The sequence below is a fragment of the Bos javanicus genome, chromosome 16, assembly GCF_032452875.1.
Source record: "Bos javanicus breed banteng chromosome 16, ARS-OSU_banteng_1.0, whole genome shotgun sequence".
Taxonomy (NCBI): domain Eukaryota; kingdom Metazoa; phylum Chordata; class Mammalia; order Artiodactyla; family Bovidae; genus Bos; species Bos javanicus.
The window spans coordinates 2,046,285-2,188,441 of NC_083883.1; the positions used below are offsets into that span (position 1 = coordinate 2,046,285).

Here is a 142,157-nt window from a genome sequence, read left to right on the forward strand (position 1 = left end):
GGCCACTCCACACTCCCTCCTGGTTTCAAGGGGCTGGAGTTGGGCTGTGCTGGGGGGCTCTCCCCTCATCCCACAAGCCCCACGAGGGACGGGGACACTGGGAAGATCTACCTGACACGGCCTAGGGACCCCAGCCAGCCATTGGGACCTCTTTTGACAGAACCCACCCCCCCTCCCTGCACAGCCTGCCTCCTTCGAACCCAGGGAGTCTGAGGAGACTCTCTAGCCTTTCACATACTAACCAGGCATCATTTCCCAGCCCCTACATGCCAGGCCGCCAAAGTAGATCCTTCCTTAAATGGGACCACACATCTCGTCTAAATTGTTACTCCTCCAAGGCAAACTTACAAAACAGTCAGGCAAGGCCTCCACACACAGCCACTGCAGACAAGCTTAAAATACACTTTAATCCATATAAAGCACATTTCAGAGACTGGCTTTCTCATGAATGATAAAGATGCAACTGACACTCACTGGGGACTAAAATGTCAAGTTGCTGCCATCTGGCAGGGAGCCTGACAGCCATTAAATACGAAGTTCTGTTTCGCTGATTCCATTCCTTGCATTTCCCTGTCTTCCTCAACAATTGATCTGGGCTCCTGAAGCTGACAGTTTAGTAGGACCTTAGAAACGCTAACATCTCTATCCCTACCACCAGATCTTCCACCTAAATGCTCTGGAGAGTGGAGTGGGATGGACCAGAGGAGTTGGAAGAGAGGTGGGGACTGAGTGAGCGCACACCTCACCTTCGGGTTCCTCTAATGCCAAGTGGAGGGGAGACTTCCACTCCCTAGGAAGAAAGGGCTGCTTGAGAAACAATCCATGATGGCTTCCAGAGAGTGCGACCCTAAACGTCCCTCCACACCTCTGGAATCCTCCATCTACTGGACTGGGAAAGACAGGCACAAGGGTAGGCAAGGGATTTATTTTGGATTCAGTTCCCAAGATAGATGGGAGCAGGCAATCTAGCACCACATTAGGAAACTCTGAGTTCTGAGCCCAGCCAACCACTCTACACAGTTTCTTTACTTTGGTCTGTTTAACCTTCCCTGGCTCAGAAATAGGACATAAATGAGTTACTGAGAAATATTAGAATAGAAAAGTAGAGGAAAGAAAGGACCCAAATGGTGGGACACTGCCAAGGGTGCGAATAGGCAGAGGAAAGCCAGACCATGAGGCTCTAACTCACAGCTCTGCTCTTCCACGTGGTTTCTCATGCTTGGGCCTGGAGGGTGGATGGCAAAGGAGGACAGGCGTGGTGTGTGTGAGGAGCTGGGTTAAGATGGGAAGATCAAAGAGGTCTCTTCCCAAACCCTGAAGTTGTGGCCACTCACCTTCTCTACATCATAGTTTACGGCTCTACCCTGTGAGGTGTGTTTTAATCAGCCTTCCATTAGTACATGAGTGTGTGCGTCTGCCTGTGCTCACATGCCTGCTAAGGGAGGTGTGGGAATGTGTCAGTCAGTGTAGATGTGCACCAGTTGATGGTGCCTGTTTGCACTTGAAAGCCAGAAGGTTTTAGGCAAAATCTAGGGGTGGCACTGTTACACAATGCTGGTGAGTGTGTGGCTGCTGGGTGTGATTAGCAGTCTATAGTCTGTGTGTAAGTGTGCGTGAATATCTGCGTGCAAGTTAAAATGGAAATGTGCGCTGGAACTTGATGCAAGTGCAGGGAAGCCCATGGGCTTTGGAGCCAGTCTGACTCAGCCTCACATCCTCACTCTGTTATTAACCAGATGTGTAACCTTGGACGAGTCACTGATCCTCAATTTCCGCAACTTAAATGAAGATAATAAGTACCTCTCAAGTTTGCCATGAGATTACCTCACACCGGTTAGAATGGCCATCATTGAAAAATCTACAAACAATAAATGCTGGAGAGGGTGTGGAGAAAAGGGAACCCTCTTGCACTACTGGGGAGAAGGAAATGGCAACCCACTCCAGTGTTCTTGCCTGGGGAATCCCACGGACAGAGGAGCCTGGTGGGCTACAGTCCATGGGGTCACAAAGAGTCGGACACAGCTGAAGTGACTTAGCTAGCTTGCACTATTGGTGAGAATGTAAACTGATACAGCCACTATGGAGAACAGTGTGGAGATTCCTTAGAAAATCTAGGAATAAAACCACCATATGACCCAACAATCCCACTACTGGGCATATACCCTGAGAAAACCGTAATTCAAAAAGGCACATGTAGCCCAATGTTCATCGCAGCATTATTTCAATAGCTAGGAAATGGCAACCCACTCCAGGACTCTTGCCTGGAGAATCCCATGGACGGAGGAGCCTGGTGGGCTGCAGTCCATGGGGTTGCTGGGAGTAGGATACGACTGAGCGACTTCACTTTCACTTTCATGCATTGGAGAAGGAAATGGCAACCCACTCCAGTGTTCTTGCCTGGAGAATCCCAGGGACGGTGGAGCCTGGTGGGCTGCCGTCTATGGGGTCGCACAGAGTCAGACACAACTGAAGCGACTTAGCAGCAGCAGCAGCAGCAGGACATGGAAACAACCTAGATGTCCATCAACACATGAATGGATCAAGAATCTGTGGTATATACACACAATGGAATATTACTCAGCCATAAAAAGGAATGCATTTGAGTCAGTTCTAATGAGGTGGATGAACCTAGAGTCTATTATAGAGTGAAGTAAGTCAGAAACAGAAAAAACAAGCATCATATATTGACGTATGTATAGAATCCAGAAAGATGGTACTGACCAACTGATTTGCAGGGCAGCGGTGGAGACACAGGCACAGGGAACAGACTCGTGGACAGGAAGGGCGGGGGAAGGAGAGGGCGGGACGGTGGAGAGAGGGGCGTGGAAACACACACACCACCACATGGAAAAGAGCCAGTGGGAATTTGTTGTATGATTCAGGGACTCACATCGGTGCTCTGTGACAACCTGGGGGACGGGTGGGAGGATAGGGTGGGAAGTGGGAGGAAGGTTCAAGAGGGAGAGGACCTATGTACACTGATGACCTAGGTACACGTGTGGCAGAAACCAACACAATATTGTAAAGCAATTGTTCTTCAACTAAAAATAAATAAATTTTTTAAAAAGATTGTCATGAACATTAGAAATGATGTATACAAAGCTTTTGGTGCCATAGCCCACACATAGTAGGATTCAAATTAGGCAGCTAGTATCACGCACTGGGGATGTGCCCCTGGTGGTTACTGAGGCGGTTAACTATTCTGAGGTGGTTAACCAGGCAGCGGGTTTGTGAGATCTGGGTGAGGATTGTGCACCAAGGTGTGTGTACAAGCAAAGCCATGTCTAGGTGTATTCAACCAAAGCAATTCCTTCTCCTCCAGTAGGCTCCCTACTCAGGGGAAGGAGGGTGCAGGGGCTGGACCATGTTCGCAGACACCTAGACCTCTGGGTTAGCCGAAGAATTGATGCTTTTCAACTGTGGTGTTGGAGAAGACTCTTGAGAGTCCCCTGGACTGCAAGGAGATCCAACCAGTCCATTCTAAAGGAGATCAGTCCTGGGTGTTCTTTGGAAGGAATGATGCTAAAGCTGAAACTCCAGTACTTTGGCTACCTCATGCGAAGAGTTGACTCATTGGAAAAGACTTTGATGCTGGGAGGGATTGGGGGCAGGAGAAGGGGACGACAGAGGATGAGATGGCTGGATGGCATCACTGACTCAATGGACATGAGTTTGAGTGAACTCAGGGAGTTGGTGATGGACGGGGAGGCCTGGCGTGCTGCGATTCATGGGGTCGCAAAGAGTCGGATACGACTGAGCGACTGAACTGAACTGAGACATCTGGGTCCGGTGTCTAAGGCAGTAAGAGGTTGAGAGGAGGTGCAGGAAGCCAACGACCTGCAGAAGCTTCCTTTTTCCCCTCCGCCCAGCAACCGTTGAACACCGCCACCCACACCCACTCTTCGCTCCACCCCCACCCTGCGCTGCTTTCGACAAGGGAGAGCAGGGCGGAAAGGAAACCCCACCGGAAAGAGGATTCCTCCCCTCCTTTCCCCAAGCCGCCTTAAGACAAACCAGGAAGCCACCGCAGCTTGCAACCGGGCCACCTTAACAGCAAGGAATGGCCTGGCTCCCCGCCAAGCCCCACCCGGCCCGGCCTCGCTCCGCCCCTTCTCCTCCCGCTCGGGCCGGGCTGGTGAGCCAGAGTCTGGCCCGAGTTGGCTGGAGCTGTTGCCATGACAAGCATTTTCTTAAGAAAGCTCTGCTGTTGAAACCGTCTAAATCCGGGCGTTGAAAGGGGGCGCGAAGTTCCCGGGGAACCGTCCCTCCGGGAAAAGCAAGACCAGGGACACCCGCCCAGCTCCCCGGCGCCCCTTTCATTCCAGGAACCTGAGAGGTCCTTCCCTTGGGAGGGCCGGCGGAGACCCAGCCCACTCCCTGGTCTCCGCGGGGAAGGCAGAAGAGACCAGCTCACAACTCCGGCGTGGTTGCCACACTAGGGAGACCGGTGGGTAGACACCCCCCACGGTACCCTGTCCATGGAAGGCTGGAGGGGGAGTCCCGCGTGCAGAAGCCTGGATCTTTGCTAAGAAAGAGAGGTAGGCTTGCAGAGAATGAATTGAATCGTGATTTGCAAACTTAGTTTTTCTTTCCTCTCAATGACTTCTTTAACTCCCTGAATTTCTTCTTCTAGCATATTTCTTGCGACTGGGTTTAGGGTGTGTGTATGTGTGTATATGTGCACAGATTTGTCAAATACTGTATTTCCTTCCTAGATTCAGTTCTTAGAAACCATATAATCAAACAAGTGATTTCTCCTTTTTCCCCCCCTAGTTGTCATTCTTAGGCTGTGGGGGTAGGGAAGTGGAGGGTCTGTATTTTTCATACCCAAATTGAGCTTTTGGCAAAAGCATTTGTTTTCCCCCATTCGTTCCTGCCCTCCCTGCCCCCTCCTCCCCCTTGGCTTGGGAATGAGACACAGAATGGAAAACTGTTGCAGAAATATTTTCCGTGTCTGTTCCCTTTCTTGAAAGCCCTAAAGAGAGATGGAAAAAAAAAAAAAAAGAACTGAGTATGAAATCTTCAACAGGAAGGAGGGGCAGCTCTGGGGGCTGAGAAAGGGCTCACTGGGGGGTGAGTGGCGGTTAGAGCTAGGAGAAGTTGGGGGTGGGGAAGGGGAATGCATACATTTTCTTTGGCTTTGTAGAGAAACCTCAGCAGTTTCTCTCTACCGCTTACAAAACATCCTCAGACTTTCACGTCTATAATTAGTCGTGGAAAAAGCTGGGAGTTCCCTCATACCGTTGTTGTTTGAGTGTATGCAGAGCATCAAGAACCAACTGTATGAGTGTCTCTGAGGGCACCGCCCCATATATAGCTGTTCCCAAAGAGGAGAAAGGCGAAGGGGTGAAGTTGGAAAGTTTGCAGTTTCACGGGGCTGGCGAATGTTTGGTGGTTAGGGTGGGCCACAGGCAACATTAGGAGGGTCCCAGCATCCTGGGCCACTGTGCTGTCTTGATGAAGAGCTAGAAATTCATGCTGGGATTGTCCCTCCTTTTGGTTCACAAACACACTCGCTCAAATACTTGGCTCGCCCCTGGGGTGGAGGAGGCAAGCTGGCATCCTCTGCAGGCGAGTCCAGCCTCACATACGCCTCCGTCATCTGAAGGATCCACCGCTCTCCTGCCGGGTGTGGAGGGTGCGGGAGTGGCTGGCCACATCCTGGGAGAGAGTGGGCACTCTGCTGGCCAGGATCACCGCCCTCCCGGGCATACCTGCCAGACTCACAGTAACTTGAAGTTAGTGCTCGCCAGCCTGGTAGGGGGGATCTCAGCTGACGCAGTAGGCCCCGCGGCGGTGAGGGCGCCAAAGGGACCGGAAAACCCCACCGCACCCACCTCGCCTGGGTGGAGTGCCTGGCCGGGAGAGACGGTCTCCCTCCCTCCCGAAGCCTCCCCCCAGAGCCGCCCCTTCTGGTCCTTACCACTTGGAGCCCCCTGCCCCCATCGCCCCCTCACCTCAAGGCCCTCTTTACAAGGAAGGAAGGGACGAGACCAAGGTCATCGTAGGCTGCGGCAGGCCCTGGGGTGAGGGGCCTCCGGGGCAGGGGGCCGGGGAGAAAGTGTAGAGGGCGGGCTCCCTCGGCGGCCGGCCCGGGCTGGCGGCCCGCGGAGCGCGCTCTGGGGCGGGTGAAGGGTGCTGGGGAGCCGATCCTGCCCCCGAGGCTGGGGAGTGCAGGTGTGTGGAACCGAGCTCCCGCCCTCGCCCTCTCAGCCAGTTTGGTAGGAAGAGTCTTAAAGGCGAGAGGTTAGAACCTGGAAAGAAGGAAGCAGAAGATTTGGGGGAGAGCAGACATAGAGGCCGGGAAGCAACAGGAACCCGTTTCCACTCTGGGGTTCTGGATGACGGGGCTGCCTGCACTCCTGCAAGGTCAGACCGCGCCTCTCCCTAGACTCTGCGGGAGGAGCCAGGGGGACATTACCCTGCGGGCAGAGGGCCCACGGCAGGACCCCGCCTGGGTTCTGAGGAAAGCCAGGGAGAGGAGCTCATCTCTTGGCCCGGGAGCCCCGTCCTCCGCGCCACCATCTTGCAGAAGCACAACCCCGAAACCACCCTCTTCTCCGCGCCCCGCGCCCTCTCCCCGGCCCGCGCCGTCTCCCACTCGGGGGGCCCGTAACCCCGGCGTCCGCGCGGCCGGCCCCCTACGCAGGGCCCTGACCCGGGGTCAACCCCGGCGGGCTCGCCGAGGCGTCTCCCGGACGCGCAGGGCGCGCCCGCCGCTTTGAGCCGCGGGCGGGGGCCGAGGGGCTCCCCGCTCCCCACGCCCTCCCGCGGGCCAGGGGCGTGTCCGCGCTGCGCCCCCTCCGCCGCGGCCACGCCCGGCCTCCGCCCCGCCCCGGGCCTGCGGGGTCGGAGCGCGCCGGGCACCCCGGGCACCCCGGCGGTGCTCGGAGCCTGGTTCCTTCCCCTCCCGGTTACGGTCTCCGCGGCCCTGGCTGGGTTCAGAACCCAGCAGGACGAGCACAGTTGGCTTATCCACCCGGGCTTCTCAGCACTGAGGGCTCAGTCAGTGTTTGGGGGCAGGAGAAGGTGGCGTCTGGGGGGTCTGGGAACCCGGCTGACTCCTGGCTTCCCTGCGGTCTCCGGCCTCCCCTCGGGACGGGAACGCCCGCTCCCCCGGTGATGGTGGGAGGGAGTGCTGAGTCAGGTTTGTCAGGGGTCGATGGCCTTGGGTGTCCAAGAAAGAATGGGAGGGCCCGGGGTGGGGGGGGAGGGGGCGGGCGGGTAGAAGTAGCAGGTGCTCCGGGCGGGGACCCCGAGCAGGCGCTGAGGACCATGACTCTGTGCCTCTCTCGCCGCGGCCCCTTGAGAAGAAGAGGGGTCCTGGGCCACTCAACCCAGCCCTCATCCGCTGCCACCTGCCAGAGTTTCAGATCTTACAGAGGAAACTGCCTCTTATTCGAGAATAATTCAGCTTCTCTCAGCAACCCCCGTGGGCCCTTTTCTTTTTTTCTATTCCCCTGGCCCTTGAGCCAGAAGGCCTGCCCGCTGAGGGCATTCCAGACCCACCAGGCCTTGGAGGGAGAAAGTGAGGGTGTTCCTTCTTGGTCCCAGCACCTTAAGAGCCCTGTCTGGCTTAGGTCGGCCCCAGTGTTGGGTTCAGCTTGTTAGAGGAATGCCCCTCCTAGGCCCCACTGCCTTCCCTGGAGAACTCCCCGCCTCCGACCTCCTCCACCAGCCCGCTGGGATAGGGCTCCCTTTCCTGCCGGCTCCCGCTCCTCAGACCCACACTGACTCCTGTCATCTCTGATGCGTATTTGCTGGGTGGGGGTAAGAAGGAGGGAGGGATGAGCAAGACAGTGGTCCCAGGGAAGCAGAACACTTGGGCAGAGTCAGCTGCGATGCCATCCCTTCCCCGCTCATTTCCCCCTGCTGCAGAGGGGATTAGAGGAGGAAAGCAGGCTGCGGTCCAGAAGGTGCGGAATGCTTTGTGCTCCACTTCCTCTCCCGGCATCTCTCTGTCTCCTCTTTCCTCTTTCCCTGCATGAGCCATTGTTGTTCCACTGACTTATTTCCTCTGCACGTGGTGAAGCAGAAATGACCAGCGCTGTTGCCCCCACTGTAAGCCAGTCCTCTGTGTTCAGCCCACAGAGATGGGGCTGAGGAGGGAAACGAGGGGACCTACTTAGAACCAAAGCCAACGACTGCTAGCCAGTGGAGGAGCTGATGCAGGCAGTTTGTGCTGGAACAGGGGCGGATCAGACAGGCCAAAGGAGACAAAAGGGAGGTGAGAACACAGGTGTTGGGGGCAACAGTTCCCCCATCCACCCCACCCCTGTTTGGACTCTCTTCACTCTTAAATCTTCTCTGGCTATAGTCTTCAGCCTCATCATTTCTCTCTGCTCTGGTTTCCCAAGTTAAGTACAAAACGGACTGGGATGAAATCAGTGAGACTCCTTTGCTTTGGCCTTCTTGAGCTGCATCACTCAGGGCAGAGGGAGCTTAGGGTAATGTGTTAATTGGGAGGAGGTTAAAGACTCTCAGATAAGCTCAGGGAAACTCTCAGCTTAGAACACTTCATAGCATCCTGCTGTGATCTTCCACCTGCAAAATCAGTGTCAGGGATGCTCCTGCTGCTAAGTTGCTTCAGTCGTGTCTGACTCTGTGTGATCCCATAGATGGCAGCCCATCAGGCTCCCCCATCCCTGGGATTCTCCAGGCAAGAACACTGGAGTGGGTTGCCATTTCCTTCTCCAATGCACGAAAGTGAAAAGTGAAAGTGAAGTCGCTCAGTTGTGTCCAACTCTTAGCGACCCCATGGACTGCAGCCTACCAGGCTCCTCCGTCCATGGGATTTTCCAGGCAGGAGTACTGGAGTGGGGTGCCATCGCCTTCTCCAGTCAGGGGTGCAAACAAGTACAACTCCTATGGACAGCAAGTTAGCAATGTCTAAAAAAACAACATATGCATTTACCCAGCAGTCCTGTTTCTAGAAATTTATCCAGAAAATGTACATCCACAAATACAGAAAGACAGGTGCACAAGGTAATTATTTAAGGCATATTTGTAATAAGGAAATCATTGGAATTATCGATGTCTCTGTGTGTGCACTCAGTTGTGTGTGATTCTTTGCGATCCCATGGACTATAGCCAGGCTTCTCTGTCTGTGGGGTTTTCCAGGCAAGAATAGTGGAGCAGGTTGCCATTTCCTACTCCAGGGGATCTTCATGACCCAGGGATCTAAATCATGTCTTCCATGTCTCCTGTGTTGCAGGTGGATTCTTTACCACTGTGCCACCTAGGAAGTCTGGAAACTGTCAATGCCCATCTTTAATAGACATAATGCAGTCAGAAAAATGAGTAGGAGCTCTATGAACTGATATGTGATACCTAGGATATGCTATTAAGTAAAAACAGCAAGATGCAAAAGAGTGTGCATAGTATGCCATCTTTGGGTTGAGGAAGCGGGAGAGATACGGCTTTTTTTTTTTTTTTTCAAACTGATACATGCATACACACAGGAAGGATAAATCAGAAATTAATTAAAATGGTTACCTATAGGCGGTAGGTAGAAACAAGTTAGAGAGGCTAGCGACTGGCACAAAACTTTACTGATACCTTTTTAGACTGTTTTGAATTTTGAACCAGGTAAATTTTATGTATTCACAAATTAAATTAGATCAAAAAGAAAGAAAAAAGCAGACTCTAAAGCTGACTGCAACAGAAATAAAGATCCTAACTGAATATCAATTTGATTACAAATAAGAGAGTTAATTCTAGTAGTTTTTTAGTTTGGTGCCCTGACTCTATATCCATACTGAAATGTATATTCTAAGGATAAAAAGAACTGCAAAAAATCTCAGAGAACTTTGTGGTAGTTAGACTGTTATTTGATGTCATCAGCCTGAAATGTTGAAAAACCTAGTAAGAAATAAGGCAGGCATCTCTGGATGTTAGCAACCAAAAAAAAAAAAAAACCCTGCTGGGGTAGAATGAGAGTCATTCTCCATGACAACTGAGACTTCAAAAAAGTGAATTATTAGAAAAAAACATTAAAATTATGTGTTTGGAGAGAAGGGTAGGGAGGCTGAAACCTCTTTGGATTTAAAGAGGTATTTTAGTCAAATACAATGCATAAACCTTAATTGGATCTTGGGTCAGAAAAAAAAATAAAAAGACATTAAAAGACATTCTGGGACAACTGGGAAATTTTTAATATAGATATTAGATGACATGTAATTATTGTTAATCTTTAAAGGTGTGCTAATGGCCATGATAATGATTTTATAAGAGAATATATCTATGCAAAAGTATTCAAGGGCACAGTGTCTGCAAGTGGTTTTCAAATGGTTCAGCAAACAAAAGTGTGTGTGTGTGTATTTATATACATCAAGAGGGCACACAAGATGCTGACAATTGGTGAATCTAAGTGAAGGGTCTGGAGTTGTTTATTGCACTGTTTTTTTCAACATTTCAGATTTGAAATGTTTCCTAACACCAAGGTAGGGAGAGAAGTACATGCCAGGGAGGACCCTTGGATTCCTAGATTCCCTCACTCACCCCTGTGACTGAACCAACAGCGTGTCTGCTCTCAGCTCCCTCGCTGGCACACAGCACCCTCCGGGAAGTTTTTGTTTTCCCCTCACTGCCTTAGCATCAGGCTCTTCTTTCTGGGTGGGAGCAGCTCGGGCAGCCTGGAGTAGCAGGTGGACGCAGGCGCTTGCCCGTGGGGCTGCGATCTGCCGGGGAGGCCAGGGGGTGGAGGCTTCCAGAACCACCGCCTGCCCTCTGAGAATGGCCCTCCATGTAAGAGGAGGGACCCACCACAGTTCAGAAGTTGCTTCTGCCAACCTTTCACCTCCCTTCGGAATTCTGCAATGAGGTGCCTCTGAGGGAACCCAGCTGTGCCTTCCCTGAGCCTTCTAGATGGGCTAAGCAGGGTCCCCTGCTGGAGACAGCACAGGGGCTGCACGGTCACTAACCCAAATCACCGTGCTGTCACCGCTGCCTTCAGCCTGGCTCTAACTCCGGAGAGAGAGCAGGTTTCCAGGACTGCCTGCATTCTCCTCTCTTCTCTCTTCTCCCTGGGTACCCTGGGGCTTAGGTCCTGTGTGCTCAGGGCCCTTCTCAGGTAGGAGAGGACTCTGAATCCTTCAGTCAGTTCCCCTCTTGTCTTGCTTGAGGAGCCTGAAAGAGCAGCAGCCAGGAAGTTGGAAGGGGCACACAGGGACGGGTTTGTTCTATGTGTTGCCAGAACTGCCAGAAGAACTCGGGACTGGGAGTCAGAAAACTGGTGATCTGGGCTTATGACTACTGAGTGACCTTGACTGAGGCAGGTGACGTCTCTGGGCCTTAATCGCTCCCACTGTAAAATGAAACCAAGGTTGGACAAACAGGCATTTCTGGTTCAAGGCTCCTTTTCTACAAAGAGGGAAAACTCAACACCCAAACCAAGCTGTTTTATCATAGAGTCTAGCACAATGTAACCTCCCGTAGCTAAGTTCCATCCTTCTTCCCAGGATGACCAGTTGTAAGGAGACCTAAAAGCATCTGCCTTGTGGACAGCCACACTCTCCAAGTCTTGGAGTAGAACAGAGTTCTTAGATTCCCCATCACCACTGGCCTGAAAGTTAATTGAGTACATACTCAGCGCCTCCAAGGCCACAGTTCTGTTATGTCCTAAACGAGACATTAAGAAAGATTGGCTGGAGATACAGAAATCCAAGACTTCAAGGAGTTTACTTAGTTCCTAAGAAACATGCTTCCCCCAGAGAGTTATTAGGTCAAACTATATAAAATTGCCAGTTTGCAACTTCTTTTGACCTATAAAAGGCAATTTAATATGATTCAAATTAACGTTAATATTATTAAACACTGGAAGTCAGGAACTCCAGTCAGTACTATGGAATGGAGAGATGAGATTTCCATCTGAACAATGGATTCGGTTTAGAGAAATTTGGGTAGAGTCACCAGCTGCTAGGCTGGTTTGTCCTCTCTCTCAATCCAGGCTTTTAGCCCTGGAGGTAGACACATTAGCCAGGTCCTTGTCCAGACTCTAGTTGAGATTTCAGCAGTAGTTTTTCTGGTAACTGGCCAGGGCAGTTGCCCGTGGGTAGAGAGGAGAGTGCTGTCCATCTGTAGTTGACTATTCCTGTGCCCTGCTTCATATCTGCAGAGTTGGGAATGGAGGAAACTAAGAAAGGAAGAAATAGGAAATATCGATCTAATTCTCCCCCTCTGGTGGCAGACCGCAGTGGGACACACACCTGAATCCTCATCTGGCACAGGATGCTGGGAGCTGAAGGAATTAGTAGGAATGTGGAGGCCAGAATTGACAGGTCTGGAGACCTGGAGAATCCCAGGGACGGGGGAGCCTAGTGGGCTGCCATCCGTGGGGTCGCACAGAGTTGGACACGACTGAAGTGACTTAGCAGCAGCAGCAGCACCCCATCCTTAGAGGAGGTAATTGCCAAATAGGATTGGGATGAGGAGAGAAAACAGCTTTGATGGAGGAGAGGATGGGGGAGGATGGGTGGATTGGGAGGAAGGGCTGTCTGCATGTGGCCCAGGACTCAGCATCATGGAGAGTCAGGCGCTCTAGCAGGTGAAGGGAGGCTGTCTGCTTCCTCCTGCTGGGATGCATCCCGTCCTTTGTCTGAGCCGGCGCCCAGGTCTCAGGGAGGTGGCATCCGGCCTCAGCTGCAGCCTGCTGCCTGCCTGCTCTCCTGGTACCGTGGACCTTTAGGATGATTTTTTTGATGTTCCCTCCCCGCTGTCTATACGGCAGCCTTCTTTGTGGGAAGCACTTGTAGGACATCTGTTGGAATGCTAGGATGGGCACAGCTGGCATCCAAGCTTCCAGGGGCTTTCTGACCTTGGTACAGGGGAGGTTGGTCACCAGGCTTTGGGCTGGGGAGGTTTTATTTTGTTGAGCCAGAGCATTTGAGATGGATCGAGCTGGAGAAATGGTCCAATTTCCCTTTATCCCAAGTGAGAAAACTGAAACCTAGAGACTTGTCCAAGAACACTGGACTAGTTGGAGGCCAAGCCCAGTTCTCCCCACTCCACGCCTGCGACTGGGCCCCTGGGCCCCTCCATGCGTTTCTGCGTGAGCCAGATGGATGTCGAATCGCCTTGGTACCCACTTTCTCTACCCGTGTAATTGGGACAATTATTCTAGCCCCTCTTGGGATGATGTGCAGCGTGAGATCATGTACGAGAAGCTTTTTCGAAGAAAGATGCCAGAAACCATAGAGTTGCTGTGTCGTGATTGTTACTGTTGCTGCTGTTATTAGCAATTACGGTTATTAGGACTAGAGAAAATGCAAAGGAGAAGTGCTTTGGCGCCACCCTTATCACTGTAGCTTCTCACGGGCCTGAGCTTTTCTCTTGGTCCTTTCCACATCCCTTCTCAGGCACCCGGGCCTTGAGCTGGGAAAGGCAGAGTAATGCGGAGCAGAAGCAGAGTCCTGGAAAAGGGTGGGCAGAGCCCTCCTCCTGCCTGGGTATCCCCAGCTCTACCCTTTTTTCAGAATGTGGACTCTTGGAAGGAGTGTGGAGGGAAAACACTCTGACCTTCACTTCTTCCTTGGCAGCTGACTAGCCTGGGTTGGCTGGGAGCTCTGATTTAGGGGCTAAGCATCAGCAGAGTCGAGCCACTTGTAATAGGACAGGACAGATTGATTTCATGGCCAGAGCCTATCTGTCATTCATTTGCTGGTTCATTTATTCACTTGTTCATTCAGCACACATAAAATGAGCACAAACTGTGTCTCAGGCGCGGTGTTAGAATTTGGGAAGGAGCGGTGTCCAGAAGGCAGGCAAGGAGTAAGCATCGCCTACTTTCAGCTCGAGGACAAGTGAGCCGAGCCTGGGCACCCACAGCAAGCCCTGATCGTGGCAGTGTTCCCGAGAACTTGCATTTGTGTCCTTGAAGTATACCTTTAACCCCTGAGCTCAGGAAGATCAGGCTTAGATTCCGTGATGGACTGAGCTGGGAGGGGCACCCCTGTGTCACTGATAGGACTGGCCTGATGAGGACGGACTTGCCCTTGTCCTTTGTCTTCTGGGCCAGGGCCTGGTGCTGGAGCTGGGTGTTTGTCCAGCCTGGTATACCCAGTCCTTGGGCTGGCATGCCAGTGTTGTCCGACTTTGCAATCCCCTGCTTACATTCTCAGAATCTGATGGGAGATATTCTGTTGCTAGGATGTGCAGAGAGATCTGAATGGAACCTTTGAAAGAAAAAATAAACATCTAGAGAAGCCCCCCAGTTTCTCCTCCAATCTTTATTTCTTTTTTTTTTTTTTTCAATCTTTATTTCTCATTTCAGCCCTTCCACCCTACTTGGCAGGGTGATATTGAAGGATAGTTCAGTCACTCAGTCGTGTCCAACTCTTTGCGACCCCATGGACCACAGGACTCTAGGCCTCCCTGTCCATCACCAACTCCCGGAGTCCACCCAAACCCATGTGCATCGAGTAGGTGATGCCATCCAACCATCTCATCCTCTGTCATTCCCTTCTCCTCCTGCCCTCAATCTTTCCCAGCATCAGGGTCTTTTCAAATGAGTCAGCTCTTCGCATCAGATGGTCAAAGTATTGGCGTTTCAACTTCAACATCGATCCTTCCAATGAACACCCAGGACTGGTCTCCTTTAGAATGGACTGGTTGGACCTCCTTGCAGTCCAAGGGACTGTCAAGAATCTCCTCCAACACCACAGTTCAAAAGCATCAGTTCTTCAGCGCTCAGCTTTCTTTATAGTCCAACTCTCACATCCATACATGAACACTGGAAAAACCATAGCCTTGACTAGACGGACCTTTGTTGGCAAAGTGATGTCTCTGCTTTTAAATATGCTGTCTAAGTTGGTCATAACTTTCCTTCCAAGGAGCAAGTGTCTTTTAATTTCATGGCTGCAGTCACAATCTGCAGTGACTTTGGAGCCCCAAAAAATAAAGTCAGCCACTGTTTCCCCATCTATTTGCCACGAAGTGATGGGACTGGATGCCATGATCTTAGTTTTCTGAATGTTGAGCTTAAAGGATAAGACAGTGGATTTAGATTCGATGCATGTTATGCACATCTTCATTGAACCTCAGCTTTCCCATCTTTAAAGTGTGCATAAGATCATCTTTCCTTATCTACCCTGTAAAGTGTTGTGATGGACAAATGAGACATGGTGGATGACAGCGTTGGGTAAACGCCGAAGTGCTGGATGTACGTAAGGCTTATTACTCCAGTGCCCCTCCTCGTTTTCCAGTTTGCATTTCGGTCCTTTCTGCTGCCCAGTCCTCTGATCCTGCTCGCCAGTGCGTCCTTCTCTGAGCTCTCACTTCCACTGCAGATTCTGCTCTTACCATGTCTTCTGTACTTGCCTAGATCAAGATCTAAAATAACTCTTGTTGCATCTTAAATGATAACAACAGTAAAAAGTGATAGTCTAGTTATGTGCTAGGTATTAAATTTGGATTATCTCATTTAATATTCTTAGTTGACGATGAAGTCAGTACTAGTATTATCTTCATTTTACAGATTAGTAAAGATGTTCATAAAACACAGGCTGAGGTCCAGCCCTAGTTTAGCCTGTCTCTGAATTTCCTCTTTCTACTGCTCAATGACTGACTGGCTGACAAGAACAGGGAGAGATTTGACAGCATTTATTGAATGTCGACTAAATATGCTGCTTTCAAATTATGTCACAGCAACCACCATCTGAGACAGTTACTGGCTTTGTCTTAGACATCGTCTGGTTGCAGAATAGAAACCAGTCCAAAAAAGCAAAAGAGGACTCTAGTAGGTTACAGAGAAATATCACAGAATTAGCAGCAAGAGGTGCAGCTTCCATGTGGACAGCATCTCTCCTCTGCCCCCCAGTCCACATGCACAGCTCTCATCGTGGTTCACCAAGCAGCAGTTTCAGTGTCCAGACTGATGACCTTCCTGCTTAGCTCTGCAAAGTAAATTAACTCAAGTTTCTCAGCCCAAATATCAAGAGATGTTGATTTCCAGATCAGATCTGATGTCCATCCCTGCTAATTATCTGTGATCCGTGTGGCCTGCTTGAGGAGAGTGTGGACTAATCAAATCATGAACACCCAGGCCTGTCCCTCCAACAGTGGCTGTGGGTGGGAGCAGATGTTTCTCGAGGGGAAGTCCTTGACCTTAGACGGATGCAAACCTACCAAGCTGTTTATCACAGAAGACTGTCCCAACGGATGTCATAGAGGTGACACTCTGCCGCAGTCCCTAAAGAAGAGATGAGTCATTTGTCCTAGAATCTGCATGTTCAGGTGGGCCCGGAAAGATAAGAATACCATTTTTGAACCCTGCTATGTGCCAGGAATTTTGTGTGTATTATCTTTCAACCTTACAACATGTCATTGTTTTCATTTTATAAATTAGAAAGCTAATACTCAGCAAGCCAAGTGTCTTACCCAGAGGTCCTCTGGTTGGTTTGGGCTGGGCCAACGTTTGACCCAGGCCTGTCTGACAGTAAGACCCTTTCTATTAACCAAAACTCACCAAAGATGACTATTTGATGTTGATTCTGCTGTGATGTATGCTCCATGAGGGCAAAGATCTTAGTCTTTTTGTTCACTGATATATCCCACCTAAAACAGTATGTGGCTCATAGTAAATGCTCAATTAAAACGTCATCAAATGAATTTTGTTTTAGTATCTTCTATACCCCGGGCTTCCCATGGTCAGAGGGAAAAGGGTAGTATTCTAACTGTTGAGAATGGGCCACTGAATTAACTAGGGTAGCCCACTGGGTGTGCCTCTGGTCCCTAACTCAACTCTCCTTTGACAGGGGACTTTAGGAAGAGTCCCTCAACATAGAGGACTCTAAAGGGTGGTATAGCTCTATCTCCATCTGTGTTTCCTGTCCTGTACACCTGATCCAAGACATTTAGCCCTGTGAAGAAGGCAGGTGAAAGGAGGTTTCCCTAACGCTAGAAAATTCACTTACTGAAGCAGGACATAGAATGCCAGGGAAAATAATGCTAATTTCCACTGGGTTTTCAGCCCCATGGTTCAGTTTACCAAATCCTGGATTTCTTCCCATGCCTTTCTGTATAGCAGTGCCCTCTGCCTCAGTCACCCAGACAGTGTTCCCAATTCCAGGTTTGGGAGAGTCAGATGGAACTGGGTTCAAGTCGGCCTTCCCATCCTTGTGACCATGGACAAATTTTTCATGTGACTGGACTCAATTTTCTCTGGAAAAGAGGATTATTTATTAATAAAGAGTGATCCATGTTCTAAGGGCCTGGCCCGAAGTAGGTCCTCATTGACTTTTGATTTTACCCCTTCCGTCCCTCCAGTTCTCCCTTCCTTCTCCATGGATCCTGGCTCAAACCTGCCCACCTGCTCCCTGCCAACCTTTGGGCACAGTACCTTTGGGGTCAGAGCCCACTGTCCCCAAGTCACTGAAAGGCCCGGAGGCCCCCGCTTCCTACAGCTCTCCACCAAATGGCTTCACGGGCTGACTGAGGACTCCATGGTTTCCACATGGCAGCAGTTCCAAAATCGTGCTTGACCCTTGTACAGCAAGAGTCCTGGCAAAATAAGGAGGAGTGGCAGGGGGAGAGCTACAGTCCCCTCATTTTGTTTGCTCCTGCCCTGCGTTCCTTCCCCCGGATGTAGATGCTGGAAGAGCCATGCTGGGAAATCTCTTGTAGGAGCAGGAGTGGGTGACAGTGTTCTACTTGCTTGAAGCAGCTGTGGCCTGAGGATGCCATCGCTATTCGGTCGGGCAGATCATTTGCCAGCTGCCCCTGGAATTGAGCAGGCTGCTTAATAAACAGGTAGGAGAGTCCCAGTCTGGGATCGCCTCCTCTCTCTCCAGCACGCACCCACACAGAGACTTTAGCTGTTGTGAAGTGCCAGCCTGGCCAAGGTAAGGCACGAACCAGAATTTGCTCTCCTGAGCTGGGAGGGGCGTGGCAGGGAGAGACTGGGCTCTTGCTTCTGCTTCCTGTGGATTACTTAAGTGCTCCAGGCTCTTTTGGAGTGGAGGAGATAGGTTCTCCAGCCGCCTCTTAGTGTCTCAGGGATGGCATCCTGTGATGGGAGATGCTTTCAGAAGAAGTGAGCATGTGAGTCGTAACCGAGTTCATGTGAGCAGGCCTATGGCAGCGTGGTTGCTGGGATAGATCAACTTGTCAGTTCTGGCTACAGCATCCGCTTAGCCCACGCACAGCCTGTGAGCCAGGACTGGTGCCCTACCTCTGTTTAGCCAGTGTTTAGCATAGTCCTCGGAGAAGGCAATGGCACCCTACTCCAGTACTCTTGCCTGGAAAATCCCATGGACGGAGGAGCCTGGTAGGCTGCAGTCCAGGGGGTCTCAAAGAGTCGGACACGACTGAGCGACTTCACTTTCACTTTTCAGTTTCATGCATTGGAGAAGGAAATGGCAACCCACTCCAGTGTTCTTGCCTGGAGAATCCCAGCGACAGGGGAGCCTGGTGGGCTGCTGTCTCTGGGGTCGCACAGAGTTGGACACGACTGAAGCGACTTAGCAGCAGCAGCAGCAGCATAGTCCTTGGGCTTCCCAGGTAGCTCAGCTGGTAAAACAAATCCGCCTGCAATGCAGGAGACCTCGGTTCAATTCCTGGGTCAAGAAGATCCCCTGGAGAAGGGATAGGGTACCCACTCCAGTATTCTTGGGCTTCCCAGCTGGCTCAGACAACAAAGAATCCACCTGCGATCCGGGAGACCTGGGTTCGATCCCTGGGTTGGGAAGATCCCCTGGAGGAGGGCATGGCAACCTACTCCAGTATTCTTGCCTAGAGAATCCCCATGGACAGAGGAGCCTGGCAGGTTACAGTTCATGGGGTCACAAAGAGTTGGATATGACTGAGCAACTAAGCACAGCGCAGTAAAGTCCCTGGTTCTTTACTGGATGATCATCAGTAAACGTTGGATGGATGAATAACTGAATAAACAAATAGAAATTTTTCTTCAGAGTCAAGATCACAGCAGAGTTTACCTTTTTTCTTCCCAGGGTCATCATCCCTGTTCAGCATTTCATCATGTCATGCTGAATAATTGCAAAGGACTCCTAATGATGGACAGGGTGGTCTAGAAGGACAAATTACAGATTAGAAGTCGGGAGACCTGGAACTTCAACTATTTAAGTTGCTTTATCACTTTAAGGATAAATCTGGGCTTCCATTTGTTCATGTATAAAATGAATAGTTTGGCCTAAACATACTTTGAGGAGATTTTAACTCCCAATTCTCTGCCTCCTCCTGCCTAAACAACCCTGCAGATTAATTATAGTTGGTTACCAAATTTTAAAAATAAGATTCACCATAGAAATCCAAATTTCTTGCTTCTCAAAAAGTGGAAGCTCTCACAAAAGTTCCACCTTTTTTCCATGGCAACAGTTAGCAGGAGCTAAGTAACCGCTGCCCTGTTCAGACAGCGTCTGCGTTCCCGTTTGCCACAGACGCCTCCTCTCCCTGCTGCCTAATGCTCGGGCTGCTTCACTCGTTTTTGTGGCTGCCTGGTCCATGGAGGCATGTTAATTTGCAGACCTCGAATGGGGAAAACAAAACCTCGAAGGGTGGAGGGAGAGGCAGCTAGGATGGGGTGGCAGCTCAGTTGGGCTTAGGTGCAGAGACAAGGGGATCTTCCTGGGAGGCGGTGGCAGGGATGCGAATGGGAACAGTGGCCAGTGCCCCAGGAGACTGCTTAGGGACTTGGCCTCCAAGAATTGTTAAGGCCTTGCCTGAGGAAGCCATCCCTCTTCACCAGTTTCCTTTTTCTTGGACGCCTGCCGGGAGTTTGGAAGGCTCCCTAGGGCCTCCTTGGTATAACTGTATCTGCCACTACACGGTAGGGAGCTCAGGGCTCCATCTAAGAACCTTGCAAGGCTGGTAATTCCCTTTGCACTTCTTTCTGTTGTCCACCTTCTGTTAGTATTTTGGACACACAACAGTTCACCCTGTTGGAGTAAATACAACATGAGGCAACCCAGGATCCCAGCTATATTCCTATCGGTGAAGTGCCTGTTCTCCTGTTAACTTACTCAGCTTATCTCATGCACCTGTTGCTATAAACAGTAGTACTTCAGACCTCCTCAGGGCTGGCTGATCCCAGAGTCCTTTGTCTAACTTGGAGCTTACTTGTGCCCCAGTGTGAGTCAGGGCTGTTTCTCACTCAGCTCCTTAATCATCCTGTCTGAGCCCTAGGCAACTCTGCCTTCTCTGTTACCCTAAGCAGGCAGAACCTTCTTTGCATACCCATTCATAGAATTTGTTTTTCCTACTTTCTGGTTTGCATGCTCTTGTTTTAATTAATTAATTTCTTTTTGGCTGTGCTGGGTCTTCGTTGTGCGTGCAGGCTTTCTCTAGTTGCAGCGAGTGGGGGCTTCTCATTGTGGTGGCTTCTCTTGTTTCGAGGCACAAACTCTAGGGTGTGTGGGCTTCTGTAGTTGTGGCTCACAGGCTCAGCAGTTGGGGCTCAGGGCTCTAGAGTGCTGGCTCAGCAGTGGCGCATGGGCTTCGCTGCCTTGCAGCACGTGGAATCCTCCCAGACCAGGGATCAAACCAGTGTCCCCTGCACTGGACCTCTAGGGAAATCCTACATGCTTTCCTTAAGGCAGAAGTAAGATTTCCATAAGTCCAAAGATAATTGTTAACATTCTGGTATATTCTCTTTATTCTTTTATATATGTTTGTGACTCTACACATTTTTTAAACAAAATTGGGGATAGTTTGAATATCAAGTTTCTGATTCAGATTTTTTCCAATTCAATACTATATCATGAGCATTTTGTTACAGCCTCAGGAATTGGCCACAAGTCAGTCACAAATATGGTTCTTGGAATCCGATGATAGTAGGCAACCTGAAGTGAAAGATTGATGTGATTTTGGAAGGAAAATAAAGATACTGATGGCTTGCATCCTTTGCCTTGAAAGTTGACAGTCTGGAGCCAACCTGGGCTGGGCACAGGGGTCTGAACCTGGGATGGAAAGATCAGAAGAGGGAGAAAGCCTGGAACCCTTGAATTGCCTTTGAAAATTCCTTCTCTCTGTGTGTTTGGATCCCACATGAAGGTTCAGGCCAACTTGTGTTTGAAGTAAGAGTTTAAAATGTAAAGTGGCTTTTACACAGGCTCAGCTAGGGGTAGGCCTTTCTGGAAGAAGATGTGGAATACCGTAAGTCAAGTCCCTATAAAGCTGTGAGTGGAGTTACTCTTAATGGCAGAACGGCTGACTTCTCCTGCTGAGTTTGGTCCCTTATACTAGCCCCGTGGTTTGAAAGAACTGTAATGGCTTTTCCTGTCTTCTTTCTCTTGAGTTTATCTCGGGTTATATTTTTAAAGAAAGAAACTTTGTTTTTTCTTTTGATTTTAAATAATCATCCAAGCCTGGGTCAGGGAGGGGCAGAGAAAAAGGAGTTAGGAAGAGCAAGAGGCTGTCACCACCACCAAAATTAGCAAATATAGCGCTGGGGACAAAGACAAGGTCTGGTGAGTGCCCCTGATGGAGACAGAGAGTCCCTGTGCTTTTGGTAGGCAGCTCAACACCCCTCAACAGTTGGGATGCTTTGACATGACAGCCTGAGATGTCAGCCTCTTAAAAGTTGTACCAACCAGCAATTACACATCTAAGAGTGACAAAGAGTCTTGATGACCATCATGATGAATGTAGGCTTATCTGAATAATATTGGTACATGTTCAGCGTAGGCTCGAGGGCTGGGACATGAAGTCTTAGGTTCACCCATGAGTTGGTGCCGCCTCCCTGTGTGACTCGGGAAGCCTTCCACTATTGTCTCCTGGCCCACAGGGAGGTTTCACCCTTGCACTTTCCTCTTTCCTAAGGAGGTTTCATCCTTAACCTTCCTCCTTCCTCCCATCTAGGGAGATAGATGAGGGAAATGGAGGGAGATGCTTTGGTTTCCATTACAAAACAGGGGAATCTTTGTTATTCTGTCTTCTATTCCGTTTACTCCAGAACCTCTTGCCATAACAGAAGATAACAGACTGGGTGTTATCATCACACGTGTCACCCAGCTTCTGAACTTCATCTTTTTCATCCTCCTTAAAATATCAGATAATATAATTTTGAATACCTTACAGGGTCATTACAAGAATCGCATGAGATAATGGGTGTGACAGTACTTTAAGGTAGAGGGCCTACAAATATATAATTATTTACGAAGATTCTTGAATGAGGAAGTCCCTCCTCACCTGACTCCTCTGAGGTTGCTGCTGCTAAGTCACTTCAGTCATGTCCGACTCTGTGCGGCCCCATAGACGGCAGCCCACCAGGCTCCCCCATCCCTGGGATTCTCCAGGCAAGAACACTGGAGTGGGTTGCCATTTCCTTCTCCAATGCATGAAAGAGAAAAGTGAAAGTGAAGTCACTCAGTCGTGTCTGACTCTTTGCCACCCCATGGACTTCAGCCCACCAGTCTCCTCCGTCCGTGGGATTTTCCAGGCAAGCGTACTGGAGTGGGTGGCCATTGCCTTCTCCACCTCTGCGGTTAGGAAGGCCTTCTTCCAGCTCATCTAAAATTTGAACCCTCTTTCTTGGGTAGGTGCTGTACCTCTGCTGTAGGTGGAAGGTGAGATGCAGCAAGTGTGAAAGATTTGTTCAAAGTGGGTGAAAAAGCTGGAACTCTAAAAAGAGCCCCTTAATTGAGTTCCACTCTTGACCATGCCACTAGCTAACAGCATGACTTTGAGCAAGCCCCTTAACCTTTGACCCTCATTTGCCATCTGTTTCTAACCGTAAGGATTATTAATAATCTAGGAGGACAGTGTAGAATGTAAACAGAAGTGTTCTGAGAAATTAAAAGCACTATACATGTGTGATAGTACACTATTAGAGCTCAGATGTGTTCCTGAAGATGTCAAGGGGAACCCGTGTTTGATTAAGATTACACATCCTAGAATCCTATTATATCAGAATTTGCCTGCAATGCAGGAGACCTGGGTTCAGTCCCTGGGTCTGGAAGATCCCCTGGAGAAGGGAAAGGCTACCCACTGCAGTATTCGCCTGGAGAATTCCATGGACAGAGGAGCCTGGTGGGCTGCAGTCCATGGATTGCAGAGTCAGATGTGACTGAGCAGCTAACAGACAACAGTACCTCGTATCAGCACTGGAAGGGGCTATCGCTCAACTCCCTGTTTTACAGACCATAAGAAACTGAGTCCAAGCAGTCCCCCCTTGTACCCTGACCAGGCCGCACTCTACGACTCTGCTTCCCCACATGTGTGGCCCTTCTGTTTTAGGTCTCCCACATCCCAGTACTGCAGAAGGCAATGGCAACCCGCTCCAGTATTCTTGCCTAGAGAATCCTGAGGACAGGAGCCTGGTGGGCTGCTGTCCATAGGGTCGAACAGAGTCGGACACGACTGAAGCGAGTCAGCAGCAGCAGTAGCAGCATCCCAGGACAGATGGAAGATCATTCACTCTGTGTACCTTAGTGTCCTGCGTTAAAGCCTCTCCAATTTGCCACGCCCTTCCCTTCCACCGGGATGGGAGGTGCCTTTCATGCTAACATCTCAGAGTTGCCCAGATATTTGTCCTTCCTCTCTGACATCATGCATCCACCGATCATCAGCGTTCATGCCGTGGGCATGCCGGGCAGAACGGGGAGCCGGCGGTCCGGGCAGCTTCGGATCGGGGCTGGAAGGAACGGGGCTGAGCTCGCAGTGTGGAGGAGGCCGGGGATGGCGGGCGGGGACCTGGGGGGCGCCCGAGGGGAGGTGGAGAGCAGGTCCCGGGCGCGCCGCGGTGAGTCACGGCTCCTCTGGGCTACGGCGGGTGGGGCCGCCCGCCTTCTCCGGGCTTGGCGGGCCGGGCATCCGCTGCCCCGGGCGCCCCCGGGTCGGGCGCCGGACGCGGGCAGGGACTGGACGGGGCGGCGCGGGGCCTCCCCTGGGCTCCGCCCGAGACGGGCAAACGGGCGGGGACCTGCGCGGGCCGGGGCGCTGCGGCTCCTCGCCCCCACCCCGGGGCCCGCCCTGCGGAGCCCCGTGCCTGGGTGAGGCTCTGGCGGCGGAGGACCCGGAGTCTCTGTGGGGGCTCCCCTGAGCCAGTTCGCTCTGCGCCCCAGAGGACACTGGCGTTTCGGCTTCCTCTGTCCCCGGTTACTGTCTCCCGGGCACTGTAAGAAGAAATGCCTCCCTTCACCTCTCTCCACCCGGAGCCGGAGACCAGGTCCCTGCTGAGCTCTCCCTCCCACCTTCTTTCCCAGCCCCTGCCGCTTTCTGGCTCTCAGGTCTCTAGAGGAATAATGCAGATCCGAACTCCTGCCCTGCTTCCCTACCACCCCACCCCCGAAAATCAGAATTGCTACGTTGGTTGATAATGTTATTAGCTAACATGGTCAAATGAGTATATTCACTGTGTTGCTAAATGGCAATTTTAGACTGTGAAATTGATAACAGAAGGGCACATCTAAGAGCTGCTGGCTTTTGGGAGATCCATGACTTTCTTTGATCATGCAGATTACAAATGTTGCAGGCAGAAATAGTGGAAACATACCTCTCTCTCTGATCTCTACCTCAGTTTTTTTCTTCCTTTTATTTCTCTGATGCACAAAAATGAATGGTTCATGATACATTTTCTTCACTGGTTTATGCATGCCTCTCTTTTACTATTTATGTTAATATATTAATGTACCCGTTGAAGACACCACCCAGTCCAAAAATGTTGAACTCATCACCCAGTCCAAAAACGAGATCCTGCCCATATTTTGCATCCACCTATGCGCCCTTTCTCGGAGAAGGCAATGGCACCCCACTCCAGTACTCTTGCCTGGAAAATCCCATGGATGGAGGAGCCTGGTAGGCTGCAGTCCATGGGGTCGCTAAGAGTCAGACATGACTGAGCGACTTCACTTTCACTTCTCACTTTCATGCATTGGAGAAGGAAATGGCAACCCACTCCAGTGTTCTTGCCTGGAGAATCCCAGGGACGGTGGAGCCTGGTGGGCTGCCGTCTATGGGGTCGCACAGAGTCGGACACGACTGAAGGGACTTAGCAGCAGCAGCATGCGCCCTTTCCATGCTAGCCCCTTACCTTATCACCTATCTCAACCACTATCCAGAATTTTGTGTTTACCATTCTTTTCATAAACCTATGTATGCCTAATCAAATATATTATTTAATCTTAGTTTGTATTCTTTATTTAAAATATATACTGTGTACAGTCTTCTGGAGCTTATTTTCATTCAATATTATAATACTAAGATTTGTCCCTGTTAAGTGTAGCTGCTGCTGCTGCTAAGTCGATTCAGTCGTGTCCGACTCTGTGTGACCCCATAGACGGCAGCCCACCAGGCTCCACCGTCCCTGGGATTCTCCAGGCAAGAACACTGGAGTGGGTGGCCATTTCCTTCTCCAATGCATGAAAGTGAGAAGTGAAAGTGAAGTCGCTCAGTCGTGTCTGACTCTTGGCGAGCCCATGGACTGCAGCCTACCAGGCTCCTCCGTCCATGGGACTCTCCAGGCAAGAGTGCTGGAGTGGGGTGCCAGCAGTTCATCCATTTTTACTGTTACATACTCTTTTATTGGTGAAGACTACCACCCTTTTTCACCATAAAGAACAGGATTACCACAGACTTTCTTGTTCATGTTTTCCTGTGCAATTCTCTTCTAGGTATCAGTCTCAGAAGGGAGTTGCTAGGTCTTGGTATGTGAATATTCAGCTTTACAAGATAACGAGAGATTGTTTCCCAGTATGTTTGTAGTGGTTTTGCTTCTAGCAGTAAAGTGTAAGAGTTGCTCTTGGTCCATGTCCTTAGAGTACCTGGTATCATCAGACTTTTAAATTTTTGCCAACTGAATGGTATAAATAGTGTCTCTTTGTTGTTGCTGTTAAGTTGCTAAGTCATGTCCAACTCTTTGCGACCTCATAGATTGCAGCATGCCAGGCTCCCCTGTCCTCCACTATCTCCTGGAGTTTGTTCAGATTCATGTCCGTTGAGTCAGTGATGCTGTCTATGGATATCTCTTAGTGGCCTTGATTTGCATTTCTCTGATTAAGTGAAGTTGAAAAACAAAAATAATACTTGACAGATCAGACCCACAAAAATTGCAAACATTGGAGTTATTGGATATAGAAAAATATAGAATATATTTAATATGTTGAAAGAAATAGGAGAGTATTGAAATAATACAGGGACAGGAAACTCAATTGATGAGGCAGATATTCAAAGAGAACCTCTAAAAATGAAAAAAAATACAGTAAAAGAAATTAATATTTATGAATTACTTGAAATAGTATTTTGTGGCCAAAGATAAAATTAATGAGTTGTAAAATATTTCTGAGTAATTACATAGACAATGGAAGATGGAAGAAATGAAGATGGAAAATGCTGAAGAACTATAGAGGCATAGAATATAGAACAGAGACTGGCCAGATAGTAAATATGTTAGGCTTTGTGGTCCACGTGGTCTCTGTTATAACTACTCAACTCTGCTGTTGTAGAGCAGTCACAGACAATATATAAATGAATGGCTGTGGCTGTGTGCCAGTAAAACTTTACTTATAAAAAGAGATAGCAGGTCAGATTTGGCCCAGGTTGTACAGTTTGCCTACACTGGGAATAGAGTCAAAAGATTCCAATATACACTTACGACAATGTTTAAAGAAGCAATGGTTTAAGAATGGATGAGGTATAATCATTATTAATATACTTTGAGGCCTAAAGAATCCCAAGAAGGATACGTAAAACTCACCATTAGACACACAATAATGAAACTACAAAATACCAGAGATAAATAATTTTTAAAGTAACCAAAAAGATAAATTACTTTAAGGGAATGACAATTAGACTAACAATAGATTTTTCAACTTCAACAATAAAAGCAAGAGGATGGTGAAATAGTATCTTCAAAGTTCTGAAGCAAAAACTGCTAACACAATATTCTGTCATCAGTGGAAATCTGTGAAGAATGAGGGCAAAATAAAGCCCTTTGTAGACAAACAAAACCAGGTTTCTACCAGTAAGATTTCCACGGAAGCAACTTCTAAGGGAAATAGTTCAAGAAGAAGAAAAATTACCCCAAAGGAAGGTTCAAGGAGGAATGATGAGCAAAGGAAATTGTAAACATGGTGCTAAATCTAAATATTACTCACAAAGAAAATAAGGATGACGGTGTCTGATTTCTAATGATAAAATGAAGCTATACATTAAAATTGCCAGTAACAATAGCATATAAATTGGAAGATAGAGTCCAGGAGTTCTAAGCTCCTAGTGTAGTTTGGGAAGAGGTTAAAGATATTGATTATCAGAAGTTTCTAAGTTAAATGCACATTCTAGGATTCTTAAGCTTTCTAGGCTAACACAAAAACTAGGAATAATGTAACTTCCAAACTAGTGGTGGGGATGAAAATGGAAAGAAAGAAAAGAATGAAGATAATAGGAAATGTGGCAGTTAAAAAAGGTTCAGACTGTGACACAGAAGAAAGTAATAGCTATTACCATTTATTGAGTAGATGCTGTTAGTCATTTTGAATCATTAATCTTCATAATTTCATGTAAAATACAAAGTAGACATTAAAATTTTCAGTTTCTCTTATTACTACATGCCTATGCTTAAAACAAGATCTGAAACTTAGTAAGCACTCATTTATTGAAGAAAATTAAATGGGAGTGAATACTGATTCCTGTCTAAAGATGAGCAAACTGAGGCTCTGACAAACATGAGAAAAAGAAACGCAACAGACGGTATGAGAGTGAAACCCGCCTCTTCAGAGGCTGTAACCACACACGCCCCTCTGTTTTCCTGTCTGTGAAAGTAAGTCAACAGTGCTTGAGCCACAACAGTCGTCGTCGGATGCTCCGTGCCGCCAAATGATGAACGCCGTTGCTGGGGGACTTGTGCAGAGTCCAGCCCAGGTGTGTGGACTTCAGCCATACCTACTTTCCCCTCTACCGTGTGCAGACTTGCCCGCTCTTCTCTGATGCAGAAGTGTCCGTATAATAGCTGAGAGCATGAGCTGTGGAGGCAGGCAGACCTGGGTTCATGGCCTGTCCTGACCGCTATAGGACTTTAGTTTGCTGTAGGACCTTGGGCCTCCACTTCTTCAACTGTTTAAAGGGGATGAAAACAGCTATTAAAAAAGGTGAGCTTCCCAGGTGGTGCAGTGGTAAAGAATCCACCTGCCAATGCAGGAGATTGGGTTCGATCCCTGGGTCAGGAAGAACCTCTGGAGTAGGAAATGGCAACCTGGTCGAGTATCCTTGACTATAAAACCCCATGGATAGAGGAGACTGGTGGGTGACAGTCCGTGGGGTTGCAAAGGGTGGGGCACGACTGAGCGACTGAGCAAACGCACCTTAAAAAAGGTGGTTGGGCTTCCGGGATGGTCCGGTGGCTGAGACTCCGCCTGCCAGGGCAGGGAACATGGTTTGACCCCTGGTCTGGGACGATCCCACCTGCTGCAGGATGACTAGGCCCACGCACCCACCATAACCACTAAAGCCAACGCGCCCTGGAGCCCACGCTGCACTGCGGGAGAAGCCCGTGTCCCACAGCCCGGGAGGAACTCCTGCTCGCGACAACTAGAGAAAGGCCACACGCGGCAGTGAAGACCCAGCACAGCCAAAACTAAATAGTCTTTTTTTTTAAAAAAAAAGGTGTTTGTAAGATTGTGAGACTGCATGCCAATCACTTGGATGGTGGAGATCACAAATTAGGTCCCAGTTTAATATAAGAGAGAGGAGGCGCTTTAGGGAACACTCAGAAGAGAATCGTTTCTAACACTGGAGTAGAGATTAATCTGGGTGACCTTAAGGGGTTCATTTCTTCCTTAAGCAGAAGCAAGGGAAATACTGCAGTGCATCGCCACTCACTCTCTGACTGGTGAGCAGGCCTCCAGTGACTCCAGACCCAGCAGTTGAAATGGACTGATTGATAGCATTAAATAATAACCATAATAATTATGTTTGAGTGCTTACTATGTGGCAGTACTGTGTGCTTTTACAGAGGTTATTTAATTATCTTAAAATCTTGTGAAGTATTTTAAGTGGAGTTACTATTATTATCCCCATTTTATCAATGCTAAAATGGAAGAACAGAGACATCAACTTTCCCAGGGTCAAGCAGATAGTGATTGATGGTGGATCTCAGATTTGAACCCAGCTTATCACTGAACTATATCTTAAAAGATGACTGAGCAAAAGAGCCCTCATGTCTGGAAAGCACATTCAAGCTTTCCAGAAAAGCATGGCCCTTGTCAAATTTGGATTTGGATTCTGGCCCTACGTGGCCAGTGAAGTGAAGTCGCTCAGTCGTGTCCGACTCTTTGCGACCCCATGGACTATAGCCCACCAGGCTCCTCCATCCATGAAATTTTCCAGGCAAGAGTACTGGAGTGGGTTGCCATTTCCTTCTCCAGGGGTTCTTTCTGAACCGGGGATCAAACCCAAATATCCCGCATTATAGGCAGACGCTTTTACCATCTGAGCCACCAGGGAAGCCCTGTGGCCAGAGACAAGGTATTTAACCAGTTTTCTTCTTTGTAAAATAAGGGTGGTGGTATCTGCTTCCCAGGTTTGTTGGGAGGATCAAGAGAGGTCATACATGATGTACTCAGAAAGCCTGGGGACCCTGTATTTTCATAGTGAGTCAGGAAGGCCTTAGCTGTGCCTGTTCTAAGCGGAAACTGACGTGCTCTGAGCTGATAATGGGGCGACTTCGGGGGAACGAGTAGATGAAGGCTGACTTTTTTATCTGCTGCTTTAAAGGATGCATTGAGCATTGCCCTGATCACTCTTCTATGCTACCGGCTGCCCCAACACACAGAGCATGGTATTCAGAAAGCCCGGTTTCCCCTCCCCTCGGCATGGCCACGCCTCCGTGTCAGGATGGTGCGTTGTCTGATGTGCTAGACCCTCCGTGGGCTCTCAGCTCTGTGCGAGTCTGGGGTAGCTGCCCTCTGGGCCACTGGGCCTCTGCCTCCGCTGCCAGGATGGGGCTGAGCTCCTGGTGGCCGCAGCAAGGGGGTTCCACAGTCCTGAGCTACACTGTTTCTTCCCTTCTCACCTCTTTGTACCAACGCTATTCCGTTTGCTTTCTCATCTTTTTTTTTAAATTTATTATGGTAAAATACACATAAAATGTACCCTTTTTAACCATTTTTTACATGTATAGTTTCAGTGATATTTATTACACTCACAATGTTTTGCTACCATCACCACTATCCATTTCCAGAACTTTTCATCATCCCAAATAAAAACTGTACCATTAAACAGCAATCCGTGTACATCACCCAACCCCACCCCCAGCTAAGCCTAGGCAGCCCCACGCTGCTTCCTGTCTCTGTGAATTCGTCTAGAGTAGGCACTTTGCATAAGTGAACTCATGACGTGCTCATCCTTTGTTTCTAACGTTTGTACTTTGCATAACTTTCTCAAGCTTTATTCATGTTGTGGCATATATCAGAATTTCATTCCTTTTTAAGGCTGAATGATATTTCATTGTATCGATTCATACACTGTTCAATATGCAACATTTTGTTTATCCATTCATCTGTTGATGAATGCTCCCTTTTCTTTAATCTTTGGACTTCTTTAATCTTTTCTTTTGGCGCATCATAATTTGCAGTCATATGGAGAGAGCAGCTTCTTTCCCTGCAGTAGAACACGGAGGGGGTCACTGTCCCAGAGGCTGAGGGCGGGTTCAGCTAAGCGTGCTGTTTGTAAACTCTGCGCTGAAGCCTCTACTGGGTTTCACCCTTCTAGAAGTCTCTTCCCAACAGGTACGTGCTGACATCAGCAAACCCAGAAGTGCTCGTGGGAACAGAGAGCAGAGTTACCTGGGGCAGCAAGCCTGCCTTTGCCGCCTTCCTGGGGACAGAGCCGGCCTTGCCCCAGGGGCGCTGCGTTGTCAGTGCTGTAGGCACAGGTATAGAGATTCTAGAGCAGCTTTGGATCTCCTGTTTATATTCTTGAGTTTTTGTACATTTTGTTTTGTATATTTCTTCTTACCAGTCTGTGTCATTTCTGTCTCCTGCTTGGCAGGTCAGTATTTCTGCGTGTACTATACTATACTCGCAGGGTTTCTGAACAGACATGTGTCCAGTCTTCTTTATTTAGACTTTTGTACCTGGGAGTTCCCTTAGAAGGCTCTCTTCCTTTCTCTGAGTCTTCCCGCCTCCTGTTTTTGTTCTCCCTTCTCTGCTTTCCCTCTTACAACCCCTCGATGCACCAGAGCTTTGGAGCCTTTATCTGGACCACAGTCTGTGTGCCCGAGGTGGCCCTGACTCCGACGGTGACGCATCTTCAGGGTGTCTCACAGCTCCCTCTCACAGGGCGTGGAGCACTATGCTAACCCTCTGAGCTCATCAGGGTAGGAATCTCCCAGCTCCGGTGTCCTGGGCGGGGCCTAAAATTATCTGATTGTTTCATATGGGCTGCTCTCATCTCTTATTCTGGTTTCTGTCCACTTTTTAAATAGGAACTTGTAACGTGTAGTGTGTCTTAGTTTCCAGGCTCTTCCTGTGCTTGTGTGCCTTAACTGAGTCATGTCACCTTTAAGACCATGTGTGATAAAATCTGTAGAAGGACTATCATCAGTCCTGTTTATCTTTTTTACTTTTATTTTTTTAGATTTTAAACTTTTGTTGGGACATAGCCAATTAACAATGTTAATTGTTTGCTAGTCCCCTAGTTTCATGGGACTAGCAAAGGGGTTCAGCCCAACATATACATGTATCCATTCTCCCCCAAACTCCTCTCACATGCAGGCTACCACATAGCATTGAACAGAGTTGCGTGTGCTATACTGTGGGTCCTTGTTGTTTATCCACTTTAAATATATTAATAGCAGTGTGTACTTGTCTATTCCAAACTCCCTAACTATCCCTTCCCACCATAGTCCTGTTTATCCTTAAAGGCTGTTTCAGATCACATCAAAGTGCTTTGAAACTATAAAGCAGTATGCAGACATTACCACAGTCTTCTTTGACTCTCATGAACTTTTCTGCCTTCCTCCTTGGTTTTCCTGACACCAGTTAACAGAAAACCTCAGGCAAACTCCCCAGATATGGCTGCAAAACTTGGAGATTCTGGAGAGATCCGAGAAGGGGGAGTATCAGTATCTTCCTGGTACATAGAGCCAGGATCCAGAACAGATAGTAAGAAGGCTAAGAACAAGGTAGCCAGAGGTGCTGGGAGCCCCTGACAAAGGGGCGGCCTTGGTGGCCTCCCTTCTGATAAAGCTTTTTAATGCACCTGATACTCCTCCAAAGGCAATGGGCCTTCGGATACGAAAGAAGTAATCACCTCCCAACCTAATATGAGGTCAGTTACTTACTTTCACTATCTCCTTTTTTCACATGGGAAAATTGAGGCCTAGGAAGAATGGATTTGGATGAAAGTGGCCGAGGGGAGGCGAGTCTAGTGCCGCTCAGGAAGACCCACAGGGGCAGAGCCTGGGGCCGCAGGCAGGTCTGTGCCCAGCCAAGCCCAGTAGGGCCCAGGCCCGCGGGTCAGCCGCTTCGGGTGCAGCCTCCGTCTCTTCTGCTTTTCTTCCTTAGGTATTTCTTAGAATCTAGTGACCCAAGGCAGTGTGTCAGGTTGACAGTGACATGTCACTGCCAGCCTGTAAGGCACCTCTATAATGATGTTAGCAAGGTGCTCCCTTCAGATGAACCCAGCCCATGGGTGCATAACCCACCCGGCAAAACTTAGCGTGTCTCATCTCCCAGTGCCTGGCTTACTATGGGCTCATCATTTTCAGGGCACACGTGCACACCCATGTGCTGTATGGAGCAGCTCTGGAAAGCTCCCCTTTGCATATGGCGTGGGTGGGGCCCAGAGTTGGGGGGTAGGGGTTCTGTGAGTGATCTCGTCCTGGCTGCCAGCTGGCCTGCGGGGCCGACCTTGGAGGTGCTGGATACACACAGGTGGATAGGTAAGGGGGGCATTTCCACCCTTCATTTGACGCCTAATGCAGATTTCTTTGCGTTATCTGCCCCGTTTTCCCATATAGACTGCAGTCTTTTTGTCCCAGCACCCGGCACAGTGTTTGACTCATAGAAGTTTCAGTGTGAAATGAGGGGATTTCCATTAGGCTTTCCCCAAAGGGGAAGCACTGGGGTTCTGGGAGATGTTTGGTCTAGTTGGTAGGAAACACAGAGGATCTGCTCCCTGAAAAGGCAAGGAATTTAACTCTGGAGTGCACTCACTGATAAACCTGCCTCCTAGCTTGTGGCTGGTCAACCCCTGGCCCTACCCTGCTTTGAGAAGCTGGCAGGGCATACATGGTACTTAACCTACAAAGGTCCTACAGTCGCCACTTCTGGGTGTAGAGAATCCTGGTCAGCTCTGTCCTTTCCACCTCTCCAGTGTGAGTCAAGCTGGCAGGAACTCTGGAGGAGGCATCCAAGGGGTTCTTGTACAATGCAGAGAGCTGTCACGAGCATGAAAGGGAATTCCTAGGCCAGGTGGCCCCGTTCAGCTGAGCGCTCCTGGTGGAAAGACGTGGTAGCATTCTGGCACTCGACACTCTTCTGCCCCATCTGGTCCTTTGGAACGAGAATCAGGAGTCCCAACCGAGGGCCTGGGGAGACAGTACACTGATGCTGGTATGGGAGGTGACCAGAGGGGTAGGCCTCAGTTCTGGGGAAACACCACCTCTGTGTATCACTTCTGGGTGAAACTCAGGGGCTTCGGAGGGCCTTGCCTTTCCCGGAGCAGCTCAGTTACAGCCTGTGTTCTCCTTGCCACCTAGGTTAGCTTGGCTGAGCATTTGATATAGAAGAGAGGCTGCTCATCTTCCTATGTAATTCCTAGGTTTAACTCTTCCCCGACATGGTGCCTTATCATCCTAAACACAGGGCCTTCACCCTAGCCTCCCCAGGAAGAATGGGACCGATGAAGACTGACCATTTTCTTTCCCCTGTAACCTTCCATAAACTTCGCTTTGTTTTACCGTACCCCACTCCTGTCTTGGCTCTTGAAACGACTCCAATCAGAAGAAAAAGGCGGTTCACCCTCCTACCCCTCTTTAGGGCCATATTCTGTTTGTTCTCCTGGAAACCATGGCAACCTGGCCTAAGAGGCCACTTCTACCATCTTGGGAGTTAATGTTCCAAAGCCTTGTACTCACAGCTCTGGACTCTCTAATACATTTTTCCAAAGTGGGACAGAAGCCTTCGAATTTTTAGTTCTGCTCGAAGAAAGTTTCAAACAAACCACCCCTTTGGTTAGGAATGGAAGCAACATTTCCTGCAGGATTTGGAATATGAATGTAGGCAACATTAGCTGGGAATCCTGAAGCTGTGGTCCACGCATTTTTCACTTGCCTCTTTCTTCTTTGACTTTTCATAATTACTCAGTTACTTAGAAGACTGTTGGAGCTGGTTATCTTTTAGCTTGCCCCAACTTTTTTTTCTTTTCTCTCTTGACATGTTTGTACTTCTTGCTCTGGTGCTACCTTTTAAAGTCCCAAGTTGGGCATCCAGGGAGCTGTGATGATTAACTGCAGGAGCCCGGTAGAAGAATTCCACAGCCTTAGACGGCAAAGTTTCCATGGCTTCGCTGCTGTGGGACGTCCCCGTGAAGGAATCCTCTTGAGCTGGCTGTTGGAGGAGGGAGGGTGGGAAGCGGGGTAGCCTGTCCTTGGCTCCTCTTTGGACATGGCAGCTTGCAGAGGGAGGGCTCAGGGGCTGAAGCCCTGAAGGGCGGGCGCTGACCTCCCCCCGACACTGGAAAGGATTGTTCTCTGCTGATATGGATCTTAACTGATTTGGAACAGCTGGCCAGGATGTGTGAGACTGCAGAAGCTGGGAAGAGTGCTCCAGCAAATTTTTGCTGAAGCAAATGTTAGACAAATAGTGTGAGATGCCTACAGAGGTCTGGCCCTGCTGGGTTAGGATGCCTTTTGCTGCTCCTCCACTGGTTCCCTCTGCGAATCCTTGAATACTTACTTGCATAGTGGTAGGGAGAGCTAGGAGAAGGCGACTGTGTCACCAGGGAGCTGAATGTTCGCCTCCATCTGTCTATTCCCAGCCCCAATTTTATAGAATCACAGCGCAATTCAAGTGAAACAGTGGAGCCACTTTGCAGCTTGTGGTTGGGTAGGACTAGCTTATCATGTTCAGTTGTGAATTTTCAGCTTCTGTGGCGGCACAGAGAGGAGCCAGAGTCCAGTTGTGGCCCCAGATGTGTTTTATATCTGTCTAATCTCCCAGCCTCTTCCTCCATCAGGTCACTTCCTATCTATACTGGATCGGGAACTTGGCTGAGCATACGAAATCCTGACTTCAGTTTGTTACCCGTAGGAACAGTCTCGCATCCTTCCTTTCCCACTGCCTGTGTTAGGGGGTCTTCACTTCTGAGTCCCCAGTGTTTGCCTGTGCTTCAAGCATGATTGGATGCTACATACTCGACTTAGCCGGGCTTCCCTTGTAGCTCAGCTGCTAAAGAATCCGCCTGCAATGTGGGAGACCTGGGTTTGATCCCTGGGTTGGGAAGATCCCCTGGAGAAGGGGAAGGCTACCCACTCCAGTATTCTGGCCTGGAGTTGGACACGACTGAGTGGCTTTCACTTACTTATTTACTTACTTATTCGACGTAGCCAGGCAAGCTCCAGGAAGGTCTGGGAGAATGCAGGTTGGTTTGGAGTTCAGCCTGACTCTGTCCCTCCGTCTCTGAGGGTAGACTTGGCCCTGTGCTGGGACTAGCCATGGCAGCCCCGTGAGCACCCCACTCGCCTCTGAGTGTTCCCAGACTCCTTTGCTGTTTGAGCCAATGTGGACTTGACAGGGCTGATTGGTTCCAGAAATTACCCAGGTAAGGAGGATGGAATTCTGTCCAATTAGATTGCCCCTGGAAATGTGGGAGAGAATGAGAGAGATTTTGAGATTGAGATAGATAGAAAGGCAGACCGATAAATAGATATGTTGTGAGGGTGAGAGACAGAGAGAAAGCGAGAAGGAAGCAGGCAGGAAGAGAGGGAGAGATGTGGAAAGTGATGTACAGAAATATGAAAAAATAAGGCTTAGATTTGAGGTATAGAGAGAAAAATGAGGAGGTAAAAGAGACTGATACTGGCTGTTTTTCCCATGATTTCTGGCAGTGCAGTGCTTCAGAAATAATCCAGAAAACATGCTTTTCTGCCACTTCCTACAGACCTCTCCCCAAGAAACAATCACCATGGTTCTCCCAGGTTTTTCCTTGGAGGTATGGCAGTGATGTTTAAAATGCTGTGCGTGGGAGTTTAGAATTGAATGGGTATCAGTAGAACCTGAGTTCTGTATAGTTGGTCTTTGCTTCTGCCTAGAGGGTGGATGATTCCTGCAGTGATTCCTGCAGCTGGTTTCCCTTCCATCCGCAGCAGAAAAGCCCTGTGGCTGTGTCCTGGAGAGCGAGGGTGACGGGCCTCCAGTCCGCCAGCCCCGCAGCCCCGGAGAGGCCAGGGGGATGGGCCTGTGCTGAGGGTGGGCCCTTGGGACTGAACAGTGGCTTCTCTGTGCAGGTTGGGTCTCCTTCCCGGCCTTCCATCTTTCTCTTTCCCTAGGGACAGAAGCGCGTGGGAGCAGAGAGGGGTCACTCACTCGTGACCTCCACGTTTTAGGTCAGGCACTGAGGCAGGAGCTGGGAGAAGGAGGTGACACACCCTTTCCACTCGCCCAGAATACACAGTACCTTGCACTTTCTCTTGAGATGTATAAACCACCGCCAGCTGGGGCTGACTCACCTCTCTGCCTGCCCGTTGTCTCTTTCAACAATGGGCCCTGTGTCCATCTGAGCCCTTTTGAATAAACACTGTTTATAACCGAGATTTTTGGAAGCTTAGTCTGCTGTGGGGGTTCTAGGACATGTCCGCTTCTTTGTCTTTAATGTATTCCTAAGCAACGACTGCTCAGCCTGAGTAAATGCGCTGAGACTTACCAACAGGAGCTCATGTTGGGCCCTCCCTTCCTGCCCTGCAGGGACAGTGGCGTGCTGGCGACAGCTGATTTGACAAGCCTAGAGACCATGCCCGCTCTGCTCCTTTGACCTCAAGGGTCTGCCAAGACTGATTTCTGTCCCAAGTTGCTGATTTTCCCAGCAAGATTGTATCAGCTAACCCAGACTGTCAGTTAGGACCTTGACCTCTCCTGGGGCAGCAGGGGGTGCTTCCCTTGTGGAATCAACAGCAGCTTCCCCCTCTGCCTCTCTCTTCCCCTTGAGGACTGTTCTCATTGATAGCCTTTCTGAGCCATAGTGGCATCTGGGAGGCATTCTGTTCCAGTCTGAGATGGAAAGAATTGAACCGTCTGTGTGATTTGCTCTTGTTAAAACTGCCCTAACTTTATTTTTAATCTGATTAATATGCCCTTCGGCAGGTGGGGTTTTTTTTCTCCTACTAAGGATGTAACCATCTGAAAGGAACTAGAATAAGGTGGAGAAAGAGGAATGGTAAAATCCTTCAGCATCTTTTGTATTCCAACCAGCTGTTTCTGCAAGGTGGCTCTCTGTTCTTTAGATATCATCTGATGACTGGCATATTTATCAGTCAGCACACACTCTTAGCTCAGTTGTGTACGTGCATGGGTGTGGGTGTGAGATACCACACGGTAATCTTCCACCCTCTCCCTCTTGGGCTGCTTATGCCTGATGGCGCATTTCTTTGTTCGTATTTATTACTTCACATTTGCCGGGGCGAGTGGAGAAGGTAGGAGGCTGTGTTGCCCCATCCAGTAGCCAGAAAATACTCCCTACTTCTACCAAAAGCTTTTCCCACGTGCCTAGTGTCCTGGTGTCCAAGGGTAAATCAACCTTGCTTTTGATCATCCTCCAGCATCTGAACCTTGAATGCTGGCTCCTTGGTGCTGGTGAGAGGTCCTTACCATCCTGATTTGGACCGTAAACCTTGTTCTACAGGAGTATCCTTTCCCCCCAGAGCTCCCTGAGAAGAGAGAATTGAATGAAAGTTCTCTGTACAAGTGGCAGAAACAGGTGTCCCTTCAGAGGTACCTCAGAAGTCATTTCCCACGGCCCTCCAGCCAGGAGTGTCTGGGATCCATGTCGGATGGCTCTGCACCCATGGCTGGGCTGGGACCGGAGGGTGATCATCTTGAGACTGTCTTCCCACGACCCCGTGTCTTGGTCCTGACGAAACCTGCATCCGGCAGGGGGCTGGTGGGGAGACAGGGAACCTAAGGAATGCTGCTGGCTGGAGCCAGCTTTGACAGGAAGGCATAGGACAAAGCGTCTTTGTCTCTTCTCAGAGCCAGTGGTGCAGAGGTGAGAAAACCCAGAGTTGGGGCTTCCCCGTGCTGAGCTGAGGCAGAAGCATGTAGGGGCAAGAAGCCATACATTTCCCTCTTCAAAGGAGCTGACCATACTCCTTACTTCAGTCTTCCCCTTGCTGTTTCAAATCCCAGACTCTGTAATAGAGTCTTTTTCTTCTTGAGGAAAGATGCAGTGGCTCTTTTTTTTTTTTTTTTTCCTTTTTTTTTTAAAGCAGTTTTGGGGGTTGGGAAAGGAAAACTTTGAAAGTAAAATAATAAAAAACCGGCCGCTCTGCCATTACAGGCACATAAATAGCTACACCATCGTGGGTCTGCACACTCACTTTGCCATAGCAACCTCAGCAAGTGTTTATAGCAGCCTGTCGCCCCGGCTGGAAAACAGCAGCTGCTGCGGCTCACCCGCCACACCCGTGCCGCCTGGGCCTCAGAGCAGTGGGCACCACCCCCCCCCAACCCGAGGTGTGGCGGGGCCGTGGGAAATGGCAGAGCCAGGGCAGCATGGGATCCAGATGTGCAGCTGTGTCCGACTCTGCAACCCCATGGACTATAGCCTTCCAGGCTCCTCTGTCCGTGGAACCTTCCAGGCAAGAACGCTGGAGTGGGTTGCCATTTCCTTCTCCAGGGGACCTTCCTGACCCAGGGATCGAACCCAAGGCTCCTGCGTCTCCTGCACTGGCAGGAACCCACTATGCCACCTAGGAAGGCCTCAGATGTGCCGAGGAGTGGTAATATCCTGAGAACCTGAAGTGAGGGGTGGGTGTCTTTCCTGCCTATTTCTTCTCTTTCCCCTGGGCATCACCCCATCTCTTATCTCCTGCAAAGTCGGAACCAAAGTGCAGAGGGTGCTTAGCTGCACATGAATCCAAAGGGGTCCGGGTTCTGAACCTCACGAGGCAGCTTGTTTGAACTTTGTAAATAAATCTTGGCTTCTGTTGCAGCCTATTCAGGGAGGTCCTCTCAAGTCTCTCAAGGACTCACAGGACAGAGGCTTCCCTTGAGAAGATCATGGGTCTCTCTGGGAACAAGGCTGCCCTGAGATGAACAGAAGCAAAGATCAACATTCTGGAAGGACTAAAGCAGGGGGAGATGGGACAAGACCCTTGTGTGACTCCCCTGTCAGCCTGGATCCGAGGATGGTGTTGGGCCTGGGCCTCCGCTGGGAGCCTCGGTTGCTTTATCTTGGTGTCGCTGGAGATTCTCACAAGGTTGTAAACTCTGCATCCTTCTCAAGTGTGGTACCCAGACCAGCAGCAGCATCCCCTTGTCAGGGAGCTTGTTTCAACGCACATCCTCAGACTTCCTGAACCAGCAACTCTGGGAACCCTCCCAGAAGTCTTTTTTTTTTTTTTAATTTATTTGCAGGGAAGCAATGGAAACACAGACACAGAGAACAGACCTATGGCCACGGGGTCAAGGAGAAAGGAGTGGGTGGAATGTATGGAGAGAGTAACATGAAAACCTACACTACCATATGTAAAATAGACGGCCAGTAGGAATTTGCTCTAAGACCCAGGGAACTCAAAGCGGGCTTTGCGACTTCCTGGGAGTCTTGATGTTCACGCAGGTTTCAGAACCGCTGCTCCAAGGCACAAGTGCAAGAAAGTATGATCTGCCCAATTTCAGAAGCCCCACCCTGACTTAGCAGCTCCTATCTATACAGTGTATAAACAAAGAAGAGTGAACCTGGGTGGTAAGGTGACTTATTCAGGGGTGCTCCCGGATCTCTGTCCTGATACATGCCATCTTCTCAGTGTGGAGCCCTTGCCCGTTTGTCTGGAGCTTCCGGGATCTAGCTGGGCTGAGAGGTCTGGATTAGACAGGGCCGGGGGTGGCTGTCTATACTGGCAAGACTGTCATGAAGCAGACGGAGGCAACAGGAGTGCCACCCAGGCAGTGTGGTACTCCGGGGCACACAGGAATGTTGTTTTGCTTCCTCTCCTCCTGAGCCCCTGGGACAGCTGCCCACAGCATGCCGTTTGGTGGATGACATGTGACCTCCCTCGCACCTGAGGCTTCCACCAGAGCCTGGGGTCTAGGAGCAACGAGATGCTGACCAACTCCAATAGCCCAGGGAGACTGACCCTTCTCCCTCTCCGTAAGCATGACATGGTTCTCTTGAAATTTGTTTGTAAAAATAATACAGGATATAATCCAGCTGCTAAATAGCACTCCCCCCTTTTTCCCATGGGGCCAAAACGTGAAAAAACCACCTCAGCGCCAAGAAAGGCAGTCTGTTGCCCACGAGTCTGTGTGTCCTGGGTCTGCGAAAGCTGCTGCCCAAGGGTCTGCCTCCTGTCTGCTGACCTAGTGCAAGCAAGCTGCTCCTTGCTTAGTGTAGGAGGAAGGTGCCCTTTTAACCCATGTCCAGCGCATTTCCCACCATCTGGCCAGCACTCCTTGCATCAGACAACAGACCTTCTGGATGGGACGGTTACTCCCGCCTGAACTCAGCTCTTGTCCTCCTTCATCCACTGAAGGAGGTTACTGTTCCATCCTCTACATTTTTTTTTTTTTTCCTGAGCTCCAGCTTTCTGTGAACACTCCCGTAACACCCCCTGAGTCACAGGCAGCCATAGCAGTGACCCAGGCCAGTATGACTCAGATTATTTGGAAATAGGGTATATTCCCTATGGCTCTAGGCCCAAGGGACTGCCCATTTTCATTTTGCTCTATTGGTGCTATTTTTAGGATGAATCTAGGAAGGTAACAGTGCCCTGTTAGGAACATTTCAGCTTCAGTTTCCCAACCCATGTCATGAAACTTCCTATCTTCACCTTAATGGTTCTGGGGTCTCTGACAGGGGCTGGATCAATAGATATCAGGAGCAGAGTATCATCAGCCTTTGGCCAATTCTCGGCTTCACTGTTCAGAGAGAGCTTGTGCTCTCTGTGGGCCTGACCTCTCCCTGCCATCTGAAGGCGTCTGGCCAGAACTGGTAAGTTTTGTTCTCATTGTCATGGCATATCTTAGACAGTGCAGTCCCTTCAGGTCTGAAAGGCTTCAGTAGCGTAGCATGTTTTATCTTTTTCCAGTTTCAGGTGCAGACTATTGAGTCAATCGTACTGTGGATTCATGGTCCAATATTATCGTGATCCATGCAAGGCCCTTCCTGTGCTGTTTCCCATATTCCACATCTTTTCCCTTCCCTCCCTGTGAGCAGCATTCTAATGTGTGTCTTTTTGTTTAAATATATCCCTTAAAATGCATATGTTTTTAATTTTTGTTAAAGTATCCTTTTTTACCTGCACTAAGCACTGTTTTTAAGATCAGCAATATTGTATGTACATCTGATCTGTGTTTCTGTTGCATGATATTCTCTGTTATCTAGCTCATGTATTTTTTCTGCCCATCAGTGGGAGAGGGGATCCCAGGTTGCCTTCAACTCTGTCACCACAAATAATGCATAGACTTAGTTTGGTCAAGTGCAAGGTGGCTCCAAGGAGGAGGGGAAAATTCTGAATCCCTGAGACCCAGGGCTTGAGGGCACCACATCTTCTCTACACAGATGCTTTGATTCTGGCACTGCATTTCTGCTACTGAATTGAAGAAGACCTTCTCAGGGTAGCTTACCTGGTGGTTCAAATGGTAAAGAATCTGCCTGTGATGCGGGAGACCTGGGTTCAATCCCTGGGTCAGGAAGATTCCCCAAGAGAAGGAAATGGCAACCCACTCCAGTTTTCTTGCCTAGGAAATCCCATGGACAGAGGAGCCTGGCGGGCTACAGTCCATGGGGTCACAAAGAGTCAGACACTTTCACTTTCTCGAAGGCTTGTGGGGAGGGAGCGGGTAAGCCAGGAGGCCTCACATAAGCCACCTCCTCACCAGTAAGTGATGTCTTCGCTTTAGGAAGGGAGTACCCACCAGAACCCAGGTCCCAGGGGCTGGCAGAGAATTAGCATCGGGTTCCAGCACCACAGGCTGCAGTGTGCCATGCTGTGGTCAGTACGGAGGCCTAGTTTTGGTGCCTCAGCCCTCCCTTGGCTTCCTGGCACCAACCCGGCTGTTGCTGGCGATGAGAGGGTGTGCCGCCCACCACCTGAACTCCCGCCAGCATCCCCTGCCCTGACCTTCTGCCCATATGCCTCCACAGGGCCTCAGAGACTGGAGGAGGGTGTGCATGCAGGTCTGCTTGGCAAGCCAGCAGGCACTAGGGCAGGGGGATGGAAGGAGAGCCCTGAACCCCAAGCAGGGTGGCTGCGTGACCCAAGTGGTGAGAACTGACGCTGGTGGGCCAGCCTCTGGTCATGGGAATAAGAGGCCTGTCATGTCATGAGGATGAAGCAAAGCAGCCTCCGCGTGGTATTTAGACCTTCAGAGGAGGGCCAGCCAAGGATGTCTCATGCAGGGCAGCCTGCCCCGTGCAGGTGCTTGCCAGCTCTCATGAAAGGCCTCTTAGAGGTATGCCAGCAACGAGACAAAGAGTGAAGCTTAAGACACTGCAGGGAACTGCCCCTGCGGGAATAAGAAGAGAAGAGGTGTCTCTGTGCCTCTCCCCATCCCAGGGCTGATGCCCCGAGTGTGAGGTGATGGAGTGCAGGGAGCCCTCAGCCCCCTCCTTCAGCCTCTGAGTGGGAACTGGACATACTTGGAGTCATGCCATCCGGAGCCAAGGGCATTCTGGCCGGGGCATATGTATGTGGGGGCAGGGCTGGAGTGGAGGGTGTCAGCCCCTCATAGGCTGTGACCTACTGCTGTGGTTGCCCAGGAAGCTGAAAGAGGTAAGGAGGTGTTTCCCTGAGGTGTGGTAGAGCCTTTAGGGGCTCTGGGCCATATAGATTTATATGGGCTTCTCGTCAAGCTTTAGGTAGTAAATCTGTAGCTTTGTTTCCTTTTTCGTAGAGGATTGACCTTGTACTTGAGGCTTTGGATTCAGGCTAGGACACAAATCCTCGTTCTCAGAACCTGTATTTCCCTCCTATAAAATGGCTTGCCCTCCTTACAAGGCTGTTAATGAAGATTCAGAGAAACAATATGTGGAATAATGAGAATAACTATGTATGGACCAACCACTACATAACAGCCGCTATGCTAGGCTGCTGTTTATGTATCAGTAATAACACGTGTGTACTTACATGAATCATTTCTCTCTGAATGGGAAAGGGTGGGCCTGAAGCAGATTTCGTGCTCAGTTTGGCGCGTTATAAGGTGTCTCGATCCTGTTCCTGTGCCACCCCCATCTTAGCGGCCGCCGGCAGCCCAGAGGCTGGAGCTGAGCTCCTTACCATTCCCGGCAGGTCTCGCTGCGGTCGCCAGCCTGCAGCCTGGGCCGGCGGCCCCCTGCCATTTCCTTTCTCCTGTTTGCATTCATTCTTCATTTCCCATGCATCACGCCAGATTCATTAGCAGCCTTTGGCAGTGGAGATTCAGGGAGTGGGTTCCTTTCACATCCTCCAAATACCCTACTCTGTCCCCTACATAGGAAGTTAACTTTTTCCCTCATATTCTGAGGGCACCCCAGGAAGGTTTCTACAAGTAAGGGATTTCTTGGCAAAATTGGAGGGAACAGCGTCTGACTATTGTTTATGGCTTGGTGGCTTAAGACATGGGTTTTTTTTTTTTTTTTTTTATCTCTGGCAGCTCCTCACTTTGGAACTTGCTAGGGAGGTTAGCTGCAAATTGAGTTATCAGGAAGTGTAGGGCGCTCTGCTTCTCAGGTATGTGTAGGAACTGGAGGGGATCTCTGATCCTCACTGTGTGGAATGTGAGGGAACTGGTTCTGAAAGAGAAAGAGCAAGTGCGAGAGTCAGTACTTCCTCTAAGTGGTGGTAAAGAACCTGTTAGATATTTGTCAGAAAATGAAGAGGCCCAGATTGGAGGGGAGGAGTAGGTACAGCAAGAGGACGGCACAGGAAAGGCCACTGACTTGCCGAAGAACAGGCACTTTTTAGGGCTTTGAATCTCAGCGTCTTCACCTGTAAGGTGGGAGTCACAGCCGTCCTACCTAAAATTGGTATGCCAAATCCTGTCACGTGTCACGACAGGTTGCACAACAGGTGTTACAGAACTTTAGGAGGAAAAAAATTACAATGATTTAGTGGTCATGTAAGCAGTAGGATTTCTTGACCCCACAGGAAGGGAAGAAAATTCCCTCTTCTATCCCGTCATCATTAGGCTGGCAAAATGCTAGAAACGGGGAGTGAGAACATGCCTTACCCAGAAAGCCCCGAGCAGCATGACTAATCCTGACTTGACGGGAGGCAGTGGCCTCCCGGACATCAGAGCGTTGCGCCCGGGGCTGAGGCTGCGTGAACACTTACCGGTCGTTCTTTGCCAGTTGCCTAATAAGGGTAGGGGCTAGGCAAGCTCAGCCACAGAGAGAGAGCAGTATTGGCTCTGGCTCCTGCAATGCCTCCAGATTCCAGAAGCACTTTCGCAGAGAGCCCGGCTTAAAAAGGGATCCCGGACGGGCAGCACCCCTTGCCTTTGTGCCAGCAGCTTCGTGCCTGGCCTGTGTGTGTCTCAAGGGCGGCCTGAAGCAGACCAGATTCACCCTTTTCTACCTGCCGCACGTGTTCTGACCTTAACTGGCCTTTTCGCATTGGTTGTCTGTGTGAGTGGAAGACTCTGGTCTCTTCAGGCTGCCCCTCCTTCTCTAGAGGCCCAAGGCTGCACTGCAGTAGTTGTTCCGTTGCCAAGTCACGGCCGACTCCTGCCACCCATGGACTGCAGCACACCAGGCTCCTCTGTCCTCCAGCATCTCCCAGAGTTCGCTCAAATTCACGTCACTGAGTCAGTGATGCTATCTAACCAACTCATCCTCTGCCACACCCTTCTCCTTTTGCCTTCAATCCTTCCCAGCATCAGGGTCTTTACCAATGACCCGCTCTTCACATCAGTGGCCAAGGGATTATAGCTTCAGCATTAGTCCTTCCAATGAATACTCAGGGTTGATTTCCTTTAGGATTGACTGGCTTGATCTCCTTTCAGTCCAATGGACTCTCAAGAGTCTTTACAACATCACAATTTGAAAGCATCGGTTCTTCAGCACCCAGTCTTCTTTATGGTCCAACTCTCACACCTACATGCCTGCTGGAAAGACCATACCTTTGACTTTACATACAGACCTTTGTCGGCAAAGTGACATCTCCACTTTTAATGTGCTAATTTCATGGCTGCAGTCACCATCCGCCGTGACTTTGGAGCCCAAGAAAAGAAAATCTGTCACTGCTTCCACGTTTTCCCCTTCTATTCATCATGAAGTGATGGAACTGGATACCACGATCTTAGTTTTTTGAATGTTGTTTCAAGCCAGGTTTTTCACTCTCATCAAGAGGCTCATTAGTTCCTCCTCACTTTCTGCTGTTAAAGTGGTATCATCTGCATATCTGAGTTTATTGATATTTCTCCTGGCAATCTTGATTCCAACTTGTGATTCATCCAGCCTGATATTTCCCATTATGTACTCTGCTGCTGCTGCTAAGTCACGTCAGTCGTGTCCGACTCTGTGCGATCCCATAGATGGCAGCCCACCAGGCTCCCCCGTCCCTGGGATTTTCCAGGCAAGAACATTGGAGTGGGTTGCCGTTTCCTTCCCCAATGCATGAAAGTGAAAAGTGAAAGTGAAGTCGCTTAGTCGTGTCCAACCCTTAGCGACCCCAAGGACTGCAGCCTACCAGGGTCCTCCATCCATGGGATTTTCCAGGCAAGAGTACTGGAGTGGGGTGCCATTGCCTTCTCCATGATGTACTCTACATATAAGTTAAATAAGCAAGGTGGCCACAGGACAGGAAAATGTCAGTTTTTCATTCCAATCCCAAAGAAAGGCAATGTCAAGAATGGTCAAACTACCACACAATTGCACTCATTTCACACACTAGCAAAGTAACACAATTCTTCAAGCTAGGCTTCAACATTATATGAACTGAGCTGAATTTAGAAAAAGCAGAGGAACCAGAGAGCAAATTGCCAACATCCGTTGGATGATAGAAAAAGCAAGAGAATTCTAGAAAAATATATACTTCTGCTTCACTGACCATGCTAAAGCCTTTGACTCTGTGGATCACAACAAACTGTGGAAAATTCTTAAAGAGATGGGAATACCAGACCACCTTACCTGTCTCCTGAGAAACCTGTATGTGAGTCAAGAAGCAACAGTTAGAACCAGACATGGAACAACAGACTGGTTCCAAATCGGGAAAGGATTACATCAAGGACGTATATTGTCACCCTGTTTATTTAAGTTCTATGTAGATTACATCACGCAAAATGCCAGGCTGGATGAAGCACAAGCTCAGTCAAAATTGCCAGGAGAAATATCAATAACCTCAGATACTCAGATGACACCACCCTTATTGCAGAAAACAAAGAGGAGCTAAAGAGCCCTTTGATAAGTGAAAGAGGAGAGTGAAAAAGCTGACTTAAAGCTCAACATTCAAAAAACTAAGATCATGACATCCAGTCCCATCACTTCATGGCAAATAGATGGAGCAACAATGGAAACATTGACAGATTTTATTTTCTTGGATTCCAAAATCACTGCAGATGGTGACTGCAGCCATGAAATTAAAAGACACTTGCTCCTTGGAAGAAAAGCTGTGACAAATCTAGACAGCATACTAAAAAGCAGAGACATCACTTTGCTAACAAAGGTCCATCTAGTCAAAGCTATGGTTTTTCCAATTGTTATATATGGATGTGAGAGTTGGACCATAAAGAAGACTGAATGCCGAAGAATTGATGCTTTTGCACTGTGGTGTTGGAGAAGACTCTTGAGAGTTCCTTGAACAACGAGGAGATCAAACCAGTCAATCCCAAAGGAAATCAATCCTGAATATTCATTGGAAGGATTGATGCTGAAGCTGAAGCTCCAGTACTTTGGCTACCTGATGCAAAGAGCCAACTCATTGGAAAAGACCCTGATGCCGGGAAAGATTGAAGGCAGGAGGAGAAGGGGATGACTGAGGATGAAATGGTTGGATGGCATCACCAACTCAATAGAAATGAATTTGAGCACGCTCCAGGAGATGGTGAAAGACAGGGAAACCTGGCGTGCTGCAGTCCATGGGGTTGCAAAGAGTTGGACATGACTGAGCAGCTGAACATCAACAACAAAGCAAGGTGACAGTTTGCAGCCTTGTCATACTCCTTTCCCAGTTTTGAAACTGTCCATTTTTCCATGTCTGGTTCTAACTGTTGCTTCTTGACCCACATGCAAGTTTCTCAGGAGACAAGTAAGATGGTCTGATACGCCCATCTCTTTAAGAATTTTCCACATTTGTTGTGGTCCACACAGTCAAAGGCTTTAGTGTAGTCAATGAAGCACAAGTAGATGCTTTTCTGGAATTCTCTTGCTTAGTCCATGATCCAATTAATGTTGGCAATTTGATCTCTGGTTCCTCTGCCTTTTCTAAATCCAGCTTGTACATCTGGAAGTTCACAGTTCACATACTGCTGAAGCCCAGCTTGAAGGAGTTGGGGCATAACCTTTCTAACATATGAAGTGAGTGCAATTGTACAGTAGTTTGAACGTTCTTTGGCATTGCCCTTCATTGAGATTGGAATGAAAACTGACCTTTTGTGGTCCTGTGGCCACTGCTTTCCAAATTTGCTGGCATATTGAGTGCAGCACTTTCACAGCATCATCTTTTAGGATATTCCATAGCTCAGCTGGAATTCTGTTGCCTCCACTAGCTTTGTTCATAGTAATGCTTCCTAAGGCCCACTTGACTTCACACTGCAGGGTGTCTGGCTCTGGGTAAGTGGCCTCACCATCATGGTTATCATTAAGACCTTTTTAATATACTGTATTCTTGCCACCTCTTTTTAATCTCTTCAGCTTCTGTTAGCTTCTTCCTGTTTCTGTTCTTTGTCATGCCCCTCCTTGCATGATGTCGCTAATGTTCTTAAGGAGATCTCTAGTCTTCCCCATTCTATTGTTTTTCTCTATTTCTTGGCACTGTTCATTTAAGAAGGCCCTTTTCTCTCTCCTTGCTTTCCTTTGAACTCTGTATTCAGTTGGGTATATCTTTCTCTTTATCTTTTGCTTTTCTCTTCTCTTCTTTTCTCAGCTATTTGTAAGGCCTCTCAGACAACCATTTTGCCTTCTTGCATTTCTTTTTCTTGGGGATGGTTTTGGTCACTGCCTCCTGTACAGTGTTACAAACCTCTGTCCGTAGTTCTTCAGGCACTTTGTCTACCAGCTCTAATCCCTTGAATTGATTTGTCACCTCTACTGTATAATTATAAGGGATTTGATTTAGGTCATATATGAATGGCCTAGTAGTTTTCCATGTTTTCTTTAATTTAAGCCTGGAATTTGCAATACGGAGCTCATGATCTGAGCCACAGTCAGCTCCAGGTCTTGTTTTATAGAGCTTTTCCATCTTTGGCTGCAAAGAACATGATCAGTCTGATTGCGGTATTGACCATCAGGTGATATCCATGTGTAGAGTCATCTGTTGTATTGTTGGAAAAGGGTGTTTGCTATGACCAGTGTATTCTCTTGACAAAACTCTGTTAGCCTTTGCTGTGATTCATATTGTACTCTAAGGCCAAACTTGCCTGTTATTCTGGATATCTCTTGACTTCCTACTTTTGCATTCCAATCCCCTGCGATGAAAAGGACATCTTTTTTCGGTGTTAGTTCTAGAAGACAGTGTAGGTCTTCACAGAACCAGTCAACTTCAGCTTCTTCAGCATCGGTGGTTGGGGCATAGACTTGGATTACTCTGATGTTGAATGGTTTGCCTTGAAAATGAACCAAGATGATTCTGTTGTTTTTGAGGCTGCACCTAGGTACTGCATTTCAGACTCTTCTGTTGACTATGAGGGCTACTCCATTTCTTCTAAGGGATTCTTGCCCACAGTAGGAGATAAAATGGTCATCTAAATTAAATTTGCCCATTCCCATCCATTTTAGTTCACTGATTTCTAAGATGTTAATGTTCAATCTTACCATCTCCTGTTTGACAATGTTCAAACTTGATTCATGGATGTAACATTCCAGGTTCCTATGCGGTACTGTTCTTTACAGCATCAAACTTTACTTTCACCTCCAGACACATCCACAGCTGAGCATCATTTCTGCTTTGGCCTAGCTGCTTCATTCTTCCTGAAGCTATGAGTAATTGCCCTCCACTCTTCCCCAGTAGCATATTGGACACCCTCTGACATGGGGGGCTCATCTTCCCATGTCATATCTTTTTGCCTTTTCATACTCTTCATAGGGTTTTTGCGGCAGGAATACTGGAGTAGGTTGCCATTTCCTCTTCCTGTGGACCAAGTTTTGTCAGAACTCTTCACTATGACCTGTCTGTCTTGGGTGGCCCTGCACTGCGTAACTTACAGCTTCATTCAGTTATGCAAACCCCTTTACCATGACAAGGCTGTGATCCATGAAGTGGTTTTTGCTAATGGTTATAACCTAGATAATGGTTATTGCTAATGATGCTGCTTGGAATTTTCCACTTGTTTGGGGGGTGAGGGAGTTTGCTCTCACAAGAAAAGATGGAGGGGCACATGGGGATTATTGCTTTTCTGCTTAAAGGACTAGATAACAAAAGTTCATTAAGATCAAATTAACCTTTTCACATCACTTGACTGTCCTATACAGGACACTGGTCATCTTTCTTTTTTTTTTTTTTTTTGGTCATCTTTCATCTAAGATTTCCAGGTACTATTTCTATTTATAATGCCATTCATTTATCAATTTCTTCTCCCAGATAAAGGTGGGAGGAACTGAGCCCTAAAAAAACTGAGCTCTAAGAAAGCTAAGTGACTTGTTCCAAAGGTTCTTGGGAAGATGGTAAATCTGGTTCTGAATCTACTATGAGTTATTCAGCCAAAAAAATTAGCTGAATGCCTGCTTTGTGTAGGTGATTGTCTGGGCACTGGGGAGAAAGCATTGAGCAAGACACATGAAAAATCTCTGCCTTCGTGAAACAGCCATGGCAGTAGGTGGTAGAGATAAAGAAAAAAAAGGTTATAATTTCCAGTTAAGCTGTCAATCAGCACTGCCCTCAACATCCTCTCCAAAGGTTAAGGAGTTCCACTTAAGGGTCAAATGGGCTTCTTGCTGCTGTAGCCCTTCCCAAGGCTTCCAGGCTTGGAGAAGAAACCGAATTGGAGAGAAATGTCCGTGGTACTGCCTGTCCCGGTGCCAGGAGGATTGAAAGGAGTGTGATACACTGCCTCAGCTTCTCTTCTGTCCCCTGGGAATGTCACCTAAAAAGAAAAGGGAGCATGATATTTGAAAAACAATAGCAACAAGAACAAAACAAAACGCTGCTTGTATAACCCTTTATAAGTCAGGGTAGCACTAGAAATTCACAGTAGAAGGAGTAAGCTGCGGGCATCCTGGGAGAGGGAGGGGTGTAACCGCCTCCATCCCCGCGGAATCTACTAAGAACAGTGCTGATTAGAATTAGTAAGAACTTTGGCCACATGTGACTTTTGGGAATTAATATAGTAGTCAAGCCCTTATCTGATGACCCTTGTACTTCCTGTTCATCGTCTAGAAGCAAGGACGTCATCCACGTATAAAAGAGGCGCTGACCAGGGCTGGGCCCTCAATGCTTTGGCGCCGTGTTCAGAAAGATCCCCTTGGCATTTAAGTGGCTGGTGTGTGGTGGTCCTCTTGCCTGAAGCTGAGGACAGGGCTTAGGCTTTTTCTCTCCTTCATCCTCCCCGTTCCCACCCGTCCCTCTCTCCCTAGTCAACATGTGTGAGGTGACATATGGCTTCCCGAGAGAACTGCTGACCTGAGACCCTCCGTTGTCACTCACACACAAGCTGACTTTGCTCCCTTACTGACCTTGCTGTGGCCCTAGGCTCTGGCTGAATTGATAGCTGTCATATTCCTGCAATCCCAGAGAAACTTGAACACTCACAGGCTTCAAACTATCTTTCTTCCTCAGAGGTCTTTCTGTTCCCATTATGTATAAATGTTCCACCCTGCATCGCCCACTGCTGGAGGGTTTTACTCATCCTTTTCTCCCCAAAGCTTTTTAGACTCCAAGATCTGAACGTAGTACCTGATCTATTGACAACTGCAATATTTCTATACAGAAATATATGCAACTGCAGAATTTCTATACAGTGTCAGGCCAAGTGTTCTCAGGGGCTGCAGGGGATGTGGCCGTCTTCTCCCAGGTTGCCCTCCTGGTTTGTACATGGGTGTGTTAGGAATGTGGTAGGGTGCAGGGTTTGGAGGAGGGTGGCAGACTGGCAGGCTACCCTCCAGATCACTCTGGTCTGGACTCCTTTCCTGATCTCTTCTCACCTCTTAGAGGTAAGATTAAAACATTCTAAGATTAAAAGAGACTAAAACATTCTGTTGCAGGGCCCTCAAATAGACAGGGAGAGCCATTAGAGGTCATATATCCCGTTATTTCCAAGTTTCTCCAGTTGTGGGGTTTGTGTTGCTTGGTTTAGCAGAGGTGAGGTGTGAAGGCTGGGGTGTATCTGAAGATATTTCTCTACATTGGAGTTTACAGGCTGCCGAGGGGCCCCCAGGGAAGAAGGGGCCTCTCCTAAGTCAGTCCGCTCAGCTTAGGCCTGAGCTATCAGTTCAGCTCAGGTATCAACTGTCACCTAAACCCTTGTGCTAGAATGAGTACCTCTTGTCCTTGCTGTTGCTGGATCCCATGCTGTTCTAATTGTTTCTTTATGTCTGCCTTTGAATCTTTATTCCAGAGACCCAGTTGTCACCGGTTTCCAGGGAGCCCTCCTCGTTCTCCTCTCCTGCCACCTCTCTGCCACTGCAGTTGCTGGTTGTTGCTAAGGTTGCCTCCATGGTAACATGCACATCCTGTTTATCCCACCATCTGGGAAAGTTGGTCTAAACTAGGAACCTACCTACCCTGGACAACTGCTTCCATCACCACCTGGGGACACCAGTCATCGTAACACGTGGTCCGGCTCACACTCAGTTCCCCCCTCCTCTTCCTCCTTTGGCTGACAAGCTTCATACACAAGAAAGGACCTGGACCACAGGCTGCTGCTCTGAAGCTTCCTGCACAAGATTTAGTCGGTCTTAATCGCATCTGGACTCTCAGAGAAGAAAGAAGTAAGAAGTGAGGAAGAGAAACGAGAGACCCTGAATCAGTGGAAGGGAGAGTTCACATTTTCTCTGTTGAGGGGCTTGGTAACAGCAGGCAAAATGACGAACCCAACAGAACACACCTTGCCGTCCAACTCGATACTTGAGAGCCGTGAAGGGGAGTTTGGCTGCACAGTGATGGACCTGAGGAAGCTGATGGAGCTGCGCTCAAGTGATGCAATAGACCAGATCAACGTCCACTACGGAGGAGTGATGAACCTCTGCAGTAGACTGAAAACCAACCCTGTGGAAGGTAAAGGCCACGCCAGGGGTGGGGGATTGGAGGAAGGCGGCCTGTGTTCTGTCTGCGTCTAGAGAAGGAATGTTTCTGGAAACCTTGCTGCTATATCTGTGCAGGCAAAGTACAGTCTCCATAGCACTGAAAAGATGTCAGGCTGTGGAGAGAAACATTATTTCTTTCCCAGAGATGAGGTTTACTGACTGTGGTATTCTCTGAAGATCATTCTTTCCTTCTCTTGTACAGAAGGGGGAATGTCTCTTATAAATGTTTATGTTAGAGGTGTGTTTATCAGTAAATAATCAAGTCCCTAACTCAGTATCAGTCTTTGATTGCAAAGGGTTGAAGATATGATTCTTCCCTACCCTGATCTTACAGTATAATAGGAAGAAGGGTGGGTGAGTCCGTCTACCTAATGTAGTACTTCTCTATGGTACACAGTTAGAAACAGGGTGGAAAATCAAAATGTAGAGAGTTTACCCACCATATCTTTGGGTTACTCAGTTTTCTTTCAGGAAATTATTGATGACTTTTTCAACCCTGTCTGATGTATTTTTAGTATAGTTCTTCTTAATCTATTCTCTAAAGAAAATGAAAAATCCAGCTTCATGCTTACCTGGCTCAGCCCAATTGCCCAGTGAGCCATGGTAATTTTATTTCGTTGAAATGGAGATATTACTAGAGAAATCTTATTTGCTTCTTTCTGCCTAGTTTCAGCATCTCTGTTACGGGTCCTTGCTTGGCCCTATCAGTCGGGCAGGCCTTGATTGAGTAGCTTGAGGTGGAGCAAAGATCTTGTCCTTGAGATGCCTTCAGCCTCTTGAGGTGTACCATTTCTGACCCTTTCTTGGAAGCCACATCATATTTTTTGCCAGTTCTAAGAAGTTGTGACCCCTAGCCAGTGTTATAAATTAGTGACTTGGAGTCCAGACTCTATGATTAAAAGGAAAAAGGGAGAAATTTTTATCTAGATATCTGTCCATTGCCCATGTTTTATTTTCTTTACCAGCAGGGAGAGCTGCCTTACATGGTCTCTGTACTTCTAGAGTTCACTTTCTTATCTTGTAGGCTTTGAGTTCAGTACTGGCTCTACCATTTACTAGCTGAATAACATTGAATAGTTTACTCATTCTCCGTAAGTAAAAATCATTTTCTTGTTTGCAAATGATATTAATACTTAGTCTATAGAGTTATTGGGATTAAATAATGTATGTACAATGCTTATTCTAATAATGGGTGTTCAATAAATTAGTTGTCTCACATTAAAACAGAGCCCATGCGTCTGATGATATTTGCCAGGATATGAGAGCCCATGGAGTGCAGGGTGTTATTCATCTGTCAGGCTGCTGCAGTCCACCTGCTGCCACTGTCCATTCTCTGCATTCACCATCGATGTCAAAAGAAGCCTGCTTAGTGTGGCAGTGCTAAGCTGCTCTCGTGCGGCTCAGTCGTTGCCGTCTGTCCAGTTTCTCATGACTGCCCTTTGGGTAATGCCTTCTTCTTGTCAGCTGGATTTCTTTATTTTGCCACTTTCACAGTGGCTACTCCTATGTTTTCACTGAGATAATGCAGTACTTCAGGAGCACTCCTCAGAATTTAAGCAGGATCTTCCTTTCCCTCTTCCTGTTACGTTCTTTTCCCTTGGCTCAGTTGCTTCCTTCACAAAGTGAAACTCTGAATAAACTGGAACCTGAGAAACTTCCAAGAGCAGAGTCCAGACTTTCCTCCCAATTTCCCAGCCCCTTTCTCATAGCTGCTACTGTGTACTTCTAGTTCCCAGAGAGCTCCCATTCCCAAAGGCCAACATACGTGTTCTTTCATGTCAGAATCAGATATCAAATGCTTAGATTCTCTCCCAACCCCAGTGGTAGACCTGTAGTTGAAAGTCGCCTTCTGGTGTCAGGGGCTTCTGTTGCCGCAGACCCTGGCCACGCCAGGGCCCCTGCCACCGGCACAGCTGTCCACTGCCATTCCCCTGCTTCCTTGGATCGCAAACATGTGTCCTGATGGTTTTCAGTATTACAACTTACCATTGGGCTGGTCCTGGAGCTGGGAAGCAGGCTGTCAGAAACAACTTTTCCATGAGTGATTTTTAGCGCTCAGGGCCAACAGTGACTCGCTCATGTGTGAGAAGGGTAAAGGGGTAAGAAAAGAAGCCACAGAAGAGCTGTGACACGGGACTCTCTCCCCAGACAGAGGTGATGCTGCGCGGTTTGTTTGGACAGGCTGAGAAAAGAGTGTCAGTATCCAGGTGCCAGAAAAAGCCAGCCAGTGCACAGAGAGCACACGAGGGCGCCTGACAGCCGAGCACAGCTTTGTCAACTGTGGTAGGTCCCTGCAGGCTGATAATAACATAAAGGAATTTTCCCAGTGCTTGAATTCCGCTGATTGATTGGGAAAATCGTTCCCTAGAATATGACCCTTCCCCTTTATTTTCTGTTGGATTGATAGTATCTTTAGGATAGATTGTTTTACACCATAGCTACTAAGGGACCTTATGCAACTTGCAGTTTATAACTTTTCTGACACTAACATAGTTTTATTTCTCTCTCTCTCTCTTGTTGAGTGATCTCAACAGACCAAAAAAATTAAATGACTTGCCTAAAGTCTTACCACAGGGTAGAACTTGATGGAATAATTCGTGTTGTCTGACTTACAGACCATTAATGCTCTGCTGCCTCTTCGGCTAGAGCAGCAACACAGAGAGTCTCAGAAGCACAGATAGTTTTACAATTTGTTTTATATTCTGGTACCTGATAAAATGCCTAACTGTGACCCGATACTAATATGCATTTAATATTGGCTTGTGTTCCTTGAGGAGGAGGCAATGGCACCCCACTCTAGTACTGTTGCCTGGAAAATCCCATGGATGGAGGAGCCTGGTAGGCTGCAGTCCATGGGGTCTCTAAGAGTCCAGTGACTAGTTGGAACAAGAGGCGGTGCCCCAGTGGCTAAGAGTTGGTTACATCTGAGATGACATGGAGGTGCTCAGCCCCCTCAGCACTCATCAGTGAGCAGACGAGGCTCAGCAGAGAGGCAGAGCTGATTGTGTCGGTTGGGTAAGCGGCTGCATTGTGTGTGTGTGTGTGCTCAGTCGTTCAGTCGTGTCTGACTCCCATGGACTGTAGCCCGCTGGGCTCCTCTGTCTGTGGAATGTTTCAGGCAAGAACACTGGAGTGAGTTGCCATTTCCTCCTCCAGAGAATCTCCCTACCCAGGGATCAAATGCACACCTGCCGCACTGCAGGCAGATTCTTCACCGCCGAGCCGTCGGGGAGGCCCTAAGAGGTTGTGTTGCCTGAGGTTTATCAGCAAGAAAAACCTGAGCGTTTTGCACTGATGGGATCTTTTCAGTTTGCTCCTTTCCTCATTCCAGTTTCTCTCTCTTTTCACTGCCGCTTGGTTCCCGATTCCATCCCCACCCTCAGATTTTTCCAGTCCTCAAAGAGCCGGATGATACCCACTGGAAGGTAGCCTTTTATCTTCTGATTAATTTTCCATGTTATCTCCTGGCTTCCAAGAGCAAGAAAAACCTGTGTGAATCTGAACTGAGAAAACTGATAGCGCTGAAGAATTGATGCTTTGGAACTGTGGTTTTGGAGAAGACTCTTGAGAGTCCCTTGGACTGCAAGGAGATCCAACCAGTCCATTCTAAAGGAGATCAGTCCTGGGTGTTCTTTGGAAGGAATGATGCTAAAGCTGAAACTCCAGTACTTTGGCCACCTCATGCAAAGAGTTGACTCATTGGAAAAGACTCTGATGCTGGGAGGGATTGGGGGCAGGAGGAGAAGGGGATGACGGAGGATGAGATGGCTGGATGGCATCACCGACTCGATGGACATGAGTTTGAGTGAACTCCGGGAGTTGGTGATAGACGGAGGCCTGGTGTGCTGCGATTCATGGGGTCGCAAAGAGTCGGACACGACTGAGTGACGGAACTGAACTGAACTAAGGGGAAGAAAGAAGTCTTTTCCTTAGTCTCCCTTGGTGTGCAGGAAGAAGAGAGGATCTGGATGAGAGATTCTTCGGTGCAGATAGAAAGTTGTATGAATTCTCCTTCCCCACAGAACCTTTCCACATGGGTCCTCAGCTGTGTTACCCTTTTTCAGAGAAAGAATGATGTTTTCTGAGGAGGTGCTATGCCAATATTAGGGGAGTCAGGGGACCTGGGCCCAGATCAGAAAGGGCAGAGAAGGGGAGCCTTGACTAAACATTGAATAATTACCTGTGGGCTTCCTTCAGAAAGCTAAAGGCTATTTATATTGAATTTGGATCAAGAAGAACGTTGTTGGGAGTTTCTATTTCATCTTTCCTCTACATCCTGCTGTTTCTTTTCTCCTCTGCAGAGCTGAGGTATGGCTGTAGGACACAGGGATTCTAATTTCTTTTCAATGACAGTGAACAAATAGTGTCCAGCAGGTAGTGGGGACACAGTGGTGAACACAACAGGGACAGTTCTTCCTTCCATAGGGCTTGACAGGCACTAAGAGAATACACAAAAATTAAGTCAACTTCAGAAATAGTGTCATAGTGCTGTGATGGTATTATGGGGACCTGGAGGGGAGGACAGGTGGGCTTAGGAGTTGGAGATAGGACTCCTCGATCATGTGACTGTCTAGGGAAGCTCTGGCCTGGCTGTGCTCTAGGGTAATTGCTACCACTTTCTAAACGTTCCTGGCGTAATTATTGAGCAGCTACTTGGTTTGGGAAGCTGAGATTCTTTGGGGAGTAAATGGCAGGAAGGGGAAAGAAACTGCTTTGAGACAGCCCAGATTTTGATTTTTGGTTCATTAACTGTAGGATTTGAGTTGATATCTCCCGCCAGCCTACGGCTTCTGGGGTTCAGCGGTGTCCCTGTTGTGCTTCTGTTGGCGTGCCTTTTGAGGCCAGCGGCATGTCCTACCACGAACTATTTCTCCAAAAGCTGGGACGTGCTGGGGTTGGGCTCTTCCTCAGTGCGGCAGATTGAAATTTCTAGTAGCATTGTCAATCTGGGAGAAAATTGCACAGGTAGCCCCAGTAAATGTTCAACTGCATGCTACTGTACTTCTAACACTAATATCATTTACATAATAGACTCTGCAAGAAATAGGAATGGATGAAGTAATACAAAAAGTTCTAGTACCTTTCCCATGCTCCAACAGATGAATGCATGCCTCCTGTTTAGAGACCACTGCCTTGGAGAATGTTAATGTTGCCAGGGGGTGTATAAAGAAATTGGCAAGTGGATATGGGATAGAATGGATGTGAGAGGAAAAGGGGTAACTGGCTTCTCTGAGATTTTCCTCCCTATCATTAGTCTGTTTATTAGTCTGTTATAGAAAATTAGTCTGTTTCAGAAAATCCACTTTTCAGTTAGTTCGGTTCAGTCGCTCAGTCGTGTCCGACTCTTTGCAACCCCATGGACTGCAGCCCGCCAGGCCTCCCTGTCCATCACCAGCTCCCAGAGCTTGCTCAGACTCATGAGCAGTCTGCTTTTAGGAGTCCATCCAGCTCAGCTTAGAAGTACGGCTAAGCTGCCTCTCTCCTTGTGCCCTCTGCCCTGTAGCTATCACCTTGAAGATGTCAAGTAAATTACCCTAAAAACCAGTCCCATGGGCATGCCTGCCAAGATGAACAGTCTGTGGTCCTCTCTGCCCATCATACGTTGGGTGCCTGCCAAGATGAACAGTCTGTGGTCCTCTCTGCCCATCATACGTTGGGTGGATATATTAAGTTTAAGGCATGAGAGAGACTCATAGCAGAACACTATCTCTGAGGGAGGAGAAGGGGGCAAACCAGCTCAAACAGCCGGAGAGCAGCTACACTGTGATGAGAATAGCTGAGGCAAGTCCAGGAGCTTCAAAAATGAAATATTTAGTACATGGTAGAGGGGTGGAGGTTTTCACAAAACCTGTAGGAAGCAGCATCAACAGTGGGATGGTAGGTAGATGGTTGAGAAAGACAGGAGAGAAAAAGTGCCCTTGCTGAGTCCCGCCTACCCTGCAGGGAATTCCATGTTGTGTCCTGGGAATTCCTTGTCTGCTTTGAGTTATACGCCTAGGGCCGAATTAGGCCAACGGTGCATGACAGCCATGGGCCTGCTGTTTCCCAGGCCAACTCCAGGCTCTCTGAATTCTTTCCTAGCCAGCTCCTCCTTGCCTGGAGTGGGGCTTCTGGCTTAGCTGGCATAATGCTGCCAAGCAGGGGATAGGGAATTCTGGAGGCAGGGAGAGTCGCTGCGTCTTCTCAACCCGAGAACCCTCCCCGCTTTCTCCCCTTCTACCAGGCCTAAGACCTTTGGTGCTCCATTCATTTGGCAACTCAGCAGAATCTCTTGCAAGTTTTGTTTTGCTTTCAACCTTGCGGTTGCCTTGCTCTGAATGTCAGCTGGGGGTGGGAAAAAAGATAGCATTCCTTCTTCAGCCAAGGCAGATGTTGCATCTGCCCTTGGAAGTGGGGCTTTCACTCTTTTTATTTAGCTACAAGGTGTGAGCACTGGGGGTGTGACACGGTGTGAGCACTGGGGGTGTGACACCAGAGGGGCGGATGAACACACAGCCTGGGAGAGGGCAACCGAGCAGAGGGTAAGGAGGGCACTCTGGGCAGCTCTCTCTTCTCTGTGCCGGAGTTGGAGAGTTCACAAAAGGCGCACAGCAGAAGCCCAGACGGAAAGACACACCCCCGGACAAAGCTGTCCACCAAGGGCAGGCTTTGGGATCGAGAGTGAGGAAAGGGCCATTCTCTTCTCAATCCGTCACCTCTTGCTGTGGCTTTAGGGAGGCTGCCTACTCTCTACAGGCAGGAAGGCCATAGGCACAGAGCGCGTCTCCAAGCTGCGGGTGTGAGAAGTAGGAGACGCAGAAGCAGGAAATGCTCTGACTCCTCAGAGCAGTGGCAGTGGCTTAGCACAGGAGCTGGCTGAAGCCTTTCAGTCCTCATGCTGATTTCAAGCTGCTCTTCCCTCTTGGTTTCCCTTGTGGCTCAGACAGTAAAGAATCTGCCTGTCATGGAGGAGACCGGGGTTCAATCCCTGGGTTGGGAAGATCCCCTGGAGAAGGGAATGGCAACCCACTCCGGGATTCTTGCCTGGAGAATCCCATGGACAGAGGAGCCTGGTGGGCCACAGTCCGTGGGGTCACAGAGAGTCAGACACGACTGGGTGACCAAGACTTTCACTTCTCTTTTACCCCATAATCCAGGGTTTTAAGGTAGGACTTGAAAGATATTCTGATGTCTGTTCTTCTCATGAACCAAATAGGATTGGCTTCTAAGCAACCCAGAGAAACCTCTCCCTGGTACTATCTGTGCAGCAGAAGATTCTGCTCTCCCCTTGGCAAGGCGTCATCGCCCACACTGCTGGGAAGTCCCTCCTGATGTCTGACCTGGCCGCACCCTCTCTGCACTGGCTCTGATAAGGGGTGCCTCTGCCGACAGTCCTCGGCCGCCCTTCCCTCCTTCCCGCTGGAGCCAGGCCATGAGGGGCTGGGCTGCCGCTCCTCTTCCAAGCCACAGCCCGCAGGGGCTCAGAGCAGACACAGATTTTCCACCGCCGCCCATTCCATCTCCGCTGGCCGGGCAGGGGCCGGGTGAGTCCCCAGCCTGGGGTGCGGGCGGTGACTTCCCAGGCCGACATTCTTGTCCCCTTTCCCGGCTCATGTGCTAAATCTGGCTGAGGACCAGAGGTACTCCCGGTCTGGGTGGGACTTTTTGTCATATGTTCTTGGGGACACGGTTTCTGCTCATTTTCTTGACGTATTTCTAGGGGAAACCCCTTTCCAGTTTCCCGCATTCTCTTCCTGCCAAGTCCTCCTTCCCCACTTTGGGAAGCGGTGTAGTTGAGAAGCAGCTGTGAAGATGAGGGACTAAAACCCCCTTCTGGCCTGGGCAAGTATTTATGTGAAATCACAGCTGCTGAGATCAAGGCCTGAGAGCCTCTTGGGGGCTGGAAGAATTGGAATGGAAAGCCCCACATTGGGGGTTGGCGGAGCTCCCAGTCCCACATGGCTCTCCTGTGCAATGCTGCATGTCAGAGGATTCCCAAGGGCACCCGCCAGCAGCCCCACACTGCCCCTCCCTGCCAGAGGGTGTGCGGGATCCTGGGGCCACTTGACTTCTTAGGGGGGCTTTTATTTAAGAGCTGAGGGTGACTTGAGGTGGAGGAGAGAGGTGAGAGAAAATACAAAGAGGAAGTAAATGTGTGACTCTGAGAGCATCTAGGTAAGAGCAAGGCCTGACCTCTTTTTGTTTTCCGTAATGTATCTTGTTTCATTTGCTTGGGTCCAAAATAAGGCCAATAACGAAACTTTTATTGAATATAAAATTCATAGGTTGGACTCTTGACAGGCCTGGTGTCACCATGCCTGAGGACAGGAAAAAGACAGGACTCATTCACCTCAATTGTAAATAAAGAGTAGGAACGAGGCTGATTTGCCTAGAGGTGCAAGTGGGCCGGCCCTGCGGTAAATGAAGAAGGCTGACCAACCATTCCTGTTTGCCTGGAGCTGAGAGGTTGTCCCAGGAGACAGGCGCTTCAGTGATGAAATCTGGAAAGTCCTAGGCGAAGTAGGAAAGGTTAGTCACAGCAAAATGGAGCCTCAGCTGAGTACAGCTGCCTCCACGCCCCAGCCCCCTTCTGTGTGTGAGTTGGAATCCAGCTGCTGCTTGTGGAGCAGCTACAGACGGCCACATATTTACTTGAGTAGTTACCAAACCTGTCTAGGCCTCAGGTTGCTTGAATGAGAAATGGGGTTAATAGCAGCTATCACTCAGGGCTTTGCAGTGTTGCAGTGAGAAGACACAAATGTGCCTAAATGTTCACGATAATATCTATTACTCATGCAGTTCATTCAACGAATTTGTGCACATGTCAGGCACTGCTTTAGACCTAAGGAACAAAGACAAAAACCCTGGCCTTGTAGAGGGAGATAAACAAATGTAGAACAAATATATCAAATAACCTATTCCAGGAGAGGACCTGTAGAGGGAAACAGTTGAGCAGGCCAAGGGGATCCCATGCGCTGGGGCAGAGACGTCCGCGTGAAATACGCTGGTCAGGGTTAGGGCGTTTGTCTGAAGACCTGAAGGAAGTGAAAGGACAAGCCCTAACTTGTGAAGGGAAATCTGAGAAAGAAAACAACATGTGCAGGGACCCTGAAATGGAAACATGTCTGGTGCACACAGAGAATCTCCGGAAAGGCTAGCTTGGCGGGATCTCGGCGAACAAGGCGGAAATGGTAGCACTCCCCAGGTGGGGAGCTGGGCGCTCACAAAGGGGGCCTCCAGGCTGGCACAAACTTCTACTCCGTTTCATTCCACGCGAAAGGGCAGACGAGTGCCACGGGGGTGTTGAAAAAGATCATTCTGGAACCAGAAGAAACTGAGGGCAGAAAGCTAAGGCTGGAAGCAGGAGGCCCATTGGACAGTCGCCGTAGCCTAGCTGAGAGACGGCCAGGGCTTAAACCAGCATGGGAGCAGTGGGAGATGAGAAGTGAGGGGGACCTGGATGTATTTCGAAGGTAGAGATGATACATTTTCTGACTAAATGGGTATTGTAGACAAGAGAGAGAGAGGCGTTAAGGATGATTACGAGGCATTAATATGAGAACAGAGCGGGGCAGGGTTACCTCAGTGGAAATGAAAGTGTAAGTCGCTCAGTCGTGTCCGACTCTTTGCGACCCCGTGGACTGTAGCCCGCCAGACTCCTCTGTCCATGCAGTTCTCCAGGCCAGAATACTGGAGTGGGTTGCCATTCTCTTCTCCAGGGGATCTTCTCAACCCAGGGATCAAACCCAGGTCTCCTGCATTGCAGACAGATTCTTTAGCATCTGAGCCACCAGGGAAGCCCTTTCAGCTAGACCGGTGTTGAGTCTTTTGGCCTTTTGGCCTTCACTGGACTATTGGCATGTGATAACCTTCTGTATCTGATGTCTTGATTTGCCCTCATAGTCGTCTACTCACCCTTCTTATGGAGGGAATAGCATCTCCTCCCTTTACGTCGTAAATTCTGCTTTCTTAAGAAACATCCCGGCTAGATTAACAAGTATCAGAACTGTTTCTCAAGAGCAGGCCTAGCCATCCAGCACAGCAGTTCCAGTTGGCACACATGTGTTATCTCAGGTCCCTGGGAGAAACACCCCGCACGGCCCTGTTCCCTAGCAACTCTGCCTCTGCCCGCCTGGGGATCGAGATGCCCTGCCCAGGAACACTCCTTTCCCAGGCTCTGGCGTTTCTTGCCTGCTGAGAACCGACTCCTCAGAGTGGTGGGGGCAGGGAGCCTCTGGCAAGCAGCCCGTGTTGCTTCTAGTGCTTTGGCCAACCCCCACCCCCACCCCCCGCCCACCCGTTCCCCTGCAGAGCTCTGCTGTGCCTCTCAGCTCTCTAGCCAGGGTCCTGCTCTTGGCCCCGAGGAGGCAGGAGGCCCTGGATAAGAGCATCAGGGGCCACTTCCCCAACCAGCTTCCTGCTTCTCTCTGCCGAGCGCTAGCAGGTAGAAGGAAGCAGTCTCCAGTCCCCATTCCACCATCGTGGGTGCCAGTTCACACCCCTGCTTTATCTCCAGGCAGGGTCCCCAGGTATATTTCGATACCTCTCCTGATGGTTTTTGTCTTTAGGGTGGAGGAATGGACCCTGCAAACAGTACTCCCTTGGGTACAGATTTTCCCATTTTCAAAATCCCTGTCTGAATGTCTTCCTTAGTTCTAACCCAGATCTCTTTCTTTGCCATTTAAAGTAAGGCGCTTGGGTCCTATTCAGTGGAGACAGAAGTCTGCCGGCCCCCTGTGTCCCTCTCCCCGCAGCGGACCAGCCCTTCAGTGTGGAGAGGGGTGAGGTCCTCGCATCAGTAGCCCGTCCTTTCCTTGCAGCTTCCAGGCATCTCCTCGTCCTGTGCCTCTGGGTAAAGCTATGTTAAGTGTCTCCATCCTCTGATTCTAACCCTCCACACTGCTGATCTTTTTTCAAGACAAAGGTTGCCTCACCCTGCCTGTGGGGAACCCATCAAGCAGTATAGCCAACAGCTAGTGCCAAAGCAAGGCTATTCGCTAATCAAGTTGTGTAAACAACTTGATAAATGCCGCCTGGCATTAATGTAAATTATATGCGTTCTCCTCTTTCCTTAAAGTGTAACCCCTCCTGGGCGCATGAGAAGAGCCTAGGACTCTGGGAATAACTCTGCCTCTTACTCCCTCTGGGGCAGTGCCTGGACTCTGTGTGCACACTCACACGGGTATGTCAGCACACGTGTGTTGGTGGAGGGCGTGCTGCTGACCGCGGACTGAGCGCTGTCTGACTCCGCGCTTTCACCTCCACTGTTCTCTCTTTTTTCACTCTGAACGACAGTGCTTCTCCCAGTGCTTTGTCTAAGCAGTACTCGTAGCACTTAGTACATCTCCAAGTACGTAGTTCTTAGTAGAACAGTAGTACCTCTTAAAGATGTGTGTGTCTGTATGTGATGGAATGGGACGGCTCTGTATGCCTAAAGGGGATGTTCGAAGCTGGAGTCTCATGAAGTCTGTATTCTGTTGATGTCCTGAAACCTCTGGAACTTGGAGTCAGGACAATTGGTTGGGCTCTGTCTCCTAGCCTCCTAGCGTGACCTTGAGCAAATAGCTTATTCTTTATGGCCTTTTTGTGTGAGCCAGTAGGTAGAAGCCACCTCTTCTTTGGCCAGCATTTACATGTTAATATAAGAGGAAAATTCTGTGTCTCAGGAAACATTTTAATGTACTTTTAGAGCTGAAGCCTGGTGCAAACTCAGTGAGGAAGAGATGAAACTGTAGGTCTGGGTTAGCTTACCCTGGAGACCAAGAGGAGTGAGCAGCCCCTGTGACCAGCTTGTCTTCGTTTGCCCCCATTTCACACCTGCTGAGTCTGGGGAAAATGAGGATGGTTGGTCACCCTAATTGGATCTCATATTTGGGCAGATTGGGAAGCAAGGGATCCTTTTTAAAGGGCTCTTTTAACTGCCTTCCTCCGTCATTCAGCTCTTCCACTTTTTTCTTGCTCGTTCACTCCGCTCCTGTCTCTTTCTCAGGCCTATCTGGGAACCCTGCAGATCTGGAGAAACGTAAACAAGTGTTTGGACAGAACTTGATTCCCCCCAAAAAGCCCAAGACCTTCTTAGAGTTAGTGTGGGAAGCCCTCCAGGACGTCACGCTCATCATCCTGGAGATCGCGGCCATCATCTCCCTGGTCCTGTCCTTCTACCGCCCCCCGGGGGGAGAAAATGAACGTGAGTACCTTGAACAAACAAGCGTGACTCCCGTCTGGGCTCTTTCCACTGTCACTGAAAAGCACGTAGTGTGTGTTGACAAATTTTATTAGGTTGGTGCAAATATAATTGCAGTTTCAGAGCATGAATTTTAAAACATAACTAGTTTTAAAAGGAACCATTACAATAAACACATTTTTGCCAATGAGAAACGTTTGTTTATTCCTGTAGTGTAAAAATCCGTGTTTCAGGATGCGACAAACTCTTGGAAAGCATTTTTCTGCATCCTTAGGATTGTGGAAGCATTTTCCCTGCAAAATGTTGTCGAGATGCTTGAAAAAGTAGTCAGTTGGTGAGAGGTCAGGTGAATATGGGCTTCCCTGGTGGCTCAGATGGTAAAGAGTCTTCCTGCAATGCGGGAGACCCGGGTTCGATCCCTGGGTCGGGAAGATGCCCTGGAGAAGGAAATGGCAACCCACTCCAGTATTCTTGCCTGGAGAATCCCATGGACAGAAGAGCCTGGTGAGCTACAGTCCTTGGGGTCACAAAGAGTCAGACATGACTGAGCTTTGAACTTTGAACAGGTGAACATGGTGGATGAGGCAAAACCCTGTAGGCCAAATCGTTCAGCTTTTGAAGTGTTGATTGTGGAGAAGAATTGGGCCCTTTCTATTGGCCGGTGCCAGCCGCAGGCGTTGGACTTTCCAGTGCATCGCGTTGATGTGCTGAGCATACTTCTCAGATGTAATGGTTTCTCCCAGATTCAGAAAAGTTTAGTGGATCAGACCGGCAGCAGACCATCAGACAGTGACCATGACCTTTTTTTGGTGCAAGTTTGGCTTTGGGAAGTGCTTTGGAACTTCTTCTCAGTCCAGTCACTGAGCTGGTCATCTCCAGTTGTCATGTAAAATCCACTGTTTGTCGCACATCCCAATCCAATCGAGAAATGGTTCGTTGTTGTTTTGTAGAACGAGAGAAGATGACACTTCAGAATGACGATTTTTTTGATTTTCGGTCAGCTCACGAGGCTCCCACTTACCGAGCTTTTTCACCTTTCCAATTTGCTTCACATGCCAAACGACCCTGGAATGGTCAACATTAAGTTCTTCAGCAACTTCTTGTTTAGTTGTAAGAGGATCGGCTTCAGTGGCGGCTCTCAGTTGGCCGTTGTCAGCTTCTGGCGGCCGGCCGCTACCTTCCTCATCCTCAAGGCTCTCATCCCCCTCTTGGACCGCCACTGCCCTGCACGCTCATTAGCAGTTCCTGTACCAGACATTACTGATGTTGCAAGTCGTCTCCACTGCTTTACAACCCATTTTGAACTCAAATGAGAAAAGCATTCAAATTTCCTTCTTATCTAACATCATTTCCATAGTCAGTATAAAATAAACAGCAAGAAATGTCATTAACAAAAAAAAAAAACCGTAAAGCAAGAAATGCACATTAAAATGATGTACAACATAACCACATTTATTAAGAACGTATTCCAGTAGCAAATGGCAAACTTCAATAATGCAAAAGCTGCAATGACTTTTGCACCAACCTAATAGCTTAAGTGTTGTGCGTGTGCCTGCCCCCCACCCCGTTATCTGAGTGGGTTCTCCAAAGGAAACTAAAAAGTAACTAGTAGGCTATTCTTCCAACTCATCCTGATTCCAAGGTCTTCCCCCCCCCTTTCCTAGTAAATCCTTATTCAGAATGTTATGAATCCTCTGCCCTCTCTAAACCAACAAGGCCATGCACCTCAAAGTTCCCCCGTCCCCCACGCTGGGCATCACGGGAAATAGCAGTGGGAACTGCCATGCTGGGGTCATAAGGCCTCTCTATGTGTCTTGCCTGTAGTTTTCGTTGACCTGTTTCATGCTGTTTAGTCATATGCCTTTTTTGGGTAAACATAAGTAGTTATATATTGGTGACGAGATGATGCCCAATCCTGCCGTCCTCTGCTATCTTCAGGATAGCTATTTTACCCGAGTTTTCTGTTCTTCTCTTCCCCTGGCTTTCTGTTCTGGGGAGTTATGGAAGCACAACCCCCATTGTTAATGTCTGCAAGGGCCCCTCGGTGACCCTTTTCTCTCCTTTCCCTGGGCTAGAGTGTGGTCTAGCCGTCAGTAGCCCAGAGGACGAAGGGGAGGCGGAAGCTGGCTGGATTGAGGGTGCAGCCATCTTATTCTCGGTGATCATCGTCGTGCTCGTGACCGCCTTCAATGACTGGAGCAAGGAGAAGCAATTCCGGGGGCTGCAGAACCGTATCGAAAAGGAGCAGAAATTCTCCGTTATCCGGAATGGCCACATCATTCAGCTCCCTGTGGCTGAGATTGTGGTGGGTGACATTGCCCAAATCAAATACGGTGAGAGCTCTGTGGTTCTTTTCTCTTTTAGCTCTGTTTTTTACACCTGTGCCACACTCCCTATCGGAGGGCTAGGTCCTTTGGCATAAGGGGGCTAGGAATTGCTGAGGACCCAAAAAGATAAGACCCAAATTGTGTTAGCTTCTGGGTTAGAGTTTAAGGAGGTTATGGAAAAGAAATTCAGATCTGCTGCTGACCCAGGGCTAGAGAAGACACAGGGCCGCCACTGCCCCAGAAAACCCTGTTAGAGGCTATGCTTCTGTGAACAAAAAGAAGGGGCAGCGGTGAGCATGTCGGCCCTGAAGCCCTTGGTGTATGGAGGCCTGGCCTCCATCAATAAAAAAAAAAAAAAAAGAAATTCAAAGAAAGCAGTAACTGAAACTGCCAAAGACTGTCAGACTGTACCCTGTGTGTCTTAGATTTCAAGTATGTAATATTCAGGCCATGGGAAGGTGTTTGGGGATCAGTAACTGTTTGAATTTATAATACCCAGAGCAGAGTTTTATCGCAGGTTGTCAGATGTGAAGTTGGCTTTCAGAGGTTCTCCAGGCTCTCCCGGGCCGTTGCCTACAGGCAGGGCCCCGGGAGCAGCCCTGAGATGAGGCTGGATGGTCCTCACCTGCCCCCTCCCTGTTGGCCCTTCACCTCCATGCCCTAGGTGACCTGCTGCCTGCAGATGGGATCCTGATCCAGGGCAATGATCTCAAGATTGATGAGAGTTCTCTGACTGGGGAATCGGACCATGTCAAGAAGTCCTTGGAGAGGGACCCCATGCTGCTCTCAGGTGAGGCCCCGACTGCACCAGTGCCCAGCCCTGCTCCCCACAGACACTCGGCCACAGAGACCATGTCCAGACCTTGCCCTGTCTTCTGATTGTGCCCCGTCTCCTGCCCCAAGGCTCAGCGGGGGCTGTAGCATGTCAGTGGGTTGAATACAAGGATATTAAGCAACCTAACAGAGGTTGTCCATGGAACAGATGCTACAGGAGCCTGCGAAGGGCTCTGCTGGCTGGAATGGGTGGTGGGAAAGGAGCCTTACCCGAAAGCCGTTACACACATTGTTCTCCTTACCCCCGCGTTGCTTGCTCTTGATCTTTTCCTACTCTCTGCCAAGTATAACACCATGCATGGGAGAGGAAGGTAGAGGGATTGCTTTTTTCCAAGTTTATGTTTCACACCAAAGAATGGCCAGGTATTAAAAAAAAAAAAAAATGAAAAAACTCTTCTCCCATCTTCTTTCTCATATAGGGACCCATGTAATGGAAGGTTCTGGACGAATGGTAGTGACGGCTGTGGGTATCAACTCTCAGACTGGAATCATTTTTACCCTCTTGGGAGCCAGTGAGGGGGAAGAGGAAGAGAAGAAGAAGAAAGGTAAGGGGCTTTCAAAGAGCCTCTCCCCTCCCAGCCCCACGGACAGACTAGGAGAGGGAGCGGGTCTGGAGTGGAACACCTGGTTGGCAGACTCTGCAGGATGATGAGGACAGATCTCCAAACCCCTTGTTTAGCTAACGGTTTCATCCCTGACTCCCCACGGTGCTCTAATGAGAACCGGATCCGGCTCTGCTCTGCGGTCAGGTTGCACTGGTTCCTGCATTTACTGGTCGACTATAAGAGAATGAGGTGGAAGGCCTGCGCAAACGGGCGGGCAGTGTGCTCTGGCTCCAGCCCTCACCACTTGCTTCTTCAGACACGAGGGGCTATACAAACCATCAAGGCGTCTTTGCCATTCACTTGTTCCTGAAAGCGAGAAAAGAGAGAAGGGAAAAGCAAAGGAGAAAAGGAAAGATATGCCCATTTGAATGCAGTGTTCCAAAGAATAGCAAGGAGAGATAAGAAAGCCTTCCTCAGCGATCAATGCAAAGAAATAGAGGAAAACAATAGAATGGGAAAGACTAGAGAGCTCTTCAAGAAAATTAGAGATACCAAATGCAAAGATGAGCACAATAAAGGACAGAAATGGTATGGACCTAACAGAAGCAGAAGATATTAGGAAGAGATGGCAAGAATACACAGAAGAACTGTACAAAAAAGATCTTCACAATGGTGTGATCACTCATCTTGAGCCAGACATCCTGGGATGTGAAGTCAAGTGGGCCTTAAGAAGCATCACTACGAACAAAGCTAGTGGAGGTGATGGAATTCCAGTTGCACTATTTCAAACCCTAAAAGATGATGCTGTGAAAGTGCTGCACTTAATATGCCAGCAAATTTGGAAAACTCAGCAGTGGCCACAGGACTGGAAAAGGTCAGTTTTCATTCCAATCCCAAAGAAAGGCAATGCCAGAGAATGCTCAAACTACCACACAATTGCACTCATCTCACACGCTAGTAAAGTAATGTTCAAAATTCTCCAAGCTAGGTGTCAGCAATACGTGAACTGTGAACTGCCAGATGTTCAAGCTGGTTTTAGAAAAGGCAGAGGAACCAGAAATCAAATTGCCAGCATCCGCTGGATCATGGAAAAAGTAAGAGAGTTCCAGAAAAACATCTATTTCTGCTTTATTGACTATGCCAAAGCCTTTGACTGTGTGGATCACAATAAACTGTGCAAAATTCTGAAGGAGATGGGAATACCAGACCACCTGACCTGCCTCTTGAGAAACCTATATGCAGGTCAGGAAGCAACAGTTAGAACTGGACATGGAACAACACACTGGTTCTGAATAGGAAAAGGAGTACATCAAGGCTGTATATTGTCACCCTGCTTATTTAACTTATATGCAGAGTACATCATGAGAAATGCTGGGCTGGAGGAAGCACAAGCTAGAATCAAGATTGCCGGGAGAAATATCAATAACCTCAGATATGCAGATGACACCACCCTTATGGCAGAAAGAGAAGAAGAACTAAAGGGCCTCTTGATGAAAGTGAAAGAGGAGAGTGAAAAAGTTGGCTTAAAGCTCAACATTCAGAAAACGAAGATCATGGCATCTGGTCCCATCACTTCATGGGAAATAGATGGGGAAACAGTGGAAACAGTGGCTGACTTTATTTTTCTGGGCTCCAAAATCACTGCAGATGGTGACTGCAGCCATGAAATTAAAAGACGCTTACTCCTTAGAAGGAGTTATGACCAACCTAGACAGCATATTAAAAAGCAGAGACATCACTTTGCCAACAAAGGTCCGTCTAGTCAAGGCTATGATTTTTCCAGTGGTCGTGTATGGATGTAAGAGTTGGACTATAAAGAAAGCTGAGCACCGAAGAATTGATGCTTTTGAACTGTTGTTTTGGAGAAGACTCTTGGGAGTTCCTTGAACTGCAAGGAGATCCAACCAGTCCATCCTATGATGTTGAAGCTGAAACTCCAATACTTTGGCCACCTGATGCAAAGAGCTGACTCATTTGTAAAGACCCTGATGCTGGGAAAGATTGAGGGCGGGAGGAGAAGGGGACGACAGATGGTTGGATGGTATCACCGACTCAATGGACATGGGTTAGGATGGACTCTGGGAGTTGGTGATAGACAGGGAGGCCTGGCATGCTGCGGTTCATGGGGTTGCAAAGAGTTAGACATGACTGAGCGACTGAACTGAACTGTTCCTGAAAGAAGGAAAACAGAAGGCAGAAAGATAACAAACCAAGTCTGCACCTTTCCCTAAGCGTTCCTTCTCTTGGAGGAGAGAAGGATTTGTACTATTTGGCTGGAGGTGCATCTTGGGCTGTTTGGGGAGGGGCAGTTAATGAGAAGGCAACAAAGCTCATTCAGTTAGGAACCAGCCTGTTTCTGCAGCTGCCTTCAGAGTGAGTAAGGAGGCTTGCCTGGTGCTGGTGAGCTGACATGGAGGCACCTTGCGCGGCCTTTGCCACCAGGTGGAAACAGTTCAGACCTCTCCCTCCCTAACCCCCACCCCATTTCTCCAAGTGGTTTGACTCAAGCCAGAAGCACCTCCTAACAGCAACTGTGCTCCAGGAGAAAGCAGCTCAGAAGGGGGTGTGCACTCCCCTGCATGAGTGGCCTGGTCCATACCCCAGGGATTTGTGAGCGCCTCTAATAAAAATGGGGATAAATAGAGGTGTGAGCTTCCTTTACATCCCCTTCGCTGCAACTCAGACCCTTTGATGTCGCCCTTTTAGGCTCTGAACAGGACCGGCAAATTGGATATCTGATCTCTGAATAGTCATTTTGGGTCCCCACCCCATTTTTTTCTTTCTTGTTCAAACAGGTAAAAAACAAGGAGTCCCTGAAAATCGCAACAAAGGTAACCTTTCCACTCACTCATTTACCATCTCTACCTGCCCACACTCAAACCAGACCTTTCCAGGCCATCTGCCTTCCCTCTCTTCCTCTCCATAAATCTGTTATCTGCTCCTGTGGCCCAGATGCCTCATCCTGAGGACGGTGCAGAGATCTGGGGGTGGTCCCAAGCTGCCAAACCCAATCTAAGGTGGGACGCAGCACCCTCTGCTGTTAGCTCAAGGGGCCTTCTGTCAAGATTTCTCTCGGGAAGCCTGTGTGGTGATCTGCTCTTCCCAGGGTGCTGACCTTGCTTCATTGCCCTTGGCCAGAGTTAAAGAGCAAGGATTGTTAGTCTCTGGGTTGGAAGTCTGCAGGGTCCTTATGGGGGAAGGGGTTAGGATGGGCAGTCCCTGCACCCTCTTCTTCCTCTTTTGGTGCTGTCTTCCCATCTAGATCCCTTCTCAGCTAGTCTTCTCTGGGGTGCAGAGAGCCCTTTCTCTGTAACCTCTTTCCCCACTTCTTTGTTCTCTCCACAGTCTGTTTTCTTCTTCCTAATTTGATGTGTGTTTCTTTTTTGGTGGCTGTGTTTACATCCTGTTTCTGTCTTATTTGTGAGTCTGACAGCAGAGACGATCTCTCAGGAAGGGCACCTAAGCAAAGGAGCAGAGCTCTTCAGGGTGAAGCTGGAGGGGTGCTGGGGGCCAGCAGGAACTGCTCTCTTGAGACAGCTCCTGGAGCCTTTTTCCTTTCATAAAGACATCACATTGGAAAACTAGGGCTCAACAAAAGTAATTCTTAAATTTCAGATCTCTTTAACTCTTCTTTTGAAAGCAAAATGGATTTCTATGTCTGTCTTTATCCCTGCCTTCTCTTGTTCCAGAGAGTCCCTCATACCAACTTCTTCCCTTAGGGAAAGGTACTTTGTACCTCCCTACCTTCATCAGACAGGGGAGAAAGGAGATTTCCTTCCCCTATTGCTCAACTAACATAAGCGAGAACTGGAAAATACCCTGTGTCTGGGGTCTGTGTTTCTTCTATGAAAGTCTATATCTACGTAGAGAGAGAGGGGAACCTTTTAAAGAGCCAACTAAGACCCTAATGTGTTTCCCATGTGGCTCAGTGGTAAAGAAACTGCCTGCCAATGCAGGAGATGTGGGTTTGATCCCTGGGTCGGGAAGATCTCCTGGAAAGGGAAATGGCAACCCACTCCAGCATTGTTGCCTGGGAAATCCCATGGACAGAGGATCCTGGTGGGCTACAGTCCATGGGGTCACAAAAGAGTTGGACACGACTTAGCAACTAAACAACAAGACCCTTATGCTGTAGGAACATTTATCAACCTTCCCCTTCAGCCCCTTTCTGCAGTAAGGATTCACTGATTTAAGCACTGAATTCTAGGAAGGATGGCTGTTGGTAATAGCACTGACTGGCAGGATAAATCCTCTTGCTGGAACAAACCTGGCTCGGGGCTCTGAGACAGTGCCAGGAAGCTGCCACTGGAGAGGAGAGCCATCCATTTCACCTGCAGTTGTTAAGATACCGTTCCCAAGGCCCTAAGAGAAGGCCAAGCTCCCCGAGGTCAGATCTGATGCCAGAGGTCCAAGCTGTGTTCCAGAAGCAGACAGAACGGTGTGTTAGCTTCCCCTTGCCTACTACGCGGGCTGCTGCCTTGCCTGCTGACCTGTCCTCTTCGTGTGTGCACCCTAGCAAAGACCCAAGATGGAGTGGCTTTGGAAATCCAGCCACTCAACAGCCAGGAGGGGATCGACAGTGAGGAAAAGGAGAAGAAGGCCGCCAAGCTGCCCAAAAAGGAGAAGTCCGTGCTGCAGGGCAAGCTGACCCGCCTGGCTGTCCAGATTGGGAAAGCTGGTGAGTAGGCGGGGAATTCTTAGTGTGTCCGTCAGTCTTCCTCTGGGTCCTCGCCACTTTGACTGCCTCCTTTCTGTACCAACCAGGCCTGGCAGGAAGGAGCCGAAAATTCCAAGTGGCTGGTGCAGTTCAAGAATCCATGTCCCTCCCTGTGACTGTTGGACCCTTGGCTTTAGCAGAGAGACATGTCTTCCTATTTAGAGATAAAGGCCCCAAACAAATGGGAGGTTAACATTAGCAAGAAGGAAGACTTTAATAACTGCTCACCTGCTCAAGTATTGGCTTGAAAATTCCTGAAGGGTAGAGAAGGCTGCTGTTGGCTGGGAGCAAGTCTCTAGCATAGGAATGGCCAGGCACAGGGCAATCAGTTCAAAATGAGGACTGGAAGGCAAAGGAAGACAATGATTAAAGAGGTGCTTTGCAGAGCAGAGGTCACTAAAGGTACTCCTGTGCATCGTGAGAGGAAACAGCTTCTCCATGCCTGACTCTGGAGAGGGTGGTGGGGAGGGGGCGGGGAGGGACAGAGCTGAAAGAGGCAGCGAAAGGAAGATTGCTCCCTCAGCGGGTATCTCTCCAAACAGTCTTCTCCCGCTGTTTACTTCCTGACTCCACCTCTGTGTTCACCACAGAGTCTAGCCCAATGCATCTCTCCGTGTACCGTTCACCTGGGACCTTGTTGCGGTGCAGATTCTGACTCAAGCAGTCTGGGTGGGACCTGCGTTCCTAACAAGCCCCCGGGTGGGGCCCGCGCTGCTGCTCTGCTGAGCACATAGTGAGAAGCAGGGACCTGCGGCGATCCACTTGAGCATTCAGCTCCTCGGTCACATCAGCCTGTTTCAAGTGGTCGGTCACCACATGTGGCCAGTGGCTCCCTATTGGACAGTGCCAACAGAGAACATTTTGAACACCACAGAGTTTACAGAGCGTCAGCCTGGCCTGGCCATTCAGCTCCAGTACCCAGCTAATTTTGACCACCATGAAACCCCTTGCAAAGAGACAATAGATGAACAAGAAAAAGAAGTATGAAATCAAATCATTGAGCCTGGCACACAGGTTTGAAGCATTAAACACTTCCTGCCTCAGACCTCCTGCTGTGCTCCTAATCCCCACCTTATTCTTTAGGGAGAACAGGCCACTGAGGGCTGTCAGTGGTGTCTGTGAACTTCCCACATCAAGCGAGGCCAAGGACCAGAAGGAAGCAAGGGAACGCACTACCCTGAGAGTGAAGGCCTTCCTGAAGTTTGCACCCTCGCTTGATGCCATGCTTATCCTGACCCTGAACATGCCTTCACTGATATAATCACCTCTAGCCTTGCTCTGATTTCCCTGAATCGTTAGGCTCTCGGGAAAAGCAAAGATCCGAATCAGAAAGCAGAACTCTTCCCGGATATTGTGCCACAGGTAGACCCAGGTGCCCACGTATTGATGCCCCAGCTGTCAGAGTAGCCAGGCAATACGTAACGGCAGTTGGAGCCCCCAGGCCAGTTGTTTTCTGACCCAGAGCTTATTCTTCCATTATAGGATGTGTAGGATGAGCAACTGTGGCAGTTGGCTTGAGACCTTCTCAGTTTCAGTTCTGAAAGTCCCACAGCCCAGGAAACTGCTCAGTCTCTCAGGCAACCCAGGATGGTTGGTCCTCCTCTGGTGTGCCATACTAACACCTCCCCGTGCCTTCATCTCCTCATAAAAGAGGATGATAATAGTAACGTATCTCACAGGGTTGTTGTGAGGATTAATGAGTTCCTACCTGGAAGTGCTTGCCTGGCTCATAGTAAGCACTGCCCGGACAGTTGCCGTTGTTGTCATCTTCTGTGTGTGCCACGTCAGGAGGAAGGCTGGGAGGCACACTTCTAAGGGTTAGTTATGTAGGTGTTGTGCTAACACCATAGGGCACCACTGTGAACACGTGAATTGCCTGACATTCTCAGTCTACTAGAGAAAAAGTCAATAAACTGCTAAGGAAAGAGGTAACAGTAGTCACTACATTATGATTTCTGGGAAGATAGTAGCTCTGAGATAGAATCTTAAAATGCTGTTTTTGGAAAACTGTACCAACCCCCTTATTTATAAATGAGGAAATAGGCTCAGAGAGGGGTCAAGACCAGTCCAAAGCCACGAGTCAAGTTGGTAAGCACCGAAACTGATACCCATGTCTTTAGAATGCAAAACCATGTCTTTCGCCCACACCGTAATGTACAAGTACCAGAGACCAGCTAGGGCCTTGGGGTATGACCAGATAGAGATCTGTCTCAGTTAGGGCCCTAGGAATGCCCTCAAGCCTGGGTTCACGTGATTTCTTTCCTGGACAGGTCTGATCATGTCTGCAATCACAGTTCTCATCCTGATTCTGTACTTCGTGATCGACAACTTTGTGATCCAGCGCAGACCGTGGCTGGCCGAGTGTACCCCCATCTACGTCCAGTACTTTGTCAAGTTCTTCATCATCGGCGTCACGGTGCTGGTGGTGGCTGTGCCCGAGGGGCTGCCCCTGGCCGTCACCATCTCACTGGCTTACTCTGTGAAGGTGAGGCTGGGGTGAGGCTCTGCTCTTTGAGAACACAGACCAGAGGGAAGGGCGCCAAGTAGCTCTGCTGAAAGGACGGCCACTTTGTCTTCATAAACTCTGGGTGATGCCTTCCAGGGGTACAAGCTGCTGAAATCAACGTTTACCTAACCCAGTAGCATCTTAAGAGGGTTTACAAAAATCGTATCTTGCATTTTTGTATGGGAGCGGAAAATGAAATGTGGAGAGTTGCTGGCTGGGAAATGGCCTCTGCCCTGTGTTTTGGAGAGCTCAGCCGGCCGCTCTGCAGTCTCCTCTGTTCTCTTTTGTAGAAAATGATGAAGGACAACAACCTGGTGCGGCACTTGGACGCGTGTGAGACCATGGGCAACGCCACAGCCATCTGCTCGGACAAGACGGGCACGCTGACCATGAACCGCATGTCTGTGGTGCAGGCTTACATTGGAGACACTCGTTACCATCAGATCCCAAGCCCTGATGACCTTGTGCCCAGGGTCCTGGACCTTATTGTCAATGGCATTTCCATCAACAGCGCCTACACCTCTAAGATTCTGGTAAGCTCTTCTTTTGCCAGGACACTTAAAATGGGTAGTTGGAAGGAACCATTGATTTTTCTCATTTATTCTGCCTGAACTGCCATCCCAGTTCCCATTTGCCACTCCCCAGTGAACGCGTTTGGGGTGAGACTAGGGAATAATCCGTGGAAGGAGACTGGGAGATGGGGTGGGGGAGTGAGGCAGGTAGGAATCTGGGGCTGTGAAATCACCGTGGAAAGGCAGTATCTCTAAAAAGAGGCCTTATGCTGGTAGCAGAATTGAGCTTATCACGAGTAAATCACTTAGTTTCTGGAAGCTAAGAGACAGTGTTAGAGGCACCAGCACCAGCCCCACGGCAGCTAAAAACACCCCAGGCCCCGGGTGGCTCCAGGGCCAGGTCACCACAGCCACGGCCCATGCCCCCGTGGGCCCCCGGCACACGCGCGAAAGCCTCCTGAGGGAGCCCTTCCCCGGCCGGCCCCCTGCCCCACCGGCCCACCAGTGCCTTTCTTTCCAGCCTCCGGAGAAGGAGGGCGGCCTGCCCCGGCAGGTGGGCAACAAGACCGAGTGCGCCCTGCTGGGCTTCGTCTCGGACCTGAAGCAGGATTACCACGCCGTGCGCAGCGAGGTGCCCGAGGAGAAGCTCTATAAAGTGTACACCTTCAACTCGGTGCGCAAGTCCATGAGCACGGTCATCGAGAAGCCGGGCGGCGGCTACCGCATGTACAGCAAGGGCGCCTCCGAGATCATCCTGCGCAAGTGAGCCCCCCCAGCTTCTTCCTCCAGGGTCCTCTCCTCGGGGAGGTCTGGGTGTCGGCCCCATGCTGAGCCACCCAAATAATAGCGGACCCTCCTTCCGGGTGGTAACATCATGACAAGATCTGAGCTTGGTTCTGGCCAAGCCATGCAGTTATATACTTTGGATACTATACTTACACTTTACAACTCAGGGAGGCAGATGCTGCCATTATCCCTGTTTTACAGATGAGGAAACAGAGGTGTAGTGAAGTTCAGTAACTTGCTAGAGGGGATACAACGGATAGTGGTCCAGGCAGGATTCAGACCTAGGCAATCCATGCTTCCATTTCCTATTCTGAAGAGAGAATACCCACTTATCTCACAGGGTTACTCTGATTAAATGATTGAATGTATGAAAAACGCCTTGCACATAGTAAGCACGAGAAATGTTAGTTCTGTGTTCCTTTTCCTTTTCATTCTCAGTTCTGATCACAGGAAGTTGCATAATGAAAGTGGCTAGACGATCCATAGGGCATTAAAAGTTGACCTATGTGGATACAGGGCCAGTAGCTAAAAACCAGTGCCCCAGCATGGGTTAGCACCACCATGGGTGAGACTCTGTCATTGCCCACACCCTCTGCCCTGAGCCCTCTAGAGACTGGGGATTGAGAAGGTCTCTCTACCACTGAGAAGCTCAAAAGAGTAGGCGACCCACGAACAGCTCTTGGTGTTGCGTTCCCAGATGAGTAGGAGCAGATGACAGGGGAGAGCGACACGCTCTGCCCACCTATCAGCCACCCCACCCTGGATACAGGGGCTCAGCTTTGGGCGATGAGTGGAGATTACGGCCACCCAGTAGTGTCTTTAGGAGTCAGGCAGAGTGGTCAGGGTGTCTGTAACGTGTCGAAGCACACTGGGCGGGAGGTGGGGTGCTGTGTTCTGACTGTGCACCTCCCCAGGTGTAATCGAATCCTGGACAAAAAGGGGGAGGCCGTGCCATTCAAGAATAAGGACCGAGATGAGATGGTCCGCACCGTCATCGAGCCCATGGCCTGTGAGGGGCTGCGGACACTCTGCATCGCTTACCGGGATTTCAACGATGGAGAGCCCCCGTGGGACAACGAGAGCGAGATCCTCACTGAGTTGACCTGTATCGCAGTGGTGGGCATCGAGGACCCCGTGCGCCCGGAGGTGAGGCTCTGACTTGGGAACAGGTCTGGGAAGCATGAAGGGGAGTCTTCCAGCGGCCGCGGCCCCTGCACCTGACCTAATGAGCAGCCACGCAGGAGTCACTGGAACCGCGGTACCAGCTCCGTTTCTAGCTGTTGCTTAGGAAACTTCAGCAAGTCACCTAACTGCTTCTCATTTGCTGGGATAGGTGTTTCTGTGCTTCCTGCTTCACAGAACTGCTGGAGCTCACTGAAGTTATACAAAGTGGCAATCCCACTTCCTGTGGTTCATGCCCTCTATGGGCTGAGAAGCACAGGTTTCACTGGGCTAATAAGAACAGTTTGGCACTCAAGAATAGTGAGGAGGTGGGATTAATTGAGACACCAACTTTGGCTCTAGTCACATCCCTTTGATCCACACATCTTGTCAGGTGCCCATAGAGTAGCTCCACACTACTCGCAACTTTTGGAGGCGTGACAGGGTGTCATGCAGTTGGGAAACTTGAAAGAACTGATGTGGTTGGAGTACGTGCCAGGGGTGGAAGGTAGTTAAAACTTCTGCTGGAAAGGAAGGCAGTGGTAAACTCTCAAAAGGTCTAGCGTGCCTGCTGAGAAATCTAGATTGTAAGTGAGAGAATAAGCTTTTACACTTGGCTCCTGAGGCAGATTTCCCCTTCTACTCATGGTCCATGCATTCATGCCAAGTCACTCAGTTGTGTCTGACTCTGCAACCCCATCGACTGTAGCCCGCCAGGCTCCTCTGTCCATGGGATTCTCCAGGCAAGAACACTGGAGTGAGTTGCCATGCCCTCCTCCAGGGGATCTTCCCGACCTAGGGATCAAACCTATGTCTCCTGCATTGGCAGGCAGGTTCTTTACGACTGGCGCCACCGGGGAAGCCCTCAACTCATGGTGCAATAAGGCAAATTCAAATGTGAGTTTCATGGGTAGGCCAGAAGTAAGGGGGCACCAAGCAATATAAAGCTGACCAGACTCGGCCTGCACCCCGGGGTTCTACTTCCAGGGTGCCTCTCTCCTGTCCGCAGTGAGGGACAGCTGAGCAGAAGCCGATGGCCGGGCCTCGCCGCCACCACCTCTCCTTTCTGCTTGCCTCACTCTCTGCAGGTGCCAGAAGCTATTGCCAAATGCAAGCGAGCTGGCATCACTGTCAGGATGGTGACAGGGGACAACATCAACACAGCCCGTGCCATCGCCACCAAGTGTGGCATCGTGACTCCCGGGGACGACTTTCTGTGCTTAGAAGGCAAAGAATTCAATCGCCTCATCCGAAACGAGAAGGGCGAGGTGAGCTTTAGGTGGTGGGAATCAGAGCCTCCTTCATTAGGGGAAGGCTGATGCATGTGTAAGGCATCTGGGACAGGTGGGAGAAAGTAGATGGTTTTTAAATTAAAATCTATTCATAGTGAGACGTGCCTTTTACCAAAGCTGCTCAGACAGTAAAATTGGGAATTTTTTCTTCTCACTGTATTCATTCACAGGCTATTTTTGAGACTCACTTTTTACATCTCCGCATTTCCTCCAGTCGTGGGATGATTTTCCCTGATTTTCCTCTACCCCACCCCTCCTGTACCACTGCCCTGTGACTGGCAGGGCCTCGGGCTGGTGACAGGGTACGATCTGGGTGTGGGAAGGCCACAGCTCCTGGTCTAAGTACAGATTGAAGCTAAGACCTCAGAGGCACTACTTCAGCCAATAGTGAAGGGTCTCAACTTCCATCACGGGTCTCAAAACTAGGGGGTTGGCTCCCAGGGATGGAATTGGGAGGAAAAGGAGACAAGCAGGGCCTGAACGGTCAGCGTCCTTGAACCCGCCCTCAGAGCTGAGCTGGCTGCTTTGCCTCCGCTGGAGGCCAGGGTCACGCTCCCGGGGGGCCCTGGGACACCAGCTGCCAGGAGCTTGGCGCATGTGCAGACTTCCCTGGCGGCTGCTCTGAGCTTGACTGACCCAGGTGTGTCTGCTGCTGCAGGTAGAGCAGGAAAAGCTGGACAAGATCTGGCCTAAGCTCCGAGTGCTGGCGCGGTCTTCCCCCACTGACAAGCACACGCTGGTGAAAGGTGAGGTCGGCTCCTGAGCAGGTGCCTGGGATAGGGGAAGGCAGACCAGGGCGAGCACAGATAAAGAACCGAAGCCAAAGCAACTCTCATCCTGAATAGGGAGGCCTAGGAGAGCTTCCCAGCTCATGGGAAGAACATGCAGGTTAGCAAACGTCTGAGCACCTGGTGAGTATAAGCTATATGATGAAGTTGTTTTTAAACATTATCGTATCTTGTTTGTTGATAGTACTGGGAATTAGGCAATATAGGTTAAGCTCTTCCCATTCTGCAAAAAAGAAAGTTTGAGGCTGAGACGACACATAACTTATCCAGACTGCCCAACTGGTAAATGGAAGTGTTATCGTTCAACCTCTGGGTCTCTGCCTTCAAATCATGCAGTGCTTTTCCGACTGCATTATAGGTGTCTTGATGTACCAGACAGGATATCTGACGAGGTCAGACTTTCTTAGCTTAGATTGCTACCTGTGAAACAATTTACCGCCATTTGGTGACGCTGTAAAACCTCCAGCATAGGGAAAAAGAAGGAAAGAGCGTAAAAAGGGAGGTAGTGACAGGGATTAGAGAGGAAGACCGAAAAAGCGTCTTTTGTGGGAAAGCGGCCCCCGACCTCACTGTGGTGCGCCTGTCTCCCCAGGCATCATCGACAGCACTGTCGGCGACCAGCGGCAGGTGGTGGCCGTCACCGGCGACGGCACCAACGACGGCCCAGCTCTGAAGAAAGCAGACGTTGGTTTTGCCATGGTAAGCAGCTCAGCGTAGCATCTCTCTTTGACTGCAAGCTGCCTGTGCCAGTGGGAAGCCCAGACAGGCTCTGATACCCTTCTGCTTCCTGGACCTTCACAGCCCGCTTTGTGCTCTTTTCTCTAACTCCATCTCACCTGCCTGCCTGGCCAATAATAATATATATAATGAGGGATTCATGAAGTATGAAGACAGGGAAATCACAAGGTTTCATTACCCAGGAAAATAAGACAAACTGAAACTTACCCATGAATATGGTAATATTGTCTGCCTAGGCACACTAGAGAAAATTCACATTCCATATGGAAAGGAATTACTACTAATTACTACTAATTACTAACTAATTCTGTAGTTAGTGCTGTTCATCACTCTGCTTATGAGGCCAGGAGCATCAGAGTCACTTAGAAAGTTCATTTAAAATCACGTATTTCAAGGTTCGACAGTCAGCGATCTTGATTCAATAGCATCTGGGCCAGATCCCAGAACGTATGTTGTTGTTCATTTGCTAAGTTATGTCCGACTCTTTGCGACCCTACGGACTGCAGCACACCAGGCTTCCCTGTCCATCACCACCTCCTGGAGTTTGCTCAAACTCTTGTCCATCGAGTCAGTGATGCCATCCAGCCATCTCATCTCTGTCGTCCCCTTCTCCTCCTGCCCTCAGTCTTTCCCAGCATCAAGGTCTTTTCCAATGAGTCAGCTCCTCGCATCAGGTGGCCAAAGTATTGAAGCTTCACCTTCAGCATCAGCCCTTCCAATGAAGAGTCTTCTCTAACACTGCAATTTGAAAGCATTAATTCTTCGGAACTCAGCTTTCTTTATTGTCCAGTCTCACATCCATACATGACCACTGGAAAAACCATAGCCCTGACTAGACGGATCTTTGTTGGCCAAGTAATGTCTCTGCATTTTAATATGCTGTCTAGGTTGGTCATAGCTTTTCTTTCAAGGAGCATGCATCTTTTAATTTCATGGCTACAGTCACCATCCACAGTGATTTTGGAGCCCAAACAGAAATCTTTAGGTTTTTCTTAATAGGTACACTTGTTGATTCTAATGCTCAGGGACATTTAGAAGCCCTCAGATAGCAAAGTACATTCTCACATTCAAGTAGGTAATGATTGTAAGCTTCCCATACATTTTGAACTGTTGGTGATTTTTAAGCAGTAGAAGGTGATTCAAGAAGAAATCTATCTTTAGGATGCTCTCTTTACCCAGAAAATAAATTTTAAAAGTTTTTGTCCTAGGGAATTTCAAGAACATACAAAAATAGAATAGTTTATTGACTCCCCGTGTACCTGTTACCCAGAATAAATCTTGCTGGGTGGGCCAGTGTTGGCCCACACATACACATTTCCCCTTCTCCAGCTGGCTTACTCCAAAACATTTCCAAGATGTTATATCATTTCATCTAGTATGTGTCTCTGGAATAGAAATATGTATCAATAAAATATATTTAAAAGAATTGTATGCCATTGTCTCACAGCAATATTGATCCCTTGCTATCATTAGCTATCTAGTCCGTGTTCACATTTCTCTTCATAAGTTTTTGTTTTTCTAAATTGTTTGTCCAAATCGGAATCCAAACAAGATCCATACACTGTGGTTGGTTGATGTATCTCTTAAATGTATGAATCTATAATAGTAGTTCCTGAAGTGTGCTCTTCCGCCTCCGCCTGGAAACCTACAGAGATGCAGATTTTTTCAGGCCTCGCCCCAGATCTACTGAGTCAGCAGCCTTGCAGTGGGGGCCCAGCAGTCCATGTTTGAACAGGCCCTCTGGGTGATTCTCACGCATCCTAAAGTTTGAGAACCACTGACCCCATAGGACCTACATGTCAGGGGTTCCCAAGACCACCCTTTACATTTGTGGATTCACTGGAAGGGCTCAGGGGACGCGGCCTCTAACTGTGCTCGTAGCTAAGATTTAATCCACTGGTATACTAAGAATCTAGTAAAACAGAGTCACAGACAGGGTCTGGAATCCACATGCAGGCTTCCTGTGATTGCTCCCTGCAGTGAGGGGGTCAAAAAGAGGGCCTGCTTTCCCTAGCAACGAAAATGTAGCGATGCAGGTGATGTTTCTGCCCAGAGAGATACATCAGAGACTTGGTACCCTAGAGTTCTGTTAAGGTTGGCCATATAAGCACCATCAACCCAGCATATGCTAAGATTCCAGACTCCTAGAAGGAAGCAGGTTTTCAATGGAAAATAAGAAAAATTAGTGAATCACTAACTAATTTTCAGTTAATGTTGACTGAGAGCATTCTGAGAGCCAAGTTACCAGATGCTAACCAAGCGCCAACCTTGCAAACAGACGTTTCGCAAGATAGCAGTCTCAGCCATGCTGTTAATTCTTTTCTGCACAAGCCTTTGCATCTTTTTTCCTAGCTATTTGATTTTGAAGGAAACAATTTGTTTTTCTATGTAGGATATACCACGTCATGGATTTTGTTGATTATATTCCTATGTCCTTTAACGTGCCCTTGTATTTCCTATAAAGTAGTATTTAGTTCTGTGAGCAGTCAGATTCTACACCCCATCTTTCACTAAGGGCTGCAATATGACAATGTTCTGATTTTCTTTATTTATTAACTTGAATACTTCTATAAAAAGAAAATTACCCTCATCAACCCTTTGGTTCAGCTCCTATGTGAAAGATAGGTTAAATGCTTGATTTTTCTCCACTATTTACCAGTTCCCAAAGCAATGAGTTGATTTTTGGGGGATCCTCCACAGTTGTCCAATGAACCTCATGCGAAGAGTTGACTCGTTGGAAAAGACTCTGATGCTGGGAGGGATTGAGGGCAGGAGGAGAAGGGGGCGACAGAGGATGAGATGGCTGGATGGCATCACCAACTCGATGGACGTGAGTTGGAGTGAACTCCGGGAGTTGGTGATGGACAGGGAGGCCTGGCGTGCTGCGATTCATGGGATCGCAGAGTCGGACACGACTGAGCGACTGAACTGAACTGAAACTACTAAAAGTTAATTGTCTGTTTTTTTAAAGTATCATTATGAGCTCATATTCTTTTGAACGTATGTGATATATTTCCGTCCATTGCCCATATTATTATTTTGATGTTCATACTGACCCATCATTTGCCTCTTCCACACTGCTAAGCACTTGGAGTATAACCTCAGTTCTCTGTGTAATGGCATTCTTGGTCTCTTGCATGATAAGATGTTCCACATCCGTCATGCATATTTCTTGTTCTAGATATAGAATTATCCACTTTTCAAAGGAGTTCTGCTTCATTTTAGTGAGAAATGGTATTTAGAGAACACAATCTGAATGTCAGTATGTTCTTTACTTCTGAGTAAATTATTGTTTCTAGAACTTTTCAGTGGACAAAGCTAAGAAATACGTCTTTTATATCCGTTTTTGGTTTTGTGTTTCTTTGTTTTAAAGGTAAAATACTTTATGAATTCATACTGGCATTTCCATTTCAAATTTAGAATTCTAGAATTAACTTCCTAATTTTACTTCCCTGATTTTACATTGATCTAAGGGTATTAACATAATTATTACTTGCTTTATCCTAATATATATGTAACAGTCTCAAGATAACCATAATAATACAATTCCTGTACTAAAAACAGTTAAAGATTTTTCTTAGAGTTCTTTTTATCCTGTAGGTATATCCTACTACAGATGTAGGATCAAAGTACTGTGTTTTTCGAAAAGTCATTGAGAACTTTTCATTTTGTGTGGTTTGCTATCAACCGGTTATACCAGTTCATTTATACCATGTGTTGGGTTGGTTTTTTTTTTTTTTTTCCATTTTTGAGATTGCTTATTTTAAATTTAATGTTGTTTTATACCTATATGAAGTAGTTACATAATTCTAAACTTAAAGTATATAGAACAGGATCTGTTTATAGAAGTCTAGCTTCCATCCCTGTCACCTCTAGCCTGTTGCCTCCTTCTTAATTCCACAGATAGCATCTTTGATTTTTGGTTTATTCTTCTGTTTGCTCCTTTAAAAATAGAATCAAATGTGTAGTATATTTATATCCCATTCTCTTAAATAAGTGACACTTAGCTATATTTATCTGTATACACACTATATACTCTTTTTTTTTTCCACTTTGCTGTTTTTCATTTAACAACCTAACTTGGAGAGTATTCCATAGTAGTACATATTTAAAGACATCCTTTCTTTCTTTCTTTCTTTTCTTTCTTCTAACAGTGCATAGTACAGCATTGTGTGGATATATTAGAGAATCTTTTGAAAGGGAAATTGAATTATATAGTATATCTAACAGATATTCATTTGTTGCAATCTGGATAGGAAAATAATACTACCAGGTAAACAGAACAAATAATCTAGTGGTACAGGTCAGATTCACAAACAGGCTCATCTGTAGGTTTTAGGAGTTGTAAGACATGGCATAGAAGTACGGTCTGGGGGTGTTAGAAACAGCTTTGTTTAGCAAGCAGGGCTTAATTAATTTACAGGGGCCTTAAGGATAGATGTCGGACATGACTGAGCAACTTTCACTTCATTAAGGATAGATAGGATTTAAATGGAAGGGGAAAGAGGATGTTCCAGGCTTGGACAAAGGGTGTAAGTAGAAGACTGAACTCTCGAAGTGAATGAGAGAATTCAGGGAGTTGTGAATAAATCAGTAGGTTTTGAGCAGAAAGCTTATATAAGAGCAGTTTGGAAAATGAACCAGAGCTCACTTGTTGAAGGCTTTGACTACCTGATTAGAGAGTTTACTGTTTCTCAAGCTCTGCTTTCAACCACTGGTATGTCTATTTACAAACCTTGAGTGGCAAAGAGTCGGACACAACTGAGCGACTGAACTGAACTGAACTGAGTGGTTCCCCGGAAATCGGATTTTGAATAAGGACAGGATATCTGAACCATGCTGCTGGACTGCTCCTTCTAGGAAAGAACGTAGGGTGACTTCAAGGTGTGGGGGACATAAGGATTTAAAGTGGATATTTAATTTGAAGGTAGAACAGAAAGGACTTTTCCCCTATCTTCTAATTGCTTTCTGAGATGGAGAAGTAGGCGGGACAGGAGACCAGAATATCCAAGGTGGCTGTGATTTCCAGTCTCAGTTCAGGAGTGCGGTGCTGGCATCACGGCCCGGTGCCCTTTTCCATGAGTGACAGCGGCACATTCCCCTTCCTTTCCTCTGGGAGAGAAGACAGAACACGGTGGTTTAGTTTGTAGAACTCGTGTGGCTGCTGTGCCCTCTGATGTTTGTGCCGAGTTCTGAAGCTTCTTGGAGTTCAGGAAATGGGTTCCAAATACAGATGAGCTCCTTTTCCAGTTCCTCACTGTTTTCCTCCCCGCTCTTACCTAAGGGTATTGCAGGCACAGATGTGGCAAAGGAGGCCTCCGACATCATCCTAACAGACGACAACTTCACCAGCATCGTGAAGGCGGTGATGTGGGGACGGAACGTCTACGACAGCATCTCCAAGTTCCTGCAGTTCCAGCTCACCGTCAACGTGGTGGCCGTGATCGTGGCCTTCACTGGAGCCTGCATCACCCAGGTGGGATGAGCTGAGACGGGAGGGATGAGGCTAGGGCCAAGGAACAAGGGGTGTGACGTTACAGTGTGTCGGCTGAGGAGCAAGGCCCAGCGTTTCTGCAGGGGTGTTGGGGCAGGAGTTCGCTCTCCCGAGTCTGCATCTGCTCCTGTGGGAGGATGATCATGTATTCACCATTAACGCAGCACTTACATGTTAGCCAGCATGATAAGCACTTATTTGTGGTTCTCTGATCTTCAAAAACAGCCTTGCAGAGTAGGTATTATCCCCGTTTTACAGGTGAAGCACCCAAGGCTCAAAGAGGTTAAATAAGTTTCCAAGTGTCACTCAGCTGGATAGCAGGAGGTAGGCCCTTTCAGGGGCAAAGGTGAGGCTGACGAGTGAGGTGAGGGGTAGTCTGCAAGGCAGGCTAAAAGGAGTGGTTCTTCTTCCTGCCAGGATTCCCCACTGAAGGCCGTACAGATGTTGTGGGTTAATCTAATCATGGACACCTTTGCCTCGCTGGCCCTGGCCACAGAGCCTCCCACAGACTCTCTACTGAAGCGCCGGCCCTACGGCCGCAATAAGCCTCTAATCTCGCGCACCATGATGAAGAACATCCTGGGTCACGCCGTCTATCAGCTCACCGTCATCTTTTTCCTTGTGTTTGCGGGTGAGCCACGGGGAGGTTGGGGAGGATGGGGTGGGGGCCAGCGTGTGGAGTGCGAGAGGGAGTGTGGAGGCAGAGATGGGCGCAAGAGGAGGAGGGAGCAGGGCGCAGGCTGAGCCAGCGGGGCGGTAGCATCTTCGCGCACTGAGTTCACCTCTGTTCCCACGCCGTGGTGCATTATGGCATTCTCTGACTCCTCTTAAGAATCTCTCAGGGGTAACTTTATGATACCTTTCTTTAGATCATAAAACTGAAGCTTAGGTCACATATTGAGTAAATAGCAGCCCTGTGTTTCAAACGTATGTCTGCCAGACTCCAGTGCATGTAGTTTTACCACCATGCATTGCCACAAGAAGGCAAATATTGACGGAACAAACAGAGAGAAGGTCAGAAATGTTGAGACCAGGGCTAACGCCGAAAACGTCTGATGACCATGTGGCTCGGACACTGAGCGGTTAGAACGGACACCAACCCTCATCTGTCTTGACTCGACCTCAGCCCTCCCTGAGAGTGTACTCAATCTTGCGGTGCACCCCTCTCCCAACTAGGTGAGAAATTCTTTGACATTGACAGCGGGAGGAGAGCGCCTCTGCATTCTCCGCCCAGCCAGCACTACACCATTATTTTCAACACCTTCGTGCTCATGCAGCTCTTCAACGAAATCAACTCCCGCAAGATCCACGGGGAGAGGAATGTCTTCTCGGGCATCTTCCGCAATCTCATCTTCTGCTCAGTGGTGTTGGGCACATTCATCAGCCAGGTGAGATTCTAGCTAGGATTGGGATAGAAGGTCTGGGAAGATAAAGGCCAGAAGCTGGAAGCCAGGATTCCCTGGGTGCCCCAGAAGAGGAGTAGGAAGGGGCTAGGGACCTAAGTTGTGGGTTGCACCCTTTGGGGTTCCCAGCTGGTTCTCATTTGCTCATTTCTCTAGAATTGGATCCCTCTGTGTCGAGTGCTCCAGTGCACGGCAGCATGTTGGTAGTGAATAAAATAAAATTTGTAGAATTCTCTCCTTAACTTTCTAGAACACAGAAATTTAACATAGTGACCGGGAGGAAGGTCACTGTCTTCTAACCCCTTTCGTGTCTCGTACCAGCGCACTCGAAATGTGCATGCAGCTGCCAAATAGGCGTCTCTCTGTCCCTGCCGCTTTGTTCTGAAAGGGCTCATGGTACAAAATGCTACACGATTCAAGAGTAAAGGAGAAGAAAGAGCATGGTGCCACATGTAGTTGTAGATAAGCCTGATGTGGATTCTTTCTGTGAGACTGGAGTCAAGGGCATGACTGCCCTGCTGGTGAAAGGATCGAGCCACCCTCAGAGATATCCCAAGACAGGTGCCATGCAAGAGATGATGAGCACAAGAGAGTCTGCCTCTTCCTTACTTGCACCCCTCCTAAGTTTCCCTTCTCTATCGCTGTTGGCTTCAGTCACAGGAAGCCCTTAGCTCCCCTTGATCCGCTCGCCTTTGCATTAATAGTGTTCATAGTGACTGGAAACTCCCCTTCAGAAGGCTCTGCAAAGACTGTTGGTGTCTGTCTTCCCTTCCCCCCATCTGGGTCTCTTCTTTCTCCTTCCCCAACAAGCAGACCAGGGTTTGCACTGCAGGGATCCTGGGGCAGGGAGCTGACGTGGCTTTGGTGGCCTTGACTAGAGGGCTGGCTACCTGTTACTCACCTCCCAGTCACAGGCTGCCTCTCTGTCTGTTCTAGATCATCATCGTGGAATTTGGGGGCAAACCCTTCAGTTGTACGAAGCTTACCCTGTCCCAGTGGTTCTGGTGCCTCTTCATTGGTATTGGAGAGCTGCTGTGGGGCCAGGTGAGTACGGACACACCCTTCCCGCAGTTGCACAGCCGGCAGACCTCCCCTTCCCTAGACGAGATGGAACGAGCGGCTTGGAGACCCCCAGCTCCAGACCTTCGTGTTCTGCTTCCCCATTCCCTCTGCCACCAGGTTTTCAGGTTCTTTCCATCTTGCAGGATTCCAAGCAGAATGATTAGTGCCTGCCACTTCAGAGGCTTCTGATCTCTTCTCTAATCATGCCTGGAGACAGACAAATCCCTTAGCTTCTCTGAGATGGAAGTGGAAATTTTCAGTGCTAATTTTGCTTAAAAAAAAAGGAAAAAAGTAAGGGTCTTAGAAGCAGAAGCGTTTACAAAGCCCATGTCTGCAGTGAAGCTGAAGTCTGGTTGTGCGTGCTCTGCATCATGCTGCAGGACTCCCTTGCCTCCGCTGTTTCTCACCATCACCTTATTCACAATGAATGCCTGACCATCACCTAAGATAAATTCAGACTCACGCGGTCTCTAGAGAAGCAGTATAGCGTATCGTTGAAAGCCCAGACTTTGCAACCGACTACCTTGGTTTGAATCCTGGTTGTTTTTTACAAACTGCATCATAGTGAGTATGTTTCATAGCAGCCCTGCCTCAGTTTCCTCAACTCAGGATAGCAAGGCCATTGTGAATCATTCTTAATCAGCAGCCCAGTTTCCATATAGAAATGACTTAGACAAATGTCTAATACCTTGTAAATCCTCAATAAATGTTAGCTATTAACATTATAATAATATAATCTGGTTTGATAAGAGTTTGATTCCTTCCCTAGTACCACTTTACAACTCCCCCTCATCATTAATTCTGCCCTGGGCTATGCTTCTGCTTTGCAGACCCCAGGTCTCCACTGATCGGTGCCCAGCCACCTGAGTAATGGAGGCTTTGCTCTAACTGGCCCCAAAGTTTCCTCCTAGGACTGCGGGCTTTCCCCCATAGACCTGCTGGTTATTTCTTCCCTACCTCCTAGTTGCCTCCCTGATTAACCCCTATCCCAGTTCCTAACACACGTCCCTCCAACCTGTTCTGTTTGCTGTTTGTTTACCAGTGGGTCCCTAAAGCTTTCTTGTTTCATGTACTGTTTGAAACACTCACCTGGATCACGTTTCACATGTGCCCCTGTGGCCTTGAAGCCTTCCTTCTGTATCACAACAGCTCCTTCCAACATCTGAAAGCAGCATGTGGACGTTCTGTTTCAAACGTTTGGCTCCACGTAGAACAGCTCACACGGCCCCCTTTCGCAGCTGAGCCCTGTCTGCTCCTCTTCTTGTTTGTAAAGGAGAGGTGACCGGCAGGCACTGAGCTTACTGAGTGATTCACTTTGAATCGCAAGCCCGAGCTCCTGCTCCATGTCCTCTGAGAATACGCATACGTCCCTTCTGTGGGCTGCCCATCCACTTTCTCACCCGAAGCCCAGGAAGACCCTCAGGGTCCTCTCACTGTAGTTTTATAAAAGAGGAATCACTTAGCATGTGCAGGCTGAGAAGAGGACCCCTCCCCTCTGACAGCCTTCCGTCCCCCTTGTGCATACACACACATTGTGACCATCTTGTCCCCAGCCGTGTTTTGCCCCAGATTCTTGTCTGTGTCCCCTCCCACTATGTACCACGCATTCCCACCCTGTAGCACGCATTCCCACCCTGTAGCACGCATTCCCACCGTGTACCATGCATTCCCACTGTGGACCAGGCATTCTCACTGTGGACCACGCATTCCCACTGTGGACCAGGCATTCCCACCCTATACCACACATTCCCACCGTGGACCACGCATTCCCACTGTGGACCAGGCATTCTCACCGTGGACCACGCATTCCCACTGTGGACCAGGCATTCCCACCCTATACCACACATTCCCACCGTGGACCACGCATTCCCACCGTGGACCACGCATTCCCACCGTGGACCACGCATTCCCACCGTGGACCATGCATTCCCACCATGTAGCACGCATTCCCACCCTATACCACACATTCCCACCGTGTAGCACGCATTCTCACCCTGTAGCATGCATTCCCACCGTGTAGCCTGCATTCCCTTAAGAGACACACTGCAAAATGAAAAGAGAGAACTGAGACAGGAGGAGGAGAATAAAGTGTGTCACAAGGCAGATGCTGGTCAGATACTAGAATTTAAGTTCTCCTTCAGACGTGGGAGACAAATGCAGACAGCTGGTCGGGCCCTGGCAGATGCTGGCCTTAGGCGGGCTGGTGCTTCTCCCTCTGGGGCCAAGCATAGTGTTAAATCCTGTTCTGGGGCCAAGCGTGACTTGCCCAGAGCCTGACCCACGCAGCCGAGTGACAGCTCTTCTCGCCCTGACCCTGGTTTCTCCCTTTTTGCTGTACCTGCTCTCAGGTCATTTCCACGATACCTACCCAATCCCTGAAGTTCCTGAAGGAGGCTGGGCATGGCACCACCAAAGAGGAGATCACCAAGGATGCTGAGGGGCTGGACGAAATCGACCATGCAGAGATGGAGCTGCGCCGAGGCCAGATCCTCTGGTTCCGGGGCCTGAACCGTATCCAGACTCAGGTATGGTGATGGTGGCCTGTCCTTGCCCTGGAGGAGGAATCCCGTCCGTCTTTACTGGGAGGTGTTGGGAGGGCAGTAGTTCTTGGTGGCCAGTGTCTCTACCCTTCTTAAGGCCCTTTCACTGGTGGATAGCCCAAGCTCCCTTGCTTCAAGATAGACAGAGGCAGAGGCGGCAGTTTGGGCTCCTCTGAGAGGAGAGTGATCGTGGAGAGCCCAGAACACAGGACCCCAGCTGGTAGCATGGTCCTCTAGCTTTGGGTTTGTCTGAAGGCCACTTCCCACCCTTCACGGCTAGGCAAGCTTCCGGCTTACAGTCTCTCGTAAGCACCAGGCCTAACCTCCAGTGGGAAATGTTCAGACTCTTTCCTGGCCCTGCAGAAGAAAGGGTTCAGACAGTTTCTCTGTACCATCATCCCCAACATTTACTGTATATCCTCAAGCTGCTATTAAGGGAATGTAGGTATTATCTGGAGGATCTTTGTAAAAGAAACTCACTCTTTGATGTCTTCCCCACTCAAAATGTAAGACCATGATGGGGAACCTTATTGCTAAGTGTACATAAATAACAGTAGTCTCTCGGTGCCTGAGTGTCTCTTACAGGTTCAGATTTTCTCCCCAGAAAAGAAGAGGCTATAATTTCTTCACACCATTTCCCTTCCTGTGATCTCTGAAATGGGATAGAAGCTGCTCCTGCTGCTCTTAAGTCCCTTGCCTCTAGCCCTACAGTAACTTTTTCTCCCCACCTTTCATGCAGCAACTGTAGCTACCTTTTCCTGGGTAAATGGCCTGGTCTAGGTATTGATAATCTTAACACTTCCCCATTCTTATCTCACATACCTCTATTGTGTTAGTCCTAAAATTTCCTATCTCAGGGACCTGTAAATCCCCAAGTTCTCAAAGGTGTTCTCCAGAGAACAGGCCTGTGCATCTCTGCAGATTGGCTAGAGATCCCAGAAGTAAATTTCATCCTCTAAACAACACTGCAGGTAGTTTCAAAAGTTCCTTTGTCAAACCCACCACTTTCTAGGGAAGAAAGGTGAAATGAATATTCTAAGGTAAATACAGTGATCGCCCCTTATCCATGACTTTGCTTTCCTTGGTTTCAGTTACCTTTGGTCACCCACAATCTGAAAATATTAAATGAAAAACACCATAAATAACTCATAAGTTTTCCATTTTATGCCATTCTGAGTAGCTGATGAAGTCTCATATTGTCCCACTCTATCCTGCCCTGGATGTAAATCATTCCATTGCCTATCATATCCTCACTATATCAGCTACCTGCCCATTAGTCTAGGAAAAAGCATAGTATATACAGGATTTAACACTATGCGATTTCAAACGTCCACTGGGGGTCTTGGGATTTATCCCCTGCAGATAAGGGAGGACTCCTGTAGCAGCTGGGAACTGGTCTCCTGTAGACAAGACAGCAGATGAAAATGGGGAACTAGGGCTAGGGAGGGAAATCCTGGGGCCCCTTTCCCCTGTCTTGAGCTCCTCCTCACAGAGGGAAATCCCAGGGGTCTGCAGAAGCCGCCTTAGCACTTGCAGAGTCTCCACAGCAGCCCCACTCCAGGCTGCACGTGCACCCCCAGCCAGGGCCCCCCGGACCCCGAGAGCTCGGTGCCTGTGGCTCCCGTCTCTGAGGCCTCGGTGCTTCCCTGCAGGCCTGCTCTTTTCAGAATAACCTGTCTTCTTTTCTTCCCTTCAGGATCATCTGCCTCCTCTTCTACTATGTACATTTTTTCCTAGCCAGGATCCCCTCGTTCCAGTGTCTCGTGGCTCCTTCCCAGGCTTCTCTCCTGGGGCTGAGACTCATGGATCTGCCCTCCTCTCCATTACCAATGTCCATCCCCTCGACTATACCTCTCTGGTTCTGCTGCCTACATAGCTTTAGGTATACTGCCTTTCTCTGTTAGAGCAAGAGGCACTTGGACCAGAATGACATTAAAGCCTGAACTTGGGCAACACAGGCGACCTGTTAAAGATGCTGTGAAGAGCAGTCTGTGCCATCAGCCCTGAAGCCACAGCAGCTGCGGCTGACTGCTAACCTTCACCCTGGACCCTAAAGCCCTCTCCTGGCCTCAGCCCTTCCCTCGGCAGAGCTGGTCCTTGTCATCCTCCTTGCAGCACCTGAGATGGGAAATGCCAGGCTCTGTCCCCTCCTGGTCCCTGTAACTTTGGGAGACTTAAAAGCACTAGAGGGCGGAAGTTAGGGAAACCCGAGGGCTTGAATCTTGGTAAACTTCCAGCTTCGTGGTTTGGGGCCTTGTGGCCTTAACAAGCCCGAGGAGTGACTCTCCAGCCCCTTGTTCCATGTGGCTGAGCCCTTCCCACATGCAGACCTTTTTCTCCCACAGCGTCAGGCTCCTCCATCCCTTGGAAGTGAGGACTGTATCATGTGATAAGAGTGGTATTTTACCTCAAACCTGGTCTGAATCCAGAAACTAGCCCTAAACATTTCATGGCTTCTCTGGAAGCTTTATAAATAAGAGCAACTGTCTGATTCACAAGGTCCCTGCACTCCCATCTTCTCACCTGGGGAAGAGAGGTTAGATGAGTGGGGTCAGCACCTCTCCTACCTCCCTGGTAGACTGACCCGTGGTGTTAAGCACTTGGGCATTTTTAATGTGATTCTACCAGATCTTGAAGGGTAAGGAAATTCTTTTTGATTTGTTCCTTGTTAGTCAGAAGTCAGGGATGAGGGCAGTAGGTTGCCGAGGCCTCAGATCAAGGCCACTGTCAGAAGACAAATGGCCTTCGTTGCCTCTGTCTCTGAAGAGTTGGACCCTGAAAATCAGAGGCAGTTTGGGCAGGGCTAGACCCACAGCTGGTGAGCACCGCCGCCACTCTCAGCCAGCTCCTCCTCCTGGGCCCGTCTACCTTCTGAGCTCATGACTGACTTGTGCCGGCGCTTCCAGGACTCCACGACTGCTGTTGGAGGCCTTCTCTCTAAGGGCCTGGCCCCTGGGCTCCTGAGCTCTGCCTTCAGAGGCCTTGTCTACTCCACCCGAGGAAAGGGTATCTCAGAGAATAACCCAGAAGAGGGTGAGCCCAGCAATTTCGTGGTCTAGGAGCCTTTTCCCCATGGCCACTTGTGTGTGGGCTACTACACTGCCTCTGTTTAAACACATAAGTTGTTTCCTGGAAAATCTGCAAGAATAAGTAATCAATTTAATTGGTTTAGAGTTCCTGAGCCTCAAAACTCAGTAATATATATTTTGCCTACTATCTTAAATTGCATGCTTTATTTTTTTAAGAGTATGGGTCAAAGCTGTGAATAAGCTGTCACTCTCTGTCAGGAGTCAGGAGTGGGGAAAGTCCCTTTAAATTTTAGATATGTTTGGACACCAGCACACCTAAAATGTCCATCATAGGCTACAAGGGAAGGAAAGGCTAGATTCTGGCTGGGTATGTAGACTCCACGGCAAACTGTTCCTTAAATGAAGTGTGATTTGCAATTAACGTTTTTCCCCCCTTCTCCTGACTGTTGTTTTGTGTGTGAGGGATTCTCTCTGGCTTCCCATCTCCTGTCCCCTTTCCCCAGCTCTTTCCATCCCCTCCCCTAACCCTCTTGGACCCTCCCTTCCTCTCTTCTCACTTCTCTCTGACTGTGGAGCAAAGCTGTCTCACTTTCTGATTCTTTGCAGATCGACGTAATTAACACATTCCAGACGGGAGCCTCTTTTAAGGGAGTCCTAAAGCGCCAGACCATGGGTCAACACCTTGATGTAAAACATGTTCCTAGCTCATCCTATGTAACAGTTGCACCAGTCAAATCTCCCCCCACCACTTCTGTTGCTGCTGCTGTTTCATCTCCTACTCTGGGCAGTGAGTGATAGTCTATTATGATGCATGATTTGCTAAAATGACCACAAGAGAGCACGTGGCGTTCACTTTAACCAGTCGTGGTTATCTTTTCCTTTCGGTTTTTCCCTTTGATCTTTGAGTTAAGGAAAGAAAAGTTGGGGCAAAATCCCCACTCCAAAACTAGCTGTGTGCCCTTTAATTTTATTAATTTTTTAATGTTGAAAAGCTATTAAACCGTAACCATTTTAAAGACAGTAATCTTGTTTTCTGATTGTTCCCCTGCATTGCTGTTCCTTCCTTGAGTTCTGTTTGTTTTACTTTACTTTGTTTGAAGATGTTGTTGTTCCTTTCCTCTCCTTCTGCTCCTTTGAGTGTCAACTCTGTCCCCTAAGGTTAGGTGTAAGGTTAAGCGAAATGAAGACTTGGGAACTCTTCATCTGGGGGCAAATTTGAGATCTCCTGAAAAAAGGCATGAAAGGAGCTATTATTCCCATTTTTTTTAAGAGGTAGATCTGTCATAGTTGAATCAGCGTTGAGTTTGGCCAATACTAAGAGTGTCTTCTTGGCCGCCACTCTTCCGTTAGCTGGCAGCATTGGCATAAAAGTGGCCGCTGAATATGAAGAAAAGATGTTCAGTTCACGTGCACAGGTCTGAGCAGTCCCGCTGTTTTACTTTTCAGGGATCTTAAGCCAAACTCTGGTTTAAGAATCTATTCATTCACATCTCAAAGGAGAAATATATAAAAAGATCAAAATAACTTATTTTTCACCTGTTAAAAACAAATTTTTTTTTCTTTTAGGAATTTCTGAAGAGCAACCTTTTTTTTGTTTTCCTCCTTTCCTCTAATCTGATTGTTTTACTTATAACCAACACTTCATATTTTATTTTGGCTGTAAAGTTTTAGGACCCCTTTCTCAGTCATCCCGTCAACCAGAATGCCATCAAGGCTCACCCTAAGATCTGGTAGATTATAGGTAGATTATTGGATTATTGCTAATGCTTATGCCTTCCTATTCCTGATCTTTTTACCTTCCCTAAGTGGGACCCAGAGAGGAAACAGAAGTCTCTTTGCTGATAGTGTTGTTAAGGTATTTGGTGGGGAAGGAGTCTCTCTGTATTAAGTATATTGTGGACTTCAAATATCTGAGTGTTTAGTCTGTTTCTTTGTCCCCCGACTCCTGGATACCACCGCTCCATCTCTGGGATGGGGAGTAAAGAAAGAGCAACTGCTTTATCTGTGGTTCACTTGATGGTGAGTGTGTAGGATGATCAGACCTAGATTATCCATTGTCTTTCTAGCCAGCCCTAAGTGTTCTTACGTGAGGTGTGAGGAGCAGGGGGAGAGGAGGTTTATGTAGATGCATATTCTTTAGGCCCAAAGGCAGCCAAGATCTACGACTTACCCCACCAACATGCAAGGCTCTCTTGCTCTAGTCTTCCCGTATCGCTCGTGTTCCCTGCTTTCTTCTGGCTTTACCATGTCCTTCTGATTCGTCTCTGTTCTGTTTTAAGCCCTGCCTCTCTGTTGGGAAGGGTTGGTGCCAACCGTCCTGGTGATTTGAGGGTGGGAGGACACTAAGCCACTGGGCTCATGTAGAGTTGCTGGTGGAGGGTACGGTGCAGACCCGCAGAGGTGGAAGATCCGGAGAGTCAGGCCATACCTGCTCTTTCTCCAGCTGTGCCTTCTTACTGGAGGGCCCAGAACTTATAGTCATGCATTTTAAAACCTGTTTCCCATTACAGATTTCCAAACGAATTCAAGTATTTATCTAACCTTCGGCAGACTGATCTCTAAGATTTCCCTCTCTGCATGCCAAGTCACTTCAGTCATGTCCGACTCTTTGTGACCCTGTGGTCTATAGCCCGCCAGGCTCCTCTGTCCATGGGATTCTCCAGGCAAAAATATTGGAGTGGGTTGCCATGCCCTCCTCCAGGGGATCTTCCTGACCTAGGAATTGAACCTGTGTCTCTTATGTCTTCCGCATTGGCAGGCAGGTTCTTTACCACTACCACCGCCTGGAAAACCCAAGATTTCCCTCTCTAGGAAGGCCCTAATTCCTTCTCTTCCCTTAATTTCTGCAAAGGAAAACTGCAGAATACCAGCTGAAGAAAAGGAAGTCTTCATCTTCCCATTCACTGAACTCCAGAGAGTGGCCCTTAAGCACTCATGCCTAATCTAAGGTCCAGCCTGGTTCAGGCCTCTGAGCCATGAGAAACAGTTGCTCTTCAATCAGCCACTTTCACTGGTAGGATAAGCGCCCCAGAAGTGACGTTTCCCAGAGACTCTGAGTGACGGTGATTGGGGAGGGAAAGGTTGGCTGGCCCAGTGGAGGGGCCTGAAGCTTGCCCAGCACCCACCTCTATCTGTGTCTTATCCCCCACACTGCTCGGGCACTGGGCACTGTGCATCAGGAGGGGAGGCTGCCACCGCCTGGGGTGGGCTGTGATGAGGTAGCTGTGCGGTGGGCATCCGTGCGTGTCACAGAGTCTCCGAGGTCAGCGCTGGGATTGAGGGGCCTTCTGGTGCAACACACACCCTCTGCCCACCACCCTCCTCTCCGCCTGCCAGGCTACCAGGTGGTGCTTCCTAGCTCTCTGACTCCTCTTCTCGAGCTTCCCTTACAGGTGGCTGCTTTCTCTTTAGAGTCCAGAGCCCTGTTATCTAGCTGGATGACTGTTCCTTGCTCCCCTAAAGAAGCAGCTGTCCCTATCTTTTCCGTCCCCATCCCCACGTCACCTTCATCTCCCTTATTGCCTGTAACAGTGACTCGTCCCCCCAACAGGTGAGAGGAAAAGCCAGCAAACAGGGCTCCAGAACCTCATTGCGACCCCTGTTTATAAACATCTGTTTTCTAGATTGGACTTAACATATAATTGTTTTAACAAAGTATTCAGTTGCTTCAAAAAAAAAAAAAAATAGAAGCAGGAAGTTTGAAAATCACTGATACTGAAGATGATCAGCTCATGGTATAGAGGTTGCTGTCGCCTGTGGCACATGTTAGAAACGTGGAGATCGGAAGAGTGGAAAGTGTGGGCTGGGCCAGCAGTCCTGCGGGGGGAGTGTGGCTTTGAGCCCATTACCTGACTAGGGCTTTGGATTCGGTCTTGCTTCATCTCAGGTGCTTTGCTCTAAGATTTGATGTAGACCCATTATAACTCGGGACTTCCTGAAAACCAGATGTAACCTGTATTCCATCTGATCTTGCCAAAGGGATAGAAGAGTAGATCCTAACTTTGTGTGCAGCAAGGTGAATCTGTACCCGGGTGCCTCGATCCTTCTTGGCTGAAGCACTGAGTGGATTTCACCGAGTGCCAGCGTCCTCTGCCTTCTGAGCTCTGAGCGCCCTCTGTCCTGTGGGTCTGCCAATGTGCTGTGGAGTGAGGCAAGATAAAGAAAGCCTTAGCCGCAGAGATGCAACTTCAGTGAACCTTCTTGTGCATTACTTTGGAAGGTTCTGTACAGTGACAGGAAGCACTGAGACAAGCTGTACAGTTTACTTGCCTGTCTGTCTGCGTGCTCTGCTGGATCCATATTCCTCAGGAAGTATTCTTTGCTGGAAGAGGTTCCCCGCCCCAGCCCCCATCACTTCTTTCCCCTCTCCCACCTCAACAGCCTCTCCTGCGTTATTTCCATTTCTTTTCTGATGAAGGAACTTTGGGATCAGTCTAGGATCAGCCACCTCCCAAGAACTGAAACTGTCCTACGACCACTTTCTTTTCCCTCTCTCTCCAGCCTCTCAGGATCCCACCTTGCCCCCTACTCTAGTACTACCACCCCAAGTTCTAAAGCATACCTCAGAGAGCTTTCCAGGTTGGAAAAACAGCTGCCAGAAGAGCTGGTGCCTATGGGTAGAGTGATCAGTGCTTGTCAAGTGTTTCTTCTTCTCTTCTAAACTGAACCCTTCCTCTATTGTGCAGTAGGACAGACTGTGACACTCACAGGGGTGTATCCCCTTTGACAAGCCGCAGGTGGCTCCCTTTCCTCCATCCTCTTGATCCATCCCATCAGGAAAGCCTCCTGGTCTGAGTGGCTTCTGCTCTGAGCCCACGCTCTCCCTCCCCTACCTAAGATCATGTTCCTCTTCGTAGTTTACAAACAGCTGGAGAAAGCTCTGTGACTCGGCACAGCTGCTGTGCGTCAGAGTCATGGCTGCACGCGTCCAACCGCATCTGAACTGAGAGAGCAGCCCTCTGTCAGCCTCAGAGGGGGCAACTGTGATGCCTGTATTTATCCACCTCTTCAAGGGGAGGGACTGAAGGAGTGGAGTTCTGCTTTGTTTGGGGGAAGAGGACACAGTGGAGACTGTGGGATATAAACATGCGCATGTTTCCTGATTGAAAGAGCAATTATTAAATTGGAGAGTATAAGAATTTTGATTTCTTGCATGCTGCTAACACAGCTGCACGGTATTGTCTGCCTTGCCACACAGTATTCATGGTCGCTTATCACCCAACGTGTATTGTGTGCAAATTGATATGTGTTTGGCTTATTGAGGGTTTTCAACAGATAACTAAACTTCAGTGTGTAATCTTCCATTCCACATTCACAAATTATTTGGCCCCAACACAGAAATCCACATGTCTGGATCATCTTTTAAGTTTGACTATTAAACTGCACCTACTTCCAACGTCCTTGCCTCCCATCCAAAAGAACTAATGAATCTTTTTGTTTGCTATTTAATTTTAAGAGTAGATTGTTTGGGAATGCTAACTTTGCTTTGGGTTTTCTACTTTTTTTATGCAGCTTTGAAATATTCTAGTTGTTTGTCATTATTCACTCTCCCCACCCCACCTCAGTGCTTGAAATTTAAGTCACGTGGTGTTCTGGTGTTTCATGATCTCTCCTCATACTTTTGGTTTGGGTTGTGGGGCGGTAGTGTCCTGTAGTTTGGGCGTTGTTTCTGTCATCAAACCACCCAGTCCCCTGTTCTGCTTACCAGTTCTCACCGCTGCGTTTTCTCACCCTCCTTTTCCTTCCCCTGGTGTAGATCAAAGTGGTCAAAGCGTTCCATAGTTCCCTCCACGAAAGCATTCAGAAACCCAAGAACCAAAACTCCATCCACAACTTCATGACCCACCCTGAATTCACCATAGATGAGGAGGGGCCACGAACACCACTCCTGGATGAGCAAGAAGAGGAGATTTTTGAAAAGGTGTCTAAGCCTGGGACTAAGACGTCCTCGCCGGATGGTGAGGTCACTCCACAAACCAACAAAAACAACAATTCGGTGGATTGCTGCCAAGTACAAATTGTTGCTTCCCACTCGGACAGCCCTCTACACAGCCTGGAGACGTCCGTGTGAACTTCTTCTCTGCTCCCCATTCCTGCCTTCCCTGTCTCCCTTTTCATCTGTCCCATCAGTAAGGTGATGATGGGAGTTTTCACCGTCGTGTCAGCTGCTCCCAAGTATGTGTGAACCCTCACCTGCCATGAGGAGGCAAGAGCACAGACCTAGGAGCGTTTTAACTGAAACTCGAGTTGGGGTTTGCAGCGGGACCCAGTTAAGCCCCAGGCAAGTGATGAGTGGTGGATCTGTCCCTCGGACGTGTCAGTAGTCATTTTGAAAGAAATGACGAAAATCGTCTTGGCGTCTACCCCACCTCCAGTTCTCCCCAACATTCATACCCAGGTCACCAGGCTCCTTACTTGTGGATTTTTATCGTATGAGTCTATGCTGTTCAGGAGCTCAGTTCAAAATTGAGAGCTACAAACGTTATCAAATGAAACGTGCTGAGGTAAGAATGGAAGGTACAGGATCAGCCTATAGAGTGATTGTTTAAAACAGTCTTTCCATTTTGAAAACTTGTACCTGAGGCCCTTAGCTTCTTTCTGCCCTTCCAGTCAAACCTCCCCACAATCTCTTGGTCCTTCGTGACCGCCGTCTTCCTTACCTTCACTCTTTTTTAAGTTGTGATGATTAAGAAAATGGAAAGAATATAGGTGAGTTGAGTCAACTTTGACCTTTCTCCCTTCCGGCCCCAATGGAACTCTTGATTTATTTCTAGAGACAGATAACATTTCTTTGCTAACAGCCCTTTGGAAGCAGTTGAGAGCAGGTAATACTATAGCCCTGTTGTTGCCAGGTTATCTGCTTCTAAACTGCCATCTTGTCCGGTGTGTGTGGTTTCTAAGTGCCAGGAAGATTAGCCTTGACCATGAAGCTTACACATACGTGGTTTGTAGTTTTCACCTGAAGCCTGAGCTTCCTCCTGTTCCTAAAGTGGTGGCAAAGGAATGAATTAAGATTGACCCTGCCTCCTAACTGGACTTGGATATTAAGGAACAGAAGCTGGCAGATCTAGGACAAGACAGACCACCAAAGCCAACTAGGAGTCCTCCTCGGAGTAACCACTGCTGCTTTCAAAGCCATCTGCTAAGGCTTTTCTCCGGTAGGGCCTGATTGTTGGGGGAGTGAGGACTGAGAAGGCGTGGGAGAGGCCAAAGTGCCCTTGAGCAGGATCTGAGAAAACCTCAGAGAAGCCGGAACCCTGGAGCTCAGGTGATGGGTCAGCTTGGACATTGCCTTCAGTTTTCGAATTCTACTCTGCTGTGTCCCCTAGCTCAGCTAGTTGCTGAAAGGGCCCCAGCCTTTCTCAGATATTCTGATTTTGAAAATATATGGTTCCAGTGACACTCCGCTGACTTAAAGGAGCAAAAGGAGGCTCCCCTCCTTGCTCCTGCACCCTACACCCTGCTCAAGCCCCCTCTAGAACGCTCAGTGCGGCACAGTTAAGCCCTGTGCCTTCTCTCCCTGAGCACTGCCCAGAGCATCCCCTTCCCCGCCTGGCTCTCAGGAGCCAGGGAATTGGCTAGGAGATTTTTTTAAGTGCTCCTCAGTGGGACGGGGTGGAGCTGCATTTGCAGTTTCTCCATTTCTCTCCCTGCTGCGCTGATATAAGCTCTTCTGTGCAGGACTCAGCTCATGTCGGCCAAGTCCCATCTCCATCGGATAAATGAAGCCTCTCCCCTCTTTCTCGAGTGATGGGGACAGGGAGAAGGGCCTTGAGGCGGCTGGGGACTGCCGCATTTCCATCTGGGGGTCCGCTGACATGAGCTGTCCTCTCCAGCCTTTTCCTGTGGCTCCCTCCCCCCTCCCCCCGTCACCGGAGCTGCCCTAGGAAGGTGGCTACCTCCCCCCCCCCCGCCCCGCCCCTCACCAGAGCTGCCCTAAGGAAGGAAAAATAAAGAAACGGTACCCCCTGCACATTCCCATTAGTACATCAGCCCCCAAATCTGATTCTGGTTTTGTAAAACTTACATGTTTCAGTGATCTTTTTTTTCTCCGTCTTCAGTACTAATGGAGGGAAAAATAGCTCACCCGAGGTGTTCGATGTTCACATACATATTTATTAAGTAATTGGAAGATTTAGTTCTGTCGAGTCTTTTATTACCTCAGATCAGTTTTTAAAACAAACTTTGGAGGCTATTTTATCATTCCTGCTCCCGAAAGACTCTCATGGTGCCTGACAAGTTTCCTCTTGAGGGCTTGTGTCTACTTGTTTAAAGTCAATGGGATTTTTTGTGTGTATTCTAGTTTCCATAGTAAGAGAGAAAATATAGAAATATTATGCAAACAATATATAGTTTTCTTTAGATCATAAACTGATATTTTTTGAGTCAGCCATATGTATTTTGTTTAAAGGATTTAAAATAAAGTGCTGTCCTGTAACCCTGTGGAAGGGGGCACAAAACCAACTGTTAGACACGACAGGTGACTTACAATGTATTTGCAATTGGTTTTAGAACCAATGCACCATACTACCTTTTTCCAAACAGCCATCTTTATCCTTAGGGGGAAGAATTTTGTTGGATTCTAGAACTTTTTAATAGAAATTTTGCTGATATGGAATTGAGCAAGTTTAAGTGCTTATGTGCATATATTTTTATATGTTTTTTTTTTTCCTATTCAGTTTCAGTGATCCAACTGGCAGTGAATAAATATGGCATAAGTTAATAAAGCTTTCCCCCAAAAATGGTGCTTTGGATTTGAAAAGAGTCTGATGGGGAAAAGGGGGAAATATTATCCTAGATTCCTCTCTTGATAAAACTAGAAAAATGGGCAGTAGATTACCAATGGGAAGGAGGGCATCCAGGAAGAAGGAACAGCTGGCAGGAAATAAGTGCACGTCCCCATGGAAATGGGTATCAGGAACTAGTGATCAGGATCAGGGACCTCAGGTAGATTTATATTTCTTGAAGAACAGCTAGCAGAGTGGTACCCAAGACACTTGGGCTGCATGGGTACTCTGATTTGGGGGTTGCATTTTTTACAGTTCTTTCACCTCCTGTTGCCCCTGGAGTTTTCCATTAGTGATTTTTTTGTGCAAGGATTTGATTTGAGACTTCTCCCCCTCCCCTAGAAAAGTTTCATGCAATATATTAGATGGGAGATAATAGCTGTACATGGAAAAATAAAGGCTGGTTCTAGCCCTAGGTGACAATCTTGACTAGATCCTTCCCATAGGTGTCCTCTGCTTCTAAAATGACTCTCCATCTCTAAGTGTGGTAGAGAGACCAAGAAATCCCGCAGGCACTTGTGAGTTCTTCAGGGTTTGCATTTCTTCTTCCCTTGAGCTTCAGAGGGGAGAGTCCGCACAGTTAAATCTGAGTGATTACCTCACTGCCAAAACCCAGGGTCATGGCAAGCTCACATGTGTCCTGAAACCTCTAAACTCATCACTTCTCTTTCCTGTCTTCCCTGCCTAGTGACTGAAGCAGCCCGTGATGCCATCCCAAAGTGCACACTTCCTCTTCCTCCCTCTGCACAGCTGGGGACCCCTCACTGCAGTGGTGAGGGTGGGACCCTCTGTAAATGCCTGCTCTTCTTCAGCCTTTACAGGTTCTTCCTCAGAACAGACCAGACACCCCTCCGTTTAGCTCAGTGCTGCCCTTACCTTCCCAGCCTGCTGGTAGACCTGCTGCCCCCTTTCCTCCTGATCAGGAGAGGTGGGGGGACGTGAGCTCCCCATGACCGAATTGGCCTTTGGTTCATGTTTTCTCCCTGTATGTATATATGCCATATGTGAGTATGCCATATATATGTGCCAACAAACCTATCTACGTTGTTTCAAATTAGCGCACAGATAGGAATTTTGAGTTTCTTTTTTTTTTTTCTTTTCAGTAACTAGTATAACAGGCACTGGTATTTTGTATAAAAGAAAAAAACAACCAAAACGGAAGATTGATTATCGTGATCTGCATGACATACACAAATGCTGATATCAAAGCAATGTGTACCCCAGTGTGTGTGGCTATAATCTACAGTTCAGCTAAGCAGTACACCCAATCTGTATTTGCATTTTAATATTATTTAAGCTCTCTGTACAATGTTTTGCATGTATTTATATGGTTCTTAGGAAAAAAATGCTATAAATGGCAATTCTGAAATTCAAATACGTTGTTCCATTGAGACAGGAAGAATGGAAGGGGAGTTTTAAAAGAAGGAAAAAAGAGATCTTTTTTTTTTTTTAGAACCAATGATGCTGTTGCTGATGAGCAGAAACCAAACTATTGTGCACTGAGAATAAAAATCCATGCCCACTTGTGACTGTGCTATCCTTTGTATGTATCCACTTTTGGGTAAGGTCACCGGTTGTCAAAATTGAGAAGGGCCCTGCCACGGCCACGTTGAGAGCCTATCTGTGCAAGCCCAGGACTCAGCCTATTACTGGATCCTGAAGTGTTTCTCTGCTAACACTTCGGTGATTCACAGCCCTTGTTGCCAGTTTCACTCCCTTAGGAAACGAGCTTTGCTCTGCCCACCTTGGTTAGAGTCTGCAATCAGAAAACTATGAAGCTGGGGCTTTTGAAAAAGGATGAATCTGGAAGGATGAAAGAGTCAGGCTTGGCAGTCCTTTCTTTCTTTGTTTTAATTTGTAACAAAATGCCTATCAGGAAAATTAGTTTCCTTTATATTAGCAGCTAGACTTCCCTCGGAGCTCAGTTGGTAAAGAATCTGCCTGCAACACAGGAGACCCAGGTTTGATCCCTGGGTGGGAAAGATCCCCTGGAGGAGGAAATTGCAACCCACTCCAGTATTTTTGCCTGGAGAATCCCATGGACAGAGGAGCCTGGCGGGCTGCAGTCCACAGGGTCACAAGAGTTGGACACGACTTAGCAACCAAACCACCACATATTAGCAGCTATTCCCTACCTTCCTTCCGGAGTTCTTCAGTTCCCACCTTCCCAGAGGTTTTCGGGGGGTTGAGAGTTTGTTGTTTGTTTTAGCTGTTCCATTCACTGGGTCTCTAGCATGACTAACATTAGGCCTTAGTTTCAGGTCAAAGCAGCCTCCTGGCAAGTCCTTTAGGTTCTGAGCTTTCACTTCTCAGAATTCAGAACTCCTTCCAGCAACTCTCATCCAGACCATCGACTCTCCTTTAAAATAGCAAGTAAGGAAAGGAGTTGTTGGCTCCCCAAGGTATTTCAGGGCAAGCATGATGTTGAAGAACAGCCCAGCTCTCCTGGCTGTTTGAAGAGGTCGATTCTGAAGGAGGAACCAGCCACGGTTGATCGTCTTCTGTAAGGAGAACTCTTACCACCTTTCCTGCCGGTCCCAGGTTGCTCTTCATGGGCATGGCCACACTGCCCACCTAGGTTCCTTCAAACACGCTGGGGAGAAAATAACTAATAACCAACCAAACAAACAGGGTCTAGGAGTTATTTGAAAACAGAAATCATTCACAAAACAGGACTAAAGTCGTTTTCTTCCCTTTGTAGCTTCCATCCCAAATATCCTTACTTAAAAGGGATGCAAAATACACACACACACACGACTCGAGTCCTTTCTAAAGTTTGGCCCCATGCTTCCCCCCTTACTCACCGTGTCTTGGGCCCCAGATCTGTGCGTCTGCCACATCAAACAGGATCTCAAGGAGCCGTACCTCCCAACCCCAGTGTGTGGTGAGGCGTGAAGCAGAGCTTCAGAGCAGCTTTCTGGCAGAGACCAGTGTTCTCTAAGACATTGGTTTAATGGAGTATATAGCCAGCTTAGCTCCTTAGGCTTGAGTTACCACATGGGAAAAAAACTGTTCTTTTCTTCCTTCTTTTCCTACCCCTGTTTCTTAAAAAAAAAAAAAAAAAAAAAAGCAGTTTCTTTGCCCTCCATCTTTAATAATGGTTTGTGAGTCTCCCCTTTCTCAATGACTGTATCCTCTCCCAGTGGTCACTGGGTTTGTTTGAAACTCTCCACCAGGACTGACTGACCCTGCCCCCAGCCCCACACCCCCACCCACCCCCCACCCTGCCCAAGTGTATACACACAGCCAGACAACTCCCTAACTTATTCCAGGCAAATCCAAGGATGATTCACTAGGTACCAGTAAGCTGGTTACCAACCTTTGACCTGGGTCTATTAGGGAATGGCCTCCATGCCACTGCAAGCAGGATAAAAATGGTATGTCCTTTACCAGCAGATTTTGAAACCTGTTATAAATAAAACATGTGAACCTGTTACTATCTGTGTAACATCATTAACATCCAGTTGTCCGCAACAGCAACCCACTCCAGTACTCTTGCCTGGAAAATCCCATGGACAGAGGAGCCCGGAGGGCTGCAGTCCATGGGGTCGCTGAGGGTCGGACACGACTGATCAACTTCACTTTCACTTTTCACTTTCATGCATTGGAGAAGGAAATGGCAACCCACTCCAGTGTTCTTGCCTGGAGAATCCCAGGGACGGGGGAGCCTGGTGGGCTGCCGTCTATGGGGTCGCACAGAGTCGGACACGACTGAAGTGACTTAGCAGCACTCCCCCAAAAGAACCTGAGCTATGAGGAGTAATAGTCAACTAGATTCATAGACCAGGATACTTTTAGCCTTGCCTTGTAGCCTTTTAGGCAGTGACTTCTGGGTTCTGGGCTTGCCTGTATCCTGATGGAACTAATCATAAATCATAAATCTCTGAAATCTATTTCAAAGCAAACCTCCCAGCTCTCAGAAGATACAGTGCTTGAGCTGAGTGGCCAGTGCCATCACACTCAGAGCTGGCTGCAGCGTCTCCACTCAGGCCTGGCCCGTGGATTCAGGCCTGGGCACTATGTGGCTTCTCTGGTGTCCCCTGGACTAATGGCCATGGAGACCATCCTCCAAACAGCACAGCTGATTAGGTTAGGGTTCTTGTTTTAACTCCAGATCTTCATATCTAGGCCTTATTTAAAGCAAATATAGGGGATTCCCTGGAAGTCCCCCTGGAGAAGGAAATGGCAACCCACTCCAATATTCTTGCCTGGAGAATCCCATGGACAGGAGCCTGGTGGGCTACAGTCCATGGAGTCACAAAGAGCAGCCACGACTGAGCGACTTTCACTGGAAGTCCAGAGGTCGGGACTCTGGTCACGGCCAGTGGTGCGGGTTCAGTCCCTGGTCAGGGAACTAAGGTCTCGCATGCTGCACAACATGGCCAAAAAATAATAATAATACAATTTTAAAATGAAGCAAATATATATGAAAACTTAAAAGAGGATGCGAAGGTGGGGAGAGAAGGGCTGGAAACTCCTGATTGCCTTCAGATGTGGTTACCCAAACTCTTCATTTGAGTTAAGCTTTTCTGCATCTTTCCCATTAAACCCTTGAACTGAAACTGCTGCTGATCAGGTAGGAGAGAAAAGGAGTTTGAATATTTTTCTGCTCACCCTATGGTGGAGGAGCTTAAACACAGTAATTAGATGGAGTAAAACCCTGATATAAACTCTGCTGCTTGACTGGCTTGATTTTCCATCTCTACAAGGAAAAAGTGGAACTACATCAATGATTTTCAAGCTACATTTTAAAGACCTGAAAGGGATTCCTTAGAGATGATTCAGAGCCCACGGGTATTCAACAAAAGGAGCGCTTTTTTTTAACATATATAAGTATTTGACTTCTGGGTCAGCTGTAGCTTTAAAAAATGACTTAAAAGCCTTATGAACCAGCCATCTCTAAGGGCCCCCAGCTCTGAAATGCTGAGGTTCTAGTGAACAAATCAAATCGTCAGTGCTGAAATGATCCAAACATGGGTGACAATGTCATAAGTTGTGTGAATAAATGCACAAGCCAGCCTAACTGGGATCCTGTCTTTATTGTCTCCTACTATAGTTATTAATGTAACATAAATAATACAGAGTAAAACTTTGTGGTTATAGATCCTTCGGCTGAGATTGTTATCTGGCTGTTCTGTGTTGGAATTTATTGGGAAAGAGCAATAGTTTGGGAATCCAGAGACCTAATCCAATGGAATGGCATGAAATTAGAGAAGCAAGAGGGCTCATCTGAGCTTTGGTAGAAAGAGCTGCTGCTGCTGCTAAGTCGCTTCAGTTGTGTTCGACTCTGTGCGACCCCATAGACGGCAGCCCACCAGGCTCCCCCGTCCCTGGGATTCTCCAGGCAAGAACACTGGAGTGGGTTGCCATTTCCTTCTCCAATGCATGAAAGTGAAAAGGGAAAGTGAAGTCGCTCAGTCGTGTCCGACTCTTAGCGACCCCATGGACTGCAGCCTACCAGGCTCTTCCATCCATGGGATTTTCCAGGCAAGAGTACTGCAGTGGGGTGCCATTGCCTTCTCCAAGAAAGAGCTAGCCAGGGAATTAGAAGGCCTGTGTTACAATCCCAACCCTGGGACGTCCCTGGTAGTCCAGTGGCTAAGGCTCTGAACTTCCCAACGCAGGCAACCAGTTTTGATCCCTGATCAGGGAACTAGATCCCACATTCTGCAACTAAGAATTCCCATGTCACAGTGAAGACCTGGCACAGCTAAATAAATAATTTTTTCTTGAAGAAAACAATCACCAATTCTGCTGCTAATTTGCTGTGACCTAAGAGTCTCTCCAACTCTGGCACACTTTCCAAGCTTGCTCTGGTGTCTAAAATTGCTATTAATAACCATAAGAGAATATCTAGATGGCATTTCTCCATTGCTTTATTGCCTCTAGAACGCAGCACTGTGTGTGCATTGAGCACTACCGCTTACTGGTACCTGCAGGCTTCACCTGGGGCTCAGACACTTACACCTGCAACAAACACAAATTGTTCCCCGGCCCTTAACGTACAAGAAATCAATTTCTTTTCTAAATCAAGTCAACTCTAGCACCAAAATAGCACTGGCCAAGATCTGCGAGAGGCCTCTGCTAGTCCTTTTTTTATGGTCTCATCTCCTCCCCTTGGATATTGGGCCACTCCTTCATTCATCAAGTATTTATTATGCCAGGCACCAACGTATGTGTTTGGGATACTGCTGCTGCTGCTGCTAAGTCGCTTCAGTCGTGTCCAACTCTGTGCAACCCCATAGACGGCAGCCCACCAGGCTCCACCATCCCTGGGATTCTCCAGGAAAGAACACTGGAGTGGGTTGCCATTTCCTCCTCCAATGCATGAAAGTGAAAAGTGAAAGTGAAGTCGCTCAGTCATGTCTGACTCTTAGCGACCCCATGGACTGCAGCCTAGCAGGCTTTTCTGTCCATGAGATTTTCCAGGCAAGAGTATTAGAGTGGGGTGCCATTGCCTTCTCCTTGGGATACAATAGCAAACAAAACAAAGACTCTGACACTTTTAAATTTAGTCTTGTGGAGAGAGACAAAACAAACAAAAAAATACAGAGCTTGTCAAATGGTGAGAAGGACCAAGGAGAACAGTGAAGTGTTGTGAGAAGAAAAGGGAGCCCAGGCCATGAGGACTGGTCTTCTGTAGAAGACTGTAAGGAGAGGCTATGGAGTGAAAGCCTGAGCTAGTAAATGTAGAGGAAAGAGATTTCAGGAAAAGGATACAGCAGGTGTGAGGGACCTGAGGCAGGCACTCTTGCTCTGAGGACACGCAAAGAAGACAGGAATTGGCACTGAGTGACTTAAGTGGGAAAGCGAAGGAGTAAGTTCAGAGATGGAGGGATGGGAACCTGTAAGCCAGCATAAGCTTGGCTTTCTTAAGACAGGAATTCATGAGAGGGCTTTAGCTGAGGGTCCCGATGATCTATCTTACAGTTTAATGGGATAACGAAAATGGAAGGAACAACAGTGCACCGCATGCCTCACATGGGCCTAGCCCAATACTAAGGGATACAGGTCAATTCAGCCCTCCCTGTCTTGCTGTTGTCCTATGACACACAAAAGAAAATCCGTGTTCAAAACAGAATTGAACTGTTTGCCGCCCCAGCTTGTTCAGGAGGCCCTGGTTCATGAAACAGTTGAAATGATACTTTGTTCACTCCCAGGAGAAGGGAACAGGGAACCGTCCTGACGTCCGCCTTGCTCGCTCCGTGTGGTGCTCCGTGGTGCTCCGTGTGGTGCTCCGTGTGGTGCTCCGTGTGGTGCTCCGTGTGGTGCTCCGTGTGGTGCTCCGTGTGGTGCTCCGTGTGGTCCTGCTGCCGCGGCGCCTCCCGGGGCGCGCTCTGCGCTCTTCCCGGTTCCTGCCACGACGCCCCGTCCTCCTCCCGCCCGCGTGGGCCCGGGGCGATGGAGGGGAGGCCGGCGGCCAGCCTCCCGGCGTCTGAGCGCGGCTCCGCAGCTGCCGTTGCTCTCAGTGACCGCGCACAGGGGCAGCCTACCCTCAGACCGAGGCCTAGGAAAGGCCTGCTCGGCAGCGGCGCCCGGCGTCCCCCCGGGCCTCAGCCTAGCAGGCAGAGGCTGTCTCCCAATCCGGTCACACTTCTTGCTTCCAAATTCTCCTCAGCTCTTCCCAAGGACCTTGGGTTGAATGAGAGCAGGGAGCAGAGAAGTGAAAGAAATATTTATGCACTTTCCAAATTGCTCTATCCGAACCCTGCTTGCTCACAGGGTTAACTTAAAAGGAGGGCGTTTGCTGCCTTTGTTCTGCTTCAGACATGTCTGGACTGGAGAAGGCCTCTCCACGAGCAAATGCGCAAGGAGGGACGGGGCTGTCAGCCAGCTGTCATCCTGCTCCACTGTCTCAGCTCCTAGACCTTCAAAACCAAAGCCTGGCTGCAGCTGTCTTTCACACAGGGCAATTTTGGCATGTTGGGGGAGCCCAGAAATACAAGAGTCACTGATAACCACTTCCTAGGGCGAAGGAGACCCGACACAGGCCCTGGGTTGCCCTTCCTGGGAGGAGCAGCGAGGGCAGTGCTGACATGGCTTTGTCCTTCAGCCTGTTCGTGCACAGCAGGCAAAGACTAGGACGCTCATTTCTTTCTCAGTATCTCATCCTGTTACGCACTTAGGTCATAAATTCACAACAGCAATAAGCACCGAGAGAACTTCTGAGAGGACCCAGTTAACTCTTAAGAGTCAGGCACTGTGTCAAATGCCAGAGATGTAATAAATTAAAACACAGTTTTCCTGAGAAGGTTCAAAGTCTACACGGGGTAACAAACATTTAAACAACTCATCCCAACAATTGGGCAGTGCTATTACACACAGGGCCATGAAGATACAGAAGAGCAAGAATCCAGTTCCAGATGCAAAGGGCTTTACAGAGTGGTGATGCTTATGGCAAATTTTTTAAAATAACAATTTTGGTTTTTTATAAAAATGACACTTCAAACAATGGGTCCAAAAAAAAGAAAATAACCAAATATCTCAAGTCACACACCCAGAAATAAACTCATAAAGGTGATTTTTACTGGAATTCTACCAAAGAAAAGGACACTCTCTTAAAATGAAGGGACTAGTGCAAAGGCCCAGAGTATGAAAGGACAATGAGCTGGGTCTGCTTAGAAGGCAAAGGGGTGGCTGTCTGGAGCTGACCACAGCAGGAGGACCGGGACCACATCTGGTTTTTGTGCAAACTGGCACTCTGGTGGAAGACATCCCAGAGACATGTGCTCAAAGAATAAAGGAACACACAAAAGGTAGGCAGGCTAAGCATCCAGAGAGGAAGAGAGAAAGGCCTGAGGGAGTAGTCCATTAAGTGTAAAGAAATGAGCCTCATGCATCAGGAGATGATACTGTAATAGCAGCCCCATTTAATGAACCCTTGCACATGCCAAGTCCTAAACCAGGCATTCTTCATGGTTCAACCAATTAATTCTCACAACAGCATTACCTAAATATCATTATGATTGTCATTTTACATCCAAGGACACACCCGAAAAGATTAGAGGACTTGTTCAAGATCTCCCAGGTAGTAAGTTAAGATCTGATACTCTTAACCCAGTGCTTCTGTTTTTCCAAAGAGGATGTTTAGCATGTTGCCCCTCCACCTCAAAGGGCTTTGGTTGCTTGGATGCTTACATTCTGTCCATTGAAAACCAATCTTAGAATCTTTAGAATCATATGTCACATTCAACTCTTCAAGTCACTCAGTTCAGTCAGTTTAGTCAATTCAGTCGTGTCCAACTCTCTGCGACCCCATGGACTGCAGCGCTCCGGGCTTCCCTGTCCATCAACTCCCAGAGCTTGCTCAAACTCATGTCCATCGAGTTGGTGATGCCATCCAACCATCTCATCTTCTGTCATCCCCTTCTCCTCCTGCCTTCAATCTTTCCAGCATCAGGGTCTTTTCCAGTGAGTCAGTTCTTCATGTCAGGTGGCCAAAGTATTGGAGGTTCAGCTTCAGCATCAGTCCTTCCAATGAATATTCAGGACTGATCTCCTTTAGGATGGACTGGTTTGATCTCCTTGCAGTCGAAGGGACTCTCAAGAGTCTTCTCTAACACCACAGTTCAAAAGCATCAATTCTTTGGTGCTCAGCTTTCGTTATAGTCCAACTCTCACATCCACACATGACTACTGGAAAAACATAGCTTTGACTATATGTACTTTTGTCAGCAGAGTAATTCTGCTGTTTAATATACTGTCTAGGTTGGTCATAGCTTCTCTTCCAAGGAGCAAGAGTCTTTTCAATTTCATGGCTGCCTGCAGTCACTGTCCACAGCGAGTTTGGAGCCCAAGAAAATAAAGTCTCTCACTGTTTCCACTGTTTCCCCATCTATTTGCCATGAAATGATGGGACCACATGCCACGATCTTAGTTTTTTCAATGTTGAGTTTTAAGCCAGCTTTTTCACTCTCCTCTTTCACTTTCATCAAGAGGCTCTTTAGTTCTTCTTCACTTTTTGCCATAAGGGTGGTGTATCTGAGGTTATTGATATTTCTCCTGACAATCTTGATTCCAGCTTGTGCTTTGTCCAGCCCGGCATTTCACATGATGTACTCTGCATATAAGTTAAATAAGCAGGGTGACAATATACAGCCTTGATATACTCCTTTCCCAATTTGGAACCAGTCCATTGTTCCATGTCCTGTTCTAATTGTTGCTTCTTGACCTGCATACAAATTTCTCAGGAGGCAGGTAAGGTAATCTGGTATTCCCATCTAAGAATTTTCCAGTTTGTTGTGATGCACACAGTCAAAGACTTTGTCATAGTCAATAAAGCAGAAGTAGATATTTTTCTGGAACTCTCTTGCTTTTTCTATGATCTAGTAGATGTTGGCAATTTGATCTCTGGTTCCTCTGCCTTTTCTAAATCCAGCTTGGACATCTGGAAGTTCACAGTTCATGTATTGTTGAAGCCTGGCTTGGAGAATTTTGAGTATTATTTTGTTAGCGTGTGAGTTGAGTGCAATTGTGTGATAGTTTGAGCATTCTTTAGCATTGCCTTCCTTAGGGATTGGAATGAAAACTGACCTTTTCCAGTCCTGTGGCCACTGCTGAGTTTTCCAAATTTGCTGGCATATTGAGTATAGCACTTTCATAGCATCATCTTTTAGGATGTGAAATAGCTCAACTGGAATTCCATCACCTCCACTAGTTTGTTCATAGTGAGGACTTCACATTCCAGGATGTCTGGCTCTAGGTGAGTGATCACACCATCATGATTATCTGGGTCATGAAGATCTTGTTTGTACAGTTCTTCTGTGCATTCTTGCCACCTCTTCTTAATATCTTCTGCTTCTGTTTGGTCCCTACCATTTCTGTCCTTTATCGAGCCCATCTTTGCATGAAATGTTCCCTTGGTATCTCTGATTTTCTTGAAGAGATCTCTAGTCTTTCCCATTCTGTTGTTTTCCTCTATTTCTTTGCACTGATAAAGTGGTTAAAGGCAACACCAGAGCAATTAGGTTTAAAACACATATCCTGTCACCAGGAGTGAATAGTTTTCTTCTACTATCACGACGAATTACCTCAGATATCTGTTTTGTGTTTTGAGTGGTTGGTTTAATTGGTTTACTGTGGGGAGGGAAGGGGCACAGCCAGGGCCGGGAAACCCAGAGCTCAGTCTGAGGCCTGAGGCTGTTTCCCTCAAACATGGGGGCAGGAGAAAATAAGAGAGGATGGAAGACTCGGCTGACTCAAACCACCTGTGTAGATGATAAGATCACATAAGATAAGACCTTGAGATGGTCGCAGGCAGGGGGACGTTCTTGAAAAAATTTTTTAAAGTAGCTGTCGGGGTTCTGAGGTTTGGTTCTGTCTGCTTTCCCACCTGCCATCTTCCAGATTCCCCATTCCCACACCATCTGCTCTTGGCACCAGGTCTGGGAAGCCCTCTCGCTTCAATCCCAGCACAAGTGCTGCAGCAACGGATCACTCTTCACCCGTGAATCAGCCACAGGCACCAGAAATCTGTATTGTTTCTAAAAAGCACCTTCCAGTGCTCCTCAGACCTGCTGAAAGAAACACGGTCAATCTGGAGGCTGATAAAACTCTCGGTATCACAGAAACCCAGGTCGAGCAATCACAAATACCCTATCACCTTGACCCCTCTTGAATCATGCTCCCCGCAGACCACAGTGCATCAGCCAGCCCAGGGAACAGGGTGCAGGCGCCCTTGCTTCTATCATATTGAGAGCTGAGCAGCATTTCCTGGGCCCCAGGCTTCATTAGCACGTTGGTGGTATTGCTTCCTGTAGCTGACTATCTGTTTCCATTCTGGCACAGTGTTTGCTCTCTTCTCTCTGCTTTGGGGGTTGGGGGAAGATGAACTTCTCAAGGAGCCTGTCTCTGCCCTCTTGGCCGTCTCCCTCTCGGCGCCCCGCACGTCCCCGTCATAAGGCAGAGCGTCTGGCGTCCCCCTGAGCTGAGCTGGGGAGCTCCGCACCCAGAAGAGCTCTTCCCTCCTGCAGTCGGCATCGCAGCCACATCCAGGTAGAGCCAAACTTGTTGTTTTGTATTTTGGGTCAAGTCAGCCTGACATTTCAGGGACAGACGCAAGGTAGAGTTGGTTGCGGGAGAGAAAGTTCTAGAAAGAAAGACTGGAAGCTTTAGAAAGGAAGAAGTAAAAACCAACAGACTTTTTGTGATGGATTTTGATAAATAAAGATTTAAGATGAAAATTTGAGAGTCAAAAGTTGTATGTTAGGGAATGTTCAGAAAATGGAGACCAGGAGGATTTCTGTCATTCTTACTTACTAAAAAAGAATGCTTATACTAGATGGGATTATATGTAAAACACAAACCAATTCTGCCTTTTCTCTTGAGAGTCAGAAGTTTAAGAAGAGATAGGAAAAGTGTCAGGCTGGCTGGCAAGCTGATGACAATTAAGAGAACACCTAGGAGGAGAAGCTGAAGCCAGAGAGGGTCGCAGAATAATGGATGTCACTACGTCAGCATGGTCAGAGACCACAAGGAGGATCTCAGAGCCCAGCACTCTGCAGGGAACCCTCGGCAGCCTGGACAAGTGAGTGCTGGGGGCGGTGAGTGCTCCCCTCCCCTGATTTAGAAAGGGGGTCCTGGTCTATCCTGGGAGGCTTCTACCCCAGCAGCCTTGCCATCCCTCACCAGGCTCTCGTCTCCTAAGACCACTAAACTCTTGGCTCAGAGAGGTTTGCTCAGAACTGCCGGGAGGAAAGGAATAGGTATTGCGAGGAGAAAGGAGTTGTTGGGAAGAGAGGAAATATGATAACACACCACTTCCTTAGAGCTGGCTTCCTGGCATGGCTGGGTTTCTCATGCTCAGAGGCCCTCATGGCAGCGCTTGAGCTTTCCTTTTTCAAGTCCCACCGATCACTCCTCAAAGAAACAGAAACAAAAACTAGTTTCTACTCTGATGGAAACAGACGGCCCACTTCTTACGCAGATGTGCTTTCAGGCCCTAAACACTTGCCATGAATAAAAACGGAATCAAAGATATGATAAAGATACATCCTTAGATCATAAAACCTCACAGAATTAATCATAGATGTAAATCTTACAGTCAAAACCTTCAATATTATATTAACAAAAAGTCCATCAATAGTTGAAACTTTGACGCTGAGAGGTGTTGGTTTCAGTGCAATGATAAAAGCACAGCTCAACAGCAATAAATTTAAAATCACTGTAGTTTGGGGAGGTAAATGTCATGACCATGACAAACAAATACGTGTCCCCTGCAGGTGGACAAGGTCATTGACGGGGAATGAATTCATAAAGTGTCAGAATCCTGCAGCACTCCTCCAATACTATTTCTATATCCATTCATTTGATAATTTATTCATTCATTAATTTAACAAATATCCATCAGGTTCCTACTGAGTGCCAGGCACTGCTGCAGGCACAAGGTGAACAGGACAGACAAAGACGACCTCCTGGAGGTTACAGCTAAGTGGGAGGGTCAGATACAAATAGATGAACAAAAGCATGCCTAGCATAACATCAGTCAGTCGTAAGTGCTATGAAGAAAAACCAGGGCAGAGTAAGGGGACTGGAGTACCAAGGAGGGCGTGACCAGGGAGGACCTATCTGAGGAGGTGACATTTCAGAAGAGACCTAAGTTAAATGAGGGGACTGAACTGCGGGAGAGGGAGCAGCGGGACTGAGACAAGACTGTGCTTTGCTGGAAACAGCATGGAGTCCTGGTCATCAAGGTCAGAGGAAAATAGCAGGAAAGGAGGTCAGAGGCAGGCAAAGGCAGAAGAGAAGAGGCCGTGACATTCTCGCCTGTTAGGGACTATGGATGCTATCCCAAGTGTGATGAGAAGTCATGGGGGGTTGCAAGCAGAGAGGGCACGTGATCTGATTTAACCGTTTAGAGGATCACTCTAACTCCTGTGTGAACACAGTATGCTGGGGCCAAGAGTGAAAGCAAGGAGATCATTAGAGAGGTTCTTGCAAAGGTGGAACTCACGGTGGCTCAGACTGAGGTAGTGGCAATGGAGGAGCAAGAGGTGATGCTTTGGGATAGATGTCCTGGTTGAGCAGATAAAAACTGCTGGTTAACTAGCAGTGGGGTGTGAAAAAGAAAACATTCAAGAATGGCTCCAAGATTTTTGACCAAGCCATTAGATGACGGGAAACATCAGAGGAACAGGTTTATGGGGGGTGGGGGGAGCACAGGAGTTCTGTTTTAAACATTTTTGTTTTGAGATGTCTATTGGGTTACCACATGGGAATGTCCAGTATGAAATTGGGTGAACAAGTCTAGAACTCATAAGGACAAAAACCTTCCCTGATGGATGACCTGGTTTCTAGTATTTGGAGGGGCAGGACTGCTAGTGATTCATTCTGTAACCTCAATTGGCTGCCTCCTTTAGCCAAAGCAGAGCAGTAGCCCTGGCCCTGCCCAGGAACTGCAAATAGCCCAGTACTTAACCAGTGCATTTGCACTGGTCACATTCCACAGCAGAGCAGAGTGTTGCTTGAAGACCAGCTCCACAAGTTGATGCTACAGGGATTATTAAAATGCAAGCAACCTGGACTCTTGTCCCAGAGCTGCTCCTTAATTGTAAGTGGATAATCTCTTCCAAGCAAGACAGAAAGCTGAGGGGCAGGGAACAGGGCAAGCAGGAGCAAATGGATTTGACAAGTCTGGAAGACAGTGTGAAGCCATAGAAAGAACAGTCTTTGGGCCCAAACAGACCTAGATTCACATTCCATCATGCTCCTTCCTACCTCTGTGATCTTCCCTATGTTACTCTACCTTACTGAGTCTAAATCTCAGATTCCTTGGTCACAAAGAGAGATGGATTGTTGTACAGATTAAATAAGTTTTAATGCAAACCACTGGCATCCAGTGAGCATTCAGAAGGGATAGCTCCCTTCTCCCACGTCCTCTTTCCCTCTCTCCATGAGGAGATAACCTGTTCTTCTACCGTGCAGCCATCCCACCTCAGTTTTCCTTCCCTCAGCTCCCATCCCAAACCCTCGAGTCCTGCCTCTTGGAGGAAGCATCTCCCCCCCACCCTCCCCGCCTCATGGCTGGATCGTGGCCCTTGGTTTTCCTCACAGGGCTGAAGACCACAGCAGCAGCATCTTTTCTGGGTTTGCGGCTCTCCTTGCCATCCTCCTGGTTGTTGCAGTTATCTGCGTCCTGTGGTGCTGCGGTAAACGGAAGAAGCGTGAGTCCCTTGTTTTCCAGAGTTGAGACACACTACGATCAACTGTCTAGTCTGGAATTTAAAGCCCAGTTCTCAGATGGCACAGTGGTAAAGAATCTGCCTGCCAATGCAGGAGGTGCAGGAGACGTAGATTCAAGCCCTGGGTTGGGAAGATCCCCTCGAGGAGGAAATGGCAACCCACCCCAGTACTCTTGTCTGGAAAAATCCCATGGACAGGGGCCTGGCAGGCAACAGTCCGTGGGGTCACATGGAGTCAGACATGACGGAGCACAGACACACACATTGCCCTCCAGAGATAAACCGTTGCACCGAGGAGTCCTCTGTTCTTACCTGTGTGTTAACACAGGTCATTGTCTCCATCAGGATCACAAGCTGTGGCTCTGAAAGCTCCGTGCTGAGTCGAACTTCATTCTGAAAGCCTTGCCCTGGTACCCTGTGCCCATTTCTGCTTCTTGCTTCTGTCTCCTGAGTCCCCTGTTCTTCTAGCTCAAAGGCATTGGTCAAGTCTGGAAACACATTTTTCATAATACATGGTGAGGGTGGGGAATATTTTCAGGCGCCGTCTCTTCCCCAAGGGTCCCCACATTCTGTGCAGCTAAGCCCAGCCATGACCTCTGTGTCTCTCATTGTCTTGTAGGGCAAGTTCCCTACCTCCGAGTTACCATCATGCCCTTGTTGACTCTGCCTCGACCCAGACAGCGAGCCAAAAATATTTATGACCTCTTGCCCCGAAGACAAGAAGAGCTGGGTAGGTTTTTCTTTCTCATCCATGGAATCCAGGCCTACAGAACTTCTGCCCCCAGAATATAGGTCTCACCTGCAAAAGCGGCTTTTTCTAAGCATGCTACCATCCTGCTCTTCAGGGAGCAGGCGAGAGGACGGGACAGACAGATGGCAAGGTTTACCTCCAGTGGGGCCTGGGGGCTTGAAGAGGGAGCAGGAAGTCATCAGGGTCAAGGATCTGGTTTGGGGTTTTCTCCAACTTCATTGAGAAATGACTGACATATGTCACTGTATGAGTTTATAGAGTACAGCATGATAATTTGATTACATAGACTACAGTTTTGGTTTTTCTTGATGTAGTTAGCTGGGTATGTCTAAAGTTGGGAAAGACACACAGGAGAACATGGCCTCCAGCCTCAAGTCAGGGAGGGCTCACCCGAGAAGACTCTGCCCAGCCAGCCTCCTCGATTCCTGTGTTAGTGTCCATTTGTCCTCAGCGAGCTGAGGAGTGTTCCTGGTCTCCCAGCTCATCATCCTTGAAGCCCTGACCCTCTCCCCACAGAACACTGGCCCCCAAATACCAGGTATCAGACAGGTCCACTTCACCCAGAATGTGAGGACTGAACAGGCTGAAGCACTTGGAGGACTGGCTGACTATGCTCAGAGTTTGCTCTCTGACCTTTCAGGAAGACATCCCTCAAGGAGCATCCGTATTGTCAGCACCGAAAGCCTCCTCTCCAGGAATTCTGACAGCCCTTCCTCTGAGCATGTGGTAAGAGTCAAGCGAAACGACAGTCCCTTTGGGAGAAATGACGTGTCTCTGGCAGAAGAGCTGAAGTGCAAGAGTCCTAGGTGTTGCTTCTTGTTTCACTATAAACGGCACCCCAGGCCCTATTAATAAATGGGAAGACTAGCCTCAGGTTCGCCCTACCACCCAAGGCAAAAAATTTAGAAAGAGAGGAGCAAGTGCTCGAGATTTTAAGAAAGGCACGAAGGCACAAGTATTCATGGACACTTGTTGGAACCGAAATGTATTGCTTTAACAAAGACATGATAATGCGTTTTTCCAAATAAGTGTTGTCTCCTGTACCGTAATTATCTTGGGAGGGTACATAAATTTTCCTACAGAGCTGTTGGTGCTCAAAGCACCCTTAAAGTTCTGCTTCGGGAATTACTTCCAAGCCTATGTCAAATTGTTTCAATCTTCCTCCATAGCAGTAATAGTCATAAGTCACTCAGCACTGTGACTGGTGTAAAAAGTGTTGAGCATGTTGGGGATACCTTTGCGTCTGGCTCTGAAGGCAGCTCCCAAGAAGGAGACGCACAGCAATGTGGGGCAGAGGGACTGTTCTGAAGATCAGGGCGCTCGTTTCTGTAGATAAGTCCTTATTAGCTTGTTTAAGAATTTGTTTCTTCGGTTTTACGGCATCCCTGGGTGAGTACGGCCATGGTGCCGCTGCTGCTGATTGGCTCGTTACCCCTTCTTTACCTGGAGCTGCTGATTGGCTCGTTACCCAGCCTTTCTTTACCCAGGGCTGCTGATTGGCTCGTTACCCAGCCTTTCTTTACCCAGGGCTGCTGATTGGCTCATTATCCAGCCTTTCCTTACCCAGGGGCTCAAGTTTGATGACCACGTGGCCGTCTCCAAGTTGCCACATTTGCTTCCTCCTCCTCTCACGTGTCCCATTCTTAGGCTCTGGTCCTGCTTCTAAGACTTCCTAGGGCAGCAGGTCCACGTGGTTATAAAAGGAAGAGTGGAGGCAATCCACTGCTTAAGCTAGTTCTCGGATTCAGCTGAGCCCTGAGGGGATTTTGTACCTCGAGTTTAGATCTCAAGCTGACTTAAACCTACAACCATGTTTGGATTGTACTCTGTGCTGTTTGAAGGACGTTTTGAACCAGTTGCCAACATTTAAAAACCTAAGAGATTTCACACTGAAGTCCAGATATTCAGCCTTTTTTGAAAATCAGACATTCTGGAAACATCAGACCAGCATTCCTAACTGACCATAGCTGATCTGTGTGTCAGCTGCGCCCATACTAATAACAGCAAGCGTTTCGTAGTGTCTCCTTTGTGCCAGGAGCTAAACAGTTTACAGGCAGTAATTCATTTTTTCTTCACAAAACCTCATGGTATTGATATTATTATGATTATCCCCATTTTATAAGTCAGGAAGCTGAGGCACAGTGAGATTAGGTAACTTGTGTAAACTCAGCACAGAGTGGTGAGGCTAGGACTTGCACCCTCAGTCTGAACTGAAGCCTCTACCTTTAGCCACTATCCTGGGCCTAGCAATATGTTCTGGGGTGGCAGGCTCTCTCCAGTTCATAATACTTCCCCCACTGAACCCCCACAGTGTGGCCAGAAACTAGTTACAATTTATTGTCACATTTACACTGCTGCTTTCCTTAAACCCAGCCCACTTCACTCATCCCAACCTGGCATCGGAAGCCTTGTGATTTGAGACCCTGATTGAGAGCGTCTCTCTGCAGTGAAGAGCTGAGTAGAGGAGCCGTTAGATACAGTAGTGCCGGGTGGGGAGAAGGGAGGGCTTGTCCTTATTCCTACCCCTACTCTGTCACTCACCATCTCTTTTTACTTACAGCCCTCCCGAGCAGGCGACGCCCTCCACATGCACAGAGCCCACACTCACGCCATGGGGTATGCAGTGGGCATCTATGACAATGCCATGCGGCCCCAGATGTGTGGAAACCTTGCTCCCTCGCCTCACTATGTCAATGTCAGAGCTTCAAGAGGTTCCCCGAGCACTTCTTCAGAGGACTCGAGAGACTATGTCAATATCCCCACAGCAAAGGAGATTGCTGAGACTTTGGCTTCTGCCAGTAACCCTCCCAGGAACCTCTTCATCCTCCCAAGTACCAAGGAGCTGGCACCGTCTGAAGAAATAGATGAGGGTTGTGGGAATGCCAGTGACTGCACCAGTTTGGGGTCTCCAGGAACTGAGAACAGTGATCCACTCAGTGATGGGGAAGGGTCTTCTCAGACCTCGAATGACTATGTCAACATGGCAGAGTTGGATCTTGGGACCCCCCAAGGGAAGCAGCTCCAGGGAATGTTTCAGTGCCGCAGGGATTATGAAAATGTACCACCAGGTCCCAGTAGCAACAAGCAGCAGGAGGAGGAAGTGACATCCTCAAACACAGACCATGTAGAGGGCAGGACAGATGGTCCAGAGACCCACACCCCACCTGCCGTGCAGTCAGGGAGCTTCCTGGCTTTAAAGGATCACGTGGCCTGTCAGTTGTCTGCCCACAGTGAGACCGGGCCGTGGGAAGATGCAGAAGAGACGTCAAGTGAGGACTCTCACGACTATGAGAATGTGTGCGCTGCCGAGGCAGGAGCCAGGGGCTGAGCAGTGGCCTGACCCACGGCTCTTTCCTGACAAACTAGGACCCAGCCACCCAGCCGGCAAGCCACATGAAGTGGCTGCTGATGCCAGATTCACCCTTGATGACCCTGTATTTCAGTGGTTTCATTTGGTTAGGCTAAGGAGATGAAATGAGTAAGGAGCTAAGAGGGTCTCAAAAACAGAGTTTTGAGAAAGCCAGAAAGGAATTCTTCTCAGCAAGATTCTGTTACCTCTCGTACCAACTTAAGAATGTTTGCTGAAACTACCTTACAGAATTGTTAGGAGGTTAAAAATGGAAGAGTCCTTTAGTGCGCAGTGGAAACACGATGTAGCCTAAAATCATTGGCTTTGCTAATACCAGCAGGCTGCAAAGCAAGAATACAGATTATTTGGTAATCCAGGCAGAGGCCAAAAGGAATGAAGAAATCAGAGTGGGGTGGGGAGGGAGAGTTTCCACTCTAGAATGAGTGTGGACCACCAAACGCTGGAGAAAATGCAGAATAATAATTCTCATCATTGCTAAGGGGATTGCAAGCCATAACCTTCCCTCTGGAAAATTGTTCATCAGTTTCTTATAAACATACACTTATTATATAACCCAGTCATTCCAGTATTAGGTATTTATCCAAGTGTAAAGTTTGTGTTCACAAGAGAAAAAAAAAACCTCATACATGACTGTTTATAGAGCTTTATTCATGACTGTGAAAACTTGGAAATAAGTCTTTCAACAGGTGAGTGGGTAAACAAGCTGTCCTATATTCACACAATGAATTTATCCACACTCAGCTGTAAAAATGAGTGAAGTATAAAGGTTCATGCAACAATGTGGACAAATATTAAACACATTTTGCTAAGTGAAAGAAGCTATATGTAAAAATCTACATATTGTATGGTTCTACTTATATGACATTTCTGAAAAAAGCAAAACTGTAGAGGCAGAAAACAGATCAATGGTTGAGAGGTTTGGGAAGAGGGAACAAAGGAGCTGTACAAGGAAATTTTTAGGATAATGTTTCTATAAGGTTATTGATACTTGACTGTATGCACTTGTCAAAACACACACAAAAAAGCCCGTACAGCACAAAGGATGACTTTATTATATGCAAATTTAAAAAATTCACCAGGCTGTTGGGAGGCCCACAATATAATGCAGGTTGTACAAATTTTGTAAAATTTTGTAAAAATTGAATTGGTTTTACAAATGTATGACATAATCTCACTGAAGGGAGTGGGGGAAAATTGAGCTGGCCTAAGTAACTTTGGAAAACAATGTTTTGCTTGAAAATGTAGGATAAAGACACAAAGAGCTGAACACAGACACTGGAGTGTAATTGATAAATTTGTGTCTCATGGGAATATAGTTTAGCAATTTTGAAACTAAGTATAGCCTGGAATTGAACAAATAAGTAAATATTACACAGGTAAGGAGAGGCAGGTTTCTTACTCTCAGAGAAAGAAGTAATAAATAAGCAAGTAGAAAACGAAATACAGATGAGTGTACACATAGGCTTCCCAGATGGCGCAGTGATAAAGAATCTGCCTGCCAACACAGGAGACGCAGGTACGATCCCTGGGTTGGGACGATCCTGTGGAGAAGGAAATGGCAACCCACTCCGGTATTCTTGCCTGGGAAATTCCACAGACAGAGGAGCCTGGTGGGCTACAGTCCATGGAGTCACAAAGAGTCAGACATGACTGAGCACACACAGCATACCCACACACAAATACACAGGCTAGTTTATATATGGGAGAAGGCGATGGCACCCCACTCCAGTACTGTTGCCTGGAAAATCCCATGGATGGAGGAGCCTGGTAGGCTGCAGTCCATGGGGTCGCTAAGAGTCGGACACAACTGAGCAACTTCACTTTCACTTTCCACTTTCATGCATTGGAGAAGGAAATGGCAACCCACTCCAGTGTTCTTGCCTGGAGAATCCCAGGGATGGGGGAGCCTGGTGGGCTGCCGTCTATGGGGTCGCATAGAGTCGGACACGACTGAAGCAACTTAGCAGCAGCCGCGGCAGCAGTATATATATGTGTATTTCCTAACTCTGCCCACTAGAGGGTCTAGAAGCAATGATTCTCCAATTGCGATGAATACACTCAGCTCCCAGATCTTGGATTCCAAATATCATTGTCCAATAAAAGGAAGCAGAACTCCTTGGAGGAATGGCTGGTTTTAGAGCTGAGGCAGGAAAAATACAAGATGAGTTTGAGCACTGTATAGAAAAGGAAAGAAAAGAAAGAAACAAGGGATCGGGGAAGAGAGAAGAAAAGGTGAGGCCATGTCAGAAGGAGCCGAGAGCACTCTCAAAGGTACTAGAGCAATTTAGGCAATAAAAGCAAATGTTTATAATGCAGATTTATAACTCAAGGGATAAAATAAATATCCATGAATCCCTAATAAATGGTAAAATTAGCAGGTGGCACCTTATGGAAAAATAAGATAATTTCATAACTTCAAAGAATCTCCCTTCAAATGTTTATTCACTACCATGATTATTTGATACTTCCCTTGGCACTTGATTCCCTTCGCCTTTGGTGTGGGCTGGATTTAGTGATTCTTGTCTACGGAAAAGAATATGGAAAAGAGAAAATAGTAAATCTACAGTGGAGAAACCTGTGTATATGTAGGCTATTGTATATGTATATTTCCTCTGTCCACTGGAAGGTCTAGGATCAGTGACGCTCCAGTAGGAATGAAGGCACTCAGCTCTCAGACCTTGGTTTCTAAGCTTGGTAAGCACTACCTTAACCATGTGATGAAGGTCAACTCACCATTGGTAAGCTATGTTGGACTTCCCTGGTGGTCCAGTGGCTAAGAGTCCGCCTGCCAATGCAGGGGACAAGAGTTCGATCCCTGGTCCAGGAAGGGTCCACATGCCAAAGGCATCCAAGCCTGTGAGCCATAACTACGGAGCCCGCGTGTGGAACTACTGACGCCCTCATGCCCAGTGCGCGTGCTCTGCAACAAGGGAGGCCACCGCAGTGAGAAAGCTGAGCGCTGCAGCTCGAGAGCAGCCCTCACTTGCCACCCCAGAGAAGGCCCACTCACGGCAATGAAGACCCAGCACAGCCACAAATACATTCATAAAAGTTGTGCTGCTCTATGACCAAGGACACGGGTACTTCACCTCTGTGGTATTCTTCCCTACAAGCCACAATCCCAGGCTTACCGTGAGAAGCGTCCAAAAACTCAAATTGAATAACATTCAACAAATACCTGACCAGAACTCTTTAAAGTGTTAAAGTCATGAAACACAAGGGAAGACTGGAGAAACTGTCGGGCCGGCAGAGACTAAGAAGGTGTGATGACTAAATACGTGATGCCTTGGATTGGATTGTAGTACATGAAAAGGACATTAGTGGGGAAAAAGGTTAAAAAAAAAAACAAAGAAAAAAGTCCATATTGTAGTCAGTAGTATTGTATCAATGTTAATTTCTTAGTTTTGACTGTGAAGAAAGCTGAGCCCAAAGCATTGATACTTTTGGACTGTGGTGTTGGAGAAGACTCTTGAGAGTCCCTTGGACTGCAAGGAGATCCAACCAGTCCATTCTAAAGGAGATCAGTCCTGGGTGTTCTTTGGAAGGAATGATGCTAAAGCTGAAACTCCAGTGCTTTATGCGAAGAGTTGACTCCTTGGAAAAGACTCTGATGCTGAGAGGCATTGGGGGCAGGAGAAGGGGACGACAGAGAATGAGATGGCTGGATGGCATCACTGACTCGATGGACATGAGTTTGAGTGAACTCCAGGAGCTGGTGATGGACAGGGAGGCCTGGCGTGCTGCGATTCATGGGGTCGCAAAGAGTCGGACACGACTGAGCAACTGAACTGAACTGAACTGAGCCAAGTTATATAATTAGCATTTAGGGGAAGCTGTGTGAAAGGTACAGGAACTCTCTGTACTGTCCCTGCAACTTTTCTGAAAGTTATGCCAAAACAAAAAGTAATTTTAAAGCATGGACAAAGCTGGGAGTGAAGACTTCTAGGTTCATTCCACTCAAACAAGTGTGCCTTTGTTCCTTTTTCTGCAAAAAGGGACATAATGTAAAGCACACGCTGCTATCGTTGCTTTGGATATTTCTGTTCGTCTTCTGCATGGTTCTGTTAATGTATGTACTCAGTCTCTCCTATCAAACTGCAGTCCCTTTGTCTGTAGGAAAATATAATTAAATCCGTTGTATTCACCCTAGTTCTGAGGACAAGCCCCAAGATACAGTCAGGTTATCAGTAACTGACAGGTGATGTGATTTCAGTGCATGTCGTTATAAAATGTTGAGTGATGTTTTTCTGTAGTTCAGGCATGGAGGCCGAGGCTTAAAGCTAAGCATCAAAGGTGTGAGAACATCCCACGTTTCTGAGTTCAGAGCACCACCAGCTGTTAGGGGTCAGCCAACAACCCTCCGGGCTTACTGAGGACAGGAAAAGAAGTCCTAACGTGCACTGCTCCCCACGACTGCACCTCCGCTCCGCGGGAGAGGACCGAGTGTGGCTGTGGCGAGCCTCTGAGGACACGCTGGTCGGGAGGAAAGTGTCTTTCCTCCTCACTGCCTCCGTCCCCAGGGGCGGGAACCATCTCACCATCTCTTCTGTAGGGTACCTGATGCCCCAGGAAAAGGAGAGAGTAGAGTGTGTGCCAGAACTGAGAGGAAGGGCCTTGGAGGGGCTGACTACACACTTCTGAGCGTGGCAACTCTAAAAGTGTCACCAGAGGAAGGCATCTGGGCTTAGGTCATTTCGTTGGTACCATGTCAACAGGGTGCAGGGCCAGGGACTTCTAGGATAAATCTGTGAGGTATAGAACATCGGAAGTGGCTTCACAAGCACTTGGGTAGGTGCTAGAGACTGCACATTTGTGTGCCCCTAAAATTCATATGTTGAAACTTAATCTCTGTTGTGATAGTATTTGATGGTGAATGCATGCTCAGTCGCTTCAGTCATAGCCGACTCTTTACGACCCCATAGACTATAGCCCGCCAGGCTCCTGTGTCCATGGGACTCTCCAGGCGAGAATACTGGAGTGGGTTGCCATGCCTTCCTCCAAGGGATCTTCTCGACCCAAGGACTGAACCCACATCTCTTGTGTCTCCTGCACTGCAGGTGGATTCTTTACCACTGAGCCACCGGGGAAGCCCCATTAGAAGGTGAGGCTTTAGATGATCAGGTCATGACAGTGGAGCTCTCATGGATGGGGTCAGTGCCGTTGTAACAGAGGCTCCAGGGCCTCTCACGCCTTCTGCCTTGTGAGAACACAGCCAGATGGCTGCCTGTGAACCAGGTGTCAAGCTCTCCCCAGACACCCAGTCTGTGAGTACCTGGAACTTGCACTTACCAGCCTCCAGAACTGTGAGAAATAAATGTTGGCTCTTTCAGTCCCCAGTCTATAGTATTGTTGTTATAGAAGCCTGAGCAGACTAAGATGGTAGGATAAAGGCCAATTTTTACAGGAGCTAGCTCTCATACCTGTTTTGGGTCGATTTCTTCGTTGCTCTCAGATTCACTCTACATGTGACAAGCATTTAAATGTCTGTCACACACGAGGGCACTATGTCAGTCTGATATTGATGGCCAGTAAAGGTTAGCCTAGGAAGCAAAAATAAACACAGAAAGAGCATGGCAACCCCATTCATCAAGTAAAGAGAGATTTGTATCAGATCTGTATGAAGATTCAGACAGAACTGATTCTTAAACACTGGCATGAAAGGATTCTCATAACCAAGAGATAGCTACATTGTCAAACCCGGGTCCACATGCCCTACACACAGTGAGGCAAAACAAACTGAAGCATTGGAGTCTGGAGTGCAGGAAGGTCTATTGCAAGGGCTATGCACAGAGAGCGCTCAGAAAACCTGAACTCACAGTGGTTTTCAGGGAAGTTTTTTGTTTGGTTGGTTTTGGCTGCTTGCTGCCGGCAGCTTTCAGGATCTTAGTTCCTCCCAGGGATGGAAGCCAGGCCACAGCAGTGAAAGCACTGAGTCCTAACCACTGGACCACCAGGGAGTGTCCAAGAAAGTGTTCTTAAAGGCAGTATTTGGGGTGAGAGCTTTAGGGTCTCGCTGCCTCTGATCGGTTAGTGGCGAGGTGATACGCGGCCTTCCGGGAACCTCGGCCTCCAGTCTTCCTGTTCTCCCCAGTCTGGGGCCTCAGCGCGCACTTGTCATGGTGTGTGTACTCCTGCGATGGCACCAGGACTCTGTCCAGTCACTGAACTAGCGCTTCCTGCTTTTTGTTTGTTCCTGCATCTCCTAACTGGTAACTTCTTGAAGCTGAATCTGCTCTTTGGGACTCAGGGAAGGCCTAGGACACTACAGCACTTTTCTATAAACTAGAAGTAAAGAGTCTTTTGTACCCAAGAGGGCCCCACAGGGTCCTGTTCAGTGTCAACCCTCCTTTTCTTTGATACTCCTCAATCGTGAGAAACGCTGGGCTGGAAGAAGCACACGCTGAAATCAAGATTGCCTAGAGAAATATCAATAACCTCAGATATGCAGATGACACCACCCTTATAGCAGAAAGTGAAGAGGAACTAAAAAGCCTCTTGATGAAAGTCAAAGAGGAGAGTGAAAAGGTTGGCTTAAAGCTCAACATTCAGAAAACGAAGATCATGGCATCTGGTCCCATCACTTCATGGGAAATAGATGGGGAAACAGTGGAAATAGATGGGGAAACAGTGGAAACAGTGACAGACTTTATTTTTCTGGGCTCCAAAATCACTGCAGATGGTGACTGCAGCCATGAAATAAAAAGACGCTAACTCCTTGGAATGAAAGTTATGACCAACCTAGACAGCATATTGAAAAGCAGAGATATTACTTTGCCAACAAAGTCCGTCTAGTCAAGGCTATGGTTTTTCCAGTGGTCATGTATGGATGTGAGAGTAGGACTGTGAAGAAAGCTGAGCACCGAAGAATTGATGCTTTTGAACTGTGATATTGGAGAAGACTCTTGAGAGTCCCGTGGACTGCAAGGAGATCCAACCAGTCCATTCTGAAGGAGATCAGCCCTGGGTGTTCTTTGGAAGAAATGATGCTAAAGCTGAAACTCCAGTACTTTGGCCACCTCATGTGAAGTGTTGACTCCTTGGAAAAGACTCTGATGCTGGCAGGGATTGTGGGGCAGGAGGAAAAGGGGACGACAGAGGATGAGATGGCTGGATGGCATCACGGACTCGATGGATGTGAGTCTGAGTGAACTCTGGGAGTTGGTGATGGACAGGGAGGCCTGGCGTTCTGCGATTCAAGGGGTCGCAAAGAGTCGGACATGACTGAGCGACTGAACTGAACTGAACTGAATCTTGAGGGGAACGGGGGCGGGACAAGAAAGGGAATAGTTTTGGATCGAGCGGTTAATCATAAACTTGGCAGAGAAATTCAGCTTCAGGGGGCACTTTGTTTCAGTTATGAGATGATAGTTTATGGGGTCAAAATAAGTTGTTAAGAGAGCTACGACTCAGTAAGAAAGGGAGGTTCAACCTACCACAGTTGGGTGGCAGGTCCCAGAGAAAAGAAAGCCAGCTCATGCTCATGAGACAGAAGGAAGCAGAGTACACAGTTTAAAAGAATGACATAGCCTGAGGACATGATATAAACCGATTAGAACCAAATAGGTGCAAGACGGTGGCCAAGTCGATTTCTTCTAGACCTTGAGCCATACTGTATCCTCAGTGCAACACATCAGCAAGCTAAATGACAGACCCACCCGCCCCATGAGAGTTCCAAGGCCGACCATGGAAATCACCGCCCCTTCCCCAAAATTCCTGGTTAGAACCATCTAGGTCCAATAGTCGTCTCATTCGTTAGTCTATGAAATTACCCACCCCTCTAAAAACTGACAACCCCATGACCCCGTGCCTCACCTTCTGAGGTGCCTATTCTCTGTGGAGTGTTTCTTTCTAAATAATCCACCTCTTGCCTATCATTTTTTCTCTCACGGAATTCTTCCTGTGATGAGACATCAAGACCCTCAGCTTCATTAAGTCCTGAGACCAGGTGTGTGACCTCAGTTAAAGACCATGGATTTAAGACCCAGTCTGGCTTCTGACCAGTTCAAGTCCTGGCCAATGAGCTCAGGTTCTAATCTGAGTTGCACTGTTTCACTTATGCCCCGATGAGTTAAAAAGCAAAACCAAGCCACAAATGGAGTCATGTACACTTCACCACATCCACCCAAGTTTCAATCCTGCCCAGAAATGTGACCTATAAAGCAATCTGAAATTTCCTGAACAGCTGCTAGTGAGGTAATATGTATGATAAACTAAGCTATTTCCTTCCCCTCAAAAAGAAGGAGACCTGGCCCAAAGTAACCCTTTTCTCTTGCTAATAACTTTCTTGCCCTCCTTTGCATAAAAGCTTTCCATTTTGTACTGCTCCTGGAATGCCCTCCAGTTGCCAGATGGAATGCAGCCTGATTCATGAATCACCTTCTTAAGCCATTAGATCTCAAATTTACTTGGTTGAATTTTATTTTTTAAATGTCATTTATCCTTAAATACATTCTCCTAAATTGAGAATAATTAATAAATTATGTTCTCAAATAGGTAACTTTTCTGTTTATTTCTTATTCTGAGAATTTTTACAAATGAACGGATGAAAGACTGTCTTATAATTTCTTCCTCTTATAGTTTTATTTTCTCAAATTAGTTGCCAGGAAACTGTGAGTTAAACGGAATGTAGTTGTGAAACAGTGGGGAGAGCACAATCCTTAAAAGAATGACATACCCATCATGCACGCATAATAAGTCACTCCAGTCGTGTCTGACTCTTTTGCGACCCCATGGACTGCAGCAGGCCTCCCTGTCCTTCACCACCTCCCAAAGCTTGCTCACACTTATATCCATTGAGTCAGTGATGCCATCCAACCATCTAGTCCTCATCTCCTTCCTCAGTTTTTCCCAGCATCAGGGTCTTTTCCAGTAAATCAGCTCTTCACATCAGGTGGCCCAAGTATGGGAGCATTAGCTTCAGCATCAGTCCTTCCAATGAGTATTTAGGGTTGATTTCCCTTAAGATTGACTGGTTTGATCTTGCTGTCCACGGGATTTTCAGGAGTCTTTTCCAGTACCACAGTTCGAAGGCATCAATTCTTCAGCGTTCTCACTTCCTTATGGTCCAGCTCTCACAACTGGACATGACCCCTGGGAAGACCACAGCCTTAACTATACGGAACTTTGTCGGCAGAGTAATGTCTCTGCTTTTCAACATACTGTCCAGGTTTGTCATAGTTTTCCTGCCAAGAAGCAGTCGTCTTCTGATTTTATGGCTGGGCTCACCATCCGCAGTGATTTTGGAGCCCGAGAAGAGGAAATCTGTCACTACTTCCACCTTTTCCCTTCTGTTTGCCATGCACTAATGGGACTGGACACCATGATCTTAGTTTTTTTTTAATATTTAGTTTTAAGCCAGCTCTTTCACTCTCCTCTATCACCCTCATCAAGAGGTTCTTTAGTTCCTGTTCACTTTCTGCCATTTGAGTGGTGTCCACATATCTGAGGTTGTTAATGTTTCTCCCACCTACGTTGATTCCAGCTTGTAACTCTTCCAGCCTGGCGTTTCTCATGATGTGCTCAGCATAGGTTAAACAAACAAGGTGACTGCAGACGGCCCTGTCGTGCTCCTTTCGCAATTTTGAACCAATCAGTTGTTCCACACAGGGTTCTAACTAACTGTTGCCTCATACAGATTTCTCAGGAACCAGGTAAGATGGTCTGGTATTCCCATCTCTTTAAGAGCTTTCCAGATTGTTATGACCCACACCGTCAAAAGCTTTAGCGTAGTCGATGAAGCAGAGGTAGACATTTTTCTGGAACTCCCTAGCTTTCTCTGTGATCCAGTGAATGACACAGGTCGTGTATACATGTGACTCCCAGTCTCCCAGTTTGTCTAACCCTCCCCTCCTCCCTGTGTCCACATGCCCATTCTCTACATTTGTGTCTCTATTTCTGCCCTAGAAATAGGTTCATCCGGACCACTTTTCTAGATTCCACATGTATGCATTAGTGTAAGATATTTGTTTTTCTCTTTCTGACTCACTTCATTATGTGTGACAGACTCTGTGTCCATCCACATATCTACAAACGACCCTATTTCATTCCTTTGGGTGACTGAGTAACAGTCCATTGTTTACAAGTGCCATGTTTTCTTTATCCATCCATCTGTCATTGGACATTCAGGTTGTTTCTCCTGGCTATAGTTAAGTAGTACTGCAATGAATATTGGGGGACATGCATCCTTCTGAATTACGGGTTTCTCAGGGTATATGCCCAGTAGTGGGTTCGCTGAGTCACGTGACAGTTCTATGTTTAATTCCTTAAGGAACCGCCATACTGGTCTCCTGGAGAAGGAAATGGCAGCCCACTCCAGTGCTCTTGCTGGAGAATCCCACGGACAGAGGAGCCTGGCAGGCTACTGTCCATGGGGTCGCAAGAGTCAGACACGACTTAGCGACTAAACCACCACCACCACCACACTGTTCTCCACAGTGGCTGTATCGATTTACATTTCCACCACTAGTGCAGGAGGATTCCCTTTTCTCCACACTCTCTCCAGCATTTATTGTTTTTAGATTTTTTGATGATGGCCATTCTGACTGCTGTGAGGTGATATCTCACTGTAGTTTTGATTTGCACTTCTCTAATAATTATTGATGTTGAGCATCTTTTCATGTGCCTCTTGGCCATCTGTATGTCTTCTTTGGAAAGATGTGCATTTAGGTCTTCTGCCCATTTTTGATTGGGCTGTTTGCTTTTCTGATATTGAGCTCCATGAGCTGTTTGTATATTTTGGAGATTAATCCTTTGCCTGTTGCTTTGTTTGCAAATATTTTGTCCCATTCTGAGGGTTGTCTTTTTGTATTCCTTATGGTTTCTTTTGCTGTGAAAAAGTACTAAGCTTAATAAAGTCCCATTTTTTATTTTTTGTTTTTATTTTCATTACACTAGGAGTGGGTCAAAAAAAAATCTTGCTGTGGTTTATGTCAGAGTGTTTTTCCATTGTTTTCATCTAAGAGTTTTATAGTGTCTGGTATTACATTTAGGTCCTTAATCTATTTTGAGTTTATCTTTGTGTATGGTGTTAGGAAGTGTTTTAATTTTATTCTTTTACATGTAGCTGTCCAGATTTCCCAGCACCACTTACTGAAGAGGCTCTCTTTTCTTCATTTGTACATTCTTGCCTCCTTTGTCATAGATAAAGTGACTATAGATGTGTGGGTTTATCTCTGGGTTTTTTATCCTGTACCATTGATCCACATTCCTGTTTTTGTGCCAGTAGCATACTGTTTTGATTACTGTAGCTTTGTAGTAAGTTTGAATTCAGGGAGCGTGATTCCTCCAGCTCCATTTTTTTCCTCAAGATTACTTTGACTATTTAAGGTCTTTTATGTTTCCATACAAATTGTAAAATTTTTGTTCTAATTCCATGAAGAATACCATCAGTAATTTGGTAGAAATTGCATTGAATCTGTAGGGTGCTTTGGGTAGTATATTCATTTTCACAATATTGATTCTTTCAATCCAAGAACATGGTATATTTCTTCATCTGTTTGTGTCATCTTTGATTTCCTTCAGCACTGTTTTCTGCCTCATTAAGTAGGTTTATTTCTCAGTATTCTATTCTTTATGTTGCGATGGTAAATGGGATTATTTTTTTCTCTTTCTGCTCTTTTATTGTTAGTGTACAAGAATGCAAGAGATTTCTGTTCATTAATTTTGTTTCCTGAAACCTTATCAAATTCACTGATGAGCCCTAGAAGTTTTCTGGTAGCATCTTTAGAATTTTCTGTGGATAGTATCATGTCATCTGCAGTGACGGTTTTACTTCTTCTTTTCCAAATTGTATTCCTTTTATTTATTTTTCTTCTCTGATTACTGTGGGACTTCCAAAACTATGTTGAATACGAGTGGTGAGAGTGATCATCCTTGGTTTTTCTTGATCTTAGATGAAATGCTTTCAGTTTTTCACCATTGTGAATGATGTTTGGTGTGGTTTTGTCATACATGGCCTTTATTATGTTGCGTTAAGTTCCCTCTATGCTCACTTTCAACACCAAAATCAGATTGATTATGTTCTTTGCAGCCAAAGATGGAGAAGCTCTATACAGTCAACAAAAACAAGACCGGGAGCTGACTGTGGCTCAGATCATGAACTCCTTATTACCAAATTAAGACTTAAATTGAAGAAAGTAGGGAAAACCACTAGACCATTCAGGTATGACCTAAATCAAATCCCTTATGATTATACAGTGGAAGTGAGAAATAAATTTAAGGGCTTAGATCTGATAGATAGAGTGCCTAATGAACTATGGAATGAGGTTCATGACATTGTACGGGAGACAGGGATCAAGACCATCCCCATGGAAAAGAAATGCAAAAAAGCAAAATCGCTGTCTGGGGAGGCCTTACAAATAGCTGTGAAAAGAAGAGAAGCGAAAAGCAAAGGAGAAAAGGAAATATATAAACATCTGAATGCAGAGTTCCAAAGGATAGCAAGAAGAGATAAGAAAGCCTTCCTCAGTGATCAATGCAAAGAAATAGAGGAAAACAACAGAATGGGAAAGACTAGAGATCTCTTCAAGAAAATTAGAGATACCAAGGGAACATTTCATGCAAAGATGGGCTCAATAAAGGACAGAAATGGTATGGACCTAACAGAAGCAGAAGCTATTAAGAAGAGGTGGCAAGAATACACAGAAGAACTGTACAAAAAAGATTTTCGTGACCCAGATAATCACGATGGTGTGATCACTGACCTAGAGCCAGACATCCTGGAATGTGAAGTCAAGTGGGCCTTAGAAAGCATCACTACGAACAAAGCTAGTGGAGGTGATGGAATTCCAGTTGAGCTATTCCAAATCCTGAAAGATGATGCTATGAAAGTGCTGCACTCAATATGCCAGCACATTTGGAAAACTCGGCAGTGGCCACAGGACTGGAAAAGGTCAGTTTTCATTCCAATTCCAAAGAAAGGCAATGCAAGAGAATGCTCAAACTACTGCACAATTGCACTCATCTCACATGCTAGTAAAGTAATGCTCAAAATTCTCCAAGCCAGGCTTCAGCAATACGTGAACCGTGAACTTCCTGATGTTCAAGCTGGTTTTAGAAAAGGCAGAGGAACCAGAGATCAAATTGCCAGCATCTGCTGGATCATGGAAAAAGCAAGAGAGTTCCAGAAGAACATCTATTTCTGCTTTATTGACTATGCCAAAGCCTTTGACTGTGTGGATCACAAGAAACTGTGGAAAATTCTGAAAGAGATGGGAATATCAGACCACCTGACCTGCCTCTTGAGAAATCTGTATACAGGTCAGGAAGCAACAGTTAGAACTGGACATGGAACAACAGACTGGTTCCAAATAGGAAGAGGAATATGTCAAGGCTGTATATTGTCACCCTGTTTATTTAACTTATATGCAGAGTACATCATGAGAAACGCTGGGCTGGAAGAAGCACAAGCTGGAATCAAGATTGCTGGGAGAAATATCAATAACCTCAGATATGCAGATGACACCACCCTTATGGCAAAAAGTAAAGAGGGACTAAAAAGCCTCTTGATGAATGTCAAAGAGGAGAGTGAAAACGTTGGCTTAAAGCTCAACATTCAGAAAACGAAGATCACGGCATCCAGTCCCATCACTTCAGGGGAAATAGATGGGGAAACAGTGGAAACTGTCAGACTTTATTTTGGGGGGCTCTAAAATCACTGCAGATGGTGACTGCAGCCATGAAATTAAAAGACACTTACTCCTTGGAAGAAAAGTTATGACCAACCTAGATAGCACATTCAAAAGCAGAGACATTACTTTGCCAACAAAGGTCTGTCCAGGAAAGGCTATGGTTTTTCCAGTGGTCATGTATGGATGTGAGAGTTGGACTGTGAAGAAGGCTGAGCGCCGAAGAATTGATGCTTTTGAACTGTGGTGTTGGAGAAGACTCTTGAGAGTCCCTTGGACTGCAAGGAGATCCACCCAGTCCATTCTAAAGGAGATCAGCCCTGGGTGTTCTTTGGAGGGAACGATGCTAAAGCTGAAACTCCAGTACTTTGGCCACCTCATGTGAAGAGCTGACTCATTGGAAAAGACTCTGATGCTGGGAGGGATTGGGGGCAGGAGGAGAAGGGGACGACAGAGGATGAGATGGCTGGATGGCATCACTGACTCGATGGACGTGAGTCTGAGTGAACTCTGGGAGTTGGTGATGGACAGGGAGGCCTGGCCTGCAGCGATTCATGGGGTCGCAAAAGAGTCAGACACAACTAAGTGACTGTACTGAACTGAACTGAACTGATGCTCACTTTCTGGAGAGTTTTTATCATAAATGGGTGTTGAATTTTGTCAAAAGCTTTCTCTGTGACTATTGAGATGATCATGTCATTTTTATCTTTCAATTTATTAAAATGGTGTATCACATTGATTGACTTGCATATACCGAAGAATTCTTGCATCACTGGGATAAATCCTACTTGATCATGGTGAATGATCCTTTGGTGTGCTGGATTCTGTTCACTAGTATTTTCTGAGGATTTTATGTGTCTATATTCATCAGTGATATTTGCTTGTAGTTTTCTTTTTCTGTGACATCTATGTCTGGTTTTGGTATCACAGTGATGGTGGTCTTGTAGAACGAATTTAGGAGTTCTACTTCCTAAAAATTCCTTCCTCTGCAATTTTTTGGAAGAGTTTGAGGACAGGAGCTCAGGCCCAGCCTCCAGCTCATGAATAAGATTCCACAAGCCACAGAGCAAGGCAAAAAAAAAAAAAATGGAGTAGAACAATAATGAAAAAAATAAAATAAATTTTAAAAACTAACAGATATGTTAGGGAAAAAAGACAAATGAAATAAACACTAGAAGGTAAAACAGAACCCTAACAGCTAAAAAGGAAAAAAAGTGAAGCAGAACATTAACAAGAGTTAAAAAAAATAAAGTAAATTTAGAAAACTAACAGGTATGTTAGAAAAAATAAACATATCAGTGAAACAACTACCAGAAAGTAAAACAGAACCAAAATAGCAAAAATAAAATAAAAAGCCAGAAAAGGCTCTGGCTGGGGGTGCAGAGTGGGGCTTAGGCTCAGTGCAGCCCAGAGGGCACCCCTGGAGTGTCTTTGGCCTCCAAGGGTATACGATCAGGCTTGGGACCTCAGCAGGTGCCCCAGGGCCAAGTGGTCAGGAGAATGCCAGCCGTTTCCACCAGTCCTCCAAACCTCCTCACCAGAGCCCCTTCCAGTCCAGTTCTGGTCTTTCCCCTCACCTCTCTCTCATGCTCCCAGGACTCAAGCAGGTTGGGGGGGCCTCAGAGGATGGAGGACCAGGCCTGAGACTACAGCAGCTCCCAGGGGCCCAGTGGGCAGGGGAAGTGCGCCCAAGGGTCTTTCCCCATCCCCACTGGCCCCGTGGAGGTGTGCCTTTCCAGGCATTAGACACCCCAGTTGCCCCTCAGGGCACCAGCCCCGTTGGCTCCACTTCCCCTCCCCCTTCTCTCCCCCGCCATGCTCTACCCAGTCACTCAGGAGTTCCTTCTGGACTCCTCACCTTCCCACTCTGCCATCTTGTCTCTACCCCTCCATAAGGCTTATTTTATATTTTTAATTCTTTAAAAATGTAATTATTTCCGGCTGCACCGGGTCTTCCTTGCTGCATGCGCGCTTTCTCTAGTGGTGGTGGGCGGGGGTTGGGGAGTGGGGAAGCAGGGGCTAGTCTCCACGGAGGCGCACAGGCTTCCTGTGGCGGCTGCTTCCGTTGCAGAGCCTGCGCTGTAGAGCCTCGAGCTTCAGTCGTTGCGCGCACAGGCTTAGTTGCCCTGCCCCATGCGGAATCTTCTCAAGCAGGGGATCAAACCTGTGTCCCCTAAACTGGCAGGCAGATTCTTAACCACTGGACCACCAGGGAAGTCCCTTAAGGATTATTTGAAACTGGTTAAAGAAACTACAGACACAGCAGAAGCTCTGAAAACTGAGCAGAAGTTACCTTTTATAAGAGACATTTGCATCTATAAGGACGCTCTCCCTTTGTAAGGGTAGCCCCCTCACTGTACCAAGAGGAGGGAGGGTGTCTAAACTTTTAGAAACCTGTATCACTGGAGAAGGCAACAACGTGAATCTGCATATCAACCCTACCCTTGTTTACTGTCCTTTTTCTGGTATCTGCCTGTAACTGGCTCTTCACCACCACGCCCTTTGTCTTTAGCTAAAGGTGGTAAAGCGTGAAACCAAGTTCTCGTTCATGGAGCCAAAGAATGAACTTCACAAACATGCAAACACTTCCGGGCAGAGTGTATTTTAAAGGATAGAGATACAGAGCTTTCAGCATAGACACTGAGAGGGGGTGAAGTTCCCCCAAAGGTGAGAATAACAACAGTTTATATCTTTAACAGTATTGATCTGTTCACTTTTGGTTGGCTCAGGGCCCTAATGTGTGTAATTGTTGACCAATCATTTTAAATGTTGCAATGTCCACTTTGTCATTTTTATGGCTTTCTTTGATCCCCCAGTCCTTGAGTATTCATAGACATTGAGTCATTAGCCTGTGACCTTTTCTCATGACCTCAGGCTGTTTAAGGATCAGATGTATGTTTAAGAATTAGTGGTCCACCTGGTGTTTTTTTCGTTGATAAGTTGGACTGCAGTTACTGATTTTCTTGTCCGGGGCCTGGATGCTTTATGAGCCTTCAGGCCAAGGAGGCATTCCTCTGAATGCCTGGGAACTAGAACAAAAAGTACAGCTATAGGTTAATGGAGTGAGACACTTATGTGAGGGAGTAAGTTGGACTTAAAATCTACAACTAAAAAAAAAATCCAGGCTGCAACCATTACTTTGCCAACAAAAGTCTGTCTAGTCAAGGCTATGGTTTTTCCAGTAGTCATGTATGGATGTGAGAGTTCGACTATAAAGAAGGCTGAGCACCAAAGAATTGATGTTTTTGAACTATGGTGTTGGAGAAGACTCTTGAGAGTCCCTTGGACTGCAAGGAGATCCACCCAGTCCATTCTAAAGGAGATCAGCCCTGGGTGTTCTTTGGAAGGAATGATGCTAAAGCTGAAACTCCAGTACTTTGGCCACCTCATGTGAAGAGCTGACTCATTGGAAAAGACTCTGATGCTGGGAGTGGTTGGGGGGCAGGAGAAGAAGGGGACGACAGAGGATGAGATGGTTGGATGGCATCACCTACTCAATGGACATGAGTTTGAGTAAACTCCAGGAGTTGGTAATGGACAGGGAAGCCTGGCATGCTGCAGTCCATGGGGTTGTAGAGTCGGATACAACTGAGTGACTCAATGGAGACCCCAACCCTACACTGACTGCCTAGCAATTTCTACCTCAATAGTATTTAAGGGGCAGGTTTCCATTCTTTTCGGATAAGCTGCTCAGTTTTCCAAGGTCTCTCCCATGTATACAAGTTATTAAACTTTTGTGTGTGTGTGTGTTTCCCCTCCTGTTAATCTGTCTTACATCACTTAGGCCAGCCAAGAAAACGAACAGACGGGAAGGAAATGCTATTCCCCTCCCAACCCCATTGAAAAAATTGCATAGCAAGAAAGGGCAAAAAAGGGAAATCCATAATTTTTTCTTCAGTCTGCCCTTCATCATCAAGTCAAAAGTGGACAGTGTTGGTAGAATGCATGTCTCTCAAGCACTGGAGTCAACAGTTCTGATCACCAATTACAGGATGTGGGGAGTTTCTCCTGGGTGTCCTACAATTCAGTTCTGACAATATCTACACTGAAATAGTATCAGATCCCACAGGTAAGGACTGAGTCCTACAAGACCACCATCATTTCAATGCCAACCACAAATCCTGGTTGTTACACCTGCTTCTGATTATAAATCATAGCTCTCGAAGACCCCTTCTTGGGTTTGATTAATTTGCTAGAGGCAGCTCATAGGACTCAAGAAACTAGTTAACTCACTAGATGACCAGTTCATTACAAAAGGTATTAAAGGATATGAATCAATAACCAGATGAAGAGATACGCTAATTCATCACCTAATTCTGAAGCTGAGCAGGACACTGAGAGGCTCCTGCGCACAAAAGCCTTTCTGTGGCCCCATTTCTTGTTTGTAGGGAACACACTTCAGCCTCCAGGACCTCTCCTAAGGCAGAAAGGGTATGTTCAAACAGTTGCTAGTCAGGAAAGGGAGGGGATGAAGAGACAAAGGAGACTCACTCAAGAAATAATAGTGCAGCCTTGGGGCAGAGCCCTAGGTCCCCCTCAACTTAAGCACTTAAAGTCTGAGTTCGGCAGAACTAAAACCCCCACAAATGGAAGATGTTAACTTCTTGATGAAACATTCTTCATTCCAGAGAGGTCACAGTTTGATAACCTCTAGATCTACAGAAAACTCATCAGGAGACCACCTTCAGTTCAGTTCAGTTCAGTTCAGTCACTCAGTTGTGTCCGACTCTTTGTGACCCCATGAATTGCAGCATGCCTGGGAATGATGCTAAAGCTGAAACTCCAGTACTTTGGCCACCTCATGCGAAGAGTTGACTCATTGGGAAAGACTCATGCTGGGAGACCACCTTAGACCGGATTAAAGGAGTGCAAGCCCCGCACACAGACTGATCCTTATCAGCAACCCTGTCCTTGAACCACTGCTGTAAAACTCCTCACTAAATTGCACAGAGGGGGGTACTCTTTGTCTCCCTTCTGATGTCCATTCAGAAGCTTCCTCTGTCCTCTTTTTAATTTAATAAAACTCTGCTACACAAAAGCTCATGAGTGATCAAGCCTGGTCCCTGGTCCTGAAGCCAAATCTTCTTCTGTGGAGATTATGAATTAGACATCATTCTCCATAAGCTATCATCTTGGGGGCTTGTCCAGGATCTTCAGGGCAAGGGTTTTAGGTTCCTTGTTCTAAAAATTTTAAGAGTCATCTGTTGGGCTTGTTTTTGGTGTGCTTTGTTCTGCCTCTTAAAATTTTAAACACTGTGATGCATCCTGCATGAATAAGCAACCAGTGGATACTAGGAAGTGAGAGATTCACAGGAAACACAAGAAGAGCCACTAAGCCAAAAAACTGTGTCCCCAGGGACACACCTCAGGCTGCCTGACCCTTCTACTCATTAGGAACACAAGGACTGCGGTGAAGTATGCAACCCACTCCCCTTTCCTCCAGAGCCAACAACCTCAGTGAGAGACCTTAAGAAGTGGATGGGCAGGACATGATTACTCAGTGTCTCCTTCAAGAAGCTGGAAGCTTGTGGTAACTCTTCATGGAAATGAATTCCACCATGGTCTTGACTGTGAATAAGTTCCAATGGAGGTGCCAGCAGATAAACAAGATGAGAAAAAAAGATTTGTGAAGGCACATGTTGAGAAGACCTTTGCACACGAGGCTCACACACCTCTGGGCAAGTTCCACCCCTTCCTGGGAATACTAATCAGTCTCAGGTTGTCATTTCCTGCATGGGATCACCCAGCACAACCTGAAGCAAGCATTTATCTGCCTCATCCCCATCACCCTGTTAAAACGCAAGCCTAGGTAGTACTCCCAGTGGGGTGACTGTGAGTCCTAGACTTGAAACAAGATAGTTCCAAATGGAGCAAGTGTATTCAATGAAGTCTCACAGCCTCAAGACAGGGGTTTCAGACTGGAAACTAGAAAACTGAGGAGAGCTACGTGAACACTGAGAAAAGGAGGTGGGATGGAAAAGGTTTCTGGTAGGTGGCCCAGAATTAAATGATCTTCAAGGTGCATGAAGACAACCTTGTAGGAGGAAAGTGGAATGATTCTCATTTCCACGGA

At 47.8% G+C, this 142,157-nt stretch overlaps 2 protein-coding genes across 9 annotated transcripts; both read left to right on the forward strand.

Annotated features, from left to right (window-relative positions):
* Positions 1 to 4,091: 4,091 nt before the first annotated feature.
* On the forward strand, positions 4,092 to 104,688 carry ATP2B4 (ATPase plasma membrane Ca2+ transporting 4). 6 transcript variants are annotated; one of them, XM_061381889.1, is made up of 22 exons: positions 4,093 to 4,538; positions 51,789 to 52,447; positions 64,445 to 64,642; positions 66,715 to 66,972; positions 67,631 to 67,756; positions 68,220 to 68,345; positions 71,141 to 71,176; positions 72,862 to 73,023; positions 75,333 to 75,547; positions 75,859 to 76,101; positions 76,601 to 76,842; positions 77,781 to 78,012; positions 79,116 to 79,295; positions 79,978 to 80,065; positions 80,700 to 80,806; positions 86,130 to 86,321; positions 86,757 to 86,970; positions 87,516 to 87,727; positions 88,679 to 88,786; positions 91,153 to 91,329; positions 94,980 to 95,160; positions 100,129 to 104,688. In XM_061381889.1, the coding sequence occupies exons 2-22, from the start codon at positions 52,255 to 52,257 to the stop codon at positions 100,152 to 100,154; spliced, it is 3,516 nt and encodes a 1,171-aa protein (XP_061237873.1). In that variant the 5' UTR covers positions 4,093 to 4,538; positions 51,789 to 52,254; the 3' UTR covers positions 100,155 to 104,688. The 6 variants fall into 6 exon arrangements, with proteins under 6 accessions (XP_061237875.1, XP_061237873.1, XP_061237876.1 ...); XM_061381892.1 differs by having other exon boundaries at positions 94,980 to 95,087; XM_061381891.1 differs by lacking the exon at positions 71,141 to 71,176 and having other exon boundaries at positions 4,092 to 4,538.
* A 9,622-nt stretch (positions 104,689 to 114,310) lies between these two features.
* On the forward strand, positions 114,311 to 123,094 carry LAX1 (lymphocyte transmembrane adaptor 1). Of its 3 annotated transcripts, XM_061381893.1 has the most exons (6): positions 114,312 to 115,153; positions 115,487 to 115,685; positions 118,211 to 118,320; positions 118,958 to 119,068; positions 119,730 to 119,815; positions 121,650 to 123,094. In XM_061381893.1, exons 2-6 carry the CDS (start codon positions 115,597 to 115,599, stop codon positions 122,415 to 122,417), a joined length of 1,164 nt encoding a protein of 387 aa, XP_061237877.1. In that variant the 5' UTR covers positions 114,312 to 115,153; positions 115,487 to 115,596; the 3' UTR covers positions 122,418 to 123,094. The 3 variants fall into 3 exon arrangements, with proteins under 3 accessions (XP_061237878.1, XP_061237877.1, XP_061237879.1); XM_061381894.1 differs by lacking the exon at positions 118,211 to 118,320 and having other exon boundaries at positions 114,311 to 115,685; positions 121,650 to 122,510; XM_061381895.1 differs by lacking the exons at positions 114,312 to 115,153; positions 115,487 to 115,685; positions 118,211 to 118,320 and adding an exon at positions 118,327 to 118,853 and having other exon boundaries at positions 121,650 to 122,510.
* Positions 123,095 to 142,157: the final 19,063 nt, after the last annotated feature.

Coding starts and splice junctions, on each gene's coding strand:
- ATP2B4 (XM_061381892.1), top strand. CDS start 52,255: ATGACGAACCCAACAGAACACACCTTGCCGTCCAACTCGATACTTGAG. Junction 87,728..88,678: donor TGGGCACATTCATCAGCCAG/GTGAGATTCTAG, acceptor TGTCTGTTCTAG/ATCATCATCGTGGAATTTGG. Junction 88,787..91,152: donor GAGAGCTGCTGTGGGGCCAG/GTGAGTACGGAC, acceptor ACCTGCTCTCAG/GTCATTTCCACGATACCTAC.
- LAX1 (XM_061381893.1), top strand. CDS start 115,597: ATGGATGTCACTACGTCAGCATGGTCAGAGACCACAAGGAGGATCTCA. Junction 115,686..118,210: donor ACCCTCGGCAGCCTGGACAA/GTGAGTGCTGGG, acceptor TTTTCCTCACAG/GGCTGAAGACCACAGCAGCA. Junction 118,321..118,957: donor CTGCGGTAAACGGAAGAAGC/GTGAGTCCCTTG, acceptor ATTGTCTTGTAG/GGCAAGTTCCCTACCTCCGA.